The sequence below is a fragment of the Schistocerca americana genome, unplaced genomic scaffold, assembly GCF_021461395.2.
Source record: "Schistocerca americana isolate TAMUIC-IGC-003095 unplaced genomic scaffold, iqSchAmer2.1 HiC_scaffold_52, whole genome shotgun sequence".
Taxonomy (NCBI): Eukaryota; Metazoa; Arthropoda; class Insecta; order Orthoptera; family Acrididae; genus Schistocerca; species Schistocerca americana.
In genome coordinates this window covers 929,843-1,070,362 of record NW_025726258.1, presented here as the reverse complement: position 1 = coordinate 1,070,362, position 140,520 = coordinate 929,843, and positions in this window count along the sequence as shown.

Genomic DNA, 140,520 nt, shown 5'->3' with positions numbered 1-140,520 from the left:
GTGTGGGTGGCTTGCGCCTGTGCTCGGCGTTGTGGTTTGTGCAAAAGAGGAGGAGAAAAACAATGTGAGTTGCCAGGGAGGGGAGCGGTGTTGTGGTTGTCGTGGTGTAGCCGCAGACGCGGCTGTCAGTGAACGTGGCGAGACGGACGGATGCGCGGAGGGGCGGGGGCGGCGCATTTCGCCGGTGCCGTGCCGTGCCATGCCATGCCTGAAAGCCGCGTGGTCGCTGTGTTGTTGGTGGCGTGGGGGCGAGGAGAGTACCATACGGGTGTGCTTGTGCGCCGGAAATGGCACACTGCGCCCGCCCGTCTCGGAGGCTGATGGCTGTGGTGTGGAAATGGGGCGCGGTGATGTTGAAGCAGTTGGAGAACAGAAAAGAAACCAAGAAAACGGAAGGCGTGATGCGGCGGTGGTGGTGAGAGCGGGAAAAACAAAACAACAAAAAAAAAAAAAAAAAAAAAAAACAACAAAAAAAAAGAAGGAAAAACAACAAGAAACAAAAAAGAAAACAAAAAGTCTATCAATATTAAAATGTAAATGGAAATGGAAATGGACCCAGGTATAACCTCCCTGCACAAATAGCAGAGAGTCCGATGATAATAAAAATGTGCCAGAATGTTAACGTCCCTACAAAACAAACCCAACGATAATATTAATGAAAGAGTGAACCGTATGTAACATTGCAACAGACATAATGAAACCTGATAAATTGTATAAGGGCAGCAGCGTTGACCTTTGGCCCTGTATTCAGAATAAAAAGAGCCAAAGATCGTTACCCCAATGAAAAAGACACTGAAACACGTATGTAACATAGTAGCGATGGCGAGACATTGTAGCATCTGTGACCAGAGAGTTTGCGCTGGACTGCGCGAGTGTTGCGAGCGGTTCTCAGTCAGTCAGTCAGTCAGTCAGTCAGTCTGTCAGTAGTCGTTGCGAGTCCGTAGCTCTGTGTAGTTGAGGGCTGTACTCTGTCAGTAGTCGTCGCGTGCAGTACGCTAATAGTCGTCATGCAGAGCGGTCGGTCAGTAGTAGCAGCCGAGTGCGGTTGTGTGATGTAGGCGGTCGGCAACACTGGTCAAGATGGTGAATAAGGTATACTGTTAATTAATATAATCATTAGATAATGAAAAATTGTATTTATTGTAATTATTCTCCAACAAGTTCCCCAATAATAGGTTTTATTTCAAAAGCATTTTTCAAACATTTAATTTTGTATTGAACTAAAGAGTTCGTTGCACTTCACATTTCATTCCACTTCTTTGAAGAAAAATGCCACTAAAATCACAAAAAAAGAGAATATTATTATTTGCAATGCAGTTCCTTCAAGCGCTGCGCAACAACCAGAGCAGAAATGTGACATCCATTTATTCGGAGGTAAGACTTTAATTCTGATTGTTTTGCACAGGGCCAAAGACCGATATTTCGGTTTAATTGAAGTTTCTTGTCACTGAACGGACTTTTTTAAATGTTGTGTGAAGACTTTATATTTGAGTCAGATTGCGAATTTCACATTTTTGTTGCCATTTTCAATACCTCTCATTGTGGGCGAGGTTACAATTAGCGCAATGTCCATTAGCATCCGTAAATAACATTGTCCATTGTTTTAAATTTTGCTGGGAGGTTACAACACACACACAAAAAAAAAACAAAAAAAACAAAAAATTGCATTTATATCCGCTCCTCAATTGTAGATACCCCTTACACAGCTGTGTGCAATGAATGAGTGCTGGCTGGTAATTAATTGCACTCCTTGGAGGGAAATGCCATAGGAAGTAGTCTTTAAAACGTGAATGTTTTTCGTTAAGAGACAAAAGTTACTTTAGAAAAAAAGTAATAGTGGGGCTTTTGTTGTTGAACAAAATAAGTACAATGAACATACGTTATCAGATTTGCGCAATGCAGCGTCACACCACCTTTTGATTGTAACACAATATACTATACATCGTCCCGAACCGTGACCAGAGTCGCGAGACGAGCAGAGCACGCCGCCGACGCCCGCTCAGTACAACCGTCCACCCGCTACTACTGTCGACCGACTACTACCTCTCCCGACTCGCGCTACAATATATATAACAACTGTTCCTGGCGACCCGGTGCGTGCCACTACTGTCGTCTGGCGCGGTCCAAGCGCCGACTAGCAGCGAGAAAGAACTCTCTGGTCAGACAGAGATGCTGTCATGCCTCGCCATCGCTCTGGTAATGAATACATACGTGTTGCAGCGTGCGTACCACCGGAACACGCAGTGGCGGAGCCAAAGACTGTGTTGTCGAGGTCGAGTGCGAGTGGGAAGAGAGGCAGCGTCGGCACGGAGATGCAAGCGAGCGCGAGACGCACGGGGGCTGCGGCGTGGCGCGTTTGCGGTCGGCGCCTTTGGTGGCAACGGCCGGGACAAGCAGCGGTGTATGGTGTGGTGCGGGGCGGACAGGGGCGGCGGTGGACGGGGAGGAGGCGGCGCGACGACGGCATGGGGGCGAAAACGGGACGGGGGACGGCGGATGTTGAGAGGCGTCACGCGCGGACAGGACACAGACACAGAGACACACAGATTGGAAAGGGAGGGTGCGCGGTTAGTAGTTGGGAATGTGCGTACCGTGCGGGATGGGAGTGGGCGAGGAACACGGTCGTGGCCCCTGTTTTGGGTGCGTGTGATGACGTCGGTGTGTTGTGGGAAGGGAAGGTGCTGTGGCGGCGGCGCGTAATGGGCGTAGGCCGAAAAGAGAAAGGAACGTGGGCAGTGTGTTGGCAAGCGTCGGTTCGACTGCGACGTTGATGGGCAGGGCAGGGCAGGGCAGGGCAAGGTTAATGGTGGTAGGAGTAGGCGTGTGGGCGCAAAAAATCTGCCGCTGCAGGCGGTGCCGTAACCGCCATGGCGGGAAGGAGAGAGGGCCAAAGAAAGAAAGAAAGAAAGAAAGAAGAAAACAAAAAAAAAAAAACAAAAAAAGGAGGGGGGGGCGAAAGTGGAGAGGCGGTGGTGTGAGAAGGGCGGGGGCGGAAGGAAGGCAGGAAGGACAAGAGGCGAGGCGACGGCTTGCTTTGTGTATCGGTCGGTCTCTGGCTATGCTTCGTTTTCTGCAGCAGGGTCGGTGCGCGGCGTGGCTCGCGGCAGTGGGAACGCCTGGTGGCTGGACGGCCAGCAATGCGGTTGGATGGGCGGCCACAGCACCGCACCTGTGCCCGAGGAGGAGACGCTGGCGGCGGGCCCTGAGGTGAGGCCGGCTCGGCTGGGGCTGGGGCTGTGGATGTGTAGGTGTGCGCCGCTGCTGCAACAACGAGTAAAACGCGAGAAGGAGGGATGGCGGTAGAGAGAAAAAAAAAAAAAAAAAAAAAAAAGGTCGTGTTGTGTTGATGCGCAGGCAGACGCGTACAGAGGGACGAGCCCGGTCTGCAGCAGGGTGTGGCCGTGCCGAGTGCAGAGCAGCGGCGGCTCGGTTCGGTTCGGCCCGGCCCGGCCCGGCGGGCCGCGCTGTTGTCGCGGACGTGAGCGCCCCCTGGCGGGTGGCCGGAGGCGGCGCGGCGTGTTGGACGTGTGGCTGGTGGCAGTGCACAATTTGCGAGTGGCTGGCGGTGTGGTGTGGCGGTTGGCGCGTCGGGCGGCGGAGAGGTATGTGTTGCGGGCGCCCTTTGCTGCGCTGCGTCGTTGCGTGTGCCGTACAGGGCGGGCGCTTGTCGACTGTGTGGGCGGTGTGGCGAATTGGCGTGAAACGGCTGCCGAGAGGTGTGTGGTAGCGAGCCGGTCGGTGGTGTCAGTGCGAAGGGGAATGTGCGTGCGTTTGGCGGTTTCGGTGTGCTTTTTGCGGCGTGAGAGTGGGAATTAGTGGGGCCGGCTGTTGTGTTGGTTCCTTGTGTCTTGTGTCGCGTAGCTTGATGGCAACGTGGAAGGACGCCGGTTTCGTTTCGAGCCTTGCGTGTGGTTGTCGACGTTGACTGGTTGGCGTGTGCCGATGCACGTGCATGTGTGGGTCGCGAGTGCGTTTTTGGCTGGCTGTGTGTGTGTGTGTGTTTTTGGGGGGGAAGGGGGAGGCGGTGGTGAAAGTGCAGTCGTTGCCACGGGCGTCGTCGGGTGGGGCTGGGGCTGTGCGTCGTGGCGGAAAGGTGGTAGGTTGCGGGAAGCGAGCCCGTCGTTGACGGTGTCGCGTGAGTTGTGAATCGAGTGGGGCGCGGGGCGCGGGACAGGAGCAGCGTGCCGCTGCGTCGTGGTCGTCAGCAGAGGCTGTGCGTGTGCTTGTCCTTTTTGTGGGCGGTTCGTGCGAGGCGTTTTTTTTTTTTGTTTTGTGTTGCCCTAGTTGTTAGTTTATTTTGTTTGTGTTTGTTATTTTGAGACGACGACTGGTTGGTGGCGTGCGCGCGAAGTGGCGGTGTGCGCTTCCCGTGTCGTTTGTGTTGTTTGGTTTTTTTGTTTTTGTGTGTTTTTTGTTTTTTGCACTGGGCCCCGGTGGGTGGGTGCGTGTGTGTCGATTGCCGGCTGGCGAAAGGTGCGCCATCGGCGGGGTGGGTCGCCGGCACAAGTAGAGGCGGCGGCGTTGTTGCTGTTGTTGTGTGGTGTTTGTTTTGTTCGGCTGTGTCGGCGAGCTGTGTTGCGGTGCGTGTGAATGGTGGTGCAAAAGTGCTGGCGTTGGGGCTGCGACTGCGACGGCGGCGAGCCGCGGGCGCGCCATTGATAGTGATGTTGTGAACAGCGGCTGTGTACGGTAGTGGTGTTGTTGTAGCACGACGTGCATCCGGGCCGGCGCGGAAAGCGCAGTTGCGGGCGGTTGCCCTTCGGTGCCAGCCATGTCGCGTGAGCGGCGGGTTGCTCTGGTGTCGACACGTGGTGCTCTGGGTTGTTGTGTGGTGCCCTTTGGCCGGTGGGGGTGGTTCGCGTGTGTCTCGTTCGCGCTCGGTGTCTGGTCGTGGTCGTGCTGCTCCCCCGTCTGTCGGCGGTTTCCGACGTCGTCTGTACGTTTTTGTTCGTTTGCGGCGTGCCTGCCGACGTCGTCCCGTCGCGACCTTTCAACCGAAAGTGTGGCGCCCGAAGGTGAACGAACGTAACCCTGACCTCGGCGCTTTACGCTGAGCCGAGCGAACCGAACCGAACCTGTGGTGTGGCGAGGTGAGCTCAGCCTGTGAGCCCCTAACGTCTACGTAAGGTAAGCTGTCCGGCTCACGCCTCACGTTTGAACGCCTTTTTAACCTACGTTTGACGCTTCTCAACCTAGCACTAACCTAACCTAACCTAACCTAACCTAACCTAACCTAACCTAACCTCTGACGCCTGACGTGTTTGAATGCTTAACCTAAGTTTGACGCTTAACCTAACCCAAGTCCCCTTAACCTAACCCACGTCCACCTAACCTAACCTAACGTAGACGTGTAAACGTAATGTGTAACGCGTAACGTGTAAGGTCGGCTGTCGTGTGTGCTTGACGGCAGATTGGGTTGGTCTGTAGATTCGGATTGCGGTTTGCCTCGGTCGAGGGGTTGGGTCGGAAGCGGCGAGGGGCGGCGGCGCCTGTTGCGCAGGCGGCGTCCGTTTGCGGCGGGCAATTGTTGAGAAACGGCTGTGAATGTTGGCGGGCGAGAGGAGGAGGACGGCGCGCGATGTGGCCCGACGGCTGCGGGCCGATCGGGAAACGGCGGGAGGGCGACGGAAGGCGATGGGGCGGCGGAGGCGCGTTTGCACGGCCGTCATCGCCGCACGCCTCGGCTTGTGTGGCTGTGGCGCCGGCCGCGCTGGCCGGGCTGCCGCGGCGACGGTGTGGGAGTTTTGCCGAAGGTTTGGCCATTGTGGCGGGTCGTCGGCTGGGGCTGTGGGGGCGGCATTTGGGCGGGGGCGGCGATTCTCGGCGGGCCGACGCAGGCTGTAGCGCGCGGTAGCTGCAGTTTGGCCGTGGTTTGCGGCGCTGCCGTGGCGACTGGTTGGCGACTGTGGTGTGGCTGTGTGTAGCCCCATCCTCGGTGGTTTGAAAGGCGCGGGCGGTTGTGGCGCAGGTTTGGGGCTGCTCCGCACAGGCTGTCGGACGTTGGGCGGTAGCAAGCGCGGGAGGCGCGGCGCGGCGGCGCGCAGAGTGGCGGCCGCTCTCTCGGCCGTCCGCGCCCGCCCGCGACACTGGCTGGGCCTTGTGATTCTCTGCTCATTCGAGGGGGTGGATCGGCCGTGAGCGGACGCTATACTGCCGCGCGCTGCTGGGAGATCCCTTGGGAGCGCTACGCTAGCCGTAGCACAGCAAAATTTGTCGTGTGCGTTGTGCGTGCACAACGCAAGCAAAAATTGTCGTGTGTGGGTGCGCACGCTTAGCGATTGCGCCGCAAATTTGTCGTGGTAGGACGCTTACGTGGTCCCTTTGTCGTGCAGCGGCTGCCGGTCTACTGGCAGCGCGGTGGCGGCGAGGGCCGTGGCTTTCTAGTTCACCGGTCGTCTGATCTGCCTCAGACGTGAATCATCCAGATACTGCCGCAGGGCATCCTCCCTGCTCCTCCAAGAGTAGGGAAATTCCTGCGCCAGGGTCCGTGGTACTACCCGGTAACCCGCGTGCAGTCAATGGTAGGGCTGGCGCTGTTCGGGGATACCTAACGGTGCCAACGAACGAACAACCAGTGCCCCTGGGCAGTAAATGTCAGACTTCAAGTTCCGCTGACACAGTCATCTTGGGTAAGCCCAAAGCCCCAGTCCGCTGCGGCACCCAGTCACTGGGTACCCGCGGCCAACCAACTTCAGCCATTAGCAAAGCAAAAACACGCGTACAAGACTCGGACGTAATGCCAGCGCCTAAGCGTCCGGCCCCAAGCCGGCTCGCTGAGGAAACAGAGCAACCTGTGAGTGATGACATGGAAGTAGGGGGTGAAGCAGTCATCGCAAACATACCAACATCAAATAGTTTCGCTCCGATTGACACCGACGGAGCGGAAACGACTGAAACAATGCCTACCCGTTCCTCGACCTCGGGCGCGCAAGCGCAATCGAGGCCGAAGCGGGAAAAAGTCCCCCCAATTCTTGCCACAATCGTAAACGGTACGATGAAAATCATAAAGGAGGTCGCCCCTCAACTAAAAGGAGGACTAAATACCTCATGCAGGGGGTCCTCCGTAAAATTTCAACCGTCTACCCTACCCGACTACAGATTTCTCACAGCCTATTTTACTCAGAAAAAAATACCCTATCACACCTACCCGGTCACTGAGAAAAACGCGTACAAGGCGGTGATCAAAGGTCTCCCCAGTGACACTGATCCCGCGGAGATAAAGGAGCTTCTCCTTGCGCGTCACTTCAGGGTTATCGAGGTCAAACAGGAGACCAAGGCATCTGACCCGAGCAACCCGGGAGAGGGGCGCAGGAAGAGAGCTTCCTTCAAAGTAATATTACACCCGGACGAGAGAAACAGAGAACTACTAAAAATCGAGCTGTTCATGAACTGCAAGGTTACGGTAGAGAGGTATCGCCAACCTGAAGGTCCTGTCCAGTGCCACCAATGCCAACAGTTGTTCCACTCTGCAGAGCAGTGTCACCATCCTCCAAAGTGTGTCAAGTGTGCCGGCCCACACTTGACAAACACATGTAAGAAGAGCCGTGCAACCCCGGCAAACTGCGCCCTATGTGGGGGCGATCACCCGGCGAACTACAGCCGATGCCCCACACGAATACAGTTGATGTCCACCCGCCCCCCTCGGTCGGTAAACGGTGCTGCCCTGTCTCGAGGCGCTTCCGCCTCCACGACGCCGCCGCTAACATCTGCGGCCAACGCGCAGGCAGCCAGCTCTGCCTCCGCCAGCAGCCGCAGAGCGACTGTGCCGGGGCGAGATGCCTTTCCCTCGCTTCCCCCACCACGCGCCCCGACGGCAGCTGCCGCCTGGCCTCCCCCTCCACGTCACCAGCGCACTGAGGCGCCCGCAGCTGCCGCGCCGCCTCAGTCGGCTGCTGGCCAGCAGCCAGGGACGCCGCTCGGCGTCTTTGACGAGCTGCGCCAACTGTTTGCGGGCTTCAGCCTGACAAACATCATGTTTACAATTAGGGACACCATGGCGCGCGTGCGGGCGGCGCCTGATGGCCTAAGTAAATTCATGGCCCTCGCAGAGGGAGCAATTTCATTATTCGACGCTTTTAATGGATCCCCCTAGATCCAGGAAGTTCACCATTTTAAATTTTAACGCCAATGGCGTAAAAACACAAAAACATATCCTAGAGGAGTTTCTAGACCGGTATGCGATCGACGTTGTGTGCCTGACGGAAACCCACCTTAAGCCCAAGGACCGCTTTTCTGTGAGAAATTACTCCATCCATAGAGTAGACCGCGTAGGCCGCGAGCGCGGCGGAGTAGCGGTCCTTGTAAAAGGCAGAAGGTGTTTCCGCACAGTGGACCTACCGCAGACACCCAGCATCGAGGCAGCCGGTATAGAAATAAAAATTCAAAACATACCATACACCATCATCTCCACCTATCACCCCCCGGGCACCACCATACTGACACAGGACCTTCAGGCTCTGCTGGGTACTGGCGCTCGTGTGATTATGGGAGGGGACCTAAACTCGAAACATGCGGCCTTTGGCTGCCGCGCCGAGAACAGAAGTGGTGTGAGATTGCATGGACTCGTCGAGAGGCGTGCCGCCCTCAGCGTCATCGCACCCGAAGAGCCTACGCATATCCCTGCGGACCCGACAAAAAACCCGGATATCCTGGATATTTTTGTCGTTAAAAACTTTGCTCTCGACGCGACAGTCACTGTGCACTACGAGCTGAACTCTGACCACAACCCGGTCGTTCTGGACATAGCCAGTGTCGAAGACGAAGCCGGGAGGATGGCAAAAACAGAAGTAATAACAAATTGGGACCGATACAAATACCTGGTGGGTGAGCACGTGGAGGAAATCCCACAGATGGAAACAAAAGAAGAGATAGATGAAGCAATCACCAACTTCACAGACGCCCTCCACGCCTGTGCTCGCGCTACAAGCGTCAGGCTCACCACAGAGCCTGGCGCCAGGGACCTGCCCCCTGACATCTGGGACCTCATAGTCGCCAAACGCAGGTTGCGTAAGCTGTGGCAGCGTCACCGCGACCCAGCTGACCGCCGCCGGCTGCGGCGACTGGAGGATCAGGTGAAACTCCGACTGCAGGAGCACAGGAGCCGCTGCTGGGAGGAGATGTTACAAACCGCCGAAACAGAGAGCAGCAAACGCAAGATCTGGCGAATAGCCCGGCAGCGGAAAACCCCCACCAGAGAGAACAGGCCACTCCACGGCGTGAACGGTCTAGTGTACGAAGATCACGATAAGGCGGAAATAATGGCACAATCACTAGAGTCACAATTCCGAACTCACGTCATCGACGATGACGAGAGTGAAAGGCAGGAAAGATTAGTCGTCGGACGAGTGACTCAGATTAGAAATACGCGCCCAAATACAGAATTCGTGCCCGTAAACGAGCCGACAATATGCGCACTTATCAAGCGTCAGGGAAACCACAAAGCTCCTGGCCCTGACCGCATCCGCAGCCCACTCCTAAAGCACCTTCCACCTCCTGCCATAACATTTCTGGCAAGCGTCTTCAACGCTTGCCTAAAGCTCACCTACTTCCCCTCAGTGTGGAAAACTGCGAAAGTAATCACCCTCCCCAAACCTAATAAAAACCTGCTCCTTCCAGAAAGCTATAGACCTATCTCCCTACTAAATGGCATGAGTAAAATACTCGAGCTGCTCATCCTCTCACCCCTTCAACACTTCCTTACTGCACACAACATCCTGATGCCCGAGCAGTTTGGATTCCGCTCTGAACACTCCACAACCCAACAATGCCTGCGCTTGGTAGAGCACATTTGCCTGGCCAGGGCAAAGAGAGAATCGACAGGAGCAGTGTTCCTGGATATAGAGAAGGCATTTGACCGCGTCTGGCACGATGGCCTAATATATAAACTAGATCAAATAGGGTGCCCAGGACATCTAATACAGATCATTGATTCATTTCTTGCGGAGCGTCAATTCTTCGTAAGAAGTGGATCGAGATCGAGCCAGACACGACCGATTGCGGCCGGAGTACCGCAGGGTTCGGTCTTGGGTCCCGTTCTATACTCAGTCTACACTAACGACATACCCAAGCAGGTCGGCGGAGGGATTGCTCTCTACGCCGACGATACAGCAATCTTCAGGAGCTGTCGTAACCTTGCATTCATACGACGCAAGCTACAAGAACACCTCGACGTCATCACTCAGTGGTGCAACATTTGGAAAATCAAGGTTAACCCCGAGAAATCCCAAGCAATATACTTTACGACCAGGCTGAAACTTCCAGACCAACAACTCACCATTGGTGGTCGGGACCTAGCCTGGCGTAACCGTATTACATACTTAGGGCTCGAAATAGACAGGCGTCTTACGTGGCAACAACACGTCCACAAAACTGCCAACAAAGGCTGCGCCCTCCTGTCGCAGCTATACCCCCTCCTAAAGGGTGACGGCCTCACCCTAAGCTGCAAAATGCTTCTCTGGCGCCAGCTCATGCTACCGGCCATCTTGTATGGATCGGAAGTATGGTCGATGGCGTCAGACACCACGCTGGCACGATTACAGCGACTCCAGAACAAAACCTTCCGAGTCATCACAGGCGCTGACAGATACGTCCGAAACACACAAATTAGAGAATTTTTAGGCCACCCAACCATATACTCCCTCATAAAGGAGAAGTCCACCAAACTATATGAGAAAGCACAAACATCGCCCCACAACCTCATACAAAATTTAGGTCGCGAACACCCCGATTTTCAACATAAGCGCCCAAAACTAACACTCACCCGTCAGTTTAGAGACATTTAGGGAACACTTACCCACACACAGAACAAACATTTACATAAAAACACGCACATAGCACAATACCTCACTTTCATAAATCCCCAAGCGCATAACTTGAAGTCAGACGGGCACAGCCCAGTGGAACTTCGGTACACTATAACAACCTGAGCATCTCATTCTCTGCTCTGCTGCTGTGCTGTGCTTGCGTGCCTGCCGTCCCGCTCGCTCTCGCTGTGTGTTACGCGCGTCGTCGAAATGGCAGATCAGGCGGCTACGAACGAGACTGCTGCGGCACCCGCCGCCACCGGCACTACGAAGAAGGCCAAGTCTGCGTCGTCTGCGAAGAAGCCGCGCGCCAAGCCTGCGCACCCGCGCACCTCTGAGATGGTGACGGCCGCCATCAAGAGTCTGAAGGAGCGCGGCGGGTCGTCGCTGCAGGCGATCAAGAAGTACATAGCCGCGCACTACAAGCTGGACGCGGAGAAGCTGGCGCCGTTTATCAAGAAGTACCTCAAGTCGGCCGTCGTGGCGGGCGAGCTGGTGCAGACGAAGGGGAAGGGCGCGTCCGGCTCGTTCAAGCTTGCCGGCGCCGGCGGCGGGGGGGCGGCCGAGGGCGGCAAGGCTCGTGCTGGCGGTGCCAAGAAGAAGCGCGCCGCTCCGGCCAGCAAGGAGAAGAAGGGCGCCCGTGCGGCCGGCGCAAAGAAGGCTGGTGGCGTGAAGGCGGCGACCGGTCGGAAGGCGGGCGCCGCCAAGAAGGCGTCTGCGGCGTCGGCCGCTCCCGCGGGTGCGAAGAAGGCGGCTGCGGCCAAGCCGGCCAAGGCCAAGTCGCCGTCGAAGGCGAAGAAGGCCGCCAAGGTTCCGACGAAGAAGCCGAAGGCGCCGCGCCCGAAGAAGGCGACGACGCCGTCTAAGGCGAAGGCTTCGCCCAAGAAGAAGAAGTAGAGTAGAGGAGAAAGAGATGGGAGAAAGGAAGGGTTTGGCGCTTGACTCCGTCGTCCCCACCCCCCGTCGTCGTCTAGTGGCGCGCAAGAGACGCGCGGCCCAAAACGGCCCTTCTCAGGGCCATCAAAGCACGTCGGGGAAGGTTTTGATTGTCGTGTTGCGTTTGGTGTGGGTGTCTGTCTGGCGTTTCTGTATGCCCGTGGGGATGCTGTTTGCGTGCCGTGGTGGTTGGATTGCGGGGGTCGGTGGCGGGTGTGGGCGGCGGTAGCGGTAAGCGGTGTTGTTGTTGTTGTTGTTGTTGTCGTGGTTGATTGTCGCCGTGTTTGTGGCGGCGGCCGACGGTTGGTTTTCTGTCACGTTGTTTTGTTTGAATACGTTGGTTGGCTTGCCTGCGTTCGTTCTTCTCGGATGTCTGTCTTGTCGAGTCGAGTCGTGTCTGGTCTTTGTTTTGTTTTGTTCCTTTGTGTGTGTGTGTGTTATGTTTTGCAACGGGGGGCACGTTGAGATGTGGAAGGAGTCGGCGGGGATTTCGGTGGCGTGTAGAGCGAGCGAGCGCGCCTGCCTGGCCGTTGGCCGTCGGAGTGGAGTGCGGGTTTTTTTGTTTTCGAAACGAAAGCGGCGGCCGGCCAGCCACCCGTGCGGTGTGACGTCGGCCGTTGGGTATTGTGCGCTTTGAGCGCCGGGGAGGGATGATGTGTGATTGTTGCGCGCTGCTAGCAGGCAGGCAGAGTGAGCGGGTGTGGCGGACGGACGGGAAGTGGTGGTTTTTGTTTTTGGGTTGCGGGGCGAGAGGCAGGCGACCGACAAAGTTTGCTCGCGACGGAGAGATGTTAGTGGCCCTGAAAAGGGCCGTTTTTGTTTGTGCGGTGCGGTGCCGCGGCGCGGTTTAGGCGCGCTCGCCGCGGATGCGGCGCGCGAGCTGGATGTCCTTGGGCATGATGGTGACGCGCTTGGCGTGGATTGCGCACAGGTTGGTGTCTTCGAAGAGGCCGACGAGGTAGGCCTCGCTGGCCTCCTGCAGGGCCATGACTGCGGAGCTCTGGAAGCGCAGGTCGGTCTTGAAGTCCTGGGCGATCTCGCGCACTAGGCGCTGGAATGGCAGCTTGCGGATGAGCAGCTCTGTGCTCTTCTGGTAGCGCCTGATTTCTCGCAGGGCGACGGTGCCCGGCCTGTAGCGGTGGGGCTTCTTGACGCCTCCGGTGGCGGGCGCGCTCTTCCTCGCCGCCTTGGTGGCGAGCTGTTTGCGCGGCGCCTTTCCGCCGGTGGACTTGCGGGCCGTTTGCTTTGTGCGGGCCATGGCGGTAGCGGTAGCGGAGCGGCGTGCGTGGAGGTTAGGTGCGGCGCGGCGTCCGGTGCTGCCTTGACAACGGGCCCGCGCGCCTCCGTGCTGCGCTTATATGCCCTCGGTTGCGCGTGGTGGGGGGAGGGCGGGCCAGAGTCTATATAGGGGGGCGGCGGGCGCGCTGGGCGCAGACCGTAGCCGACTCGCCAGCCGCTGCAGCTGCTGTTTGTGCACGTTTTGCTTTGCCCGAGGAAGGAAGGATGACAGGCCGCGGCAAGGGAGGAAAGGGGCTCGGCAAGGGTGGCGCCAAGCGGCACCGCAAGGTGTTGCGCGACAACATCCAGGGCATCACGAAGCCCGCCATCCGCCGCCTGGCTCGCAGGGGCGGCGTGAAGCGCATCTCTGGTCTGATCTACGAGGAGACCCGCGGGGTGCTGAAGGTGTTCCTGGAGAACGTGATCCGCGACGCGGTGACGTACACTGAGCACGCCAAGCGCAAGACTGTGACGGCCATGGACGTGGTGTACGCCCTGAAGAGGCAGGGGCGCACCCTGTACGGTTTCGGCGGTTAGGCTGCGTCGCAGCGGGCGCTGGCCTTCCCGCGGCCGTGCTTGTGGGTGGGAGAGACTAGAAAACGGCCCTTTTCAGGGCCACCACACTGTTCGGAAGTTGAAAAGTGCGAAAGAGTCTGTGTTGTTGCTGCGTGTGTGCGCTGTGTTGTTTGTTTGTTTGTTTGTTTCTTTCTTTCTTTCCGTTTTGAGCGACGTGATGTGACTGGGAGGGGAGAAGGAAAGGAAACGTGTCATGTGGCTGGCTGTGTGTGGAGCTGCTTCGTTTGTGTGTTTGTTATTGTGTGTCTTTGTATCGATCGCGACGGAGATGGCGGGCTGTGTGTTGTTGTGCGAGAGGCGGTGATTATTTGCTTGCGTGGTTTGGCTCTGTGTGTTTGTTTGCGGCGGCGTTGGGGTTTCCGAGGCAAGGCGTGTGGGCATAGGCGGCCGGATCAGCTGTTTCGTTCGTGTCGACGGCCGTTGCGCGCGGGAGTGGAGGGCGGTGTGTCGACACGCCTCCCTTTAACAATGGTCATTATTGCTGCCGTTGTCGGTTTGGAAGGCGACTGCGACCGTGCAAAATGTGTGTGTGTGTGTGTGTGTTGGGCCACACGGGCTGTGTGGACGACAAGATGGCGGACGTGCGCCGGCGGCGGCTGTGCTGTGACAGTGCAAAGTTAAAACAAAACAAGGTGCGGCGAGGACGACTGAAATTTTGCTTTGGACGTAGGTTTGTGTGGTGGCCCTGAAAAGGGCCGATTGTTGTGGGCCGAGCCGGCAAAGCGCGTTGCGTGCAGGGGAGCACGCGGCGCTGCGATTGCCTGGCCTCCTTTAGGCCTTCTTCTCGGTCTTCTTTGGCAGCAGGACGGCCTGGATGTTGGGCAGGACACCACCCTGTGCGATGGTGACGCCCGACAGGAGCTTGTTGAGCTCCTCGTCGTTGCGGATGGCAAGCTGCAGGTGGCGCGGGATGATGCGCGTCTTCTTGTTGTCGCGGGCCGCGTTTCCGGCCAGCTCGAGCACCTCAGCCGCGAGGTACTCCATGACGGCGGCGAGGTAGACGGGCGCCCCGGCGCCGACGCGCTCTGCGTAGTTTCCCTTGCGCAGGAGGCGGTGGATTCTGCCGACCGGGAACTGGAGCCCAGCCCTGCTTGAGCGGGACTTTGACTTGCCCTTGACTTTGCCTCCCTTTCCGCGTCCGGACATGGCGATGGGCTAGCGACGGTGCACACGAAACGGAAACGAAAACGACCGGTGCGAGCGGCAGCGAGTCGAGCAGCGGAGTGCGTGCCGGCGCAGCCGGGGTGGGGGTGCTTTATGGGCTCGGGTGCGGCGGCCGGTTGCGCGCGCGCCCCATTGGTCGGCGGCCGCAACAGGGCGAGCTGGTAAAGGTGCGGCGGCGGCTGGCGGCGGGTGCCACTGTGTGGGGAGACGCTGACTAGAGCGGAGCGCTTGCTACTGGTGTTGCTGCCGTCGCGATAGTTTAGTGTGTTTTCCGCGCGATTCTGAGTATTCGGCGTTAGTCGAACGTTCTTTTTCTACGTTTTTCCGCGTCGTCTTTCAGTCGGAGCGGTTATTTTCTGCGTTGGTGTTGGTCGTCGCGCGCGTTGATTTCGTCGTTCGCGGCGGAGTCAAAGGCCACGATGGCCAGTTCTTCAGCCGGTTCTCGAGGTTTGTTTCCCTCGTCTGGCAAGAATATCATGTCATGCGCTGAATTGCTGTCGTATTCATCAGAGTCTTGTCTGCCTATCTCTCGATCAGTCCACCGTCGGCTGTCGGATCCTACAATTCAGTTTACGTCAGAACAAGTCAATCAGGCGACCGATCAGATGCAGCAGGACAGCGTTGAGCTGGGTTCATCCGGCCCAGGGCCGAGTAGCGTGGGGCCAGGCTCCGGCGGGATACCTAACGGTGACAACGATGCCGTCCTGGTCGCCCCTACACCCGGCTCCGCTGACGCTGCACCGCCTGTAACGCGTCGAAAATCGACGAAATCCACGAAGGCGCGGGATGCTCCATACTCGCATGCTTCACGTAAGCATGCGCATCCCCCTTCGCATACCGACTCTGAATCAGCTGAATCCAGGGCGCCTGACAGGAAGAAGCAATCAACCGACCGTCAGGACCCTGTTTCGCTTCAGGACGCCTCCGCTTCCCATGCGGCGACCGACTCCAGTCTGGTCGACATGGCGACTGACTACGAGGTCACAGTTCCAACGTCGAACAGATTTGAAAGTTTAGATGACGTCACACCAGCTGACCAAGACATTCCAGACAATATGCCGGCTCCTACTCCTGTCAAGGCCCCCAAGGTGCCACCTATTATAGTTCACGACACGGTCAACTACCTCGATCGCGTCAGAGAACTGAAGGGGCACCTGAAGGGTTCCTTTTCCTGCCAATATAAAAGAGGTAATATCCGTTACGAGTTTGAACACCCATCAGATTATCGATACATGATCGATTATCTCAAGACTCGTGCCATTCAGTACCACACATATGATCTCGACCCTTTCAAAATTTTGAAGGTCGTCGTCAGGCACCTTGAGCCCACCACCCCTCCCGCTGACGTTAAGGAAGCGCTGGAGGAGCTGGGCTTCACTGTGCAATCTGTCGCTGTTATGCACCAGCAAGTGCCAGACGCACAGGGAAAACTGACCGACGTCAAGTGGCCTCTATTCGTCGCTGTACTGCATTGTACACCGAATGTCTACGACGTCTACAAAATTAAATTCCTCCTGCACATGAAAGTGGATGTAGAATCCTACCGAAATGAATCTGGCTTGACACAATGCTTTAACTGCCAGCGTTTTGGTCACGGCTCCCGCAACTGCGGCCGTCTGCCGCGTTGCGTCAAGTGTGCCGGAGACCATCTCACCCGACTCTGCCAAAAGAAGCCTAATGAACCGCCCAAATGCTGTAATTGCGGTCAGGCTCACCCAGCTAATTATCGTAAATGCTCTGCATATCAAAAAGCACTGGCGAACTCTCGCAGTTCTTCCACTCCGGCAGCCTCGGCGCCTTCGACGCCAGCTGCTCCACCAGCTGACACTACTAACTTTCCAAACCTGCGAGCACGTCGTGCCCCTCCCTCACCTTCTTCCTCTGCTGCCGGCCCGGGGCCCTTGCCTCCGCGTCGTCCAGCTTCACGCCCAGAGACAGCTTCCCACTCTGCTTGGGGAAAAACAAACCCATCCCCAGAGCCTTCTACACCCCCGCCCCCTACCTTCTCCTTCCCATTCTCAAACCATCTTGCAGATCTTGCTGCCTTACTGCAGCAGTTCAACATCCGCAAAATCATTTCTACATTCCGTTCAACTATCCAACAACTCAATTCAGCTTCTGATCCGTTCAGTAAATTAATGATAATTCTGTCTGCCTTCATCTCTTACTTCTCCGATGGACCGTAATCTACACCGCCCATTTCGTATATTCAGTTGGAACGCCGATGGTGTTCTCCGCCAACGTCATTGTCTTGAGGGCTTTCTCGATGACAGGGGGATCGACATTGCCCTTATTTGCGAAACGCACTTAAAACCACATCAACAGTTTTCCGTTCCTAATTATTACGCATACCGATCCGACCGCGCGGATCGGCCACATGGAGGTACTCTTGTCCTAGTCAAACAGTGCCATACGCACAGACTTCGACAGATACCGCAACTACAACACCTGGAGGCCACAGCTATAGATATACAGCTATATGGACAGTCGTTGACTCTTGCCGCAGCTTACAACTCCCCCGCTCGCGCTATACTCCCGGCCGACTTGGATATCCTCTTCCACCTGGGCCCCAAGGTCCTCGTGGGAGGGGACTTCAATTCCAAGCACGGGACGTGGGGATGCCGTTCCACAAATGCAAATGGACGTCGGCTATTCCAGTACCTAGAACTGAATGCCGCTATCCGTGTTATTGCACCAGACTCTCCCACACACTATCACAAATCCGGTCTTTACCGTCCTGACATCCTCGACATTTTCCTGGCGCGGGACATTCCGTGGGTCCACCGGATCTCTGTGATTTCGGAACTTGATTCCGATCACAATCCGGTGACCCTCGAATTCCTAGACGCTCGCCCACAAGACCAGCTCCGTCCGGCTTACGTTATCAACACAGACTGGGAGCGCTACCAACAACTTGTTGACCTTCATGTCCTTGAGCTTCCGCCCATTACCCGCCGCAGCCACATCGATCCGTCGGCGGACCGTTTTGCAAAAATCCTCACCGAATGCTACCGCACCTCTTCCCGACGAGTCCTCCAGCCTCCTCGTCGCCTGGACCTTCCGCCAGACGTCCAGGAACTAATTCGTACCAAACGTCGATTTCGTCGCCGGTGGCAACGCCTCCGCGACCCAATCGACAAACGAATTTGGAAGTCACTGGCTCAAGAGCTTCGGGTACGCTTACAAGAAGTCCATGATCAGGCATGGAACCAACGCCTTCGAGAGGCCGCAGACCGTCCTGACCGACTGTGGCGCATAGTCAAGGAGACTACAACCACTCCCCCTCCTTCTCAGCCCCTCCATGGTCCCCAAGGCCTGGTTTACTCGCCTCAGGACAAGGCGGAGGCCCTCGCACACAGCCTTGAGCGGCAATTTCGCCTCAACGAAGTCGACGACGACGAGGCTGACGCCCACGAGACCCGCGTTCATCGTCGGGTCCGTCAGCTTCTTCGCCGTCGTACAGACACCATCTTTCCACCGGTCACTCTCCCGGTGGTGGCGACTTACATTAGTAGTATTCCAGCCCGAAAGGCCCCTGGTCCTGACGGTATCCGGCCGACCCTTCTTCATCACCTCTCTCCAGTTGCACTTTCGTACCTGGTTAATCTTTACAATAGCTGCCTTTCCTACAACTACTTCCCTCCCGTATGGAAACTGGCCCGTGTCATTGCCCTCCCGAAACCTCGCAAAGATCCACTCTTCCCACAGAACTACCGTCCCATCTCCCTCCTCAACTTCCTCGGCAAGATTCTAGAACGCATCATCCTCTCCCACCTTCAATCCTTCCTCGATTCTCATTCTACCCTCATTCCCCAACAGTTTGGGTTTCGGGCGGGCCATGGCACGGTCCACCAACTCATCCGCCTCCACGACACCATCCGCAGAGCGCAACTGGAGCGACAAAGCACAGGCATGGTCTTACTAGACATTGAAAAAGCATTTGACCGAGTGTGGCACGAGGGCTTACTATATAAGCTTGACGAATATGGTTGCCCTCTCCACATCATTCACATTCTCAGACGCTTCTTAACTGGGCGTACATTTTATGTCATGCAAGGCCGAAGCCGAAGCTCAATCCGGGCCGTGGAAGCTGGTGTGCCCCAGGGGTCTCTCCTCTCCCCGATTCTGTACGCTATTTACACTAATGATATCCCCTCCCGTGTCTCCAACCATCTGGCCCTCTATGCTGATGATACTGCCGTCTTCACTTCACACCGAAACCTCCAGTTTATCGCTCTGAACCTTACACGCCACCTAGAACAAATCACTCAATGGAGCAACATATGGAAAATAAAAATTAACGCAGACAAGACACAGGCCATCCTCTTTACAAACAAACGAACTCCGCCAGCTCGCCTGGTGGAACTCGAAGGCCGACACATTCCCTGGTCACAGACAGTAACCTACCTAGGTCTCACCTTCGACAGCCGCCTCACGTGGAAACCCCACGTTGATGGCGCCTGCCACAAGGCTTACGGAATGATACACAAACTCTACCCTCTGTTGAAGAGCCCCGGCCTTTCGATACAATCCAAGTTGCTTATCTGGACGTCCTGTGTCCTGTCACTCCTGCTATATGGATGTGAACTATGGGGACTAGCTGCTGACACTCACGTACTCCAGGTCCAAATAGTGCAAAGCAAATCACTCAGGATCATATTAAACGCTCCGCGTTATGTCTCCAACTACGACATCCGCCGTCTTCTCCACATTCCACCCCTTGTCCATCAAATCCGCCTTCGCGCCTCAAATACCCTTACCTTCCTACAAAACTCACCTCATGATCACCTCACAGTTCTTAGTCGTGCTGTTGGAGACACACCTTACGCTCATCCGACGCTGATACTCCAGCGCCGGTACCGTCCCAACTGACGGTTTCACTGCAGTTGCGTATCTACTGATCTTTTTAATCTGTCAAACTTTATCATTTCTATCGACCTAGACACATAACAAAGCCATTTCGAACCTAATACTCAATCTGAAGGCAGGCCTAAGGCGATCCTTCGGCACATCAGTGGACGAAAGTCCCGTCAAGTTTGCGGTGGTGGTGGTGGTGGTGGCGGCGGGTGCCACTGTGAGGGGAGACGCTGACTAGAGCGGAGCGCTTGCTACTGGTGTTGCTGCTGCCGTACGTTGGTTCGAGATGCCGCCCAAGACTAGCGGGAAGGCCGCCAAGAAGGCTGGCAAGGCGCAGAAGAACATTTCGAAGGGCGACAAGAAGAAGAAGCGCAAGAGGAAGGAGAGCTATGCCATCTACATCTACAAGGTGCTGAAGCAGGTGCACCCTGACACGGGCATCTCGTCGAAGGCGATGAGCATCATGAACAGCTTCGTGAACGACATTTTCGAGCGCATTGCGGCCGAGGCTTCTCGCCTGGCGCACTACAACAAGCGCTCGACCATCACGTCCCGCGAGATCCAGACCGCTGTGCGGCTGTTGCTGCCTGGCGAGCTGGCCAAGCACGCCGTGAGCGAGGGCACGAAGGCGGTGACCAAGTACACGAGCTCCAAGTAAGGAGGTGGCTCTGGAATGGAAGGAAGGATGGAGAAGGCTCCTCCGTTGCGAGAGCGGCAAAACGGCCCTTTTCAGGGCCACCAACTTGCCTTTTGCGGGAAGGGCGGAATTGTTGTTGTTGTTGTTTGTGTGGACGGCTGTGATGTATGTGTGCATTTTGATTGTGGGTGGGGGGGCGCGTCAAAGCGTGTTGCGCGGGGTACGGCCACGAGGTTGGTCGCCGTGGCGTGGAATGGTGGCACGCCTCGTTGGCGTGGTTTTTGACCCATTGGTGTTGTTGGTGTGTGTGTGTGTGTGTGTTACCCGTCTGCGAGGGGGGACAGTGCGATCGGCGACTTTTGTGTCACCGTAACGACGGCCGTTTGCGGGTTTGTTTTTTTTGCACATCATACATGGCGAGGGTGAAATGTGAAATGTTTTTGTTTGGTTTTTTTTTTGCCGCCCACTATTCCCTTTGCTGTACGCCGAGTTTGACAATGGTGCGACGTAACTGCAGCGTGGAGGTGTGTGAGTGACGTTGAAATGAACGTGCCATTAAGACGCATTGTTGTTGTATTGTACTGTACGTGTACGGCGACACGCACGATGATGTACCATTCGACTCTGATGTTTGATAGCCGTGTCTGACTGATTGCGTACGACGCACGCACACCGATGTCGTCATTCAAGATGCACGCTAGACGACGACGGCGGCGGTCGTTTGTTTGGCGAATGTCTGTACACGTGTTTGTCTGTGTCCATCCGGTATGTATTTGTTTGTTTGAAAGTGTTTTGTGTGTCGGTGACGTGGTCCGATCCGTCGCCCCCTGAGTAACTGTCGATCGGCGCGATAGACCGGCGTCACGCAACTGAACCGAAGTCTTGGGCACACCCGTCATACTGTTGTACACCGTCGCGCTGAGAACGGTAACGAAAGGTTGACTTTGATCGGTCGAATGTCTGGGCAGAACGTGAGGAATGAGGCAAGAGTGCAAGGAGGGGGGGCAAAAGAGAGAGGAAGGGAAAAAGGGGAGAAACGCATTCGTAGAGCAACGGAACGTTCCCGTGTCGGAGGCGTATTGGAGCCGCACTGAAATGCGTTTAACGGCGGCGCGGCTGCAAGTGTCTGCCGTGGTGAACGTTACCTTTGACGGCTGCATTGGGCTTTGCCTTTGCCTTTGCTTTCGCTTTCGCTTTCGCGTTCGCGTTCGCTTTCGCTTTCCTGGATGTACGTAACGTTTGTTGATATGGTTCTGAGGAAGAGTGTATGACAGTGCCGTGCCGTCCATGTTCGTGTGCCCTCCCATTGTGTGTATGCTATTGTCTGTGTACTTGAATGATGTATGTAGGTGTTAGTGGACATGTTTTACCAGTGGGGGGAAATGGATCGTCGATAGTTGCCGTCACTCTGTCACGGTCGAGATGACGCACCCTCCGTACAGAAAGGTGTCGAGAAAGTGAGTGAGTGTGTGTGTGTGTGTGTGTGTGTGTGCGTCCGTGAATTGGCAGTGTTTGGAGGTGGGCGTGCCCTGGATGTGGCCCGGAAAAGGCTGTTCGTTAGGCGGTAGTGTTGTGTGGACAGGGGAGGGGCATGCGTAACGCTGCTGGCATGGCATTTCGGGAGATGGGAGGGGGCAAACGAGGAAACGAGGAGCGGCGGCCAAAGACGGGACGGGGAGGGGCGCGGTGTGGGTGGCTTGCGCCTGTGCTCGGCGTTGTGGTTTGTGCAAAAGAGGAGGAGAAAAACAATGTGAGTTGCCAGGGAGGGGAGCGGTGTTGTGGTTGTCGTGGTGTAGCCGCAGACGCGGCTGTCAGTGAACGTGGCGAGACGGACGGATGCGCGGAGGGGCGGGGGCGGCGCATTTCGCCGGTGCCGTGCCGTGCCATGCCATGCCTGAAAGCCGCGTGGTCGCTGTGTTGTTGGTGGCGTGGGGGCGAGGAGAGTACCGTACGGGTGTGCTTGTGCGCCGGAAATGGCACACTGCGCCCGCCCGTCTCGGAGGCTGATGGCTGTGGTGTGGAAATGGGGCGCGGTGATGTTGAAGCAGTTGAAGAACAGAAAAGAAACCAAGAAAACGGAAGGCGTGATGCGGCGGTGGTGGTGAGAGCGGGAAAAACAAAACAACAAAAAAAAAAAAAAAAAACAACAAAAAAAAAGAAGGAAAAACAACAAGAAACAAAAAAGAAAACAAAAAGTCTATCAATATTAAAATGTAAATGGAAATGGAAATGGACCCAGGTATAACCTCCCTGCACAAATAGCAGAGAGTCCGATGATAATAAAAATGTGCCAGAATGTTAACGTCCCTACAAAACAAACCCAACGATAATATTAATGAAAGAGTGAACCGTATGTAACATTGCAACAGACATAATGAAACCTGATAAATTGTATAAGGGCAGCAGCGTTGACCTTTGGCCCTGTATTCAGAATAAAAAGAGCCAAAGATCGTTACCCCAATGAAAAAGACACTGAAACACGTATGTAACATAGTAGCGATGGCGAGACATTGTAGCATCTGTGACCAGAGAGTTTGCGCTGGACTGCGCGAGTGTTGCGAGCGGTTCTCAGTCAGTCAGTCAGTCAGTCAGTCAGTCTGTCAGTAGTCGTTGCGAGTCCGTAGCTCTGTGTAGTTGAGGGCTGTACTCTGTCAGTAGTCGTCGCGTGCAGTACGCTAATAGTCGTCATGCAGAGCGGTCGGTCAGTAGTAGCAGCCGAGTGCGGTTGTGTGATGTAGGCGGTCGGCAACACTGGTCAAGATGGTGAATAAGGTATACTGTTAATTAATATAATCATTAGATAATGAAAAATTGTATTTATTGTAATTATTCTCCAACAAGTTCCCCAATAATAGGTTTTATTTCAAAAGCATTTTTCAAACATTTAATTTTGTATTGAACTAAAGAGTTCGTTGCACTTCACATTTCATTCCACTTCTTTGAAGAAAAATGCCACTAAAATCACAAAAAAAGAGAATATTATTATTTGCAATGCAGTTCCTTCAAGTGCTGCGCAACAACCAGAGCAGAAATGTGACATCCATTTATTCGGAGGTAAGACTTTAATTCTGATTGTTTTGCACAGGGCCAAAGACCGATATTTCGGTTTAATTGAAGTTTCTTGTCACTGAACGGACTTTTTTAAATGTTGTGTGAAGACTTTATATTTGAGTCAGATTGCGAATTTCACATTTTTGTTGCCATTTTCAATACCTCTCATTGTGGGCGAGGTTACAATTAGCGCAATGTCCATTAGCATCCGTAAATAACATTGTCCATTGTTTTAAATTTTGCTGGGAGGTTACAACACACACACAAAAAAAAAACAAAAAAAACAAAAAATTGCATTTATATCCGCTCCTCAATTGTAGATACCCCTTACACAGCTGTGTGCAATGAATGAGTGCTGGCTGGTAATTAATTGCACTCCTTGGAGGGAAATGCCATAGGAAGTAGTCTTTAAAACGTGAATGTTTTTCGTTAAGAGACAAAAGTTACTTTAGAAAAAAAGTAATAGTGGGGCTTTTGTTGTTGAACAAAATAAGTACAATGAACATACGTTATCAGATTTGCGCAATGCAGCGTCACACCACCTTTTGATTGTAACACAATATACTATACATCGTCCCGAACCGTGACCAGAGTCGCGAGACGAGCAGAGCACGCCGCCGACGCCCGCTCAGTACAACCGTCCACCCGCTACTACTGTCGACCGACTACTACCTCTCCCGACTCGCGCTACAATATATATAACAACTGTTCCTGGCGACCCGGTGCGTGCCACTACTGTCGTCTGGCGCGGTCCAAGCGCCGACTAGCAGCGAGAAAGAACTCTCTGGTCAGACAGAGATGCTGTCATGCCTCGCCATCGCTCTGGTAATGAATACATACGTGTTGCAGCGTGCGTACCACCGGAACACGCAGTGGCGGAGCCAAAGACTGTGTTGTCGAGGTCGAGTGCGAGTGGGAAGAGAGGCAGCGTCGGCACGGAGATGCAAGCGAGCGCGAGACGCACGGGGGCTGCGGCGTGGCGCGTTTGCGGTCGGCGCCTTTGGTGGCAACGGCCGGGACAAGCAGCGGTGTATGGTGTGGTGCGGGGCGGACAGGGGCGGCGGTGGACGGGGAGGAGGCGGCGCGACGACGGCATGGGGGCGAAAACGGGACGGGGGACGGCGGATGTTGAGAGGCGTCACGCGCGGACAGGACACAGACACAGAGACACACAGATTGGAAAGGGAGGGTGCGCGGTTAGTAGTTGGGAATGTGCGTACCGTGCGGGATGGGAGTGGGCGAGGAACACGGTCGTGGCCCCTGTCTTGGGTGCGTGTGATGACGTCGGTGTGTTGTGGGAAGGGAAGGTGCTGTGGCGGCGGCGCGTAATGGGCGTAGGCCGAAAAGAGAAAGGAACGTGGGCAGTGTGTTGGCAAGCGTCGGTTCGACTGCGACGTTGATGGGCAGGGCAGGGCAGGGCAGGGCAAGGTTAATGGTGGTAGGAGTAGGCGTGTGGGCGCAAAAAATCTGCCGCTGCAGGCGGTGCCGTAACCGCCATGGCGGGAAGGAGAGAGGGCCAAAGAAAGAAAGAAAGAAAGAAAGAAGAAAACAAAAAAAAAAAACAAAAAAAGGAGGGGGGGGGCGAAAGTGGAGAGGCGGTGGTGTGAGAAGGGCGGGGGCGGAAGGAAGGCAGGAAGGACAAGAGGCGAGGCGACGGCTTGCTTTGTGTATCGGTCGGTCTCTGGCTATGCTTCGTTTTCTGCAGCAGGGTCGGTGCGCGGCGTGGCTCGCGGCAGTGGGAACGCCTGGTGGCTGGACGGCCAGCAATGCGGTTGGATGGGCGGCCACAGCACCGCACCTGTGCCCGAGGAGGAGACGCTGGCGGCGGGCCCTGAGGTGAGGCCGGCTCGGCTGGGGCTGGGGCTGTGGATGTGTAGGTGTGCGCCGCTGCTGCAACAACGAGTAAAACGCGAGAAGGAGGGATGGCGGTAGAGAGAAAAAAAAAAAAAAAAAAAAAAAAGGTCGTGTTGTGTTGATGCGCAGGCAGACGCGTACAGAGGGACGAGCCCGGTCTGCAGCAGGGTGTGGCCGTGCCGAGTGCAGAGCAGCGGCGGCTCGGTTCGGTTCGGCCCGGCCCGGCCCGGCGGGCCGCGCTGTTGTCGCGGACGTGAGCGCCCCCTGGCGGGTGGCCGGAGGCGGCGCGGCGTGTTGGACGTGTGGCTGGTGGCAGTGCACAATTTGCGAGTGGCTGGCGGTGTGGTGTGGCGGTTGGCGCGTCGGGCGGCGGAGAGGTATGTGTTGCGGGCGCCCTTTGCTGCGCTGCGTCGTTGCGTGTGCCGTACAGGGCGGGCGCTTGTCGACTGTGTGGGCGGTGTGGCGAATTGGCGTGAAACGGCTGCCGAGAGGTGTGTGGTAGCGAGCCGGTCGGTGGTGTCAGTGCGAAGGGGAATGTGCGTGCGTTTGGCGGTTTCGGTGTGCTTTTTGCGGCGTGAGAGTGGGAATTAGTGGGGCCGGCTGTTGTGTTGGTTCCTTGTGTCTTGTGTCGCGTAGCTTGATGGCAACGTGGAAGGACGCCGGTTTCGTTTCGAGCCTTGCGTGTGGTTGTCGACGTTGACTGGTTGGCGTGTGCCGATGCACGTGCATGTGTGGGTCGCGAGTGCGTTTTTGGCTGGCTGTGTGTGTGTGTGTGTTTTTGGGGGGGAAGGGGGAGGCGGTGGTGAAAGTGCAGTCGTTGCCACGGGCGTCGTCGGGTGGGGCTGGGGCTGTGCGTCGTGGCGGAAAGGTGGTAGGTTGCGGGAAGCGAGCCCGTCGTTGACGGTGTCGCGTGAGTTGTGAATCGAGTGGGGCGCGGGGCGCGGGACAGGAGCAGCGTGCCGCTGCGTCGTGGTCGTCAGCAGAGGCTGTGCGTGTGCTTGTCCTTTTTGTGGGCGGTTCGTGCGAGGCGTTTTTTTTTTTGTTTTGTGTTGCCCTAGTTGTTAGTTTATTTTGTTTGTGTTTGTTATTTTGAGACGACGACTGGTTGGTGGCGTGCGCGCGAAGTGGCGGTGTGCGCTTCCCGTGTCGTTTGTGTTGTTTGGTTTTTTTGTTTTTGTGTGTTTTTTGTTTTTTGCACTGGGCCCCGGTGGGTGGGTGCGTGTGTGTCGATTGCCGGCTGGCGAAAGGTGCGCCATCGGCGGGGTGGGTCGCCGGCACAAGTAGAGGCGGCGGCGTTGTTGCTGTTGTTGTGTGGTGTTTGTTTTGTTCGGCTGTGTCGGCGAGCTGTGTTGCGGTGCGTGTGAATGGTGGTGCAAAAGTGCTGGCGTTGGGGCTGCGACTGCGACGGCGGCGAGCCGCGGGCGCGCCATTGATAGTGATGTTGTGAACAGCGGCTGTGTACGGTAGTGGTGTTGTTGTAGCACGACGTGCATCCGGGCCGGCGCGGAAAGCGCAGTTGCGGGCGGTTGCCCTTCGGTGCCAGCCATGTCGCGTGAGCGGCGGGTTGCTCTGGTGTCGACACGTGGTGCTCTGGGTTGTTGTGTGGTGCCCTTTGGCCGGTGGGGGTGGTTCGCGTGTGTCTCGTTCGCGCTCGGTGTCTGGTCGTGGTCGTGCTGCTCCCCCGTCTGTCGGCGGTTTCCGACGTCGTCTGTACGTTTTTGTTCGTTTGCGGCGTGCCTGCCGACGTCGTCCCGTCGCGACCTTTCAACCGAAAGTGTGGCGCCCGAAGGTGAACGAACGTAACCCTGACCTCGGCGCTTTACGCTGAGCCGAGCGAACCGAACCGAACCTGTGGTGTGGCGAGGTGAGCTCAGCCTGTGAGCCCCTAACGTCTACGTAAGGTAAGCTGTCCGGCTCACGCCTCACGTTTGAACGCCTTTTTAACCTACGTTTGACGCTTCTCAACCTAGCACTAACCTAACCTAACCTAACCTAACCTAACCTAACCTAACCTAACCTCTGACGCCTGACGTGTTTGAATGCTTAACCTAAGTTTGACGCTTAACCTAACCCAAGTCCCCTTAACCTAACCCACGTCCACCTAACCTAACCTAACGTAGACGTGTAAACGTAATGTGTAACGCGTAACGTGTAAGGTCGGCTGTCGTGTGTGCTTGACGGCAGATTGGGTTGGTCTGTAGATTCGGATTGCGGTTTGCCTCGGTCGAGGGGTTGGGTCGGAAGCGGCGAGGGGCGGCGGCGCCTGTTGCGCAGGCGGCGTCCGTTTGCGGCGGGCAATTGTTGAGAAACGGCTGTGAATGTTGGCGGGCGAGAGGAGGAGGACGGCGCGCGATGTGGCCCGACGGCTGCGGGCCGATCGGGAAACGGCGGGAGGGCGACGGAAGGCGATGGGGCGGCGGAGGCGCGTTTGCACGGCCGTCATCGCCGCACGCCTCGGCTTGTGTGGCTGTGGCGCCGGCCGCGCTGGCCGGGCTGCCGCGGCGACGGTGTGGGAGTTTTGCCGAAGGTTTGGCCATTGTGGCGGGTCGTCGGCTGGGGCTGTGGGGGCGGCATTTGGGCGGGGGCGGCGATTCTCGGCGGGCCGACGCAGGCTGTAGCGCGCGGTAGCTGCAGTTTGGCCGTGGTTTGCGGCGCTGCCGTGGCGACTGGTTGGCGACTGTGGTGTGGCTGTGTGTAGCCCCATCCTCGGTGGTTTGAAAGGCGCGGGCGGTTGTGGCGCAGGTTTGGGGCTGCTCCGCACAGGCTGTCGGACGTTGGGCGGTAGCAAGCGCGGGAGGCGCGGCGCGGCGGCGCGCAGAGTGGCGGCCGCTCTCTCGGCCGTCCGCGCCCGCCCGCGACACTGGCTGGGCCTTGTGATTCTCTGCTCTGCTGCTGTGCTGTGCTTGCGTGCCTGCCGTCCCGCTCGCTCTCGCTGTGTGTTACGCGCGTCGTCGAAATGGCAGATCAGGCGGCTACGAACGAGACTGCTGCGGCACCCGCCGCCACCGGCACTACGAAGAAGGCCAAGTCTGCGTCGTCTGCGAAGAAGCCGCGCGCCAAGCCTGCGCACCCGCGCACCTCTGAGATGGTGACGGCCGCCATCAAGAGTCTGAAGGAGCGCGGCGGGTCGTCGCTGCAGGCGATCAAGAAGTACATAGCCGCGCACTACAAGCTGGACGCGGAGAAGCTGGCGCCGTTTATCAAGAAGTACCTCAAGTCGGCCGTCGTGGCGGGCGAGCTGGTGCAGACGAAGGGGAAGGGCGCGTCCGGCTCGTTCAAGCTTGCCGGCGCCGGCGGCGGGGGGGCGGCCGAGGGCGGCAAGGCTCGTGCTGGCGGTGCCAAGAAGAAGCGCGCCGCTCCGGCCAGCAAGGAGAAGAAGGGCGCCCGTGCGGCCGGCGCAAAGAAGGCTGGTGGCGTGAAGGCGGCGACCGGTCGGAAGGCGGGCGCCGCCAAGAAGGCGTCTGCGGCGTCGGCCGCTCCCGCGGGTGCGAAGAAGGCGGCTGCGGCCAAGCCGGCCAAGGCCAAGTCGCCGTCGAAGGCGAAGAAGGCCGCCAAGGTTCCGACGAAGAAGCCGAAGGCGCCGCGCCCGAAGAAGGCGACGACGCCGTCTAAGGCGAAGGCTTCGCCCAAGAAGAAGAAGTAGAGTAGAGGAGAAAGAGATGGGAGAAAGGAAGGGTTTGGCGCTTGACTCCGTCGTCCCCACCCCCCGTCGTCGTCTAGTGGCGCGCAAGAGACGCGCGGCCCAAAACGGCCCTTCTCAGGGCCATCAAAGCACGTCGGGGAAGGTTTTGATTGTCGTGTTGCGTTTGGTGTGGGTGTCTGTCTGGCGTTTCTGTATGCCCGTGGGGATGCTGTTTGCGTGCCGTGGTGGTTGGATTGCGGGGGTCGGTGGCGGGTGTGGGCGGCGGTAGCGGTAAGCGGTGTTGTTGTTGTTGTTGTTGTTGTCGTGGTTGATTGTCGCCGTGTTTGTGGCGGCGGCCGACGGTTGGTTTTCTGTCACGTTGTTTTGTTTGAATACGTTGGTTGGCTTGCCTGCGTTCGTTCTTCTCGGATGTCTGTCTTGTCGAGTCGAGTCGTGTCTGGTCTTTGTTTTGTTTTGTTCCTTTGTGTGTGTGTGTGTTATGTTTTGCAACGGGGGGCACGTTGAGATGTGGAAGGAGTCGGCGGGGATTTCGGTGGCGTGTAGAGCGAGCGAGCGCGCCTGCCTGGCCGTTGGCCGTCGGAGTGGAGTGCGGGTTTTTTTGTTTTCGAAACGAAAGCGGCGGCCGGCCAGCCACCCGTGCGGTGTGACGTCGGCCGTTGGGTATTGTGCGCTTTGAGCGCCGGGGAGGGATGATGTGTGATTGTTGCGCGCTGCTAGCAGGCAGGCAGAGTGAGCGGGTGTGGCGGACGGACGGGAAGTGGTGGTTTTTGTTTTTGGGTTGCGGGGCGAGAGGCAGGCGACCGACAAAGTTTGCTCGCGACGGAGAGATGTTAGTGGCCCTGAAAAGGGCCGTTTTTGTTTGTGCGGTGCGGTGCCGCGGCGCGGTTTAGGCGCGCTCGCCGCGGATGCGGCGCGCGAGCTGGATGTCCTTGGGCATGATGGTGACGCGCTTGGCGTGGATTGCGCACAGGTTGGTGTCTTCGAAGAGGCCGACGAGGTAGGCCTCGCTGGCCTCCTGCAGGGCCATGACTGCGGAGCTCTGGAAGCGCAGGTCGGTCTTGAAGTCCTGGGCGATCTCGCGCACTAGGCGCTGGAATGGCAGCTTGCGGATGAGCAGCTCTGTGCTCTTCTGGTAGCGCCTGATTTCTCGCAGGGCGACGGTGCCCGGCCTGTAGCGGTGGGGCTTCTTGACGCCTCCGGTGGCGGGCGCGCTCTTCCTCGCCGCCTTGGTGGCGAGCTGTTTGCGCGGCGCCTTTCCGCCGGTGGACTTGCGGGCCGTTTGCTTTGTGCGGGCCATGGCGGTAGCGGTAGCGGAGCGGCGTGCGTGGAGGTTAGGTGCGGCGCGGCGTCCGGTGCTGCCTTGACAACGGGCCCGCGCGCCTCCGTGCTGCGCTTATATGCCCTCGGTTGCGCGTGGTGGGGGGAGGGCGGGCCAGAGTCTATATAGGGGGGCGGCGGGCGCGCTGGGCGCAGTGCAGTCGAGCAGCCGACCCGAGCGGAACGCTGCTCTCTGCACCTGGCGTAGCTGCCCGCGGATAGCTCCTTGGAGTGGTCCCCAATAAGCTACAACTGGCGTAGCTGCCAGTGACGCTCTTCTGAGCGGCACGAACTCGCGCAAGCTGCTTAACGCTTTCGGGCGCTAAGTGGCAAGAGCTTCGGCTCCACTTCCTGCAACTTCGGTTGCAAACCTCCCCAGCGGGACTCTCCCGTTCTTTGGTAGGGTAATCTCAGTGTCAGGGGCCCGTTCACGTCGGATAACCCCGCGCACTGTAGGCCGCTCTCTTCAACCCGCGCTCTCTTGCGCCGCGCATTGCACTCCGCGCAGATAGGTCGTAGGGACCCCCTCTTCTGTAGGAACAGGATACACAGCGCTATCGCTAAAAAGCATTATTGTCGCTCCTTAAAAAGAGCAAAATTGTCGTGTTCCATCCTTCCCTATCCAAATAAATAATTACTCCTGAAACAGCGAAGATGTCCGATCTTTCCTGTGCTTCCCCACCACTCACCCGCAGCAAAGCTGCAGCACAAGAGGCGGTAATGCCGGCTACTCCCGCCATCATATCCGTCCCGCTGTCCACCTTCCAGGAGCAGGTTGCCCTGAAGGACCAGCAGATCGCGGAACAGCTGGAGCTGATCGCAGAGCTGATGGGCAGCGAAAACACACGAACAGAAACACCCACACCACACACACAGGCACCTGCTGAACAACAGGACATGCCCCCTATATCACCTCTGGCGGCCCAGGCACCGACGGAACCGGTTCCAGAGCCGACAGAGGACACAACAAACACTGATGAAGACGGGCCATGGCAGCAGGTCGGCCCAAGGCGCAAACAGCAGCCAACTACACAAACATGTGAGCCCACAAACTCACGAGGCAACGGCCAAGCGCTGCTGCCAACACCATCCACGCCGCGAACAAACAATAACAACACAGGGACCAACACAAACAACCCTGCGACTGCAGCAACCACAAACATACACGCAGCTACGCAGAACACTAACAACACCGCGACCGGCTTCCCACCGGTCATCATTCACAACTATGGAGACCTAAGTCTCCTAAACAGAGAATTTAACAATAAGCACAGCCCCACAACATACTACTCCAAGCTCACCGGGGAACACGCCGCACTGTACGTGGCGAACAAGACAGACTACACGAATCTACTGGACTTTCTCAAAGAAAGGAAGGTAGAACACTTCACGTACAGGACAGTCTTGGAAAAAACACAACAGTACGTGATTAAGGGGATAGACTCACGAACCCCGACCGACACGGTACACAACGAACTCTCTGCTCTCGGGTGGGAGTGCATTCGGGTAAACCGGATGTCAGAGTTCGGCACAGCGAGACCGTCACATAACTACATGGCGGAGCTGGCTGACACGGCCAAATCCCGCGACCTGCTGAAGTTAAAATTATTTCTTCACATGGTCGTTAATGTAGAGGTGTACAACACGCCGCGCACCCCCCAACAATGCCACAACTGCCAGCGCTATGCGCATGCGGGTATCAGATGCGGTCTCGCACCCCGCTGCCGCATATGCGCCGGCGGTCACACAACCCAACGCTGCAAACTCCCCAATACAGCACCTCGCAAGTGCGCCAACTGTGGTGCTGCCCATCCGGCAAACTACAGAGGGTGCATTGCATACAAAGCAGCTCTGAGGCGCAAAATCGCCAAACATGCGAAACCAACCGCCATCACAGTTCCAAAACCGCCCCCGCGCCCAGTAAGAAGTGGTTTATCCTTCGCTGGAGCGGTCGCTGGCAGCCCCAGCAGCGCGGGACGGTCAGAGGAGCCCCAGAGCTCAGAACACGCTCAGCAAACACCCCCAGCAACAGGCACACAACAGACATGCACAACAAATGACACCACACCCGCACCGGGCACACCGCACGAGACAAGCAACAACACCACCCTACCCCCTGAGATCGCGAACTGCAGCCCACCACAGGCTACAGAAAACGCACACACACAGGGACAACCACAGCGCCAGAGGAGGAGGAGAAGGAGAAACAGCCGCAGCACGAGGAACACGACCGCACCACAACAATTACACAGGCAACAGAACACCAACACCCACGAACACATCCCGGACACCAACTCAACAACCCACATAACACACCCACTCACCTCAGAAAATACACAGCCGCCCACAACTGCCACACGAACAACTGACTCGCAGGCCAGCCCTCACCAAACGCCAACACTGGAACAAGCGGCCGCTAACACGACCAACAACTCCCAGGCCGACATGACCAACATCACAACAACATTCCAGAGAATAATGGAAACATTATTCCCCGGACGCACGACCACCGAAATAGTCACGAAGATTATGGGGTGTGTCTCACAACTCTTTATGCAGTTCATGTCGGGTACGCTCAACTGGACTAGCTTCCAAGCCACTATCACACCGCTCTTTACACTACTACATGGATAATACACCACACCAGCCCCGAAACGCAGACTTAAACGCAGTCACACAGATCCTGTTTTGGAATGCCAACGGGATCGCAAACAAAAAAGCCGAGATGGCCGCGTTCATGGAGCGAAAGGGTATCCGAATCGCTCTTGTGAACGAAACACTGCTTACGCCTCGCAAACAACTAAACCTCCCAGGTTATTGCGTCTATCGTACCGACCGAGCGGATGGCAGGAGGGGAGGCGGCACGGCAATCATTATACACAGAGACATAGACCACACGAACATCGAGCTCCCAGCACTTGAAAGACTGGAGGCTACGGCCGTTAGGGTCAAGTTCAACGGAGCCAACACCACACTGGTATCGCTATACAATCCTCCTAAAAACATAGTAACACGCGATATCAGCACAGTACTCAACATGGCACCGCGGGTAATAGCCGCTGGAGACCTCAACGCAAAACACCCCGATTGGAACTCACGAATACGAACCTCCAACGGCAAGAAACTGTACGAACACGCACTAGGCCGAAACTACATTATACTTGGGCCGGACGTTCCGACGTTCGTGCCTACACAGGCCCGACATAGGCCAGACGTGTTAGACATAGCCCTCATAAAGGGCATCACATGCACACTCAACCTAACGGTTGAAAACGATCTGGACTCAGACCACATGCCTGTAATACTGCACATGGAAGAGACACTGCAGGACATTGAACCACGCAGGATGCTTAACTACAAACGTGCGAACTGGACACTGTTCAAGGAAACGCTTGATAGTCGCATTCCTGACACTCACGAAATTAACAACACACAGCAAATCGATGAGGCTGTGGAGGCTCTCACAACTGCCGTCCAAGACGCAATGACTGACGCCATTCCATTTACAACACCAAGACAACACTCGACGGCCCTGCCCCAGGAAATCCTGGGCCTTATCTCAATGAGGAACCGCCTCAGGAGATACTGGCAGCGTACCAGGCGTCCGTTCTATAAACTGCACGTCAACAGACTCCAGGGCATAATACGGAATAAAATCCAAACATTCAGAAACGAACAATGGGGACAGAGACTCGCTCGGCTGGATACCACACGTCCTGGCGTGTGGCAGCTGGCCAGACACTTCACCAGGGAGAAACATTACATTCCCACGTTACAAGGACCAGACGGCCCAGCCTACTCCGCGACGGAGAAGGCAGAGCTTATGGCCACAACACTTGCAGCGTCCTTCATGCCGAATCTGGTTCCTTCAGACCCAGCATTCACACTTGAAACGGACCAGGAGGTTACACGACTTGTAGCCCAGCCCTCGCGCGACGTAATCAGACGTGCTAGCACAAATGAAGTCACATGGGCTATCAAGCACACCAACGCTAGAAAAGCCCCTGGGCCTGATGGCATTCAAAACCGTGTCCTCCAGGAGTTCACGGATAAAGCCGTAGAATACCTCACACACCTAACGAATGCCATCCTGACACACCAACACTTCCCTGACTTTTGGAAGGCGGCCAAGGTCCTGATGTTCAGGAAGCCAGGGAAAGACCACTCCCTCCCACAAAATTACCGTCCCATCAGTCTGCTGTGCTCGCTCAGCAAGATTGTTGAGAAGGTAATACTAAAACGTATCACTAGGCATTGCATCGCCAACGACACCCTAAGACCGGAGCAATTCGGCTTTAGGAATCACCACTCGACAACACAACAACTCCTCCGCGTAGTCGAACATATAACACACGGCTACAACATGAACAAAGCCACAGGGGCCGTGTTCCTAGACATCGAAAAGGCTTTCGATCGTCTCTGGCACAACGGACTCATACGCAAACTAAGCGAAGCTGGTTTCCCAGACGGACTCGTACGTCTCATACACTCATATCTCACGAACAGATGTTTCAACACTAACGTGCAGGATAAACAATCAACACAACACGGTATCCAAGCTGGAGTACCCCAAGGAAGCATTCTGGGGCCCATCTTGTTTAACCTGTACATTAATGACTACCCAGCGACACGAAACACGACGTTAGCCGTCTACGCGGATGACACAGCCATCCTCGCGCAAGACTGGAAACCGTCGAACATCAACTCACGAATACAGACAGCACTCAGAACAGCTGAGCCTTGGCTGGAGCGATGGCGTATTAAAGTAAACGTCGACAAGTGCGAAGCAGTTCTGTTCACACGCAGACCGAAACTACTGCGCAAACACCAACACTGTAGACCGATAACACTACATACACGCCCAATACGTTTCCGAGAGAAAGTCAGATACCTTGGTGTCTGGCTGGACCGGAAACTTACGTGGGGGGACCACATCGAATACGTTGCCAACCGAGCGCACGCGAGGCTCAAACAGCTCTACCCAATGCTCAACAGGGAAAGCACACTGAATAGGAGGGTGTCGAGGTCCTTATACACTACACTGATTAGACCTCTGATGACGTACGCAGCTCCCGTCTGGGGATATGCAGCTCCCACACGACTGCGCCGCCTGCAGATCATACAGAACAAAGTGCTACGAATCATTAGCAATGCTCCACGCTACACACGCACCGTGGATCTTCACCATGAATACCGCCTTGATACCCTCAAGGAAGTATTCAAGAAACACGCTACACGACTATACAGGAACTCGAGACACTCGAACAATCCTTTCATCCTCACTCTGGGAAACTACGATCACAACCACAGGTGGAAACACAAGCGACCAAAGACACTGCTAGCTAGGGCATAACCACCTATGGTAAACTAACATACGCAAACAGCGACAAACGTCGGTAAGCCCCTGCATAACAGCAATACTGACTGGCAACTACCAGCTGCTATTAGAGCCGACCAACAGGCCACAGCAGGGACACCGACGAGCTCGCCCACAGACGCACGAACAATCTCCCAACACTCCCCCACACTGTGCCTCCGGTATATGACCTATCGGACACAAGACCGATAACAAACATAACTGTTGCAGGTCGCAGGACGCTGAACGAGGACTCTGTACCAGCACCCAGCGCCAGCCGCCGAGCAGCACAAACGCACAACGTCAAGGTATCGACATGCATGATACCCACTACTAACAAAGCCTATCCTTGCACAACCTATCGCAGGCAGCAAGACAACCGCTACTGCTCTTGCCGCCCGACCTAACTTTCGCAGAGGTTTTTTTCCCTTGGCTCTTGCCTTGGCACTTTTTTTCCTCTGCCCTTCAAACCGCTACCCTTCGTCAGATTTCGACCAATCTATCTCCAGATGAGCGCGTATTAATGGTTAATCCTAACCAGACGTACGCAAACATCGCAGTACCCACATCCTGCGACACCTCACTTTAGTGAATACTAACCCTTATGCAGAGATGGCAGTAGACCTTTTGTGTTGGCCATCATGCCGGTGTGGGCGTGGAGGGGCTCCACCTCTTAAAAAAAAAAAAAACGCTGGGCGCAGACCGTAGCCGACTCGCCAGCCGCTGCAGCTGCTGTTTGTGCACGTTTTGCTTTGCCCGAGGAAGGAAGGATGACAGGCCGCGGCAAGGGAGGAAAGGGGCTCGGCAAGGGTGGCGCCAAGCGGCACCGCAAGGTGTTGCGCGACAACATCCAGGGCATCACGAAGCCCGCCATCCGCCGCCTGGCTCGCAGGGGCGGCGTGAAGCGCATCTCTGGTCTGATCTACGAGGAGACCCGCGGGGTGCTGAAGGTGTTCCTGGAGAACGTGATCCGCGACGCGGTGACGTACACTGAGCACGCCAAGCGCAAGACTGTGACGGCCATGGACGTGGTGTACGCCCTGAAGAGGCAGGGGCGCACCCTGTACGGTTTCGGCGGTTAGGCTGCGTCGCAGCGGGCGCTGGCCTTCCCGCGGCCGTGCTTGTGGGTGGGAGAGACTAGAAAACGGCCCTTTTCAGGGCCACCACACTGTTCGGAAGTTGAAAAGTGCGAAAGAGTCTGTGTTGTTGCTGCGTGTGTGCGCTGTGTTGTTTGTTTGTTTGTTTGTTTCTTTCTTTCTTTCCGTTTTGAGCGACGTGATGTGACTGGGAGGGGAGAAGGAAAGGAAACGTGTCATGTGGCTGGCTGTGTGTGGAGCTGCTTCGTTTGTGTGTTTGTTATTGTGTGTCTTTGTATCGATCGCGACGGAGATGGCGGGCTGTGTGTTGTTGTGCGAGAGGCGGTGATTATTTGCTTGCGTGGTTTGGCTCTGTGTGTTTGTTTGCGGCGGCGTTGGGGTTTCCGAGGCAAGGCGTGTGGGCATAGGCGGCCGGATCAGCTGTTTCGTTCGTGTCGACGGCCGTTGCGCGCGGGAGTGGAGGGCGGTGTGTCGACACGCCTCCCTTTAACAATGGTCATTATTGCTGCCGTTGTCGGTTTGGAAGGCGACTGCGACCGTGCAAAATGTGTGTGTGTGTGTGTGTGTTGGGCCACACGGGCTGTGTGGACGACAAGATGGCGGACGTGCGCCGGCGGCGGCTGTGCTGTGACAGTGCAAAGTTAAAACAAAACAAGGTGCGGCGAGGACGACTGAAATTTTGCTTTGGACGTAGGTTTGTGTGGTGGCCCTGAAAAGGGCCGATTGTTGTGGGCCGAGCCGGCAAAGCGCGTTGCGTGCAGGGGAGCACGCGGCGCTGCGATTGCCTGGCCTCCTTTAGGCCTTCTTCTCGGTCTTCTTTGGCAGCAGGACGGCCTGGATGTTGGGCAGGACACCACCCTGTGCGATGGTGACGCCCGACAGGAGCTTGTTGAGCTCCTCGTCGTTGCGGATGGCAAGCTGCAGGTGGCGCGGGATGATGCGCGTCTTCTTGTTGTCGCGGGCCGCGTTTCCGGCCAGCTCGAGCACCTCAGCCGCGAGGTACTCCATGACGGCGGCGAGGTAGACGGGCGCCCCGGCGCCGACGCGCTCTGCGTAGTTTCCCTTGCGCAGGAGGCGGTGGATTCTGCCGACCGGGAACTGGAGCCCAGCCCTGCTTGAGCGGGACTTTGACTTGCCCTTGACTTTGCCTCCCTTTCCGCGTCCGGACATGGCGATGGGCTAGCGACCGTGCACACGAAACGGAAACGAAAACGACCGGTGCGAGCGGCAGCGAGTCGAGCAGCGGAGTGCGTGCCGGCGCACTCACTCACTGCAAAACACTGGCAACATCTGCCAGGTGTGGAGGCAGGGTAAGCAGCGTAGCTGCTGTTCCTGCATATACCTCTCTTTTGAATTTGGTTTCCTAACTTCAGGGATTTTCCTCGGTGAGCGCCTCTGACTAGGGAGGCGCTCTATGTGGCGTCATCGCCTCCGTGGGAGTTTGTTTACTCCCGCAGGAGGTCGGGCCAACGTGTAGTCGGCCTGTGGTGGACCTGGTGGCCCAGCCCACGAATCAGGCGGCTGCCAGAGTGTTCTGCAGCGTTGTAGAACCCTCTGGCGATGTGCCGGAAGCGGTCCCGCAGTAGCGGGACGCCTGCTTCCTCGTGCAGAAGCCTCGTAGGATAGCGAGGCGGCTTATGAAGGGCAAGGCGCAGCGCCCTGTTCTGTACTCGCTGAAGCACCGCGATGTGTGTGGCGGCAGCATTGCCCCACACCACGGCCGCATACTCTAGTATCGGCCGTACCAGGGCCAGATACAGAGAGAGGCCGTGTCTTGGCGGGAGTGTGGAGGAGGGGTTGAGCAGCGGGTACAGCGCACGAAGACGTCCCACTGCTCGCCCCCTGACCTCGCGGACGTGGGGGAGCCACGTCAGGCGCCGATCGAGCGTCACCCCGAGGTACTTTCCTGTCCGCAACCATGGAATGGGGCCTCCCATGATCGTGACTGGCTGCAGGTTCGGAGGTAGCCTTTTCCTGCTGAAGACAATGGCCTGGCTCTTTGCGGCGTTAAATTTGAGTCGCCATTTGGTGGACCAGGCTCCCAGGACGTCACATCCGAGCTGGAGGCGACGGCGCATCTCGGCCGCGTTCATGCTGCGGGTGAACAGCGCTGTGTCGTCAGCATAAAGTGCTAACTCCACGCGTGCCACCCGCGGAGCGTCGGCTGTGTAGAGGGAGTACAGCAGGGGGCCGAGTACCGACCCTTGTGGTACTCCCGCGCGGATGTGTCTATCTGTGGAGATGCCACCGTCGCGTGCCGGCGCAGCCGGGGTGGGGGTGCTTTATGGGCTCGGGTGCGGCGGCCGGTTGCGCGCGCGCCCCATTGGTCGGCGGCCGCAACAGGGCGAGCTGGTAAAGGTGCGGCGGCGGCTGGCGGCGGGTGCCACTGTGTGGGGAGACGCTGACTAGAGCGGAGCGCTTGCTACTGGTGTTGCTGCTGCCGTACGTTGGTTCGAGATGCCGCCCAAGACTAGCGGGAAGGCCGCCAAGAAGGCTGGCAAGGCGCAGAAGAACATTTCGAAGGGCGACAAGAAGAAGAAGCGCAAGAGGAAGGAGAGCTATGCCATCTACATCTACAAGGTGCTGAAGCAGGTGCACCCTGACACGGGCATCTCGTCGAAGGCGATGAGCATCATGAACAGCTTCGTGAACGACATTTTCGAGCGCATTGCGGCCGAGGCTTCTCGCCTGGCGCACTACAACAAGCGCTCGACCATCACGTCCCGCGAGATCCAGACCGCTGTGCGGCTGTTGCTGCCTGGCGAGCTGGCCAAGCACGCCGTGAGCGAGGGCACGAAGGCGGTGACCAAGTACACGAGCTCCAAGTAAGGAGGTGGCTCTGGAATGGAAGGAAGGATGGAGAAGGCTCCTCCGTTGCGAGAGCGGCAAAACGGCCCTTTTCAGGGCCACCAACTTGCCTTTTGCGGGAAGGGCGGAATTGTTGTTGTTGTTGTTTGTGTGGACGGCTGTGATGTATGTGTGCATTTTGATTGTGGGTGGGGGGGCGCGTCAAAGCGTGTTGCGCGGGGTACGGCCACGAGGTTGGTCGCCGTGGCGTGGAATGGTGGCACGCCTCGTTGGCGTGGTTTTTGACCCATTGGTGTTGTTGGTGTGTGTGTGTGTGTGTGTTACCCGTCTGCGAGGGGGGACAGTGCGATCGGCGACTTTTGTGTCACCGTAACGACGGCCGTTTGCGGGTTTGTTTTTTTTGCACATCATACATGGCGAGGGTGAAATGTGAAATGTTTTTGTTTGGTTTTTTTTTTGCCGCCCACTATTCCCTTTGCTGTACGCCGAGTTTGAGAATGGTGCGACGTAACTGCAGCGTGGAGGTGTGTGAGTGACGTTGAAATGAACGTGCCATTAAGACGCATTGTTGTTGTATTGTACTGTACGTGTACGGCGACACGCACGATGATGTACCATTCGACTCTGATGTTTGATAGCCGTGTCTGACTGATTGCGTACGACGCACGCACACCGATGTCGTCATTCAAGATGCACGCTAGACGACGACGGCGGCGGTCGTTTGTTTGGCGAATGTCTGTACACGTGTTTGTCTGTGTCCATCCGGTATGTATTTGTTTGTTTGAAAGTGTTTTGTGTGTCGGTGACGTGGTCCGATCCGTCGCCCCCTGAGTAACTGTCGATCGGCGCGATAGACCGGCGTCACGCAACTGAACCGAAGTCTTGGGCACACCCGTCATACTGTTGTACACCGTCGCGCTGAGAACGGTAACGAAAGGTTGACTTTGATCGGTCGAATGTCTGGGCAGAACGTGAGGAATGAGGCAAGAGTGCAAGGAGGGGGGGCAAAAGAGAGAGGAAGGGAAAAAGGGGAGAAACGCATTCGTAGAGCAACGGAACGTTCCCGTGTCGGAGGCGTATTGGAGCCGCACTGAAATGCGTTTAACGGCGGCGCGGCTGCAAGTGTCTGCCGTGGTGAACGTTACCTTTGACGGCTGCATTGGGCTTTGCCTTTGCCTTTGCTTTCGCTTTCGCGTTCGCTTTCGCTTTCCCGGATGTACGTAACGTTTGTTGATATGGTTCTGAGGAAGAGTGTATGACAGTGCCGTGCCGTCCATGTTCGTGTGCCCTCCCATTGTGTGTATGCTATTGTCTGTGTACTTGAATGATGTATGTAGGTGTTAGTGGACATGTTTTACCAGTGGGGGGAAATGGATCGTCGATAGTTGCCGTCACTCTGTCACGGTCGAGATGACGCACCCTCCGTACAGAAAGGTGTCGAGAAAGTGAGTGAGTGTGTGTGTGTGTGTGTGTGTGTGTGTGCGTCCGTGAATTGGCAGTGTTTGGAGGTGGGCGTGCCCTGGATGTGGCCCGGAAAAGGCTGTTCGTTAGGCGGTAGTGTTGTGTGGACAGGGGAGGGGCATGCGTAACGCTGCTGGCATGGCATTTCGGGAGATGGGAGGGGGCAAACGAGGAAACGAGGAGCGGCGGCCAAAGACGGGACGGGGAGGGGCGCGGTGTGGGTGGCTTGCGCCTGTGCTCGGCGTTGTGGTTTGTGCAAAAGAGGAGGAGAAAAACAATGTGAGTTGCCAGGGAGGGGAGCGGTGTTGTGGTTGTCGTGGTGTAGCCGCAGACGCGGCTGTCAGTGAACGTGGCGAGACGGACGGATGCGCGGAGGGGCGGGGGCGGCGCATTTCGCCGGTGCCGTGCCGTGCCATGCCATGCCTGAAAGCCGCGTGGTCGCTGTGTTGTTGGTGGCGTGGGGGCGAGGAGAGTACCGTACGGGTGTGCTTGTGCGCCGGAAATGGCACACTGCGCCCGCCCGTCTCGGAGGCTGATGGCTGTGGTGTGGAAATGGGGCGCGGTGATGTTGAAGCAGTTGAAGAACAGAAAAGAAACCAAGAAAACGGAAGGCGTGATGCGGCGGTGGTGGTGAGAGCGGGAAAAACAAAACAACAAAAAAAAAAAAAAAAAACAACAAAAAAAAAGAAGGAAAAACAACAAGAAACAAAAAAGAAAACAAAAAGTCTATCAATATTAAAATGTAAATGGAAATGGAAATGGACCCAGGTATAACCTCCCTGCACAAATAGCAGAGAGTCCGATGATAATAAAAATGTGCCAGAATGTTAACGTCCCTACAAAACAAACCCAACGATAATATTAATGAAAGAGTGAACCGTATGTAACATTGCAACAGACATAATGAAACCTGATAAATTGTATAAGGGCAGCAGCGTTGACCTTTGGCCCTGTATTCAGAATAAAAAGAGCCAAAGATCGTTACCCCAATGAAAAAGACACTGAAACACGTATGTAACATAGTAGCGATGGCGAGACATTGTAGCATCTGTGACCAGAGAGTTTGCGCTGGACTGCGCGAGTGTTGCGAGCGGTTCTCAGTCAGTCAGTCAGTCAGTCAGTCAGTCTGTCAGTAGTCGTTGCGAGTCCGTAGCTCTGTGTAGTTGAGGGCTGTACTCTGTCAGTAGTCGTCGCGTGCAGTACGCTAATAGTCGTCATGCAGAGCGGTCGGTCAGTAGTAGCAGCCGAGTGCGGTTGTGTGATGTAGGCGGTCGGCAACACTGGTCAAGATGGTGAATAAGGTATACTGTTAATTAATATAATCATTAGATAATGAAAAATTGTATTTATTGTAATTATTCTCCAACAAGTTCCCCAATAATAGGTTTTATTTCAAAAGCATTTTTCAAACATTTAATTTTGTATTGAACTAAAGAGTTCGTTGCACTTCACATTTCATTCCACTTCTTTGAAGAAAAATGCCACTAAAATCACAAAAAAAGAGAATATTATTATTTGCAATGCAGTTCCTTCAAGCGCTGCGCAACAACCAGAGCAGAAATGTGACATCCATTTATTCGGAGGTAAGACTTTAATTCTGATTGTTTTGCACAGGGCCAAAGACCGATATTTCGGTTTAATTGAAGTTTCTTGTCACTGAACGGACATTTTTAAATGTTGTGTGAAGACTTTATATTTGAGTCAGATTGCGAATTTCACATTTTTGTTGCCATTTTCAATACCTCTCATTGTGGGCGAGGTTACAATTAGCGCAATGTCCATTAGCATCCGTAAATAACATTGTCCATTGTTTTAAATTTTGCTGGGAGGTTACAACACACACACAAAAAAAAAACAAAAAAAACAAAAAATTGCATTTATATCCGCTCCTCAATTGTAGATACCCCTTACACAGCTGTGTGCAATGAATGAGTGCTGGCTGGTAATTAATTGCACTCCTTGGAGGGAAATGCCATAGGAAGTAGTCTTTAAAACGTGAATGTTTTTCGTTAAGAGACAAAAGTTACTTTAGAAAAAAAGTAATAGTGGGGCTTTTGTTGTTGAACAAAATAAGTACAATGAACATACGTTATCAGATTTGCGCAATGCAGCGTCACACCACCTTTTGATTGTAACACAATATACTATACATCGTCCCGAACCGTGACCAGAGTCGCGAGACGAGCAGAGCACGCCGCCGACGCCCGCTCAGTACAACCGTCCACCCGCTACTACTGTCGACCGACTACTACCTCTCCCGACTCGCGCTACAATATATATAACAACTGTTCCTGGCGACCCGGTGCGTGCCACTACTGTCGTCTGGCGCGGTCCAAGCGCCGACTAGCAGCGAGAAAGAACTCTCTGGTCAGACAGAGATGCTGTCATGCCTCGCCATCGCTCTGGTAATGAATACATACGTGTTGCAGCGTGCGTACCACCGGAACACGCAGTGGCGGAGCCAAAGACTGTGTTGTCGAGGTCGAGTGCGAGTGGGAAGAGAGGCAGCGTCGGCACGGAGATGCAAGCGAGCGCGAGACGCACGGGGGCTGCGGCGTGGCGCGTTTGCGGTCGGCGCCTTTGGTGGCAACGGCCGGGACAAGCAGCGGTGTATGGTGTGGTGCGGGGCGGACAGGGGCGGCGGTGGACGGGGAGGAGGCGGCGCGACGACGGCATGGGGGCGAAAACGGGACGGGGGACGGCGGATGTTGAGAGGCGTCACGCGCGGACAGGACACAGACACAGAGACACACAGATTGGAAAGGGAGGGTGCGCGGTTAGTAGTTGGGAATGTGCGTACCGTGCGGGATGGGAGTGGGCGAGGAACACGGTCGTGGCCCCTGTTTTAGGTGCGTGTGATGACGTCGGTGTGTTGTGGGAAGGGAAGGTGCTGTGGCGGCGGCGCGTAATGGGCGTAGGCCGAAAAGAGAAAGGAACGTGGGCAGTGTGTTGGCAAGCGTCGGTTCGACTGCGACGTTGATGGGCAGGGCAGGGCAGGGCAGGGCAAGGTTAATGGTGGTAGGAGTAGGCGTGTGGGCGCAAAAAATCTGCCGCTGCAGGCGGTGCCGTAACCGCCATGGCGGGAAGGAGAGAGGGCCAAAGAAAGAAAGAAAGAAAGAAAGAAGAAAACAAAAAAAAAAAAACAAAAAAAGGAGGGGGGGGCGAAAGTGGAGAGGCGGTGGTGTGAGAAGGGCGGGGGCGGAAGGAAGGCAGGAAGGACAAGAGGCGAGGCGACGGCTTGCTTTGTGTATCGGTCGGTCTCTGGCTATGCTTCGTTTTCTGCAGCAGGGTCGGTGCGCGGCGTGGCTCGCGGCAGTGGGAACGCCTGGTGGCTGGACGGCCAGCAATGCGGTTGGATGGGCGGCCACAGCACCGCACCTGTGCCCGAGGAGGAGACGCTGGCGGCGGGCCCTGAGGTGAGGCCGGCTCGGCTGGGGCTGGGGCTGTGGATGTGTAGGTGTGCGCCGCTGCTGCAACAACGAGTAAAACGCGAGAAGGAGGGATGGCGGTAGAGAGAAAAAAAAAAAAAAAAAAAAAAAGGTCGTGTTGTGTTGATGCGCAGGCAGACGCGTACAGAGGGACGAGCCCGGTCTGCAGCAGGGTGTGGCCGTGCCGAGTGCAGAGCAGCGGCGGCTCGGTTCGGTTCGACCCGGCCCGGCCCGGCGGGCCGCGCTGTTGTCGCGGACGTGAGCGCCCCCTGGCGGGTGGCCGGAGGCGGCGCGGCGTGTTGGACGTGTGGCTGGTGGCAGTGCACAATTTGCGAGTGGCTGGCGGTGTGGTGTGGCGGTTGGCGCGTCGGGCGGCGGAGAGGTATGTGTTGCGGGCGCCCTTTGCTGCGCTGCGTCGTTGCGTGTGCCGTACAGGGCGGGCGCTTGTCGACTGTGTGGGCGGTGTGGCGAATTGGCGTGAAACGGCTGCCGAGAGGTGTGTGGTAGCGAGCCGGTCGGTGGTGTCAGTGCGAAGGGGAATGTGCGTGCGTTTGGCGGTTTCGGTGTGCTTTTTGCGGCGTGAGAGTGGGAATTAGTGGGGCCGGCTGTTGTGTTGGTTCCTTGTGTCTTGTGTCGCGTAGCTTGATGGCAACGTGGAAGGACGCCGGTTTCGTTTCGAGCCTTGCGTGTGGTTGTCGACGTTGACTGGTTGGCGTGTGCCGATGCACGTGCATGTGTGGGTCGCGAGTGCGTTTTTGGCTGGCTGTGTGTGTGTGTGTGTGTGTGTTTTTGGGGGGGAAGGGGGAGGCGGTGGTGAAAGTGCAGTCGTTGCCACGGGCGTCGTCGGGTGGGGCTGGGGCTGTGCGTCGTGGCGGAAAGGTGGTAGGTTGCGGGAAGCGAGCCCGTCGTTGACGGTGTCGCGTGAGTTGTGAATCGAGTGGGGCGCGGGGCGCGGGACAGGAGCAGCGTGCCGCTGCGTCGTGGTCGTCAGCAGAGGCTGTGCGTGTGCTTGTCCTTTTTGTGGGCGGTTCGTGCGAGGCGTTTTTTTTTTTGTTTTGTGTTGCCCTAGTTGTTAGTTTATTTTGTTTGTGTTTGTTATTTTGAGACGACGACTGGTTGGTGGCGTGCGCGCGAAGTGGCGGTGTGCGCTTCCCGTGTCGTTTGTGTTGTTTGGTTTTTTTGTTTTTGTGTGTTTTTTGTTTTTTGCACTGGGCCCCGGTGGGTGGGTGCGTGTGTGTCGATTGCCGGCTGGCGAAAGGTGCGCCATCGGCAGGGTGGGTCGCCGGCACAAGTAGAGGCGGCGGCGTTGTTGCTGTTGTTGTGTGGTGTTTGTTTTGTTCGGCTGTGTCGGCGAGCTGTGTTGCGGTGCGTGTGAATGGTGGTGCAAAAGTGCTGGCGTTGGGGCTGCGACTGCGACGGCGGCGAGCCGCGGGCGCGCCATTGATAGTGATGTTGTGAACAGCGGCTGTGTACGGTAGTGGTGTTGTTGTAGCACGACGTGCATCCGGGCCGGCGCGGAAAGCGCAGTTGCGGGCGGTTGCCCTTCGGTGCCAGCCATGTCGCGTGAGCGGCGGGTTGCTCTGGTGTCGACACGTGGTGCTCTGGGTTGTTGTGTGGTGCCCTTTGGCCGGTGGGGGTGGTTCGCGTGTGTCTCGTTCGCGCTCGGTGTCTGGTCGTGGTCGTGCTGCTCCCCCGTCTGTCGGCGGTTTCCGACGTCGTCTGTACGTTTTTGTTCGTTTGCGGCGTGCCTGCCGACGTCGTCCCGTCGCGACCTTTCAACCGAAAGTGTGGCGCCCGAAGGTGAACGAACGTAACCCTGACCTCGGCGCTTTACGCTGAGCCGAGCGAACCGAACCGAACCTGTGGTGTGGCGAGGTGAGCTCAGCCTGTGAGCCCCTAACGTCTACGTAAGGTAAGCTGTCCGGCTCACGCCTCACGTTTGAACGCCTTTTTAACCTACGTTTGACGCTTCTCAACCTAGCACTAACCTAACCTAACCTAACCTAACCTAACCTAACCTAACCTAACCTCTGACGCCTGACGTGTTTGAATGCTTAACCTAAGTTTGACGCTTAACCTAACCCAAGTCCCCTTAACCTAACCCACGTCCACCTAACCTAACCTAACGTAGACGTGTAAACGTAATGTGTAACGCGTAACGTGTAAGGTCGGCTGTCGTGTGTGCTTGACGGCAGATTGGGTTGGTCTGTAGATTCGGATTGCGGTTTGCCTCGGTCGAGGGGTTGGGTCGGAAGCGGCGAGGGGCGGCGGCGCCTGTTGCGCAGGCGGCGTCCGTTTGCGGCGGGCAATTGTTGAGAAACGGCTGTGAATGTTGGCGGGCGAGAGGAGGAGGACGGCGCGCGATGTGGCCCGACGGCTGCGGGCCGATCGGGAAACGGCGGGAGGGCGACGGAAGGCGATGGGGCGGCGGAGGCGCGTTTGCACGGCCGTCATCGCCGCACGCCTCGGCTTGTGTGGCTGTGGCGCCGGCCGCGCTGGCCGGGCTGCCGCGGCGACGGTGTGGGAGTTTTGCCGAAGGTTTGGCCATTGTGGCGGGTCGTCGGCTGGGGCTGTGGGGGCGGCATTTGGGCGGGGGCGGCGATTCTCGGCGGGCCGACGCAGGCTGTAGCGCGCGGTAGCTGCAGTTTGGCCGTGGTTTGCGGCGCTGCCGTGGCGACTGGTTGGCGACTGTGGTGTGGCTGTGTGTAGCCCCATCCTCGGTGGTTTGAAAGGCGCGGGCGGTTGTGGCGCAGGTTTGGGGCTGCTCCGCACAGGCTGTCGGACGTTGGGCGGTAGCAAGCGCGGGAGGCGCGGCGCGGCGGCGCGCAGAGTGGCGGCCGCTCTCTCGGCCGTCCGCGCCCGCCCGCGACACTGGCTGGGCCTTGTGATTCTCTGCTCTGCTGCTGTGCTGTGCTTGCGTGCCTGCCGTCCCGCTCGCTCTCGCTGTGTGTTACGCGCGTCGTCGAAATGGCAGATCAGGCGGCTACGAACGAGACTGCTGCGGCACCCGCCGCCACCGGCACTACGAAGAAGGCCAAGTCTGCGTCGTCTGCGAAGAAGCCGCGCGCCAAGCCTGCGCACCCGCGCACCTCTGAGATGGTGACGGCCGCCATCAAGAGTCTGAAGGAGCGCGGCGGGTCGTCGCTGCAGGCGATCAAGAAGTACATAGCCGCGCACTACAAGCTGGACGCGGAGAAGCTGGCGCCGTTTATCAAGAAGTACCTCAAGTCGGCCGTCGTGGCGGGCGAGCTGGTGCAGACGAAGGGGAAGGGCGCGTCCGGCTCGTTCAAGCTTGCCGGCGCCGGCGGCGGGGGGGCGGCCGAGGGCGGCAAGGCTCGTGCTGGCGGTGCCAAGAAGAAGCGCGCCGCTCCGGCCAGCAAGGAGAAGAAGGGCGCCCGTGCGGCCGGCGCAAAGAAGGCTGGTGGCGTGAAGGCGGCGACCGGTCGGAAGGCGGGCGCCGCCAAGAAGGCGTCTGCGGCGTCGGCCGCTCCCGCGGGTGCGAAGAAGGCGGCTGCGGCCAAGCCGGCCAAGGCCAAGTCGCCGTCGAAGGCGAAGAAGGCCGCCAAGGTTCCGACGAAGAAGCCGAAGGCGCCGCGCCCGAAGAAGGCGACGACGCCGTCTAAGGCGAAGGCTTCGCCCAAGAAGAAGAAGTAGAGTAGAGGAGAAAGAGATGGGAGAAAGGAAGGGTTTGGCGCTTGACTCCGTCGTCCCCACCCCCCGTCGTCGTCTAGTGGCGCGCAAGAGACGCGCGGCCCAAAACGGCCCTTCTCAGGGCCATCAAAGCACGTCGGGGAAGGTTTTGATTGTCGTGTTGCGTTTGGTGTGGGTGTCTGTCTGGCGTTTCTGTATGCCCGTGGGGATGCTGTTTGCGTGCCGTGGTGGTTGGATTGCGGGGGTCGGTGGCGGGTGTGGGCGGCGGTAGCGGTAAGCGGTGTTGTTGTTGTTGTTGTTGTTGTCGTGGTTGATTGTCGCCGTGTTTGTGGCGGCGGCCGACGGTTGGTTTTCTGTCACGTTGTTTTGTTTGAATACGTTGGTTGGCTTGCCTGCGTTCGTTCTTCTCGGATGTCTGTCTTGTCGAGTCGAGTCGTGTCTGGTCTTTGTTTTGTTTTGTTCCTTTGTGTGTGTGTGTGTTATGTTTTGCAACGGGGGGCACGTTGAGATGTGGAAGGAGTCGGCGGGGATTTCGGTGGCGTGTAGAGCGAGCGAGCGCGCCTGCCTGGCCGTTGGCCGTCGGAGTGGAGTGCGGGTTTTTTTGTTTTCGAAACGAAAGCGGCGGCCGGCCAGCCACCCGTGCGGTGTGACGTCGGCCGTTGGGTATTGTGCGCTTTGAGCGCCGGGGAGGGATGATGTGTGATTGTTGCGCGCTGCTAGCAGGCAGGCAGAGTGAGCGGGTGTGGCGGACGGACGGGAAGTGGTGGTTTTTGTTTTTGGGTTGCGGGGCGAGAGGCAGGCGACCGACAAAGTTTGCTCGCGACGGAGAGATGTTAGTGGCCCTGAAAAGGGCCGTTTTTGTTTGTGCGGTGCGGTGCCGCGGCGCGGTTTAGGCGCGCTCGCCGCGGATGCGGCGCGCGAGCTGGATGTCCTTGGGCATGATGGTGACGCGCTTGGCGTGGATTGCGCACAGGTTGGTGTCTTCGAAGAGGCCGACGAGGTAGGCCTCGCTGGCCTCCTGCAGGGCCATGACTGCGGAGCTCTGGAAGCGCAGGTCGGTCTTGAAGTCCTGGGCGATCTCGCGCACTAGGCGCTGGAATGGCAGCTTGCGGATGAGCAGCTCTGTGCTCTTCTGGTAGCGCCTGATTTCTCGCAGGGCGACGGTGCCCGGCCTGTAGCGGTGGGGCTTCTTGACGCCTCCGGTGGCGGGCGCGCTCTTCCTCGCCGCCTTGGTGGCGAGCTGTTTGCGCGGCGCCTTTCCGCCGGTGGACTTGCGGGCCGTTTGCTTTGTGCGGGCCATGGCGGTAGCGGTAGCGGAGCGGCGTGCGTGGAGGTTAGGTGCGGCGCGGCGTCCGGTGCTGCCTTGACAACGGGCCCGCGCGCCTCCGTGCTGCGCTTATATGCCCTCGGTTGCGCGTGGTGGGGGGAGGGCGGGCCAGAGTCTATATAGGGGGGCGGCGGGCGCGCTGGGCGCAGACCGTAGCCGACTCGCCAGCCGCTGCAGCTGCTGTTTGTGCACGTTTTGCTTTGCCCGAGGAAGGAAGGATGACAGGCCGCGGCAAGGGAGGAAAGGGGCTCGGCAAGGGTGGCGCCAAGCGGCACCGCAAGGTGTTGCGCGACAACATCCAGGGCATCACGAAGCCCGCCATCCGCCGCCTGGCTCGCAGGGGCGGCGTGAAGCGCATCTCTGGTCTGATCTACGAGGAGACCCGCGGGGTGCTGAAGGTGTTCCTGGAGAACGTGATCCGCGACGCGGTGACGTACACTGAGCACGCCAAGCGCAAGACTGTGACGGCCATGGACGTGGTGTACGCCCTGAAGAGGCAGGGGCGCACCCTGTACGGTTTCGGCGGTTAGGCTGCGTCGCAGCGGGCGCTGGCCTTCCCGCGGCCGTGCTTGTGGGTGGGAGAGACTAGAAAACGGCCCTTTTCAGGGCCACCACACTGTTCGGAAGTTGAAAAGTGCGAAAGAGTCTGTGTTGTTGCTGCGTGTGTGCGCTGTGTTGTTTGTTTGTTTGTTTGTTTCTTTCTTTCTTTCCGTTTTGAGCGACGTGATGTGACTGGGAGGGGAGAAGGAAAGGAAACGTGTCATGTGGCTGGCTGTGTGTGGAGCTGCTTCGTTTGTGTGTTTGTTATTGTGTGTCTTTGTATCGATCGCGACGGAGATGGCGGGCTGTGTGTTGTTGTGCGAGAGGCGGTGATTATTTGCTTGCGTGGTTTGGCTCTGTGTGTTTGTTTGCGGCGGCGTTGGGGTTTCCGAGGCAAGGCGTGTGGGCATAGGCGGCCGGATCAGCTGTTTCGTTCGTGTCGACGGCCGTTGCGCGCGGGAGTGGAGGGCGGTGTGTCGACACGCCTCCCTTTAACAATGGTCATTATTGCTGCCGTTGTCGGTTTGGAAGGCGACTGCGACCGTGCAAAATGTGTGTGTGTGTGTGTGTGTTGGGCCACACGGGCTGTGTGGACGACAAGATGGCGGACGTGCGCCGGCGGCGGCTGTGCTGTGACAGTGCAAAGTTAAAACAAAACAAGGTGCGGCGAGGACGACTGAAATTTTGCTTTGGACGTAGGTTTGTGTGGTGGCCCTGAAAAGGGCCGATTGTTGTGGGCCGAGCCGGCAAAGCGCGTTGCGTGCAGGGGAGCACGCGGCGCTGCGATTGCCTGGCCTCCTTTAGGCCTTCTTCTCGGTCTTCTTTGGCAGCAGGACGGCCTGGATGTTGGGCAGGACACCACCCTGTGCGATGGTGACGCCCGACAGGAGCTTGTTGAGCTCCTCGTCGTTGCGGATGGCAAGCTGCAGGTGGCGCGGGATGATGCGCGTCTTCTTGTTGTCGCGGGCCGCGTTTCCGGCCAGCTCGAGCACCTCAGCCGCGAGGTACTCCATGACGGCGGCGAGGTAGACGGGCGCCCCGGCGCCGACGCGCTCTGCGTAGTTTCCCTTGCGCAGGAGGCGGTGGATTCTGCCGACCGGGAACTGGAGCCCAGCCCTGCTTGAGCGGGACTTTGACTTGCCCTTGACTTTGCCTCCCTTTCCGCGTCCGGACATGGCGATGGGCTAGCGACGGTGCACACGAAACGGAAACGAAAACGACCGGTGCGAGCGGCAGCGAGTCGAGCAGCGGAGTGCGTGCCGGCGCAGCCGGGGTGGGGGTGCTTTATGGGCTCGGGTGCGGCGGCCGGTTGCGCGCGCGCCCCATTGGTCGGCGGCCGCAACAGGGCGAGCTGGTAAAGGTGCGGCGGCGGCTGGCGGCGGGTGCCACTGTGTGGGGAGACGCTGACTAGAGCGGAGCGCTTGCTACTGGTGTTGCTGCTGCCGTACGTTGGTTCGAGATGCCGCCCAAGACTAGCGGGAAGGCCGCCAAGAAGGCTGGCAAGGCGCAGAAGAACATTTCGAAGGGCGACAAGAAGAAGAAGCGCAAGAGGAAGGAGAGCTATGCCATCTACATCTACAAGGTGCTGAAGCAGGTGCACCCTGACACGGGCATCTCGTCGAAGGCGATGAGCATCATGAACAGCTTCGTGAACGACATTTTCGAGCGCATTGCGGCCGAGGCTTCTCGCCTGGCGCACTACAACAAGCGCTCGACCATCACGTCCCGCGAGATCCAGACCGCTGTGCGGCTGTTGCTGCCTGGCGAGCTGGCCAAGCACGCCGTGAGCGAGGGCACGAAGGCGGTGACCAAGTACACGAGCTCCAAGTAAGGAGGTGGCTCTGGAATGGAAGGAAGGATGGAGAAGGCTCCTCCGTTGCGAGAGCGGCAAAACGGCCCTTTTCAGGGCCACCAACTTGCCTTTTGCGGGAAGGGCGGAATTGTTGTTGTTGTTGTTTGTGTGGACGGCTGTGATGTATGTGTGCATTTTGATTGTGGGTGGGGGGGCGCGTCAAAGCGTGTTGCGCGGGGTACGGCCACGAGGTTGGTCGCCGTGGCGTGGAATGGTGGCACGCCTCGTTGGCGTGGTTTTTGACCCATTGGTGTTGTTGGTGTGTGTGTGTGTGTGTGTGTTACCCGTCTGCGAGGGGGGACAGTGCGATCGGCGACTTTTGTGTCACCGTAACGACGGCCGTTTGCGGGTTTGTTTTTTTTGCACATCATACATGGCGAGGGTGAAATGTGAAATGTTTTTGTTTGGTTTTTTTTTTGCCGCCCACTATTCCCTTTGCTGTACGCCGAGTTTGACAATGGTGCGACGTAACTGCAGCGTGGAGGTGTGTGAGTGACGTTGAAATGAACGTGCCATTAAGACGCATTGTTGTTGTATTGTACTGTACGTGTACGGCGACACGCACGATGATGTACCATTCGACTCTGATGTTTGATAGCCGTGTCTGACTGATTGCGTACGACGCACGCACACCGATGTCGTCATTCAAGATGCACGCTAGACGACGACGGCGGCGGTCGTTTGTTTGGCGAATGTCTGTACACGTGTTTGTCTGTGTCCATCCGGTATGTATTTGTTTGTTTGAAAGTGTTTTGTGTGTCGGTGACGTGGTCCGATCCGTCGCCCCCTGAGTAACTGTCGATCGGCGCGATAGACCGGCGTCACGCAACTGAACCGAAGTCTTGGGCACACCCGTCATACTGTTGTACACCGTCGCGCTGAGAACGGTAACGAAAGGTTGACTTTGATCGGTCGAATGTCTGGGCAGAACGTGAGGAATGAGGCAAGAGTGCAAGGAGGGGGGGCAAAAGAGAGAGGAAGGGAAAAAGGGGAGAAACGCATTCGTAGAGCAACGGAACGTTCCCGTGTCGGAGGCGTATTGGAGCCGCACTGAAATGCGTTTAACGGCGGCGCGGCTGCAAGTGTCTGCCGTGGTGAACGTTACCTTTGACGGCTGCATTGGGCTTTGCCTTTGCCTTTGCTTTCGCTTTCGCTTTCGCGTTCGCTTTCGCTTTCCCGGATGTACGTAACGTTTGTTGATATGGTTCTGAGGAAGAGTGTATGACAGTGCCGTGCCGTCCATGTTCGTGTGCCCTCCCATTGTGTGTATGCTATTGTCTGTGTACTTGAATGATGTATGTAGGTGTTAGTGGACATGTTTTACCAGTGGGGGGAAATGGATCGTCGATAGTTGCCGTCACTCTGTCACGGTCGAGATGACGCACCCTCCGTACAGAAAGGTGTCGAGAAAGTGAGTGAGTGTGTGTGTGTGTGTGTGTGTGTGTGCGTCCGTGAATTGGCAGTGTTTGGAGGTGGGCGTGCCCTGGATGTGGCCCGGAAAAGGCTGTTCGTTAGGCGGTAGTGTTGTGTGGACAGGGGAGGGGCATGCGTAACGCTGCTGGCATGGCATTTCGGGAGATGGGAGGGGGCAAACGAGGAAACGAGGAGCGGCGGCCAAAGACGGGACGGGGAGGGGCGCGGTGTGGGTGGCTTGCGCCTGTGCTCGGCGTTGTGGTTTGTGCAAAAGAGGAGGAGAAAAACAATGTGAGTTGCCAGGGAGGGGAGCGGTGTTGTGGTTGTCGTGGTGTAGCCGCAGACGCGGCTGTCAGTGAACGTGGCGAGACGGACGGATGCGCGGAGGGGCGGGGGCGGCGCATTTCGCCGGTGCCGTGCCGTGCCATGCCATGCCTGAAAGCCGCGTGGTCGCTGTGTTGTTGGTGGCGTGGGGGCGAGGAGAGTACCGTACGGGTGTGCTTGTGCGCCGGAAATGGCACACTGCGCCCGCCCGTCTCGGAGGCTGATGGCTGTGGTGTGGAAATGGGGCGCGGTGATGTTGAAGCAGTTGAAGAACAGAAAAGAAACCAAGAAAACGGAAGGCGTGATGCGGCGGTGGTGGTGAGAGCGGGAAAAACAAAACAAAAAAAAAAAAAAAAAAAAAACAACAAAAAAAAAGAAGGAAAAACAACAAGAAACAAAAAAGAAAACAAAAAGTCTATCAATATTAAAATGTAAATGGAAATGGAAATGGACCCAGGTATAACCTCCCTGCACAAATAGCAGAGAGTCCGATGATAATAAAAATGTGCCAGAATGTTAACGTCCCTACAAAACAAACCCAACGATAATATTAATGAAAGAGTGAACCGTATGTAACATTGCAACAGACATAATGAAACCTGATAAATTGTATAAGGGCAGCAGCGTTGACCTTTGGCCCTGTATTCAGAATAAAAAGAGCCAAAGATCGTTACCCCAATGAAAAAGACACTGAAACACGTATGTAACATAGTAGCGATGGCGAGACATTGTAGCATCTGTGACCAGAGAGTTTGCGCTGGACTGCGCGAGTGTTGCGAGCGGTTCTCAGTCAGTCAGTCAGTCAGTCAGTCAGTCTGTCAGTAGTCGTTGCGAGTCCGTAGCTCTGTGTAGTTGAGGGCTGTACTCTGTCAGTAGTCGTCGCGTGCAGTACGCTAATAGTCGTCATGCAGAGCGGTCGGTCAGTAGTAGCAGCCGAGTGCGGTTGTGTGATGTAGGCGGTCGGCAACACTGGTCAAGATGGTGAATAAGGTATACTGTTAATTAATATAATCATTAGATAATGAAAAATTGTATTTATTGTAATTATTCTCCAACAAGTTCCCCAATAATAGGTTTTATTTCAAAAGCATTTTTCAAACATTTAATTTTGTATTGAACTAAAGAGTTCGTTGCACTTCACATTTCATTCCACTTCTTTGAAGAAAAATGCCACTAAAATCACAAAAAAAGAGAATATTATTATTTGCAATGCAGTTCCTTCAAGCGCTGCGCAACAACCAGAGCAGAAATGTGACATCCATTTATTCGGAGGTAAGACTTTAATTCTGATTGTTTTGCACAGGGCCAAAGACCGATATTTCGGTTTAATTGAAGTTTCTTGTCACTGAACGGACATTTTTAAATGTTGTGTGAAGACTTTATATTTGAGTCAGATTGCGAATTTCACATTTTTGTTGCCATTTTCAATACCTCTCATTGTGGGCGAGGTTACAATTAGCGCAATGTCCATTAGCATCCGTAAATAACATTGTCCATTGTTTTAAATTTTGCTGGGAGGTTACAACACACACACAAAAAAAAAACAAAAAAAACAAAAAATTGCATTTATATCCGCTCCTCAATTGTAGATACCCCTTACACAGCTGTGTGCAATGAATGAGTGCTGGCTGGTAATTAATTGCACTCCTTGGAGGGAAATGCCATAGGAAGTAGTCTTTAAAACGTGAATGTTTTTCGTTAAGAGACAAAAGTTACTTTAGAAAAAAAGTAATAGTGGGGCTTTTGTTGTTGAACAAAATAAGTACAATGAACATACGTTATCAGATTTGCGCAATGCAGCGTCACACCACCTTTTGATTGTAACACAATATACTATACATCGTCCCGAACCGTGACCAGAGTCGCGAGACGAGCAGAGCACGCCGCCGACGCCCGCTCAGTACAACCGTCCACCCGCTACTACTGTCGACCGACTACTACCTCTCCCGACTCGCGCTACAATATATATAACAACTGTTCCTGGCGACCCGGTGCGTGCCACTACTGTCGTCTGGCGCGGTCCAAGCGCCGACTAGCAGCGAGAAAGAACTCTCTGGTCAGACAGAGATGCTGTCATGCCTCGCCATCGCTCTGGTAATGAATACATACGTGTTGCAGCGTGCGTACCACCGGAACACGCAGTGGCGGAGCCAAAGACTGTGTTGTCGAGGTCGAGTGCGAGTGGGAAGAGAGGCAGCGTCGGCACGGAGATGCAAGCGAGCGCGAGACGCACGGGGGCTGCGGCGTGGCGCGTTTGCGGTCGGCGCCTTTGGTGGCAACGGCCGGGACAAGCAGCGGTGTATGGTGTGGTGCGGGGCGGACAGGGGCGGCGGTGGACGGGGAGGAGGCGGCGCGACGACGGCATGGGGGCGAAAACGGGACGGGGGACGGCGGATGTTGAGAGGCGTCACGCGCGGACAGGACACAGACACAGAGACACACAGATTGGAAAGGGAGGGTGCGCGGTTAGTAGTTGGGAATGTGCGTACCGTGCGGGATGGGAGTGGGCGAGGAACACGGTCGTGGCCCCTGTTTTGGGTGCGTGTGATGACGTCGGTGTGTTGTGGGAAGGGAAGGTGCTGTGGCGGCGGCGCGTAATGGGCGTAGGCCGAAAAGAGAAAGGAACGTGGGCAGTGTGTTGGCAAGCGTCGGTTCGACTGCGACGTTGATGGGCAGGGCAGGGCAGGGCAGGGCAAGGTTAATGGTGGTAGGAGTAGGCGTGTGGGCGCAAAAAATCTGCCGCTGCAGGCGGTGCCGTAACCGCCATGGCGGGAAGGAGAGAGGGCCAAAGAAAGAAAGAAAGAAAGAAAGAAGAAAACAAAAAAAAAAAAACAAAAAAAGGAGGGGGGGGCGAAAGTGGAGAGGCGGTGGTGTGAGAAGGGCGGGGGCGGAAGGAAGGCAGGAAGGACAAGAGGCGAGGCGACGGCTTGCTTTGTGTATCGGTCGGTCTCTGGCTATGCTTCGTTTTCTGCAGCAGGGTCGGTGCGCGGCGTGGCTCGCGGCAGTGGGAACGCCTGGTGGCTGGACGGCCAGCAATGCGGTTGGATGGGCGGCCACAGCACCGCACCTGTGCCCGAGGAGGAGACGCTGGCGGCGGGCCCTGAGGTGAGGCCGGCTCGGCTGGGGCTGGGGCTGTGGATGTGTAGGTGTGCGCCGCTGCTGCAACAACGAGTAAAACGCGAGAAGGAGGGATGGCGGTAGAGAGAAAAAAAAAAAAAAAAAAAAAAAAAAGGTCGTGTTGTGTTGATGCGCAGGCAGACGCGTACAGAGGGACGAGCCCGGTCTGCAGCAGGGTGTGGCCGTGCCGAGTGCAGAGCAGCGGCGGCTCGGTTCGGTTCGGCCCGGCCCGGCCCGGCGGGCCGCGCTGTTGTCGCGGACGTGAGCGCCCCCTGGCGGGTGGCCGGAGGCGGCGCGGCGTGTTGGACGTGTGGCTGGTGGCAGTGCACAATTTGCGAGTGGCTGGCGGTGTGGTGTGGCGGTTGGCGCGTCGGGCGGCGGAGAGGTATGTGTTGCGGGCGCCCTTTGCTGCGCTGCGTCGTTGCGTGTGCCGTACAGGGCGGGCGCTTGTCGACTGTGTGGGCGGTGTGGCGAATTGGCGTGAAACGGCTGCCGAGAGGTGTGTGGTAGCGAGCCGGTCGGTGGTGTCAGTGCGAAGGGGAATGTGCGTGCGTTTGGCGGTTTCGGTGTGCTTTTTGCGGCGTGAGAGTGGGAATTAGTGGGGCCGGCTGTTGTGTTGGTTCCTTGTGTCTTGTGTCGCGTAGCTTGATGGCAACGTGGAAGGACGCCGGTTTCGTTTCGAGCCTTGCGTGTGGTTGTCGACGTTGACTGGTTGGCGTGTGCCGATGCACGTGCATGTGTGGGTCGCGAGTGCGTTTTTGGCTGGCTGTGTGTGTGTGTGTGTGTGTGTTTTTGGGGGGGAAGGGGGAGGCGGTGGTGAAAGTGCAGTCGTTGCCACGGGCGTCGTCGGGTGGGGCTGGGGCTGTGCGTCGTGGCGGAAAGGTGGTAGGTTGCGGGAAGCGAGCCCGTCGTTGACGGTGTCGCGTGAGTTGTGAATCGAGTGGGGCGCGGGGCGCGGGACAGGAGCAGCGTGCCGCTGCGTCGTGGTCGTCAGCAGAGGCTGTGCGTGTGCTTGTCCTTTTTGTGGGCGGTTCGTGCGAGGCGTTTTTTTTTTTGTTTTGTGTTGCCCTAGTTGTTAGTTTATTTTGTTTGTGTTTGTTATTTTGAGACGACGACTGGTTGGTGGCGTGCGCGCGAAGTGGCGGTGTGCGCTTCCCGTGTCGTTTGTGTTGTTTGGTTTTTTTGTTTTTGTGTGTTTTTTGTTTTTTGCACTGGGCCCCGGTGGGTGGGTGCGTGTGTGTCGATTGCCGGCTGGCGAAAGGTGCGCCATCGGCGGGGTGGGTCGCCGGCACAAGTAGAGGCGGCGGCGTTGTTGCTGTTGTTGTGTGGTGTTTGTTTTGTTCGGCTGTGTCGGCGAGCTGTGTTGCGGTGCGTGTGAATGGTGGTGCAAAAGTGCTGGCGTTGGGGCTGCGACTGCGACGGCGGCGAGCCGCGGGCGCGCCATTGATAGTGATGTTGTGAACAGCGGCTGTGTACGGTAGTGGTGTTGTTGTAGCACGACGTGCATCCGGGCCGGCGCGGAAAGCGCAGTTGCGGGCGGTTGCCCTTCGGTGCCAGCCATGTCGCGTGAGCGGCGGGTTGCTCTGGTGTCGACACGTGGTGCTCTGGGTTGTTGTGTGGTGCCCTTTGGCCGGTGGGGGTGGTTCGCGTGTGTCTCGTTCGCGCTCGGTGTCTGGTCGTGGTCGTGCTGCTCCCCCGTCTGTCGGCGGTTTCCGACGTCGTCTGTACGTTTTTGTTCGTTTGCGGCGTGCCTGCCGACGTCGTCCCGTCGCGACCTTTCAACCGAAAGTGTGGCGCCCGAAGGTGAACGAACGTAACCCTGACCTCGGCGCTTTACGCTGAGCCGAGCGAACCGAACCGAACCTGTGGTGTGGCGAGGTGAGCTCAGCCTGTGAGCCCCTAACGTCTACGTAAGGTAAGCTGTCCGGCTCACGCCTCACGTTTGAACGCCTTTTTAACCTACGTTTGACGCTTCTCAACCTAGCACTAACCTAACCTAACCTAACCTAACCTAACCTAACCTAACCTAACCTCTGACGCCTGACGTGTTTGAATGCTTAACCTAAGTTTGACGCTTAACCTAACCCAAGTCCCCTTAACCTAACCCACGTCCACCTAACCTAACCTAACGTAGACGTGTAAACGTAATGTGTAACGCGTAACGTGTAAGGTCGGCTGTCGTGTGTGCTTGACGGCAGATTGGGTTGGTCTGTAGATTCGGATTGCGGTTTGCCTCGGTCGAGGGGTTGGGTCGGAAGCGGCGAGGGGCGGCGGCGCCTGTTGCGCAGGCGGCGTCCGTTTGCGGCGGGCAATTGTTGAGAAACGGCTGTGAATGTTGGCGGGCGAGAGGAGGAGGACGGCGCGCGATGTGGCCCGACGGCTGCGGGCCGATCGGGAAACGGCGGGAGGGCGACGGAAGGCGATGGGGCGGCGGAGGCGCGTTTGCACGGCCGTCATCGCCGCACGCCTCGGCTTGTGTGGCTGTGGCGCCGGCCGCGCTGGCCGGGCTGCCGCGGCGACGGTGTGGGAGTTTTGCCGAAGGTTTGGCCATTGTGGCGGGTCGTCGGCTGGGGCTGTGGGGGCGGCATTTGGGCGGGGGCGGCGATTCTCGGCGGGCCGACGCAGGCTGTAGCGCGCGGTAGCTGCAGTTTGGCCGTGGTTTGCGGCGCTGCCGTGGCGACTGGTTGGCGACTGTGGTGTGGCTGTGTGTAGCCCCATCCTCGGTGGTTTGAAAGGCGCGGGCGGTTGTGGCGCAGGTTTGGGGCTGCTCCGCACAGGCTGTCGGACGTTGGGCGGTAGCAAGCGCGGGAGGCGCGGCGCGGCGGCGTGCAGAGTGGCGGCCGCTCTCTCGGCCGTCCGCGCCCGCCCGCGACACTGGCTGGGCCTTGTGATTCTCTGCTCTGCTGCTGTGCTGTGCTTGCGTGCCTGCCGTCCCGCTCGCTCTCGCTGTGTGTTACGCGCGTCGTCGAAATGGCAGATCAGGCGGCTACGAACGAGACTGCTGCGGCACCCGCCGCCACCGGCACTACGAAGAAGGCCAAGTCTGCGTCGTCTGCGAAGAAGCCGCGCGCCAAGCCTGCGCACCCGCGCACCTCTGAGATGGTGACGGCCGCCATCAAGAGTCTGAAGGAGCGCGGCGGGTCGTCGCTGCAGGCGATCAAGAAGTACATAGCCGCGCACTACAAGCTGGACGCGGAGAAGCTGGCGCCGTTTATCAAGAAGTACCTCAAGTCGGCCGTCGTGGCGGGCGAGCTGGTGCAGACGAAGGGGAAGGGCGCGTCCGGCTCGTTCAAGCTTGCCGGCGCCGGCGGCGGGGGGGCGGCCGAGGGCGGCAAGGCTCGTGCTGGCGGTGCCAAGAAGAAGCGCGCCGCTCCGGCCAGCAAGGAGAAGAAGGGCGCCCGTGCGGCCGGCGCAAAGAAGGCTGGTGGCGTGAAGGCGGCGACCGGTCGGAAGGCGGGCGCCGCCAAGAAGGCGTCTGCGGCGTCGGCCGCTCCCGCGGGTGCGAAGAAGGCGGCTGCGGCCAAGCCGGCCAAGGCCAAGTCGCCGTCGAAGGCGAAGAAGGCCGCCAAGGTTCCGACGAAGAAGCCGAAGGCGCCGCGCCCGAAGAAGGCGACGACGCCGTCTAAGGCGAAGGCTTCGCCCAAGAAGAAGAAGTAGAGTAGAGGAGAAAGAGATGGGAGAAAGGAAGGGTTTGGCGCTTGACTCCGTCGTCCCCACCCCCCGTCGTCGTCTAGTGGCGCGCAAGAGACGCGCGGCCCAAAACGGCCCTTCTCAGGGCCATCAAAGCACGTCGGGGAAGGTTTTGATTGTCGTGTTGCGTTTGGTGTGGGTGTCTGTCTGGCGTTTCTGTATGCCCGTGGGGATGCTGTTTGCGTGCCGTGGTGGTTGGATTGCGGGGGTCGGTGGCGGGTGTGGGCGGCGGTAGCGGTAAGCGGTGTTGTTGTTGTTGTTGTTGTTGTCGTGGTTGATTGTCGCCGTGTTTGTGGCGGCGGCCGACGGTTGGTTTTCTGTCACGTTGTTTTGTTTGAATACGTTGGTTGGCTTGCCTGCGTTCGTTCTTCTCGGATGTCTGTCTTGTCGAGTCGAGTCGTGTCTGGTCTTTGTTTTGTTTTGTTCCTTTGTGTGTGTGTGTGTTATGTTTTGCAACGGGGGGCACGTTGAGATGTGGAAGGAGTCGGCGGGGATTTCGGTGGCGTGTAGAGCGAGCGAGCGCGCCTGCCTGGCCGTTGGCCGTCGGAGTGGAGTGCGGGTTTTTTTGTTTTCGAAACGAAAGCGGCGGCCGGCCAGCCACCCGTGCGGTGTGACGTCGGCCGTTGGGTATTGTGCGCTTTGAGCGCCGGGGAGGGATGATGTGTGATTGTTGCGCGCTGCTAGCAGGCAGGCAGAGTGAGCGGGTGTGGCGGACGGACGGGAAGTGGTGGTTTTTGTTTTTGGGTTGCGGGGCGAGAGGCAGGCGACCGACAAAGTTTGCTCGCGACGGAGAGATGTTAGTGGCCCTGAAAAGGGCCGTTTTTGTTTGTGCGGTGCGGTGCCGCGGCGCGGTTTAGGCGCGCTCGCCGCGGATGCGGCGCGCGAGCTGGATGTCCTTGGGCATGATGGTGACGCGCTTGGCGTGGATTGCGCACAGGTTGGTGTCTTCGAAGAGGCCGACGAGGTAGGCCTCGCTGGCCTCCTGCAGGGCCATGACTGCGGAGCTCTGGAAGCGCAGGTCGGTCTTGAAGTCCTGGGCGATCTCGCGCACTAGGCGCTGGAATGGCAGCTTGCGGATGAGCAGCTCTGTGCTCTTCTGGTAGCGCCTGATTTCTCGCAGGGCGACGGTGCCCGGCCTGTAGCGGTGGGGCTTCTTGACGCCTCCGGTGGCGGGCGCGCTCTTCCTCGCCGCCTTGGTGGCGAGCTGTTTGCGCGGCGCCTTTCCGCCGGTGGACTTGCGGGCCGTTTGCTTTGTGCGGGCCATGGCGGTAGCGGTAGCGGAGCGGCGTGCGTGGAGGTTAGGTGCGGCGCGGCGTCCGGTGCTGCCTTGACAACGGGCCCGCGCATCGCATCGCATCGCATGGATCTGCACGGAGATACTTTTCCTCCGATGTGTGATGGAGTTCGCAGCAGTTAATGCTTTGCCTCCCATGCATGCTGATGTTGCGTCTTCACATGTGGGATGTCTTCTTGGGTGTCTCCTCAGCACAGTTCGGCAGAGCCAGCTACATAGCTAGCAGGTGTGGCCAGCGGGTGGTGACGCTGCGTTGCAATTTGTGGCCCAGCGTCCGGATTTGGGCGTTGTGCGACCGACCAGCACTGTCGTAAAAGGTGCGGGCGGCCGTCTGGAAGAGGTCACGGAGTAGAGGTACTTCCGCGACGTCGTGAAGATGAGCAGTGGGAAAATCGTAAGGCAGGTGTAAGGCCAGCCGAAGGATGCGATTCTGCAGAGTCTCCAGCTTCTTCAGGTTCGTGTCGGCGGCGTTCCCCCAGACGACGGCGGCGTATTGGAGTACAGGACGGAGCAGCGCCTTGTACAGGGTGATGCCCAGCCGCGGTGGTAGTTGGGAACCAGGGTTCAGCAAAGGGTACAGGGTGCGGAGCCTGTTCCGCACTTTGGCCTTCACGTCGCGAATGTGTGGAGCCCACGTGAGTCGGCGGTCAATGGTGACGCCGAGGTAATGCGCCGTTGGGCGCCACGGGACAGGGCTTCCACCGACAGCGAGCGGCTGCAGACCTGCAGGAACGAGTCGCCTGGTGACGATCAGGAACTGAGTCTTGGCACCATTGAATAGGAGACGCCACTTGACTGCCCAGGCTGCCAGGGTGTCAACGGCGAGCTGCAGACGGCGGCGCATGACAGCGGCATTGAGGCTCCGAGTGTAGAGAGCCGTATCATCCGCGTACAGGGCGAGCTGCACACGGTCGATCTTCGGCGCATCAGACGTGTACAGCGAGTACAGGAGTGGCCCCAAGACCGAGCCCTGCGGCACCCCGGCGTTGATGCGGCGGACGGAGGACAAGCCCTGCGCGGCCCGCACATGGAAGGTTCTATCAGCAAGATAGGAAGCGATGAGACGCACGTGCGACGTCGGGACCCCAAGTTCAAAAAGCTTGAACAAGAGGCCGCGGTGCCACACGCTGTCGAAAGCACGCGACACGTCCAGGAACACCGCGCCGAAGAACTCGCGCTGCTCGAGGGCGACGAACGCATCTTCCACTAACCGAAGGAGTTGATGAACGGCTGAGTGGCCCCTGCGAAACCCGAACTGCTCTTCGGGCAGGAGGCCTTCCTCGTCGACGTGGCGCTGCAGCCGCCTGATGTACACCCTCTCAAAGACCTTAGAGACGGCCGGCAGGAGACTAATAGGTCTGTAGTTCACGGGCTGCCGCAGATCCTTCCCCATCTTCGGAATCGCCACGATTTCCGCATGCTTCCAGGACTGAGGAAAGCTGCAGGACCGGAGGATGACATTAAAGACGTCAGCAAGATGAGTGACAGCCACGGGCGGCAACTTCCGGAGCAGGGCGTTGGAAACTTCGTCTGGGCCGGCAGCTTTCCTGGGGTGCAGGGCACGCAGGATGGTCGACACCTCCTCCGCCGTTGTCTCTTCAATGACGTCATCGTCGTCACGCGCCTCCAGGTAGCGTGGGAGCCGGTCAGCAACCAGGTCGTCGGTGACAGCGTCAGTCGGGTCTTCGAGAGGCGTAAACGCCGCCTCAAAGACGTCAGCAAGAGCATCAGCCTTCGCAGCTGGTTCGCAGACAGCCTGACCTTGGACCAGCAGCGGGGGGATACGTTGCGTGCGGCGTAGGAAACGCTTCGTCATCTGCCAGGCTGTGCCATCTTCAAGACAAAGGGCGGCGACCTTGTTATTCCAGTCGCGATTGCGATGATCGTCAATGGCGGCCCGGATGTCCCGACGCATCCTGTTGAGGAGGCGCTTGGTGTTGGCATTTCGCGTCCTCTGCCACTCCCGGTAGACCCGGTTCTTCTCAGTGATGGCCGCAAGGATGTCCGGCGGCAGCTGTCGGGAGTAGTCAGGCGGGGGGCGTGGTCGGGGCGGCGTCGCTAAGGTGGCAGCGTCGATCGTGGTTGCCGCGAAGTGCAAAAGTGCTTCGTCCGCTCCAACTTCCGCAGGGGGCGGTGCGGCGGCTAGTGAGTGCGTCACGGCTTCTTGAAACCTGTCCCAGTCGATGCCAGCAAGTGAGATACCGCGCCTGGGCTGCTGGAGGGCGTCGAGGTCGATGTCAAAAACCACAGGGACATGATCCGACGACAGTGCAGTCCGCGTCGTGGCGGTGATCCGATGAGGGATGCCCTTGACGACTGCGATGTCAATTATATCTGGGAGGCCACGAGCAGGGAAAATTGTCGGGTCGTACGGCCCCACCACAAGCGCATGGTGACGTTCCGCTATCCGGAGCAGGCAGCGGCCAGCGGCGTTGGTGATCCTGGAGTTCCAGGAGACATGTTTGCTATTGAAGTCCCCGGCGACGAACACTGGCCCCCTCAAGGAAAGCAGAGCATTGATGTCAGCAGGGTCCAGGGGACGAGACGGCGGCCGAGAGGCCGCGACGAACGTGATGGCGCCCGCCGAGGTGTGAACAACGACACCAGTGGCCTCCAGCGTCGCCAGTGGTGGAAGTTGTATCACATGGTGACGTATGCCATGGCGGACGTAGACGGCTGTCCCCCCACCCGCCGTCAGTCGATCGGTGCGATAGCTTGAGTAGTTGGCCGCCCTGACGTCTACCCCAGGCTTCAGGTGTGTTTCATTGATAAGGCAGACGTCGACGGCTTCATCGCGGAGAAATTGGCGAAGTTCGCCAGCTTGGGTGCGGACGCCGTTGGCATTCCACGCGACGACCGTGAGCCCTCTAACGCTGGCCATGGTGCGGCTGTTGAGTGTTGGCAGCGGTTGGGGCCGGAGAGGCCATCGGCACTGCAGCGGTGAGTTGCTGCGACAGGACTTCAATCAACTTCGTAGCACTGGTCACCAGGGCTGTGAGCTGCGCGACGAGGTTGGCCAGGTCAGCGGTGGAGACAGCCGGCGCGGCCCCGGCGCAGGAAAGGGGGGGCGTGGCTGCTTCGCTGTGAGAGTCCACCTGGGGCTGCTCGACGGACGGTGCTGAGCGTTGGGTACCCACTGGGCGGTGACCCCCGCGCCGGCGGTTGGTGGGGCGCGGTCCGGCCGACGGCCCGGGAGAGGCAGTACCCGGTACCGCCACTGGCGGCGGTGGTGGAGGCGCAGGAGCCTCCGGTGTCGGTACGGCCTCGGATGCGGCGGGAGCAGGAACCGACGTAGCCGGGGCGGCGGAGGGCGTCCCTGACGTTGCCGCCGCGAAAGAGACGCCTGGCCGTCTCGTTGCGAGCTTCTTCTGATGTGGCGCTGGTGTTTGGCCACGCTGGCGAGCAATGGCACGCTTCCATACCTCACACCCACGATAACTGGCCACATGAGCACCGCCACAGAGTGCACATGTAGGCTTCTCGGAGGGCGGACGGGGGCACGCACTTCCTGCATGGGCGCCGGCGCATTTAACGCATCTGTCCGGCATAGAACAGTGGCGCGCGACGTGGTTGATTCCCTGGCAGCGAAAGCACTGCACAGGGCCTCTCCGGGAACGAAGATCTTCGGTCTGGACCGGAACGTCGGCGACCCGCGTCAATTGGTAGAGTTTGCGGTTCTCCACGGTGTCAGAGCAGACGACCAGGAAGAGCGGCATATCTTCGCGTGATTTTGGCGACTTCATCTTCACAACTGCCCGTATGTAGAAGCCCAGGTCTGCGAGTTCTCGATGCAGGTGATCGGCTTCCATGTTGAACGGAAGGTCGCGAAATACGATCTTCAGGACCTTGTCAGGTGCGGAGGCGTGGGTATAGAAAGGGATACCACGCTCAGACGCCTCCTGGGTGACCCGGCGATAGTCATCAGCAGTGCGGAGTGTGACCCTGTATAGGTCTCGCCCCGCAGGCTTCACGGTGTACACGGCCGTCGTCCAGCTGCGCAACAGCTTCTGCAGTTCTCCATAGGGCGGCCGAAACTGAAGAACCACCGGCGGAAGATGGGAGTCTGTCTTCGGCGCAGGATTGCTCGGCGGCGGGTCCGGCGCGTCCTCGAGCGCATCGAAGGAGTTGGCGACGACAGTTGGTGGCGTCGTCGATGACAGCATGCGTCTTGCAGTGCGCCGGGCCGGGACGAAACCGTCAGCGTCAGGGGCGAAGTCTTGCTTGGCCCTCTTCTCAATCGGCGAGCTGCGAGCAGCAGCCGTCGCAGCTGGTGCCCTCCTCTTCTGTTTCCCGCTGCGTCCGCGTGGCCGAGGGGCGGCAGTGCACTCATCGTCAGAATCTGGCAGCGGAGCAGACAGCGCAGTCTTCAACGTTTCCGTAGCAGTGTCCGTCAAATCCATAGCCGTAGCAGTGGTCGTCATAGGTGGGGGGCCAGATGGGGCCGTCGACAGCGCAAGCGCGGCCGAACGGCGATCTGCCACACCCTTCGCGTCGCTAGCAGGCGCAGGTACGTCCTTCTCGCGCCCGCGCGCCTCCGTGCTGCGCTTATATGCCCTCGGTTGCGCGTGGTGGGGGGAGGGCGGGCCAGAGTCTATATAGGGGGGCGGCGGGCGCGCTGGGCGCAGACCGTAGCCGACTCGCCAGCCGCTGCAGCTGCTGTTTGTGCACGTTTTGCTTTGCCCGAGGAAGGAAGGATGACAGGCCGCGGCAAGGGAGGAAAGGGGCTCGGCAAGGGTGGCGCCAAGCGGCACCGCAAGGTGTTGCGCGACAACATCCAGGGCATCACGAAGCCCGCCATCCGCCGCCTGGCTCGCAGGGGCGGCGTGAAGCGCATCTCTGGTCTGATCTACGAGGAGACCCGCGGGGTGCTGAAGGTGTTCCTGGAGAACGTGATCCGCGACGCGGTGACGTACACTGAGCACGCCAAGCGCAAGACTGTGACGGCCATGGACGTGGTGTACGCCCTGAAGAGGCAGGGGCGCACCCTGTACGGTTTCGGCGGTTAGGCTGCGTCGCAGCGGGCGCTGGCCTTCCCGCGGCCGTGCTTGTGGGTGGGAGAGACTAGAAAACGGCCCTTTTCAGGGCCACCACACTGTTCGGAAGTTGAAAAGTGCGAAAGAGTCTGTGTTGTTGCTGCGTGTGTGCGCTGTGTTGTTTGTTTGTTTGTTTGTTTCTTTCTTTCTTTCCGTTTTGAGCGACGTGATGTGACTGGGAGGGGAGAAGGAAAGGAAACGTGTCATGTGGCTGGCTGTGTGTGGAGCTGCTTCGTTTGTGTGTTTGTTATTGTGTGTCTTTGTATCGATCGCGACGGAGATGGCGGGCTGTGTGTTGTTGTGCGAGAGGCGGTGATTATTTGCTTGCGTGGTTTGGCTCTGTGTGTTTGTTTGCGGCGGCGTTGGGGTTTCCGAGGCAAGGCGTGTGGGCATAGGCGGCCGGATCAGCTGTTTCGTTCGTGTCGACGGCCGTTGCGCGCGGGAGTGGAGGGCGGTGTGTCGACACGCCTCCCTTTAACAATGGTCATTATTGCTGCCGTTGTCGGTTTGGAAGGCGACTGCGACCGTGCAAAATGTGTGTGTGTGTGTGTGTGTTGGGCCACACGGGCTGTGTGGACGACAAGATGGCGGACGTGCGCCGGCGGCGGCTGTGCTGTGACAGTGCAAAGTTAAAACAAAACAAGGTGCGGCGAGGACGACTGAAATTTTGCTTTGGACGTAGGTTTGTGTGGTGGCCCTGAAAAGGGCCGATTGTTGTGGGCCGAGCCGGCAAAGCGCGTTGCGTGCAGGGGAGCACGCGGCGCTGCGATTGCCTGGCCTCCTTTAGGCCTTCTTCTCGGTCTTCTTTGGCAGCAGGACGGCCTGGATGTTGGGCAGGACACCACCCTGTGCGATGGTGACGCCCGACAGGAGCTTGTTGAGCTCCTCGTCGTTGCGGATGGCAAGCTGCAGGTGGCGCGGGATGATGCGCGTCTTCTTGTTGTCGCGGGCCGCGTTTCCGGCCAGCTCGAGCACCTCAGCCGCGAGGTACTCCATGACGGCGGCGAGGTAGACGGGCGCCCCGGCGCCGACGCGCTCTGCGTAGTTTCCCTTGCGCAGGAGGCGGTGGATTCTGCCGACCGGGAACTGGAGCCCAGCCCTGCTTGAGCGGGACTTTGACTTGCCCTTGACTTTGCCTCCCTTTCCGCGTCCGGACATGGCGATGGGCTAGCGACGGTGCACACGAAACGGAAACGAAAACGACCGGTGCGAGCGGCAGCGAGTCGAGCAGCGGAGTGCGTGCCGGCGCAGCCGGGGTGGGGGTGCTTTATGGGCTCGGGTGCGGCGGCCGGTTGCGCGCGCGCCCCATTGGTCGGCGGCCGCAACAGGGCGAGCTGGTAAAGGTGCGGCGGCGGCTGGCGGCGGGTGCCACTGTGTGGGGAGACGCTGACTAGAGCGGAGCGCTTGCTACTGGTGTTGCTGCTGCCGTACGTTGGTTCGAGATGCCGCCCAAGACTAGCGGGAAGGCCGCCAAGAAGGCTGGCAAGGCGCAGAAGAACATTTCGAAGGGCGACAAGAAGAAGAAGCGCAAGAGGAAGGAGAGCTATGCCATCTACATCTACAAGGTGCTGAAGCAGGTGCACCCTGACACGGGCATCTCGTCGAAGGCGATGAGCATCATGAACAGCTTCGTGAACGACATTTTCGAGCGCATTGCGGCCGAGGCTTCTCGCCTGGCGCACTACAACAAGCGCTCGACCATCACGTCCCGCGAGATCCAGACCGCTGTGCGGCTGTTGCTGCCTGGCGAGCTGGCCAAGCACGCCGTGAGCGAGGGCACGAAGGCGGTGACCAAGTACACGAGCTCCAAGTAAGGAGGTGGCTCTGGAATGGAAGGAAGGATGGAGAAGGCTCCTCCGTTGCGAGAGCGGCAAAACGGCCCTTTTCAGGGCCACCAACTTGCCTTTTGCGGGAAGGGCGGAATTGTTGTTGTTGTTGTTTGTGTGGACGGCTGTGATGTATGTGTGCATTTTGATTGTGGGTGGGGGGGCGCGTCAAAGCGTGTTGCGCGGGGTACGGCCACGAGGTTGGTCGCCGTGGCGTGGAATGGTGGCACGCCTCGTTGGCGTGGTTTTTGACCCATTGGTGTTGTTGGTGTGTGTGTGTGTGTGTGTGTTACCCGTCTGCGAGGGGGGACAGTGCGATCGGCGACTTTTGTGTCACCGTAACGACGGCCGTTTGCGGGTTTGTTTTTTTTGCACATCATACATGGCGAGGGTGAAATGTGAAATGTTTTTGTTTGGTTTTTTTTTTGCCGCCCACTATTCCCTTTGCTGTACGCCGAGTTTGACAATGGTGCGACGTAACTGCAGCGTGGAGGTGTGTGAGTGACGTTGAAATGAACGTGCCATTAAGACGCATTGTTGTTGTATTGTACTGTACGTGTACGGCGACACGCACGATGATGTACCATTCGACTCTGATGTTTGATAGCCGTGTCTGACTGATTGCGTACGACGCACGCACACCGATGTCGTCATTCAAGATGCACGCTAGACGACGACGGCGGCGGTCGTTTGTTTGGCGAATGTCTGTACACGTGTTTGTCTGTGTCCATCCGGTATGTATTTGTTTGTTTGAAAGTGTTTTGTGTGTCGGTGACGTGGTCCGATCCGTCGCCCCCTGAGTAACTGTCGATCGGCGCGATAGACCGGCGTCACGCAACTGAACCGAAGTCTTGGGCACACCCGTCATACTGTTGTACACCGTCGCGCTGAGAACGGTAACGAAAGGTTGACTTTGATCGGTCGAATGTCTGGGCAGAACGTGAGGAATGAGGCAAGAGTGCAAGGAGGGGGGGCAAAAGAGAGAGGAAGGGAAAAAGGGGAGAAACGCATTCGTAGAGCAACGGAACGTTCCCGTGTCGGAGGCGTATTGGAGCCGCACTGAAATGCGTTTAACGGCGGCGCGGCTGCAAGTGTCTGCCGTGGTGAACGTTACCTTTGACGGCTGCATTGGGCTTTGCCTTTGCCTTTGCTTTCGCTTTCGCTTTCGCGTTCGCTTTCGCTTTCCCGGATGTACGTAACGTTTGTTGATATGGTTCTGAGGAAGAGTGTGTGACAGTGCCGTGCCGTCCATGTTCGTGTGCCCTCCCATTGTGTGTATGCTATTGTCTGTGTACTTGAATGATGTATGTAGGTGTTAGTGGACATGTTTTACCAGTGGGGGGAAATGGATCGTCGATAGTTGCCGTCACTCTGTCACGGTCGAGATGACGCACCCTCCGTACAGAAAGGTGTCGAGAAAGTGAGTGAGTGTGTGTGTGTGTGTGTGTGTGTGTGTGCGTCCGTGAATTGGCAGTGTTTGGAGGTGGGCGTGCCCTGGATGTGGCCCGGAAAAGGCTGTTCGTTAGGCGGTAGTGTTGTGTGGACAGGGGAGGGGCATGCGTAACGCTGCTGGCATGGCATTTCGGGAGATGGGAGGGGGCAAACGAGGAAACGAGGAGCGGCGGCCAAAGACGGGACGGGGAGGGGCGCGGTGTGGGTGGCTTGCGCCTGTGCTCGGCGTTGTGGTTTGTGCAAAAGAGGAGGAGAAAAACAATGTGAGTTGCCAGGGAGGGGAGCGGTGTTGTGGTTGTCGTGGTGTAGCCGCAGACGCGGCTGTCAGTGAACGTGGCGAGACGGACGGATGCGCGGAGGGGCGGGGGCGGCGCATTTCGCCGGTGCCGTGCCGTGCCATGCCATGCCTGAAAGCCGCGTGGTCGCTGTGTTGTTGGTGGCGTGGGGGCGAGGAGAGTACCGTACGGGTGTGCTTGTGCGCCGGAAATGGCACACTGCGCCCGCCCGTCTCGGAGGCTGATGGCTGTGGTGTGGAAATGGGGCGCGGTGATGTTGAAGCAGTTGAAGAACAGAAAAGAAACCAAGAAAACGGAAGGCGTGATGCGGCGGTGGTGGTGAGAGCGGGAAAAACAAAACAACAAAAAAAAAAAAAAAAAAACAACAAAAAAAAGAAGGAAAAACAACAAGAAACAAAAAAGAAAACAAAAAGTCTATCAATATTAAAATGTAAATGGAAATGGAAATGGACCCAGGTATAACCTCCCTGCACAAATAGCAGAGAGTCCGATGATAATAAAAATGTGCCAGAATGTTAACGTCCCTACAAAACAAACCCAACGATAATATTAATGAAAGAGTGAACCGTATGTAACATTGCAACAGACATAATGAAACCTGATAAATTGTATAAGGGCAGCAGCGTTGACCTTTGGCCCTGTATTCAGAATAAAAAGAGCCAAAGATCGTTACCCCAATGAAAAAGACACTGAAACACGTATGTAACATAGTAGCGATGGCGAGACATTGTAGCATCTGTGACCAGAGAGTTTGCGCTGGACTGCGCGAGTGTTGCGAGCGGTTCTCAGTCAGTCAGTCAGTCAGTCAGTCAGTCTGTCAGTAGTCGTTGCGAGTCCGTAGCTCTGTGTAGTTGAGGGCTGTACTCTGTCAGTAGTCGTCGCGTGCAGTACGCTAATAGTCGTCATGCAGAGCGGTCGGTCAGTAGTAGCAGCCGAGTGCGGTTGTGTGATGTAGGCGGTCGGCAACACTGGTCAAGATGGTGAATAAGGTATACTGTTAATTAATATAATCATTAGATAATGAAAAATTGTATTTATTGTAATTATTCTCCAACAAGTTCCCCAATAATAGGTTTTATTTCAAAAGCATTTTTCAAACATTTAATTTTGTATTGAACTAAAGAGTTCGTTGCACTTCACATTTCATTCCACTTCTTTGAAGAAAAATGCCACTAAAATCACAAAAAAAGAGAATATTATTATTTGCAATGCAGTTCCTTCAAGCGCTGCGCAACAACCAGAGCAGAAATGTGACATCCATTTATTCGGAGGTAAGACTTTAATTCTGATTGTTTTGCACAGGGCCAAAGACCGATATTTCGGTTTAATTGAAGTTTCTTGTCACTGAACGGACTTTTTTAAATGTTGTGTGAAGACTTTATATTTGAGTCAGATTGCGAATTTCACATTTTTGTTGCCATTTTCAATACCTCTCATTGTGGGCGAGGTTACAATTAGCGCAATGTCCATTAGCATCCGTAAATAACATTGTCCATTGTTTTAAATTTTGCTGGGAGGTTACAACACACACACAAAAAAAAAACAAAAAAAACAAAAAATTGCATTTATATCCGCTCCTCAATTGTAGATACCCCTTACACAGCTGTGTGCAATGAATGAGTGCTGGCTGGTAATTAATTGCACTCCTTGGAGGGAAATGCCATAGGAAGTAGTCTTTAAAACGTGAATGTTTTTCGTTAAGAGACAAAAGTTACTTTAGAAAAAAAGTAATAGTGGGGCTTTTGTTGTTGAACAAAATAAGTACAATGAACATACGTTATCAGATTTGCGCAATGCAGCGTCACACCACCTTTTGATTGTAACACAATATACTATACATCGTCCCGAACCGTGACCAGAGTCGCGAGACGAGCAGAGCACGCCGCCGACGCCCGCTCAGTACAACCGTCCACCCGCTACTACTGTCGACCGACTACTACCTCTCCCGACTCGCGCTACAATATATATAACAACTGTTCCTGGCGACCCGGTGCGTGCCACTACTGTCGTCTGGCGCGGTCCAAGCGCCGACTAGCAGCGAGAAAGAACTCTCTGGTCAGACAGAGATGCTGTCATGCCTCGCCATCGCTCTGGTAATGAATACATACGTGTTGCAGCGTGCGTACCACCGGAACACGCAGTGGCGGAGCCAAAGACTGTGTTGTCGAGGTCGAGTGCGAGTGGGAAGAGAGGCAGCGTCGGCACGGAGATGCAAGCGAGCGCGAGACGCACGGGGGCTGCGGCGTGGCGCGTTTGCGGTCGGCGCCTTTGGTGGCAACGGCCGGGACAAGCAGCGGTGTATGGTGTGGTGCGGGGCGGACAGGGGCGGCGGTGGACGGGGAGGAGGCGGCGCGACGACGGCATGGGGGCGAAAACGGGACGGGGGACGGCGGATGTTGAGAGGCGTCACGCGCGGACAGGACACAGACACAGAGACACACAGATTGGAAAGGGAGGGTGCGCGGTTAGTAGTTGGGAATGTGCGTACCGTGCGGGATGGGAGTGGGCGAGGAACACGGTCGTGGCCCCTGTTTTGGGTGCGTGTGATGACGTCGGTGTGTTGTGGGAAGGGAAGGTGCTGTGGCGGCGGCGCGTAATGGGCGTAGGCCGAAAAGAGAAAGGAACGTGGGCAGTGTGTTGGCAAGCGTCGGTTCGACTGCGACGTTGATGGGCAGGGCAGGGCAGGGCAGGGCAAGGTTAATGGTGGTAGGAGTAGGCGTGTGGGCGCAAAAAATCTGCCGCTGCAGGCGGTGCCGTAACCGCCATGGCGGGAAGGAGAGAGGGCCAAAGAAAGAAAGAAAGAAAGAAAGAAGAAAACAAAAAAAAAAAAAACAAAAAAAGGAGGGGGGGGCGAAAGTGGAGAGGCGGTGGTGTGAGAAGGGCGGGGGCGGAAGGAAGGCAGGAAGGACAAGAGGCGAGGCGACGGCTTGCTTTGTGTATCGGTCGGTCTCTGGCTATGCTTCGTTTTCTGCAGCAGGGTCGGTGCGCGGCGTGGCTCGCGGCAGTGGGAACGCCTGGTGGCTGGACGGCCAGCAATGCGGTTGGATGGGCGGCCACAGCACCGCACCTGTGCCCGAGGAGGAGACGCTGGCGGCGGGCCCTGAGGTGAGGCCGGCTCGGCTGGGGCTGGGGCTGTGGATGTGTAGGTGTGCGCCGCTGCTGCAACAACGAGTAAAACGCGAGAAGGAGGGATGGCGGTAGAGAGAAAAAAAAAAAAAAAAAAAAAAAAAGGTCGTGTTGTGTTGATGCGCAGGCAGACGCGTACAGAGGGACGAGCCCGGTCTGCAGCAGGGTGTGGCCGTGCCGAGTGCAGAGCAGCGGCGGCTCGGTTCGGTTCGGCCCGGCCCGGCCCGGCGGGCCGCGCTGTTGTCGCGGACGTGAGCGCCCCCTGGCGGGTGGCCGGAGGCGGCGCGGCGTGTTGGACGTGTGGCTGGTGGCAGTGCACAATTTGCGAGTGGCTGGCGGTGTGGTGTGGCGGTTGGCGCGTCGGGCGGCGGAGAGGTATGTGTTGCGGGCGCCCTTTGCTGCGCTGCGTCGTTGCGTGTGCCGTACAGGGCGGGCGCTTGTCGACTGTGTGGGCGGTGTGGCGAATTGGCGTGAAACGGCTGCCGAGAGGTGTGTGGTAGCGAGCCGGTCGGTGGTGTCAGTGCGAAGGGGAATGTGCGTGCGTTTGGCGGTTTCGGTGTGCTTTTTGCGGCGTGAGAGTGGGAATTAGTGGGGCCGGCTGTTGTGTTGGTTCCTTGTGTCTTGTGTCGCGTAGCTTGATGGCAACGTGGAAGGACGCCGGTTTCGTTTCGAGCCTTGCGTGTGGTTGTCGACGTTGACTGGTTGGCGTGTGCCGATGCACGTGCATGTGTGGGTCGCGAGTGCGTTTTTGGCTGGCTGTGTGTGTGTGTGTGTTTTTGGGGGGGAAGGGGGAGGCGGTGGTGAAAGTGCAGTCGTTGCCACGGGCGTCGTCGGGTGGGGCTGGGGCTGTGCGTCGTGGCGGAAAGGTGGTAGGTTGCGGGAAGCGAGCCCGTCGTTGACGGTGTCGCGTGAGTTGTGAATCGAGTGGGGCGCGGGGCGCGGGACAGGAGCAGCGTGCCGCTGCGTCGTGGTCGTCAGCAGAGGCTGTGCGTGTGCTTGTCCTTTTTGTGGGCGGTTCGTGCGAGGCGTTTTTTTTTTTTTTTTTTTTTTTTTTTTTTTGTTTTGTGTTGCCCTAGTTGTTAGTTTATTTTGTTTGTGTTTGTTATTTTGAGACGACGACTGGTTGGTGGCGTGCGCGCGAAGTGGCGGTGTGCGCTTCCCGTGTCGTTTGTGTTGTTTGGTTTTTTTGTTTTTGTGTGTTTTTTGTTTTTTGCACTGGGCCCCGGTGGGTGGGTGCGTGTGTGTCGATTGCCGGCTGGCGAAAGGTGCGCCATCGGCGGGGTGGGTCGCCGGCACAAGTAGAGGCGGCGGCGTTGTTGCTGTTGTTGTGTGGTGTTTGTTTTGTTCGGCTGTGTCGGCGAGCTGTGTTGCGGTGCGTGTGAATGGTGGTGCAAAAGTGCTGGCGTTGGGGCTGCGACTGCGACGGCGGCGAGCCGCGGGCGCGCCATTGATAGTGATGTTGTGAACAGCGGCTGTGTACGGTAGTGGTGTTGTTGTAGCACGACGTGCATCCGGGCCGGCGCGGAAAGCGCAGTTGCGGGCGGTTGCCCTTCGGTGCCAGCCATGTCGCGTGAGCGGCGGGTTGCTCTGGTGTCGACACGTGGTGCTCTGGGTTGTTGTGTGGTGCCCTTTGGCCGGTGGGGGTGGTTCGCGTGTGTCTCGTTCGCGCTCGGTGTCTGGTCGTGGTCGTGCTGCTCCCCCGTCTGTCGGCGGTTTCCGACGTCGTCTGTACGTTTTTGTTCGTTTGCGGCGTGCCTGCCGACGTCGTCCCGTCGCGACCTTTCAACCGAAAGTGTGGCGCCCGAAGGTGAACGAACGTAACCCTGACCTCGGCGCTTTACGCTGAGCCGAGCGAACCGAACCGAACCTGTGGTGTGGCGAGGTGAGCTCAGCCTGTGAGCCCCTAACGTCTACGTAAGGTAAGCTGTCCGGCTCACGCCTCACGTTTGAACGCCTTTTTAACCTACGTTTGACGCTTCTCAACCTAGCACTAACCTAACCTAACCTAACCTAACCTAACCTAACCTAACCTAACCTCTGACGCCTGACGTGTTTGAATGCTTAACCTAAGTTTGACGCTTAACCTAACCCAAGTCCCCTTAACCTAACCCACGTCCACCTAACCTAACCTAACGTAGACGTGTAAACGTAATGTGTAACGCGTAACGTGTAAGGTCGGCTGTCGTGTGTGCTTGACGGCAGATTGGGTTGGTCTGTAGATTCGGATTGCGGTTTGCCTCGGTCGAGGGGTTGGGTCGGAAGCGGCGAGGGGCGGCGGCGCCTGTTGCGCAGGCGGCGTCCGTTTGCGGCGGGCAATTGTTGAGAAACGGCTGTGAATGTTGGCGGGCGAGAGGAGGAGGACGGCGCGCGATGTGGCCCGACGGCTGCGGGCCGATCGGGAAACGGCGGGAGGGCGACGGAAGGCGATGGGGCGGCGGAGGCGCGTTTGCACGGCCGTCATCGCCGCACGCCTCGGCTTGTGTGGCTGTGGCGCCGGCCGCGCTGGCCGGGCTGCCGCGGCGACGGTGTGGGAGTTTTGCCGAAGGTTTGGCCATTGTGGCGGGTCGTCGGCTGGGGCTGTGGGGGCGGCATTTGGGCGGGGGCGGCGATTCTCGGCGGGCCGACGCAGGCTGTAGCGCGCGGTAGCTGCAGTTTGGCCGTGGTTTGCGGCGCTGCCGTGGCGACTGGTTGGCGACTGTGGTGTGGCTGTGTGTAGCCCCATCCTCGGTGGTTTGAAAGGCGCGGGCGGTTGTGGCGCAGGTTTGGGGCTGCTCCGCACAGGCTGTCGGACGTTGGGCGGTAGCAAGCGCGGGAGGCGCGGCGCGGCGGCGCGCAGAGTGGCGGCCGCTCTCTCGGCCGTCCGCGCCCGCCCGCGACACTGGCTGGGCCTTGTGATTCTCTGCTCCCATTCGAGTCTGGGATGCCGGCCGAGCCGGACGCACGCGCCGAGCGCTCCGCGCCTTAGCATCCTAAGATGTCAGACAGTGTTAGAGCGGACAGGGCCGCGTCCCTGCACGCTCCCGGAGGTGAGTCGAGCACATCAGATGTACGCCCGCGTTTTCCTGATAGTGCTCCCCCTCAACTGGACGACGCAACCGGCGCCGCCGCACGCGTGTGTAGTAGTGTTTCACTCGACGCGCTCGCGAACGCGACAGATTTTGCCGGTGACTCGATAGTACCCACCGTGCCATTGGCACAGTCTCTGGAGACGGCAGCAGCCGTCGGCACGTCGCAGCGCCCTGAAGATGCGCTGCAGACGCTAATAAACCTGCTACCGACACCTACAACCTCCGCCGACAGCTCCACGCCGTCAGCGGAGCCAATGGAGCAGGAAACATCTGATAAAGGTAATAGTGCGTCGAAAACAAGGAAACGCGCCAACACAGGAGATAATGAGGATCACTCCTTCCTCAAAAAGAAGAGTGTTGACCAACCACGGCAGTCAACACACCGTGCTCGGCGTAACGGCCGCGCACGCAATAGTACCGACGAGGACGGTTTTGTGCAGCCGAAGAAGACAGCCAGAGCCGTTCCGTCGTCGGAAACGCTGGCAGCGAACACCAGCAATATGTTCGACGCGCTCTCTGATAGTGAGGAGGAAGAGGAGCATGACAACACAGCTCCACGCGGCCGTCTTCCCCCGCCACTTGTGATCGCGTATGAAAAAGACTTCCGGAGCCTACAGATCATGCTAAATGGTCTGCTGGGAAAAAACAATTATCGAGTGCGTACAGCGGGTGACACGGTGTACAAAGTGCGCGTGAATAACTGTGACCTGTACAATAAACTCTTACACGCCGCAAGAGCACAGGGCATGGAGTACTACACGTATTCCACTTCACGCAAACGACCTCTGAAGGTCGCCTTTAAAGGAGTACCGTTAAAGTACTCCAATGAACATGTAAAGGAGGACTTAGAAGACCTAGGCTTTATAGTTCAATCTGTAACAAAAATGAGGGACCCAAGAACCAACAGGCGCGGCCCTCTAAGACTCGTGTGCGCGGACAGCACGGACAAAAACAGAGAGCTGTTCAAATTGAAATTTATAGGCCCGTGTGAAGTAACACCAGAAAACTTACGCCAAACAGGTGGCTATGCCCAGTGCTACCGCTGTCTCGAATTAGGACATGTAGACAAGCACTGCGGAATGCAACCGTTCTGTGTGCGTTGTGCCGCTCCTCATGCTGCGATCGAGTGCGACGTGAAGGGGGAGCCGTATAAAGACTTCAAGCCGAAGTGTAAACTCTGTAACGGCGAGCACGTGGCATCTTATCGAGGATGTCCACGGCACAAAGCCTTCGCTGCGCGCCTCCGGAAAGCGGAGACGCCGAAGAAAGGCACAGTTTTGGCGGGAAACTCCAGACACCGCGGAGCCGAGGGGGAAGGACGAACAAAAGGTGGTCGCCGTCGTCGAGGTCGCCGGCGCGGGGTAAGGACCTCCAAACCCCGCCCAGGTGACACTTCACACCGTCCCCAGGCCGAGCAGACTTCAGCCCAACCGAAGACGGCCAGCGCACAAAATGACAGGCAAGTCCCGCCCAGCGCGGCCATCGTCGCGGACGGAGCAATCCCCGAGCGGCGCAAAATGCAGGTAACACCGTCCACCTCTCCCACCTCCGAGCGCCCGCGCGCCAATCAGAGCGCGCGCCGCTGGGAGAACACCGCGCCAGCGGCACAAAATGGCGGCCCAGAGGCACCACCACTGAACGATGCGGCCATCTTCCCCGGCCTGCGCGGGCGCCGACAGCATGGCGGACCCCAGGCAGCCACGCGCCATCTTGTCGGCAGCAGCAATGGCGGCGAGCCCGCCGCTGGCCAGGCAGCCACGCGCCATCTTGTCGGCAACGGCAATGGCGGCGAGACCGCCGCTCGCCAGGCAGCACTCGACAACACACCACAAGCCGACCGCCACGACGCCGTCGGCAGCATGAGCGCCAGCTATGAGCGCATGATGATGGCAATGGAGCAGCGAATGTTCGCGATGATGGAAAAATTCATTTCCCTCGTCGTGAACGTCATCAGCGAACTTCCTGCCAAGATTGCGGCCGCTATGCAGCAGGCAACAAATATCAACAACCCCACGACCCAGCATGGCAGCGCCACGAGAAATTAAAATATGCCTCTGGAATGCCCGCGGCCTACGAGAACAGGCCGCAGAATTTCGCGAGTTAATTCGCACGGAAAATGTGGATTTATGTCTCGTGACGGAGACGTTCCTGAAACCCGGAGTCCGCGTCGGGATACCGAATTATGTGTGTCACCGCGACGACAGGCCAACCCACGGAGGGGGAACGGCAATATACGTACGTCGGACGCTAAGCCACTATAAGATTCACCTGCCGCCGCTGCAGACAGCCGAGGCGACCGCGGTCGCAGTAAACACGGCACATGGAAAAATCACGGTCGGTGTCGTGTACAAGTCACCGAGTCGGCGCCTGCAACGAGAAGACATGGACAAATTGTTGTCACTTCCAGGACAACTTCTACTGGGAGGCGACTACAATTCCAAAAATCTAGTCTGGAATTCCAGACTCACGAACACGAGTGGGCGGCAGCTGCAACGCATCGTAGAGCGCCATAACGCCGTAGTTGTCGCCCCTCACGAACCGACCATCTTTCCTCCTAGAGGGTTGCCTGACGTGATCGACATACTGATAAACAAAGGCGTCAGACAGAACCTGACAGCGAGCACAAGGCCGCCGATCAACTCCGATCATGTCCCAGTCATGTTCGAAGTTGAGGCGGAACTTGCGCCAATTCCAAGAAGAGGGCTCGACTTACGCGGAATCAACTGGGACCAATACCGCGAAGCCATGGTGGCAGCATTGGAACAACTCCCGGAACCGGCCGCGAACGGCGTAAACGCGGCTCTACAACACTACACAAACTGCATGGTGGAAGCAGCAACCAACGCCACGCCGCCCAGACCAGCAGCCGACCACCGAAGCTGCAAACCACAGCGTCTGCCACGAGACCTGGAGAACTTAATCTCCGAGAAAAACCGGGTTGCCAGAGAATGGCAACGCACCCGAAATCCGGCCATCAAACCGACACTCAACCGGTTGCGCCGGGAAATCAAGGTCGCAGCAGAAAAACACAGGCACCAGGAGTGGGCGACCAAGATCTCCCAGCTCAACACGGAAGATGGTTCGGCGTGGAGAACGGTTAAGAGCTTCATCCGTCGCACGATGAAAGTTCCTCCACTCCAGGTCGGAGCAGATTTTGTCAGCGAGCCGAATGCAAAGGCCAACTGCCTGGCCGATGCGTTCGCCGCTAATTTCACACCGATGGAGGACCCAGTCGACGCAGCGCACATTCGACTCGTCAGGGATCGTCTTCCCCGCTACCTTGCGGCGAGGGACCCAGACGACCACATCACGCCGATAGCCGTCGACGAGGTGAAACTGCTGCTGCGTCACCTTCAAGGTCGCAAAGCCGCGGGTCCAGACATGGTGACAAATTCGCTCCTCAGGCAACTCCCAGAAGAAGCAGTGGCCAAACTTACAGAACTCTTCAATGAAGTGCTTCGTACAGAAGAGTTTCCGCAAATCTGGAAGCACGCAGAAATAGTGGCCCTACCAAAACCAGGGAAGGACGCGCGGATGGCAAAAAACTACCGTCCGATTAGCTTGCTGCCGGCGCTATCCAAACTTTTTGAGCGGCTATACATGACGCGCCTCCTGCGTCATATCACCGACGAACAAATTCTGCCTGATGAGCAATTTGGGTTCCGGCGAGGACACTCTGCCACACACCAAGTCCTACGGCTGACTGAGGAAGCGTTCGGAGCAGTTGACCGACGCGAGTATTTCGGTGCTCTTATGCTCGACGTGTCACGCGCCTTTGACTCGGTGTGGCACGAAGGCCTCCTGTACAAGTTGCTTGTACTGGGGGTACCCGTGTCACACGTGAGTCTCCTGCAGACTTACCTGCGGGACAGGACGTTCCACGTTCGGGCAGACAGTGGAATCTCCACGGAGCGCCGGGTACTCGCGGGTGTACCGCAAGGCTCGGTCATCGGCCCGACGCTTTACTCGGTCTACACAGCGGACCTCCCACGTACAGGTGCAGTGAACAACGCCCTGTACGCGGACGACACCGCCGTCTACGGCCGCAGCAGATGCCCCCGAGCTCTACAACGGCGTCTGCAAGCGGCAACCGCGGCGCTAGAAGAATGGGCCACGAAATGGCGTCTGGCTTATAATCCCGAGAAAAGCCAGGCGATCATCATCGCGCTCAGGCATGTTCCGGCAGACCTCGAGCAGCTGACAGTCCGCGGAAGACCCGTACCGTGGAACAACAGTGCCAAGTATCTTGGCGTCACGCTAGACAAGCGTCTAACGTGGCGCCAACACATCGAAGAAGTGAGGAGGAAGGCTCTGGGTAGACTGCGCATGTTGTACCCGGTCATCAACCCCACATCATCGCTACCAGCAGACTTAGGTCTCACCTTGTACAAAGCCACCATCAGCCCGCTGTTTGATTATGCAGCGGTGGTGTGGGGCAACGCAGCCGAGACCAACATCCGCCGTCTACAAATGGTCCAAAACAGGGCCCTCAGAACGGTGCTGCATCTTCCGTGGGACTTCAACACCGCGGAACTACACCACGTCGCAGGAGTTCCCTTACTCAGACAGCGGTTCCAACTCGCTGCCCAAGACTTCTACGAGAAGGTCGAAGTATCGCGTAACCCTAAGGTACGCGATCTCGGCCATCGACCACACTGGCGCGCCACGCTGCGCTGGCCAGATCTCCTTCGCCTGCAACAATAGTGCCGCGAAGTGAAGACTTTCCTCATGTGATGTTCCAGTGCAGAACAAGACTAAAACCTCACAAAGACTTATACTAACATGGTGCACCCTATTTATGGAAGAAAGAGCGTCAAGTACGCTGAAAACTTCCTCACAAGTGTTAACGCAGAAATGCGTCACACACACACTTATGCACACGCATTCTCTGCTCTGCTGCTGTGCTGTGCTTGCGTGCCTGCCGTCCCGCTCGCTCTCGCTGTGTGTTACGCGCGTCGTCGAAATGGCAGATCAGGCGGCTACGAACGAGACTGCTGCGGCACCCGCCGCCACCGGCACTACGAAGAAGGCCAAGTCTGCGTCGTCTGCGAAGAAGCCGCGCGCCAAGCCTGCGCACCCGCGCACCTCTGAGATGGTGACGGCCGCCATCAAGAGTCTGAAGGAGCGCGGCGGGTCGTCGCTGCAGGCGATCAAGAAGTACATAGCCGCGCACTACAAGCTGGACGCGGAGAAGCTGGCGCCGTTTATCAAGAAGTACCTCAAGTCGGCCGTCGTGGCGGGCGAGCTGGTGCAGACGAAGGGGAAGGGCGCGTCCGGCTCGTTCAAGCTTGCCGGCGCCGGCGGCGGGGGGGCGGCCGAGGGCGGCAAGGCTCGTGCTGGCGGTGCCAAGAAGAAGCGCGCCGCTCCGGCCAGCAAGGAGAAGAAGGGCGCCCGTGCGGCCGGCGCAAAGAAGGCTGGTGGCGTGAAGGCGGCGACCGGTCGGAAGGCGGGCGCCGCCAAGAAGGCGTCTGCGGCGTCGGCCGCTCCCGCGGGTGCGAAGAAGGCGGCTGCGGCCAAGCCGGCCAAGGCCAAGTCGCCGTCGAAGGCGAAGAAGGCCGCCAAGGTTCCGACGAAGAAGCCGAAGGCGCCGCGCCCGAAGAAGGCGACGACGCCGTCTAAGGCGAAGGCTTCGCCCAAGAAGAAGAAGTAGAGTAGAGGAGAAAGAGATGGGAGAAAGGAAGGGTTTGGCGCTTGACTCCGTCGTCCCCACCCCCCGTCGTCGTCTAGTGGCGCGCAAGAGACGCGCGGCCCAAAACGGCCCTTCTCAGGGCCATCAAAGCACGTCGGGGAAGGTTTTGATTGTCGTGTTGCGTTTGGTGTGGGTGTCTGTCTGGCGTTTCTGTATGCCCGTGGGGATGCTGTTTGCGTGCCGTGGTGGTTGGATTGCGGGGGTCGGTGGCGGGTGTGGGCGGCGGTAGCGGTAAGCGGTGTTGTTGTTGTTGTTGTTGTTGTCGTGGTTGATTGTCGCCGTGTTTGTGGCGGCGGCCGACGGTTGGTTTTCTGTCACGTTGTTTTGTTTGAATACGTTGGTTGGCTTGCCTGCGTTCGTTCTTCTCGGATGTCTGTCTTGTCGAGTCGAGTCGTGTCTGGTCTTTGTTTTGTTTTGTTCCTTTGTGTGTGTGTGTGTTATGTTTTGCAACGGGGGGCACGTTGAGATGTGGAAGGAGTCGGCGGGGATTTCGGTGGCGTGTAGAGCGAGCGAGCGCGCCTGCCTGGCCGTTGGCCGTCGGAGTGGAGTGCGGGTTTTTTTGTTTTCGAAACGAAAGCGGCGGCCGGCCAGCCACCCGTGCGGTGTGACGTCGGCCGTTGGGTATTGTGCGCTTTGAGCGCCGGGGAGGGATGATGTGTGATTGTTGCGCGCTGCTAGCAGGCAGGCAGAGTGAGCGGGTGTGGCGGACGGACGGGAAGTGGTGGTTTTTGTTTTTGGGTTGCGGGGCGAGAGGCAGGCGACCGACAAAGTTTGCTCGCGACGGAGAGATGTTAGTGGCCCTGAAAAGGGCCGTTTTTGTTTGTGCGGTGCGGTGCCGCGGCGCGGTTTAGGCGCGCTCGCCGCGGATGCGGCGCGCGAGCTGGATGTCCTTGGGCATGATGGTGACGCGCTTGGCGTGGATTGCGCACAGGTTGGTGTCTTCGAAGAGGCCGACGAGGTAGGCCTCGCTGGCCTCCTGCAGGGCCATGACTGCGGAGCTCTGGAAGCGCAGGTCGGTCTTGAAGTCCTGGGCGATCTCGCGCACTAGGCGCTGGAATGGCAGCTTGCGGATGAGCAGCTCTGTGCTCTTCTGGTAGCGCCTGATTTCTCGCAGGGCGACGGTGCCCGGCCTGTAGCGGTGGGGCTTCTTGACGCCTCCGGTGGCGGGCGCGCTCTTCCTCGCCGCCTTGGTGGCGAGCTGTTTGCGCGGCGCCTTTCCGCCGGTGGACTTGCGGGCCGTTTGCTTTGTGCGGGCCATGGCGGTAGCGGTAGCGGAGCGGCGTGCGTGGAGGTTAGGTGCGGCGCGGCGTCCGGTGCTGCCTTGACAACGGGCCCGCGCGCCTCCGTGCTGCGCTTATATGCCCTCGGTTGCGCGTGGTGGGGGGAGGGCGGGCCAGAGTCTATATAGGGGGGCGGCGGGCGCGCTGGGCGCAGACCGTAGCCGACTCGCCAGCCGCTGCAGCTGCTGTTTGTGCACGTTTTGCTTTGCCCGAGGAAGGAAGGATGACAGGCCGCGGCAAGGGAGGAAAGGGGCTCGGCAAGGGTGGCGCCAAGCGGCACCGCAAGGTGTTGCGCGACAACATCCAGGGCATCACGAAGCCCGCCATCCGCCGCCTGGCTCGCAGGGGCGGCGTGAAGCGCATCTCTGGTCTGATCTACGAGGAGACCCGCGGGGTGCTGAAGGTGTTCCTGGAGAACGTGATCCGCGACGCGGTGACGTACACTGAGCACGCCAAGCGCAAGACTGTGACGGCCATGGACGTGGTGTACGCCCTGAAGAGGCAGGGGCGCACCCTGTACGGTTTCGGCGGTTAGGCTGCGTCGCAGCGGGCGCTGGCCTTCCCGCGGCCGTGCTTGTGGGTGGGAGAGACTAGAAAACGGCCCTTTTCAGGGCCACCACACTGTTCGGAAGTTGAAAAGTGCGAAAGAGTCTGTGTTGTTGCTGCGTGTGTGCGCTGTGTTGTTTGTTTGTTTGTTTGTTTCTTTCTTTCTTTCCGTTTTGAGCGACGTGATGTGACTGGGAGGGGAGAAGGAAAGGAAACGTGTCATGTGGCTGGCTGTGTGTGGAGCTGCTTCGTTTGTGTGTTTGTTATTGTGTGTCTTTGTATCGATCGCGACGGAGATGGCGGGCTGTGTGTTGTTGTGCGAGAGGCGGTGATTATTTGCTTGCGTGGTTTGGCTCTGTGTGTTTGTTTGCGGCGGCGTTGGGGTTTCCGAGGCAAGGCGTGTGGGCATAGGCGGCCGGATCAGCTGTTTCGTTCGTGTCGACGGCCGTTGCGCGCGGGAGTGGAGGGCGGTGTGTCGACACGCCTCCCTTTAACAATGGTCATTATTGCTGCCGTTGTCGGTTTGGAAGGCGACTGCGACCGTGCAAAATGTGTGTGTGTGTGTGTGTGTTGGGCCACACGGGCTGTGTGGACGACAAGATGGCGGACGTGCGCCGGCGGCGGCTGTGCTGTGACAGTGCAAAGTTAAAACAAAACAAGGTGCGGCGAGGACGACTGAAATTTTGCTTTGGACGTAGGTTTGTGTGGTGGCCCTGAAAAGGGCCGATTGTTGTGGGCCGAGCCGGCAAAGCGCGTTGCGTGCAGGGGAGCACGCGGCGCTGCGATTGCCTGGCCTCCTTTAGGCCTTCTTCTCGGTCTTCTTTGGCAGCAGGACGGCCTGGATGTTGGGCAGGACACCACCCTGTGCGATGGTGACGCCCGACAGGAGCTTGTTGAGCTCCTCGTCGTTGCGGATGGCAAGCTGCAGGTGGCGCGGGATGATGCGCGTCTTCTTGTTGTCGCGGGCCGCGTTTCCGGCCAGCTCGAGCACCTCAGCCGCGAGGTACTCCATGACGGCGGCGAGGTAGACGGGCGCCCCGGCGCCGACGCGCTCTGCGTAGTTTCCCTTGCGCAGGAGGCGGTGGATTCTGCCGACCGGGAACTGGAGCCCAGCCCTGCTTGAGCGGGACTTTGACTTGCCCTTGACTTTGCCTCCCTGTCCGCGTCCGGACATGGCGATGGGCTAGCGACGGTGCACACGAAACGGAAACGAAAACGACCGGTGCGAGCGGCAGCGAGTCGAGCAGCGGAGTGCGTGCCGGCGCAGCCGGGGTGGGGGTGCTTTATGGGCTCGGGTGCGGCGGCCGGTTGCGCGCGCGCCCCATTGGTCGGCGGCCGCAACAGGGCGAGCTGGTAAAGGTGCGGCGGCGGCTGGCGGCGGGTGCCACTGTGTGGGGAGACGCTGACTAGAGCGGAGCGCTTGCTACTGGTGTTGCTGCTGCCGTACGTTGGTTCGAGATGCCGCCCAAGACTAGCGGGAAGGCCGCCAAGAAGGCTGGCAAGGCGCAGAAGAACATTTCGAAGGGCGACAAGAAGAAGAAGCGCAAGAGGAAGGAGAGCTATGCCATCTACATCTACAAGGTGCTGAAGCAGGTGCACCCTGACACGGGCATCTCGTCGAAGGCGATGAGCATCATGAACAGCTTCGTGAACGACATTTTCGAGCGCATTGCGGCCGAGGCTTCTCGCCTGGCGCACTACAACAAGCGCTCGACCATCACGTCCCGCGAGATCCAGACCGCTGTGCGGCTGTTGCTGCCTGGCGAGCTGGCCAAGCACGCCGTGAGCGAGGGCACGAAGGCGGTGACCAAGTACACGAGCTCCAAGTAAGGAGGTGGCTCTGGAATGGAAGGAAGGATGGAGAAGGCTCCTCCGTTGCGAGAGCGGCAAAACGGCCCTTTTCAGGGCCACCAACTTGCCTTTTGCGGGAAGGGCGGAATTGTTGTTGTTGTTGTTTGTGTGGACGGCTGTGATGTATGTGTGCATTTTGATTGTGGGTGGGGGGGCGCGTCAAAGCGTGTTGCGCGGGGTACGGCCACGAGGTTGGTCGCCGTGGCGTGGAATGGTGGCACGCCTCGTTGGCGTGGTTTTTGACCCATTGGTGTTGTTGGTGTGTGTGTGTGTGTGTGTTACCCGTCTGCGAGGGGGGACAGTGCGATCGGCGACTTTTGTGTCACCGTAACGACGGCCGTTTGCGGGTTTGTTTTTTTTGCACATCATACATGGCGAGGGTGAAATGTGAAATGTTTTTGTTTGGTTTTTTTTTTGCCGCCCACTATTCCCTTTGCTGTACGCCGAGTTTGACAATGGTGCGACGTAACTGCAGCGTGGAGGTGTGTGAGTGACGTTGAAATGAACGTGCCATTAAGACGCATTGTTGTTGTATTGTACTGTACGTGTACGGCGACACGCACGATGATGTACCATTCGACTCTGATGTTTGATAGCCGTGTCTGACTGATTGCGTACGACGCACGCACACCGATGTCGTCATTCAAGATGCACGCTAGACGACGACGGCGGCGGTCGTTTGTTTGGCGAATGTCTGTACACGTGTTTGTCTGTGTCCATCCGGTATGTATTTGTTTGTTTGAAAGTGTTTTGTGTGTCGGTGACGTGGTCCGATCCGTCGCCCCCTGAGTAACTGTCGATCGGCGCGATAGACCGGCGTCACGCAACTGAACCGAAGTCTTGGGCACACCCGTCATACTGTTGTACACCGTCGCGCTGAGAACGGTAACGAAAGGTTGACTTTGATCGGTCGAATGTCTGGGCAGAACGTGAGGAATGAGGCAAGAGTGCAAGGAGGGGGGGCAAAAGAGAGAGGAAGGGAAAAAGGGGAGAAACGCATTCGTAGAGCAACGGAACGTTCCCGTGTCGGAGGCGTATTGGAGCCGCACTGAAATGCGTTTAACGGCGGCGCGGCTGCAAGTGTCTGCCGTGGTGAACGTTACCTTTGACGGCTGCATTGGGCTTTGCCTTTGCCTTTGCTTTCGCTTTCGCTTTCGCGTTCGCGTTCGCTTTCGCTTTCCCGGATGTACGTAACGTTTGTTGATATGGTTCTGAGGAAGAGTGTATGACAGTGCCGTGCCGTCCATGTTCGTGTGCCCTCCCATTGTGTGTATGCTATTGTCTGTGTACTTGAATGATGTATGTAGGTGTTAGTGGACATGTTTTACCAGTGGGGGGAAATGGATCGTCGATAGTTGCCGTCACTCTGTCACGGTCGAGATGACGCACCCTCCGTACAGAAAGGTGTCGAGAAAGTGAGTGAGTGTGTGTGTGTGTGTGTGTGTGTGTGCGTCCGTGAATTGGCAGTGTTTGGAGGTGGGCGTGCCCTGGATGTGGCCCGGAAAAGGCTGTTCGTTAGGCGGTAGTGTTGTGTGGACAGGGGAGGGGCATGCGTAACGCTGCTGGCATGGCATTTCGGGAGATGGGAGGGGGCAAACGAGGAAACGAGGAGCGGCGGCCAAAGACGGGACGGGGAGGGGCGCGGTGTGGGTGGCTTGCGCCTGTGCTCGGCGTTGTGGTTTGTGCAAAAGAGGAGGAGAAAAACAATGTGAGTTGCCAGGGAGGGGAGCGGTGTTGTGGTTGTCGTGGTGTAGCCGCAGACGCGGCTGTCAGTGAACGTGGCGAGACGGACGGATGCGCGGAGGGGCGGGGGCGGCGCATTTCGCCGGTGCCGTGCCGTGCCATGCCATGCCTGAAAGCCGCGTGGTCGCTGTGTTGTTGGTGGCGTGGGGGCGAGGAGAGTACCGTACGGGTGTGCTTGTGCGCCGGAAATGGCACACTGCGCCCGCCCGTCTCGGAGGCTGATGGCTGTGGTGTGGAAATGGGGCGCGGTGATGTTGAAGCAGTTGAAGAACAGAAAAGAAACCAAGAAAACGGAAGGCGTGATGCGGCGGTGGTGGTGAGAGCGGGAAAAACAAAACAACAAAAAAAAAAAAAAAAAAAAACAACAAAAAAAAAGAAGGAAAAACAACAAGAAACAAAAAAGAAAACAAAAAGTCTATCAATATTAAAATGTAAATGGAAATGGAAATGGACCCAGGTATAACCTCCCTGCACAAATAGCAGAGAGTCCGATGATAATAAAAATGTGCCAGAATGTTAACGTCCCTACAAAACAAACCCAACGATAATATTAATGAAAGAGTGAACCGTATGTAACATTGCAACAGACATAATGAAACCTGATAAATTGTATAAGGGCAGCAGCGTTGACCTTTGGCCCTGTATTCAGAATAAAAAGAGCCAAAGATCGTTACCCCAATGAAAAAGACACTGAAACACGTATGTAACATAGTAGCGATGGCGAGACATTGTAGCATCTGTGACCAGAGAGTTTGCGCTGGACTGCGCGAGTGTTGCGAGCGGTTCTCAGTCAGTCAGTCAGTCAGTCAGTCAGTCTGTCAGTAGTCGTTGCGAGTCCGTAGCTCTGTGTAGTTGAGGGCTGTACTCTGTCAGTAGTCGTCGCGTGCAGTACGCTAATAGTCGTCATGCAGAGCGGTCGGTCAGTAGTAGCAGCCGAGTGCGGTTGTGTGATGTAGGCGGTCGGCAACACTGGTCAAGATGGTGAATAAGGTATACTGTTAATTAATATAATCATTAGATAATGAAAAATTGTATTTATTGTAATTATTCTCCAACAAGTTCCCCAATAATAGGTTTTATTTCAAAAGCATTTTTCAAACATTTAATTTTGTATTGAACTAAAGAGTTCGTTGCACTTCACATTTCATTCCACTTCTTTGAAGAAAAATGCCACTAAAATCACAAAAAAAGAGAATATTATTATTTGCAATGCAGTTCCTTCAAGCGCTGCGCAACAACCAGAGCAGAAATGTGACATCCATTTATTCGGAGGTAAGACTTTAATTCTGATTGTTTTGCACAGGGCCAAAGACCGATATTTCGGTTTAATTGAAGTTTCTTGTCACTGAACGGACTTTTTTAAATGTTGTGTGAAGACTTTATATTTGAGTCAGATTGCGAATTTCACATTTTTGTTGCCATTTTCAATACCTCTCATTGTGGGCGAGGTTACAATTAGCGCAATGTCCATTAGCATCCGTAAATAACATTGTCCATTGTTTTAAATTTTGCTGGGAGGTTACAACACACACACAAAAAAGAAACAAAAAAAACAAAAAATTGCATTTATATCCGCTCCTCAATTGTAGATACCCCTTACACAGCTGTGTGCAATGAATGAGTGCTGGCTGGTAATTAATTGCACTCCTTGGAGGGAAATGCCATAGGAAGTAGTCTTTAAAACGTGAATGTTTTTCGTTAAGAGACAAAAGTTACTTTAGAAAAAAAGTAATAGTGGGGCTTTTGTTGTTGAACAAAATAAGTACAATGAACATACGTTATCAGATTTGCGCAATGCAGCGTCACACCACCTTTTGATTGTAACACAATATACTATACATCGTCCCGAACCGTGACCAGAGTCGCGAGACGAGCAGAGCACGCCGCCGACGCCCGCTCAGTACAACCGTCCACCCGCTACTACTGTCGACCGACTACTACCTCTCCCGACTCGCGCTACAATATATATAACAACTGTTCCTGGCGACCCGGTGCGTGCCACTACTGTCGTCTGGCGCGGTCCAAGCGCCGACTAGCAGCGAGAAAGAACTCTCTGGTCAGACAGAGATGCTGTCATGCCTCGCCATCGCTCTGGTAATGAATACATACGTGTTGCAGCGTGCGTACCACCGGAACACGCAGTGGCGGAGCCAAAGACTGTGTTGTCGAGGTCGAGTGCGAGTGGGAAGAGAGGCAGCGTCGGCACGGAGATGCAAGCGAGCGCGAGACGCACGGGGGCTGCGGCGTGGCGCGTTTGCGGTCGGCGCCTTTGGTGGCAACGGCCGGGACAAGCAGCGGTGTATGGTGTGGTGCGGGGCGGACAGGGGCGGCGGTGGACGGGGAGGAGGCGGCGCGACGACGGCATGGGGGCGAAAACGGGACGGGGGACGGCGGATGTTGAGAGGCGTCACGCGCGGACAGGACACAGACACAGAGACACACAGATTGGAAAGGGAGGGTGCGCGGTTAGTAGTTGGGAATGTGCGTACCGTGCGGGATGGGAGTGGGCGAGGAACACGGTCGTGGCCCCTGTTTTGGGTGCGTGTGATGACGTCGGTGTGTTGTGGGAAGGGAAGGTGCTGTGGCGGCGGCGCGTAATGGGCGTAGGCCGAAAAGAGAAAGGAACGTGGGCAGTGTGTTGGCAAGCGTCGGTTCGACTGCGACGTTGATGGGCAGGGCAGGGCAGGGCAGGGCAAGGTTAATGGTGGTAGGAGTAGGCGTGTGGGCGCAAAAAATCTGCCGCTGCAGGCGGTGCCGTAACCGCCATGGCGGGAAGGAGAGAGGGCCAAAGAAAGAAAGAAAGAAAGAAAGAAGAAAACAAAAAAAAAAAACAAAAAAAGGAGGGGGGGGGCGAAAGTGGAGAGGCGGTGGTGTGAGAAGGGCGGGGGCGGAAGGAAGGCAGGAAGGACAAGAGGCGAGGCGACGGCTTGCTTTGTGTATCGGTCGGTCTCTGGCTATGCTTCGTTTTCTGCAGCAGGGTCGGTGCGCGGCGTGGCTCGCGGCAGTGGGAACGCCTGGTGGCTGGACGGCCAGCAATGCGGTTGGATGGGCGGCCACAGCACCGCACCTGTGCCCGAGGAGGAGACGCTGGCGGCGGGCCCTGAGGTGAGGCCGGCTCGGCTGGGGCTGGGGCTGTGGATGTGTAGGTGTGCGCCGCTGCTGCAACAACGAGTAAAACGCGAGAAGGAGGGATGGCGGTAGAGAGAAAAAAAAAAAAAAAAAAAAAAAAAGGTCGTGTTGTGTTGATGCGCAGGCAGACGCGTACAGAGGGACGAGCCCGGTCTGCAGCAGGGTGTGGCCGTGCCGAGTGCAGAGCAGCGGCGGCTCGGTTCGGTTCGGCCCGGCCCGGCCCGGCGGGCCGCGCTGTTGTCGCGGACGTGAGCGCCCCCTGGCGGGTGGCCGGAGGCGGCGCGGCGTGTTGGACGTGTGGCTGGTGGCAGTGCACAATTTGCGAGTGGCTGGCGGTGTGGTGTGGCGGTTGGCGCGTCGGGCGGCGGAGAGGTATGTGTTGCGGGCGCCCTTTGCTGCGCTGCGTCGTTGCGTGTGCCGTACAGGGCGGGCGCTTGTCGACTGTGTGGGCGGTGTGGCGAATTGGCGTGAAACGGCTGCCGAGAGGTGTGTGGTAGCGAGCCGGTCGGTGGTGTCAGTGCGAAGGGGAATGTGCGTGCGTTTGGCGGTTTCGGTGTGCTTTTTGCGGCGTGAGAGTGGGAATTAGTGGGGCCGGCTGTTGTGTTGGTTCCTTGTGTCTTGTGTCGCGTAGCTTGATGGCAACGTGGAAGGACGCCGGTTTCGTTTCGAGCCTTGCGTGTGGTTGTCGACGTTGACTGGTTGGCGTGTGCCGATGCACGTGCATGTGTGGGTCGCGAGTGCGTTTTTGGCTGGCTGTGTGTGTGTGTGTGTTTTTGGGGGGGAAGGGGGAGGCGGTGGTGAAAGTGCAGTCGTTGCCACGGGCGTCGTCGGGTGGGGCTGGGGCTGTGCGTCGTGGCGGAAAGGTGGTAGGTTGCGGGAAGCGAGCCCGTCGTTGACGGTGTCGCGTGAGTTGTGAATCGAGTGGGGCGCGGGGCGCGGGACAGGAGCAGCGTGCCGCTGCGTCGTGGTCGTCAGCAGAGGCTGTGCGTGTGCTTGTCCTTTTTGTGGGCGGTTCGTGCGAGGCGTTTTTTTTTTTGTTTTGTGTTGCCCTAGTTGTTAGTTTATTTTGTTTGTGTTTGTTATTTTGAGACGACGACTGGTTGGTGGCGTGCGCGCGAAGTGGCGGTGTGCGCTTCCCGTGTCGTTTGTGTTGTTTGGTTTTTTTGTTTTTGTGTGTTTTTTGTTTTTTGCACTGGGCCCCGGTGGGTGGGTGCGTGTGTGTCGATTGCCGGCTGGCGAAAGGTGCGCCATCGGCGGGGTGGGTCGCCGGCACAAGTAGAGGCGGCGGCGTTGTTGCTGTTGTTGTGTGGTGTTTGTTTTGTTCGGCTGTGTCGGCGAGCTGTGTTGCGGTGCGTGTGAATGGTGGTGCAAAAGTGCTGGCGTTGGGGCTGCGACTGCGACGGCGGCGAGCCGCGGGCGCGCCATTGATAGTGATGTTGTGAACAGCGGCTGTGTACGGTAGTGGTGTTGTTGTAGCACGACGTGCATCCGGGCCGGCGCGGAAAGCGCAGTTGCGGGCGGTTGCCCTTCGGTGCCAGCCATGTCGCGTGAGCGGCGGGTTGCTCTGGTGTCGACACGTGGTGCTCTGGGTTGTTGTGTGGTGCCCTTTGGCCGGTGGGGGTGGTTCGCGTGTGTCTCGTTCGCGCTCGGTGTCTGGTCGTGGTCGTGCTGCTCCCCCGTCTGTCGGCGGTTTCCGACGTCGTCTGTACGTTTTTGTTCGTTTGCGGCGTGCCTGCCGACGTCGTCCCGTCGCGACCTTTCAACCGAAAGTGTGGCGCCCGAAGGTGAACGAACGTAACCCTGACCTCGGCGCTTTACGCTGAGCCGAGCGAACCGAACCGAACCTGTGGTGTGGCGAGGTGAGCTCAGCCTGTGAGCCCCTAACGTCTACGTAAGGTAAGCTGTCCGGCTCACGCCTCACGTTTGAACGCCTTTTTAACCTACGTTTGACGCTTCTCAACCTAGCACTAACCTAACCTAACCTAACCTAACCTAACCTAACCTAACCTAACCTCTGACGCCTGACGTGTTTGAATGCTTAACCTAAGTTTGACGCTTAACCTAACCCAAGTCCCCTTAACCTAACCCACGTCCACCTAACCTAACCTAACGTAGACGTGTAAACGTAATGTGTAACGCGTAACGTGTAAGGTCGGCTGTCGTGTGTGCTTGACGGCAGATTGGGTTGGTCTGTAGATTCGGATTGCGGTTTGCCTCGGTCGAGGGGTTGGGTCGGAAGCGGCGAGGGGCGGCGGCGCCTGTTGCGCAGGCGGCGTCCGTTTGCGGCGGGCAATTGTTGAGAAACGGCTGTGAATGTTGGCGGGCGAGAGGAGGAGGACGGCGCGCGATGTGGCCCGACGGCTGCGGGCCGATCGGGAAACGGCGGGAGGGCGACGGAAGGCGATGGGGCGGCGGAGGCGCGTTTGCACGGCCGTCATCGCCGCACGCCTCGGCTTGTGTGGCTGTGGCGCCGGCCGCGCTGGCCGGGCTGCCGCGGCGACGGTGTGGGAGTTTTGCCGAAGGTTTGGCCATTGTGGCGGGTCGTCGGCTGGGGCTGTGGGGGCGGCATTTGGGCGGGGGCGGCGATTCTCGGCGGGCCGACGCAGGCTGTAGCGCGCGGTAGCTGCAGTTTGGCCGTGGTTTGCGGCGCTGCCGTGGCGACTGGTTGGCGACTGTGGTGTGGCTGTGTGTAGCCCCATCCTCGGTGGTTTGAAAGGCGCGGGCGGTTGTGGCGCAGGTTTGGGGCTGCTCCGCACAGGCTGTCGGACGTTGGGCGGTAGCAAGCGCGGGAGGCGCGGCGCGGCGGCGCGCAGAGTGGCGGCCGCTCTCTCGGCCGTCCGCGCCCGCCCGCGACACTGGCTGGGCCTTGTGATTCTCTGCTCTGCTGCTGTGCTGTGCTTGCGTGCCTGCCGTCCCGCTCGCTCTCGCTGTGTGTTACGCGCGTCGTCGAAATGGCAGATCAGGCGGCTACGAACGAGACTGCTGCGGCACCCGCCGCCACCGGCACTACGAAGAAGGCCAAGTCTGCGTCGTCTGCGAAGAAGCCGCGCGCCAAGCCTGCGCACCCGCGCACCTCTGAGATGGTGACGGCCGCCATCAAGAGTCTGAAGGAGCGCGGCGGGTCGTCGCTGCAGGCGATCAAGAAGTACATAGCCGCGCACTACAAGCTGGACGCGGAGAAGCTGGCGCCGTTTATCAAGAAGTACCTCAAGTCGGCCGTCGTGGCGGGCGAGCTGGTGCAGACGAAGGGGAAGGGCGCGTCCGGCTCGTTCAAGCTTGCCGGCGCCGGCGGCGGGGGGGCGGCCGAGGGCGGCAAGGCTCGTGCTGGCGGTGCCAAGAAGAAGCGCGCCGCTCCGGCCAGCAAGGAGAAGAAGGGCGCCCGTGCGGCCGGCGCAAAGAAGGCTGGTGGCGTGAAGGCGGCGACCGGTCGGAAGGCGGGCGCCGCCAAGAAGGCGTCTGCGGCGTCGGCCGCTCCCGCGGGTGCGAAGAAGGCGGCTGCGGCCAAGCCGGCCAAGGCCAAGTCGCCGTCGAAGGCGAAGAAGGCCGCCAAGGTTCCGACGAAGAAGCCGAAGGCGCCGCGCCCGAAGAAGGCGACGACGCCGTCTAAGGCGAAGGCTTCGCCCAAGAAGAAGAAGTAGAGTAGAGGAGAAAGAGATGGGAGAAAGGAAGGGTTTGGCGCTTGACTCCGTCGTCCCCACCCCCCGTCGTCGTCTAGTGGCGCGCAAGAGACGCGCGGCCCAAAACGGCCCTTCTCAGGGCCATCAAAGCACGTCGGGGAAGGTTTTGATTGTCGTGTTGCGTTTGGTGTGGGTGTCTGTCTGGCGTTTCTGTATGCCCGTGGGGATGCTGTTTGCGTGCCGTGGTGGTTGGATTGCGGGGGTCGGTGGCGGGTGTGGGCGGCGGTAGCGGTAAGCGGTGTTGTTGTTGTTGTTGTTGTTGTCGTGGTTGATTGTCGCCGTGTTTGTGGCGGCGGCCGACGGTTGGTTTTCTGTCACGTTGTTTTGTTTGAATACGTTGGTTGGCTTGCCTGCGTTCGTTCTTCTCGGATGTCTGTCTTGTCGAGTCGAGTCGTGTCTGGTCTTTGTTTTGTTTTGTTCCTTTGTGTGTGTGTGTGTGTTATGTTTTGCAACGGGGGGCACGTTGAGATGTGGAAGGAGTCGGCGGGGATTTCGGTGGCGTGTAGAGCGAGCGAGCGCGCCTGCCTGGCCGTTGGCCGTCGGAGTGGAGTGCGGGTTTTTTTGTTTTCGAAACGAAAGCGGCGGCCGGCCAGCCACCCGTGCGGTGTGACGTCGGCCGTTGGGTATTGTGCGCTTTGAGCGCCGGGGAGGGATGATGTGTGATTGTTGCGCGCTGCTAGCAGGCAGGCAGAGTGAGCGGGTGTGGCGGACGGACGGGAAGTGGTGGTTTTTGTTTTTGGGTTGCGGGGCGAGAGGCAGGCGACCGACAAAGTTTGCTCGCGACGGAGAGATGTTAGTGGCCCTGAAAAGGGCCGTTTTTGTTTGTGCGGTGCGGTGCCGCGGCGCGGTTTAGGCGCGCTCGCCGCGGATGCGGCGCGCGAGCTGGATGTCCTTGGGCATGATGGTGACGCGCTTGGCGTGGATTGCGCACAGGTTGGTGTCTTCGAAGAGGCCGACGAGGTAGGCCTCGCTGGCCTCCTGCAGGGCCATGACTGCGGAGCTCTGGAAGCGCAGGTCGGTCTTGAAGTCCTGGGCGATCTCGCGCACTAGGCGCTGGAATGGCAGCTTGCGGATGAGCAGCTCTGTGCTCTTCTGGTAGCGCCTGATTTCTCGCAGGGCGACGGTGCCCGGCCTGTAGCGGTGGGGCTTCTTGACGCCTCCGGTGGCGGGCGCGCTCTTCCTCGCCGCCTTGGTGGCGAGCTGTTTGCGCGGCGCCTTTCCGCCGGTGGACTTGCGGGCCGTTTGCTTTGTGCGGGCCATGGCGGTAGCGGTAGCGGAGCGGCGTGCGTGGAGGTTAGGTGCGGCGCGGCGTCCGGTGCTGCCTTGACAACGGGCCCGCGCGCCTCCGTGCTGCGCTTATATGCCCTCGGTTGCGCGTGGTGGGGGGAGGGCGGGCCAGAGTCTATATAGGGGGGCGGCGGGCGCGCTGGGCGCAGACCGTAGCCGACTCGCCAGCCGCTGCAGCTGCTGTTTGTGCACGTTTTGCTTTGCCCGAGGAAGGAAGGATGACAGGCCGCGGCAAGGGAGGAAAGGGGCTCGGCAAGGGTGGCGCCAAGCGGCACCGCAAGGTGTTGCGCGACAACATCCAGGGCATCACGAAGCCCGCCATCCGCCGCCTGGCTCGCAGGGGCGGCGTGAAGCGCATCTCTGGTCTGATCTACGAGGAGACCCGCGGGGTGCTGAAGGTGTTCCTGGAGAACGTGATCCGCGACGCGGTGACGTACACTGAGCACGCCAAGCGCAAGACTGTGACGGCCATGGACGTGGTGTACGCCCTGAAGAGGCAGGGGCGCACCCTGTACGGTTTCGGCGGTTAGGCTGCGTCGCAGCGGGCGCTGGCCTTCCCGCGGCCGTGCTTGTGGGTGGGAGAGACTAGAAAACGGCCCTTTTCAGGGCCACCACACTGTTCGGAAGTTGAAAAGTGCGAAAGAGTCTGTGTTGTTGCTGCGTGTGTGCGCTGTGTTGTTTGTTTGTTTGTTTGTTTCTTTCTTTCTTTCCGTTTTGAGCGACGTGATGTGACTGGGAGGGGAGAAGGAAAGGAAACGTGTCATGTGGCTGGCTGTGTGTGGAGCTGCTTCGTTTGTGTGTTTGTTATTGTGTGTCTTTGTATCGATCGCGACGGAGATGGCGGGCTGTGTGTTGTTGTGCGAGAGGCGGTGATTATTTGCTTGCGTGGTTTGGCTCTGTGTGTTTGTTTGCGGCGGCGTTGGGGTTTCCGAGGCAAGGCGTGTGGGCATAGGCGGCCGGATCAGCTGTTTCGTTCGTGTCGACGGCCGTTGCGCGCGGGAGTGGAGGGCGGTGTGTCGACACGCCTCCCTTTAACAATGGTCATTATTGCTGCCGTTGTCGGTTTGGAAGGCGACTGCGACCGTGCAAAATGTGTGTGTGTGTGTGTGTGTTGGGCCACACGGGCTGTGTGGACGACAAGATGGCGGACGTGCGCCGGCGGCGGCTGTGCTGTGACAGTGCAAAGTTAAAACAAAACAAGGTGCGGCGAGGACGACTGAAATTTTGCTTTGGACGTAGGTTTGTGTGGTGGCCCTGAAAAGGGCCGATTGTTGTGGGCCGAGCCGGCAAAGCGCGTTGCGTGCAGGGGAGCACGCGGCGCTGCGATTGCCTGGCCTCCTTTAGGCCTTCTTCTCGGTCTTCTTTGGCAGCAGGACGGCCTGGATGTTGGGCAGGACACCACCCTGTGCGATGGTGACGCCCGACAGGAGCTTGTTGAGCTCCTCGTCGTTGCGGATGGCAAGCTGCAGGTGGCGCGGGATGATGCGCGTCTTCTTGTTGTCGCGGGCCGCGTTTCCGGCCAGCTCGAGCACCTCAGCCGCGAGGTACTCCATGACGGCGGCGAGGTAGACGGGCGCCCCGGCGCCGACGCGCTCTGCGTAGTTTCCCTTGCGCAGGAGGCGGTGGATTCTGCCGACCGGGAACTGGAGCCCAGCCCTGCTTGAGCGGGACTTTGACTTGCCCTTGACTTTGCCTCCCTTTCCGCGTCCGGACATGGCGATGGGCTAGCGACGGTGCACACGAAACGGAAACGAAAACGACCGGTGCGAGCGGCAGCGAGTCGAGCAGCGGAGTGCGTGCCGGCGCAGCCGGGGTGGGGGTGCTTTATGGGCTCGGGTGCGGCGGCCGGTTGCGCGCGCGCCCCATTGGTCGGCGGCCGCAACAGGGCGAGCTGGTAAAGGTGCGGCGGCGGCTGGCGGCGGGTGCCACTGTGTGGGGAGACGCTGACTAGAGCGGAGCGCTTGCTACTGGTGTTGCTGCTGCCGTACGTTGGTTCGAGATGCCGCCCAAGACTAGCGGGAAGGCCGCCAAGAAGGCTGGCAAGGCGCAGAAGAACATTTCGAAGGGCGACAAGAAGAAGAAGCGCAAGAGGAAGGAGAGCTATGCCATCTACATCTACAAGGTGCTGAAGCAGGTGCACCCTGACACGGGCATCTCGTCGAAGGCGATGAGCATCATGAACAGCTTCGTGAACGACATTTTCGAGCGCATTGCGGCCGAGGCTTCTCGCCTGGCGCACTACAACAAGCGCTCGACCATCACGTCCCGCGAGATCCAGACCGCTGTGCGGCTGTTGCTGCCTGGCGAGCTGGCCAAGCACGCCGTGAGCGAGGGCACGAAGGCGGTGACCAAGTACACGAGCTCCAAGTAAGGAGGTGGCTCTGGAATGGAAGGAAGGATGGAGAAGGCTCCTCCGTTGCGAGAGCGGCAAAACGGCCCTTTTCAGGGCCACCAACTTGCCTTTTGCGGGAAGGGCGGAATTGTTGTTGTTGTTGTTTGTGTGGACGGCTGTGATGTATGTGTGCATTTTGATTGTGGGTGGGGGGGCGCGTCAAAGCGTGTTGCGCGGGGTACGGCCACGAGGTTGGTCGCCGTGGCGTGGAATGGTGGCACGCCTCGTTGGCGTGGTTTTTGACCCATTGGTGTTGTTGGTGTGTGTGTGTGTGTGTGTTACCCGTCTGCGAGGGGGGACAGTGCGATCGGCGACTTTTGTGTCACCGTAACGACGGCCGTTTGCGGGTTTGTTTTTTTTGCACATCATACATGGCGAGGGTGAAATGTGAAATGTTTTTGTTTGGTTTTTTTTTGCCGCCCACTATTCCCTTTGCTGTACGCCGAGTTTGACAATGGTGCGACGTAACTGCAGCGTGGAGGTGTGTGAGTGACGTTGAAATGAACGTGCCATTAAGACGCATTGTTGTTGTATTGTACTGTACGTGTACGGCGACACGCACGATGATGTACCATTCGACTCTGATGTTTGATAGCCGTGTCTGACTGATTGCGTACGACGCACGCACACCGATGTCGTCATTCAAGATGCACGCTAGACGACGACGGCGGCGGTCGTTTGTTTGGCGAATGTCTGTACACGTGTTTGTCTGTGTCCATCCGGTATGTATTTGTTTGTTTGAAAGTGTTTTGTGTGTCGGTGACGTGGTCCGATCCGTCGCCCCCTGAGTAACTGTCGATCGGCGCGATAGACCGGCGTCACGCAACTGAACCGAAGTCTTGGGCACACCCGTCATACTGTTGTACACCGTCGCGCTGAGAACGGTAACGAAAGGTTGACTTTGATCGGTCGAATGTCTGGGCAGAACGTGAGGAATGAGGCAAGAGTGCAAGGAGGGGGGGCAAAAGAGAGAGGAAGGGAAAAAGGGGAGAAACGCATTCGTAGAGCAACGGAACGTTCCCGTGTCGGAGGCGTATTGGAGCCGCACTGAAATGCGTTTAACGGCGGCGCGGCTGCAAGTGTCTGCCGTGGTGAACGTTACCTTTGACGGCTGCATTGGGCTTTGCCTTTGCCTTTGCTTTCGCTTTCGCTTTCGCGTTCGCGTTCGCTTTCGCTTTCCCGGATGTACGTAACGTTTGTTGATATGGTTCTGAGGAAGAGTGTATGACAGTGCCGTGCCGTCCATGTTCGTGTGCCCTCCCATTGTGTGTATGCTATTGTCTGTGTACTTGAATGATGTATGTAGGTGTTAGTGGACATGTTTTACCAGTGGGGGGAAATGGATCGTCGATAGTTGCCGTCACTCTGTCACGGTCGAGATGACGCACCCTCCGTACAGAAAGGTGTCGAGAAAGTGAGTGAGTGTGTGTGTGTGTGTGTGTGTGTGTGCGTCCGTGAATTGGCAGTGTTTGGAGGTGGGCGTGCCCTGGATGTGGCCCGGAAAAGGCTGTTCGTTAGGCGGTAGTGTTGTGTGGACAGGGTAGGGGCATGCGTAACGCTGCTGGCATGGCATTTCGGGAGATGGGAGGGGGCAAACGAGGAAACGAGGAGCGGCGGCCAAAGACGGGACGGGGAGGGGCGCGGTGTGGGTGGCTTGCGCCTGTGCTCGGCGTTGTGGTTTGTGCAAAAGAGGAGGAGAAAAACAATGTGAGTTGCCAGGGAGGGGAGCGGTGTTGTGGTTGTCGTGGTGTAGCCGCAGACGCGGCTGTCAGTGAACGTGGCGAGACGGACGGATGCGCGGAGGGGCGGGGGCGGCGCATTTCGCCGGTGCCGTGCCGTGCCATGCCATGCCTGAAAGCCGCGTGGTCGCTGTGTTGTTGGTGGCGTGGGGGCGAGGAGAGTACCGTACGGGTGTGCTTGTGCGCCGGAAATGGCACACTGCGCCCGCCCGTCTCGGAGGCTGATGGCTGTGGTGTGGAAATGGGGCGCGGTGATGTTGAAGCAGTTGAAGAACAGAAAAGAAACCAAGAAAACGGAAGGCGTGATGCGGCGGTGGTGGTGAGAGCGGGAAAAACAAAACAACAAAAAAAAAAAAAAAAAAAACAACAAAAAAAAAAGAAGGAAAAACAACAAGAAACAAAAAAGAAAACAAAAAGTCTATCAATATTAAAATGTAAATGGAAATGGAAATGGACCCAGGTATAACCTCCCTGCACAAATAGCAGAGAGTCCGATGATAATAAAAATGTGCCAGAATGTTAACGTCCCTACAAAACAAACCCAACGATAATATTAATGAAAGAGTGAACCGTATGTAACATTGCAACAGACATAATGAAACCTGATAAATTGTATAAGGGCAGCAGCGTTGACCTTTGGCCCTGTATTCAGAATAAAAAGAGCCAAAGATCGTTACCCCAATGAAAAAGACACTGAAACACGTATGTAACATAGTAGCGATGGCGAGACATTGTAGCATCTGTGACCAGAGAGTTTGCGCTGGACTGCGCGAGTGTTGCGAGCGGTTCTCAGTCAGTCAGTCAGTCAGTCAGTCAGTCTGTCAGTAGTCGTTGCGAGTCCGTAGCTCTGTGTAGTTGAGGGCTGTACTCTGTCAGTAGTCGTCGCGTGCAGTACGCTAATAGTCGTCATGCAGAGCGGTCGGTCAGTAGTAGCAGCCGAGTGCGGTTGTGTGATGTAGGCGGTCGGCAACACTGGTCAAGATGGTGAATAAGGTATACTGTTAATTAATATAATCATTAGATAATGAAAAATTGTATTTATTGTAATTATTCTCCAACAAGTTCCCCAATAATAGGTTTTATTTCAAAAGCATTTTTCAAACATTTAATTTTGTATTGAACTAAAGAGTTCGTTGCACTTCACATTTCATTCCACTTCTTTGAAGAAAAATGCCACTAAAATCACAAAAAAAGAGAATATTATTATTTGCAATGCAGTTCCTTCAAGCGCTGCGCAACAACCAGAGCAGAAATGTGACATCCATTTATTCGGAGGTAAGACTTTAATTCTGATTGTTTTGCACAGGGCCAAAGACCGATATTTCGGTTTAATTGAAGTTTCTTGTCACTGAACGGACTTTTTTAAATGTTGTGTGAAGACTTTATATTTGAGTCAGATTGCGAATTTCACATTTTTGTTGCCATTTTCAATACCTCTCATTGTGGGCGAGGTTACAATTAGCGCAATGTCCATTAGCATCCGTAAATAACATTGTCCATTGTTTTAAATTTTGCTGGGAGGTTACAACACACACACAAAAAAAAAACAAAAAAAACAAAAAATTGCATTTATATCCGCTCCTCAATTGTAGATACCCCTTACACAGCTGTGTGCAATGAATGAGTGCTGGCTGGTAATTAATTGCACTCCTTGGAGGGAAATGCCATAGGAAGTAGTCTTTAAAACGTGAATGTTTTTCGTTAAGAGACAAAAGTTACTTTAGAAAAAAAGTAATAGTGGGGCTTTTGTTGTTGAACAAAATAAGTACAATGAACATACGTTATCAGATTTGCGCAATGCAGCGTCACACCACCTTTTGATTGTAACACAATATACTATACATCGTCCCGAACCGTGACCAGAGTCGCGAGACGAGCAGAGCACGCCGCCGACGCCCGCTCAGTACAACCGTCCACCCGCTACTACTGTCGACCGACTACTACCTCTCCCGACTCGCGCTACAATATATATAACAACTGTTCCTGGCGACCCGGTGCGTGCCACTACTGTCGTCTGGCGCGGTCCAAGCGCCGACTAGCAGCGAGAAAGAACTCTCTGGTCAGACAGAGATGCTGTCATGCCTCGCCATCGCTCTGGTAATGAATACATACGTGTTGCAGCGTGCGTACCACCGGAACACGCAGTGGCGGAGCCAAAGACTGTGTTGTCGAGGTCGAGTGCGAGTGGGAAGAGAGGCAGCGTCGGCACGGAGATGCAAGCGAGCGCGAGACGCACGGGGGCTGCGGCGTGGCGCGTTTGCGGTCGGCGCCTTTGGTGGCAACGGCCGGGACAAGCAGCGGTGTATGGTGTGGTGCGGGGCGGACAGGGGCGGCGGTGGACGGGGAGGAGGCGGCGCGACGACGGCATGGGGGCGAAAACGGGACGGGGGACGGCGGATGTTGAGAGGCGTCACGCGCGGACAGGACACAGACACAGAGACACACAGATTGGAAAGGGAGGGTGCGCGGTTAGTAGTTGGGAATGTGCGTACCGTGCGGGATGGGAGTGGGCGAGGAACACGGTCGTGGCCCCTGTTTTGGGTGCGTGTGATGACGTCGGTGTGTTGTGGGAAGGGAAGGTGCTGTGGCGGCGGCGCGTAATGGGCGTAGGCCGAAAAGAGAAAGGAACGTGGGCAGTGTGTTGGCAAGCGTCGGTTCGACTGCGACGTTGATGGGCAGGGCAGGGCAGGGCAGGGCAAGGTTAATGGTGGTAGGAGTAGGCGTGTGGGCGCAAAAAATCTGCCGCTGCAGGCGGTGCCGTAACCGCCATGGCGGGAAGGAGAGAGGGCCAAAGAAAGAAAGAAAGAAAGAAAGAAGAAAACAAAAAAAAAAAAACAAAAAAAGGAGGGGGGGGCGAAAGTGGAGAGGCGGTGGTGTGAGAAGGGCGGGGGCGGAAGGAAGGCAGGAAGGACAAGAGGCGAGGCGACGGCTTGCTTTGTGTATCGGTCGGTCTCTGGCTATGCTTCGTTTTCTGCAGCAGGGTCGGTGCGCGGCGTGGCTCGCGGCAGTGGGAACGCCTGGTGGCTGGACGGCCAGCAATGCGGTTGGATGGGCGGCCACAGCACCGCACCTGTGCCCGAGGAGGAGACGCTGGCGGCGGGCCCTGAGGTGAGGCCGGCTCGGCTGGGGCTGGGGCTGTGGATGTGTAGGTGTGCGCCGCTGCTGCAACAACGAGTAAAACGCGAGAAGGAGGGATGGCGGTAGAGAGAAAAAAAAAAAAAAAAAAAAAAAAGGTCGTGTTGTGTTGATGCGCAGGCAGACGCGTACAGAGGGACGAGCCCGGTCTGCAGCAGGGTGTGGCCGTGCCGAGTGCAGAGCAGCGGCGGCTCGGTTCGGTTCGGCCCGGCCCGGCCCGGCGGGCCGCGCTGTTGTCGCGGACGTGAGCGCCCCCTGGCGGGTGGCCGGAGGCGGCGCGGCGTGTTGGACGTGTGGCTGGTGGCAGTGCACAATTTGCGAGTGGCTGGCGGTGTGGTGTGGCGGTTGGCGCGTCGGGCGGCGGAGAGGTATGTGTTGCGGGCGCCCTTTGCTGCGCTGCGTCGTTGCGTGTGCCGTACAGGGCGGGCGCTTGTCGACTGTGTGGGCGGTGTGGCGAATTGGCGTGAAACGGCTGCCGAGAGGTGTGTGGTAGCGAGCCGGTCGGTGGTGTCAGTGCGAAGGGGAATGTGCGTGCGTTTGGCGGTTTCGGTGTGCTTTTTGCGGCGTGAGAGTGGGAATTAGTGGGGCCGGCTGTTGTGTTGGTTCCTTGTGTCTTGTGTCGCGTAGCTTGATGGCAACGTGGAAGGACGCCGGTTTCGTTTCGAGCCTTGCGTGTGGTTGTCGACGTTGACTGGTTGGCGTGTGCCGATGCACGTGCATGTGTGGGTCGCGAGTGCGTTTTTGGCTGGCTGTGTGTGTGTGTGTGTTTTTGGGGGGGAAGGGGGAGGCGGTGGTGAAAGTGCAGTCGTTGCCACGGGCGTCGTCGGGTGGGGCTGGGGCTGTGCGTCGTGGCGGAAAGGTGGTAGGTTGCGGGAAGCGAGCCCGTCGTTGACGGTGTCGCGTGAGTTGTGAATCGAGTGGGGCGCGGGGCGCGGGACAGGAGCAGCGTGCCGCTGCGTCGTGGTCGTCAGCAGAGGCTGTGCGTGTGCTTGTCCTTTTTGTGGGCGGTTCGTGCGAGGCGTTTTTTTTTTTGTTTTGTGTTGCCCTAGTTGTTAGTTTATTTTGTTTGTGTTTGTTATTTTGAGACGACGACTGGTTGGTGGCGTGCGCGCGAAGTGGCGGTGTGCGCTTCCCGTGTCGTTTGTGTTGTTTGGTTTTTTTGTTTTTGTGTGTTTTTTGTTTTTTGCACTGGGCCCCGGTGGGTGGGTGCGTGTGTGTCGATTGCCGGCTGGCGAAAGGTGCGCCATCGGCGGGGTGGGTCGCCGGCACAAGTAGAGGCGGCGGCGTTGTTGCTGTTGTTGTGTGGTGTTTGTTTTGTTCGGCTGTGTCGGCGAGCTGTGTTGCGGTGCGTGTGAATGGTGGTGCAAAAGTGCTGGCGTTGGGGCTGCGACTGCGACGGCGGCGAGCCGCGGGCGCGCCATTGATAGTGATGTTGTGAACAGCGGCTGTGTACGGTAGTGGTGTTGTTGTAGCACGACGTGCATCCGGGCCGGCGCGGAAAGCGCAGTTGCGGGCGGTTGCCCTTCGGTGCCAGCCATGTCGCGTGAGCGGCGGGTTGCTCTGGTGTCGACACGTGGTGCTCTGGGTTGTTGTGTGGTGCCCTTTGGCCGGTGGGGGTGGTTCGCGTGTGTCTCGTTCGCGCTCGGTGTCTGGTCGTGGTCGTGCTGCTCCCCCGTCTGTCGGCGGTTTCCGACGTCGTCTGTACGTTTTTGTTCGTTTGCGGCGTGCCTGCCGACGTCGTCCCGTCGCGACCTTTCAACCGAAAGTGTGGCGCCCGAAGGTGAACGAACGTAACCCTGACCTCGGCGCTTTACGCTGAGCCGAGCGAACCGAACCGAACCTGTGGTGTGGCGAGGTGAGCTCAGCCTGTGAGCCCCTAACGTCTACGTAAGGTAAGCTGTCCGGCTCACGCCTCACGTTTGAACGCCTTTTTAACCTACGTTTGACGCTTCTCAACCTAGCACTAACCTAACCTAACCTAACCTAACCTAACCTAACCTAACCTAACCTCTGACGCCTGACGTGTTTGAATGCTTAACCTAAGTTTGACGCTTAACCTAACCCAAGTCCCCTTAACCTAACCCACGTCCACCTAACCTAACCTAACGTAGACGTGTAAACGTAATGTGTAACGCGTAACGTGTAAGGTCGGCTGTCGTGTGTGCTTGACGGCAGATTGGGTTGGTCTGTAGATTCGGATTGCGGTTTGCCTCGGTCGAGGGGTTGGGTCGGAAGCGGCGAGGGGCGGCGGCGCCTGTTGCGCAGGCGGCGTCCGTTTGCGGCGGGCAATTGTTGAGAAACGGCTGTGAATGTTGGCGGGCGAGAGGAGGAGGACGGCGCGCGATGTGGCCCGACGGCTGCGGGCCGATCGGGAAACGGCGGGAGGGCGACGGAAGGCGATGGGGCGGCGGAGGCGCGTTTGCACGGCCGTCATCGCCGCACGCCTCGGCTTGTGTGGCTGTGGCGCCGGCCGCGCTGGCCGGGCTGCCGCGGCGACGGTGTGGGAGTTTTGCCGAAGGTTTGGCCATTGTGGCGGGTCGTCGGCTGGGGCTGTGGGGGCGGCATTTGGGCGGGGGCGGCGATTCTCGGCGGGCCGACGCAGGCTGTAGCGCGCGGTAGCTGCAGTTTGGCCGTGGTTTGCGGCGCTGCCGTGGCGACTGGTTGGCGACTGTGGTGTGGCTGTGTGTAGCCCCATCCTCGGTGGTTTGAAAGGCGCGGGCGGTTGTGGCGCAGGTTTGGGGCTGCTCCGCACAGGCTGTCGGACGTTGGGCGGTAGCAAGCGCGGGAGGCGCGGCGCGGCGGCGCGCAGAGTGGCGGCCGCTCTCTCGGCCGTCCGCGCCCGCCCGCGACACTGGCTGGGCCTTGTGATTCTCTGCTCTGCTGCTGTGCTGTGCTTGCGTGCCTGCCGTCCCGCTCGCTCTCGCTGTGTGTTACGCGCGTCGTCGAAATGGCAGATCAGGCGGCTACGAACGAGACTGCTGCGGCACCCGCCGCCACCGGCACTACGAAGAAGGCCAAGTCTGCGTCGTCTGCGAAGAAGCCGCGCGCCAAGCCTGCGCACCCGCGCACCTCTGAGATGGTGACGGCCGCCATCAAGAGTCTGAAGGAGCGCGGCGGGTCGTCGCTGCAGGCGATCAAGAAGTACATAGCCGCGCACTACAAGCTGGACGCGGAGAAGCTGGCGCCGTTTATCAAGAAGTACCTCAAGTCGGCCGTCGTGGCGGGCGAGCTGGTGCAGACGAAGGGGAAGGGCGCGTCCGGCTCGTTCAAGCTTGCCGGCGCCGGCGGCGGGGGGGCGGCCGAGGGCGGCAAGGCTCGTGCTGGCGGTGCCAAGAAGAAGCGCGCCGCTCCGGCCAGCAAGGAGAAGAAGGGCGCCCGTGCGGCCGGCGCAAAGAAGGCTGGTGGCGTGAAGGCGGCGACCGGTCGGAAGGCGGGCGCCGCCAAGAAGGCGTCTGCGGCGTCGGCCGCTCCCGCGGGTGCGAAGAAGGCGGCTGCGGCCAAGCCGGCCAAGGCCAAGTCGCCGTCGAAGGCGAAGAAGGCCGCCAAGGTTCCGACGAAGAAGCCGAAGGCGCCGCGCCCGAAGAAGGCGACGACGCCGTCTAAGGCGAAGGCTTCGCCCAAGAAGAAGAAGTAGAGTAGAGGAGAAAGAGATGGGAGAAAGGAAGGGTTTGGCGCTTGACTCCGTCGTCCCCACCCCCCGTCGTCGTCTAGTGGCGCGCAAGAGACGCGCGGCCCAAAACGGCCCTTCTCAGGGCCATCAAAGCACGTCGGGGAAGGTTTTGATTGTCGTGTTGCGTTTGGTGTGGGTGTCTGTCTGGCGTTTCTGTATGCCCGTGGGGATGCTGTTTGCGTGCCGTGGTGGTTGGATTGCGGGGGTCGGTGGCGGGTGTGGGCGGCGGTAGCGGTAAGCGGTGTTGTTGTTGTTGTTGCTGTTGTCGTGGTTGATTGTCGCCGTGTTTGTGGCGGCGGCCGACGGTTGGTTTTCTGTCACGTTGTTTTGTTTGAATACGTTGGTTGGCTTGCCTGCGTTCGTTCTTCTCGGATGTCTGTCTTGTCGAGTCGAGTCGTGTCTGGTCTTTGTTTTGTTTTGTTCCTTTGTGTGTGTGTGTGTTATGTTTTGCAACGGGGGGCACGTTGAGATGTGGAAGGAGTCGGCGGGGATTTCGGTGGCGTGTAGAGCGAGCGAGCGCGCCTGCCTGGCCGTTGGCCGTCGGAGTGGAGTGCGGGTTTTTTTGTTTTCGAAACGAAAGCGGCGGCCGGCCAGCCACCCGTGCGGTGTGACGTCGGCCGTTGGGTATTGTGCGCTTTGAGCGCCGGGGAGGGATGATGTGTGATTGTTGCGCGCTGCTAGCAGGCAGGCAGAGTGAGCGGGTGTGGCGGACGGACGGGAAGTGGTGGTTTTTGTTTTTGGGTTGCGGGGCGAGAGGCAGGCGACCGACAAAGTTTGCTCGCGACGGAGAGATGTTAGTGGCCCTGAAAAGGGCCGTTTTTGTTTGTGCGGTGCGGTGCCGCGGCGCGGTTTAGGCGCGCTCGCCGCGGATGCGGCGCGCGAGCTGGATGTCCTTGGGCATGATGGTGACGCGCTTGGCGTGGATTGCGCACAGGTTGGTGTCTTCGAAGAGGCCGACGAGGTAGGCCTCGCTGGCCTCCTGCAGGGCCATGACTGCGGAGCTCTGGAAGCGCAGGTCGGTCTTGAAGTCCTGGGCGATCTCGCGCACTAGGCGCTGGAATGGCAGCTTGCGGATGAGCAGCTCTGTGCTCTTCTGGTAGCGCCTGATTTCTCGCAGGGCGACGGTGCCCGGCCTGTAGCGGTGGGGCTTCTTGACGCCTCCGGTGGCGGGCGCGCTCTTCCTCGCCGCCTTGGTGGCGAGCTGTTTGCGCGGCGCCTTTCCGCCGGTGGACTTGCGGGCCGTTTGCTTTGTGCGGGCCATGGCGGTAGCGGTAGCGGAGCGGCGTGCGTGGAGGTTAGGTGCGGCGCGGCGTCCGGTGCTGCCTTGACAACGGGCCCGCGCGCCTCCGTGCTGCGCTTATATGCCCTCGGTTGCGCGTGGTGGGGGGAGGGCGGGCCAGAGTCTATATAGGGGGGCGGCGGGCGCGCTGGGCGCAGATAGAGCAGAGAGACGCGCTGGAAACGCCGGCGCGCACGCATCTCTACACGCAGACGAGCGAACATGGCTGGACGCGGGAAGGGCAACAAGATTGCGGCCGCGCTGGAACTCCTGGTCGATGCGATCGGGACGGACCGCGGACGCAGTCGGCGCCACAGGAAGAAGAAGAGCACGGAGCAGCAATGCTTCAAGTGCCAAAGGATGGGGCACATCGCTAAAGTGTGCAGGGGCACTTTTGCGTGTCTGAAGTGTGCCGAGGCACACGACACACGCAACTGCACCAAGCCCCGCGACGCGGCTGCCAAGTGCGTGAACTGCGGCGGTGCCCACGCCGCAAACTCGCGCAGCTGCGCTTACGTGAGGGGCTACAGATGCAAGATGGCCGCCCCACGCCCTGCCGAGGTACCTGGCGTCGAGACGGACGTCCCACCCCCCCGCTCCCGTGGGGATGGTGGACCATGCCGTCGCGAAGCCACCACGGACGACGCACTGACCGTCTTCCACACCGCCTTTGCGGCCGAAAGGGCCGCCATGAGGGAGGAACTCGTGGCTGTTCACCGCCAGCTGCAACAGCTGCGTGAGGAGCTGCGGGTCCTCAAGAAGACGTCTGCCACCAACGCCAGCTCCGCTGCGAGTCGGCCAGTGGGGGTCGACGCCTCCACCCAGACGGAGCCACCTGCGCCGCCAGTTGATGAAACGGGCGTCGTAGTGGCTCCCATGGACATCGAGGTGGAGCTGCCTGCTCTCCCTCCCGACGGGGAGGTCGAGCCGCGGGCACACGACGAGGTGACGCACATGGAGACACCCACTGCTGCTGCGGCGGAGACAGAATGCCGGGTGCCCCCTTCGGAGCTCATCTCGGACGATGTGCTGCAGACGTTGTTCTCGAACAACGCCTGTCCAGCCACTCAACCCCATAGGACGAAGACCGCTTCTTCACAAGCCGAAGAAGCAGCAACAGACGAAGAGCTGCCCCTCCCGCTCCCAGACGAGCGGAGCGTGCAGCCCTTCCTCAAGAAGATCGCGGCGTCGCTGAAGGACGGGTCGTACCCTCACGGGGATAACCCATATCCCTTCACGCCGGCGCGCGCGAAGCCACCACTGCCTCACGTACCGTGCGATCTCACGCTCATGCGTGACATGTTACGTGAGGCAGTAACGAAGAAGGAGCTGATTCGGCTCAATAGCCGCCCCATCTTCACCCCTTCGGACTGGCAACACCTCTGCCGGGTCACACAGAAGTGGGTGATGGAGGAGTGGCGCTCTGGCAGGCGTCAGCCTGCCCCAGAAGACATAGAGATAAACAACTACTTCGCTGGTCTAAAATCAGCGAGGTAGCCGAGGCACATTCCAACGAGAGGCCAAAAGAAGTACGACAACAGAGGAGTAAGGAGGAACAGCAGCACTACTGCTAAGCCTCCACCATCTCCGGACTGAGGAGGTCCGTGATTTTCTAGCGAGCGAGCGCTGGGCGCAGACCGTAGCCGACTCGCCAGCCGCTGCAGCTGCTGTTTGTGCACGTTTTGCTTTGCCCGAGGAAGGAAGGATGACAGGCCGCGGCAAGGGAGGAAAGGGGCTCGGCAAGGGTGGCGCCAAGCGGCACCGCAAGGTGTTGCGCGACAACATCCAGGGCATCACGAAGCCCGCCATCCGCCGCCTGGCTCGCAGGGGCGGCGTGAAGCGCATCTCTGGTCTGATCTACGAGGAGACCCGCGGGGTGCTGAAGGTGTTCCTGGAGAACGTGATCCGCGACGCGGTGACGTACACTGAGCACGCCAAGCGCAAGACTGTGACGGCCATGGACGTGGTGTACGCCCTGAAGAGGCAGGGGCGCACCCTGTACGGTTTCGGCGGTTAGGCTGCGTCGCAGCGGGCGCTGGCCTTCCCGCGGCCGTGCTTGTGGGTGGGAGAGACTAGAAAACGGCCCTTTTCAGGGCCACCACACTGTTCGGAAGTTGAAAAGTGCGAAAGAGTCTGTGTTGTTGCTGCGTGTGTGCGCTGTGTTGTTTGTTTGTTTGTTTGTTTCTTTCTTTCTTTCCGTTTTGAGCGACGTGATGTGACTGGGAGGGGAGAAGGAAAGGAAACGTGTCATGTGGCTGGCTGTGTGTGGAGCTGCTTCGTTTGTGTGTTTGTTATTGTGTGTCTTTGTATCGATCGCGACGGAGATGGCGGGCTGTGTGTTGTTGTGCGAGAGGCGGTGATTATTTGCTTGCGTGGTTTGGCTCTGTGTGTTTGTTTGCGGCGGCGTTGGGGTTTCCGAGGCAAGGCGTGTGGGCATAGGCGGCCGGATCAGCTGTTTCGTTCGTGTCGACGGCCGTTGCGCGCGGGAGTGGAGGGCGGTGTGTCGACACGCCTCCCTTTAACAATGGTCATTATTGCTGCCGTTGTCGGTTTGGAAGGCGACTGCGACCGTGCAAAATGTGTGTGTGTGTGTGTGTGTTGGGCCACACGGGCTGTGTGGACGACAAGATGGCGGACGTGCGCCGGCGGCGGCTGTGCTGTGACAGTGCAAAGTTAAAACAAAACAAGGTGCGGCGAGGACGACTGAAATTTTGCTTTGGACGTAGGTTTGTGTGGTGGCCCTGAAAAGGGCCGATTGTTGTGGGCCGAGCCGGCAAAGCGCGTTGCGTGCAGGGGAGCACGCGGCGCTGCGATTGCCTGGCCTCCTTTAGGCCTTCTTCTCGGTCTTCTTTGGCAGCAGGACGGCCTGGATGTTGGGCAGGACACCACCCTGTGCGATGGTGACGCCCGACAGGAGCTTGTTGAGCTCCTCGTCGTTGCGGATGGCAAGCTGCAGGTGGCGCGGGATGATGCGCGTCTTCTTGTTGTCGCGGGCCGCGTTTCCGGCCAGCTCGAGCACCTCAGCCGCGAGGTACTCCATGACGGCGGCGAGGTAGACGGGCGCCCCGGCGCCGACGCGCTCTGCGTAGTTTCCCTTGCGCAGGAGGCGGTGGATTCTGCCGACCGGGAACTGGAGCCCAGCCCTGCTTGAGCGGGACTTTGACTTGCCCTTGACTTTGCCTCCCTTTCCGCGTCCGGACATGGCGATGGGCTAGCGACGGTGCACACGAAACGGAAACGAAAACGACCGGTGCGAGCGGCAGCGAGTCGAGCAGCGGAGTGCGTGCCGGCGCAGCCGGGGTGGGGGTGCTTTATGGGCTCGGGTGCGGCGGCCGGTTGCGCGCGCGCCCCATTGGTCGGCGGCCGCAACAGGGCGAGCTGGTAAAGGTGCGGCGGCGGCTGGCGGCGGGTGCCACTGTGTGGGGAGACGCTGACTAGAGCGGAGCGCTTGCTACTGGTGTTGCTGCTGCCGTACGTTGGTTCGAGATGCCGCCCAAGACTAGCGGGAAGGCCGCCAAGAAGGCTGGCAAGGCGCAGAAGAACATTTCGAAGGGCGACAAGAAGAAGAAGCGCAAGAGGAAGGAGAGCTATGCCATCTACATCTACAAGGTGCTGAAGCAGGTGCACCCTGACACGGGCATCTCGTCGAAGGCGATGAGCATCATGAACAGCTTCGTGAACGACATTTTCGAGCGCATTGCGGCCGAGGCTTCTCGCCTGGCGCACTACAACAAGCGCTCGACCATCACGTCCCGCGAGATCCAGACCGCTGTGCGGCTGTTGCTGCCTGGCGAGCTGGCCAAGCACGCCGTGAGCGAGGGCACGAAGGCGGTGACCAAGTACACGAGCTCCAAGTAAGGAGGTGGCTCTGGAATGGAAGGAAGGATGGAGAAGGCTCCTCCGTTGCGAGAGCGGCAAAACGGCCCTTTTCAGGGCCACCAACTTGCCTTTTGCGGGAAGGGCGGAATTGTTGTTGTTGTTGTTTGTGTGGACGGCTGTGATGTATGTGTGCATTTTGATTGTGGGTGGGGGGGCGCGTCAAAGCGTGTTGCGCGGGGTACGGCCACGAGGTTGGTCGCCGTGGCGTGGAATGGTGGCACGCCTCGTTGGCGTGGTTTTTGACCCATTGGTGTTGTTGGTGTGTGTGTGTGTGTGTGTTACCCGTCTGCGAGGGGGGACAGTGCGATCGGCGACTTTTGTGTCACCGTAACGACGGCCGTTTGCGGGTTTGTTTTTTTTGCACATCATACATGGCGAGGGTGAAATGTGAAATGTTTTTGTTTGGTTTTTTTTTTGCCGCCCACTATTCCCTTTGCTGTACGCCGAGTTTGACAATGGTGCGACGTAACTGCAGCGTGGAGGTGTGTGAGTGACGTTGAAATGAACGTGCCATTAAGACGTATTGTTGTTGTATTGTACGGTACGTGTACGGCGACACGCACGATGATGTACCATTCGACTCTGATGTTTGATAGCCGTGTCTGACTGATTGCGTACGACGCACGCACACCGATGTCGTCATTCAAGATGCACGCTAGACGACGACGGCGGCGGTCGTTTGTTTGGCGAATGTCTGTACACGTGTTTGTCTGTGTCCATCCGGTATGTATTTGTTTGTTTGAAAGTGTTTTGTGTGTCGGTGACGTGGTCCGATCCGTCGCCCCCTGAGTAACTGTCGATCGGCGCGATAGACCGGCGTCACGCAACTGAACCGAAGTCTTGGGCACACCCGTCATACTGTTGTACACCGTCGCGCTGAGAACGGTAACGAAAGGTTGACTTTGATCGGTCGAATGTCTGGGCAGAACGTGAGGAATGAGGCAAGAGTGCAAGGAGGGGGGGCAAAAGAGAGAGGAAGGGAAAAAGGGGAGAAACGCATTCGTAGAGCAACGGAACGTTCCCGTGTCGGAGGCGTATTGGAGCCGCACTGAAATGCGTTTAACGGCGGCGCGGCTGCAAGTGTCTGCCGTGGTGAACGTTACCTTTGACGGCTGCATTGGGCTTTGCCTTTGCCTTTGCTTTCGCTTTCGCTTTCGCGTTCGCGTTCGCTTTCGCTTTCCCGGATGTACGTAACGTTTGTTGATATGGTTCTGAGGAAGAGTGTATGACAGTGCCGTGCCGTCCATGTTCGTGTGCCCTCCCATTGTGTGTATGCTATTGTCTGTGTACTTGAATGATGTATGTAGGTGTTAGTGGACATGTTTTACCAGTGGGGGGAAATGGATCGTCGATAGTTGCCGTCACTCTGTCACGGTCGAGATGACGCACCCTCCGTACAGAAAGGTGTCGAGAAAGTGAGTGAGTGTGTGTGTGTGTGTGTGTGTGTGTGCGTCCGTGAATTGGCAGTGTTTGGAGGTGGGCGTGCCCTGGATGTGGCCCGGAAAAGGCTGTTCGTTAGGCGGTAGTGTTGTGTGGACAGGGGAGGGGCATGCGTAACGCTGCTGGCATGGCATTTCGGGAGATGGGAGGGGGCAAACGAGGAAACGAGGAGCGGCGGCCAAAGACGGGACGGGGAGGGGCGCGGTGTGGGTGGCTTGCGCCTGTGCTCGGCGTTGTGGTTTGTGCAAAAGAGGAGGAGAAAAACAATGTGAGTTGCCAGGGAGGGGAGCGGTGTTGTGGTTGTCGTGGTGTAGCCGCAGACGCGGCTGTCAGTGAACGTGGCGAGACGGACGGATGCGCGGAGGGGCGGGGGCGGCGCATTTCGCCGGTGCCGTGCCGTGCCATGCCATGCCTGAAAGCCGCGTGGTCGCTGTGTTGTTGGTGGCGTGGGGGCGAGGAGAGTACCGTACGGGTGTGCTTGTGCGCCGGAAATGGCACACTGCGCCCGCCCGTCTCGGAGGCTGATGGCTGTGGTGTGGAAATGGGGCGCGGTGATGTTGAAGCAGTTGAAGAACAGAAAAGAAACCAAGAAAACGGAAGGCGTGATGCGGCGGTGGTGGTGAGAGCGGGAAAAACAAAACAACAAAAAAAAAAAAAAAAAAAAACAACAAAAAAAAAGAAGGAAAAACAACAAGAAACAAAAAAGAAAACAAAAAGTCTATCAATATTAAAATGTAAATGGAAATGGAAATGGACCCAGGTATAACCTCCCTGCACAAATAGCAGAGAGTCCGATGATAATAAAAATGTGCCAGAATGTTAACGTCCCTACAAAACAAACCCAACGATAATATTAATGAAAGAGTGAACCGTATGTAACATTGCAACAGACATAATGAAACCTGATAAATTGTATAAGGGCAGCAGCGTTGACCTTTGGCCCTGTATTCAGAATAAAAAGAGCCAAAGATCGTTACCCCAATGAAAAAGACACTGAAACACGTATGTAACATAGTAGCGATGGCGAGACATTGTAGCATCTGTGACCAGAGAGTTTGCGCTGGACTGCGCGAGTGTTGCGAGCGGTTCTCAGTCAGTCAGTCAGTCAGTCAGTCAGTCTGTCAGTAGTCGTTGCGAGTCCGTAGCTCTGTGTAGTTGAGGGCTGTACTCTGTCAGTAGTCGTCGCGTGCAGTACGCTAATAGTCGTCATGCAGAGCGGTCGGTCAGTAGTAGCAGCCGAGTGCGGTTGTGTGATGTAGGCGGTCGGCAACACTGGTCAAGATGGTGAATAAGGTATACTGTTAATTAATATAATCATTAGATAATGAAAAATTGTATTTATTGTAATTATTCTCCAACAAGTTCCCCAATAATAGGTTTTATTTCAAAAGCATTTTTCAAACATTTAATTTTGTATTGAACTAAAGAGTTCGTTGCACTTCACATTTCATTCCACTTCTTTGAAGAAAAATGCCACTAAAATCACAAAAAAAGAGAATATTATTATTTGCAATGCAGTTCCTTCAAGCGCTGCGCAACAACCAGAGCAGAAATGTGACATCCATTTATTCGGAGGTAAGACTTTAATTCTGATTGTTTTGCACAGGGCCAAAGACCGATATTTCGGTTTAATTGAAGTTTCTTGTCACTGAACGGACTTTTTTAAATGTTGTGTGAAGACTTTATATTTGAGTCAGATTGCGAATTTCACATTTTTGTTGCCATTTTCAATACCTCTCATTGTGGGCGAGGTTACAATTAGCGCAATGTCCATTAGCATCCGTAAATAACATTGTCCATTGTTTTAAATTTTGCTGGGAGGTTACAACACACACACAAAAAAAAAACAAAAAAAACAAAAAATTGCATTTATATCCGCTCCTCAATTGTAGATACCCCTTACACAGCTGTGTGCAATGAATGAGTGCTGGCTGGTAATTAATTGCACTCCTTGGAGGGAAATGCCATAGGAAGTAGTCTTTAAAACGTGAATGTTTTTCGTTAAGAGACAAAAGTTACTTTAGAAAAAAAGTAATAGTGGGGCTTTTGTTGTTGAACAAAATAAGTACAATGAACATACGTTATCAGATTTGCGCAATGCAGCGTCACACCACCTTTTGATTGTAACACAATATACTATACATCGTCCCGAACCGTGACCAGAGTCGCGAGACGAGCAGAGCACGCCGCCGACGCCCGCTCAGTACAACCGTCCACCCGCTACTACTGTCGACCGACTACTACCTCTCCCGACTCGCGCTACAATATATATAACAACTGTTCCTGGCGACCCGGTGCGTGCCACTACTGTCGTCTGGCGCGGTCCAAGCGCCGACTAGCAGCGAGAAAGAACTCTCTGGTCAGACAGAGATGCTGTCATGCCTCGCCATCGCTCTGGTAATGAATACATACGTGTTGCAGCGTGCGTACCACCGGAACACGCAGTGGCGGAGCCAAAGACTGTGTTGTCGAGGTCGAGTGCGAGTGGGAAGAGAGGCAGCGTCGGCACGGAGATGCAAGCGAGCGCGAGACGCACGGGGGCTGCGGCGTGGCGCGTTTGCGGTCGGCGCCTTTGGTGGCAACGGCCGGGACAAGCAGCGGTGTATGGTGTGGTGCGGGGCGGACAGGGGCGGCGGTGGACGGGGAGGAGGCGGCGCGACGACGGCATGGGGGCGAAAACGGGACGGGGGACGGCGGATGTTGAGAGGCGTCACGCGCGGACAGGACACAGACACAGAGACACACAGATTGGAAAGGGAGGGTGCGCGGTTAGTAGTTGGGAATGTGCGTACCGTGCGGGATGGGAGTGGGCGAGGAACACGGTCGTGGCCCCTGTTTTGGGTGCGTGTGATGACGTCGGTGTGTTGTGGGAAGGGAAGGTGCTGTGGCGGCGGCGCGTAATGGGCGTAGGCCGAAAAGAGAAAGGAACGTGGGCAGTGTGTTGGCAAGCGTCGGTTCGACTGCGACGTTGATGGGCAGGGCAGGGCAGGGCAGGGCAAGGTTAATGGTGGTAGGAGTAGGCGTGTGGGCGCAAAAAATCTGCCGCTGCAGGCGGTGCCGTAACCGCCATGGCGGGAAGGAGAGAGGGCCAAAGAAAGAAAGAAAGAAAGAAAGAAGAAAACAAAAAAAAAAAAACAAAAAAAGGAGGGGGGGGCGAAAGTGGAGAGGCGGTGGTGTGAGAAGGGCGGGGGCGGAAGGAAGGCAGGAAGGACAAGAGGCGAGGCGACGGCTTGCTTTGCGTATCGGTCGGTCTCTGGCTATGCTTCGTTTTCTGCAGCAGGGTCGGTGCGCGGCGTGGCTCGCGGCAGTGGGAACGCCTGGTGGCTGGACGGCCAGCAATGCGGTTGGATGGGCGGCCACAGCACCGCACCTGTGCCCGAGGAGGAGACGCTGGCGGCGGGCCCTGAGGTGAGGCCGGCTCGGCTGGGGCTGGGGCTGTGGATGTGTAGGTGTGCGCCGCTGCTGCAACAACGAGTAAAACGCGAGAAGGAGGGATGGCGGTAGAGAGAAAAAAAAAAAAAAAAAAAAAAAAGGTCGTGTTGTGTTGATGCGCAGGCAGACGCGTACAGAGGGACGAGCCCGGTCTGCAGCAGGGTGTGGCCGTGCCGAGTGCAGAGCAGCGGCGGCTCGGTTCGGTTCGGCCCGGCCCGGCCCGGCGGGCCGCGCTGTTGTCGCGGACGTGAGCGCCCCCTGGCGGAAGGCCGGAGGCGGCGCGGCGTGTTGGACGTGTGGCTGGTGGCAGTGCACAATTTGCGAGTGGCTGGCGGTGTGGTGTGGCGGTTGGCGCGTCGGGCGGCGGAGAGGTATGTGTTGCGGGCGCCCTTTGCTGCGCTGCGTCGTTGCGTGTGCCGTACAGGGCGGGCGCTTGTCGACTGTGTGGGCGGTGTGGCGAATTGGCGTGAAACGGCTGCCGAGAGGTGTGTGGTAGCGAGCCGGTCGGTGGTGTCAGTGCGAAGGGGAATGTGCGTGCGTTTGGCGGTTTCGGTGTGCTTTTTGCGGCGTGAGAGTGGGAATTAGTGGGGCCGGCTGTTGTGTTGGTTCCTTGTGTCTTGTGTCGCGTAGCTTGATGGCAACGTGGAAGGACGCCGGTTTCGTTTCGAGCCTTGCGTGTGGTTGTCGACGTTGACTGGTTGGCGTGTGCCGATGCACGTGCATGTGTGGGTCGCGAGTGCGTTTTTGGCTGGCTGTGTGTGTGTGTGTGTTTTTGGGGGGGAAGGGGGAGGCGGTGGTGAAAGTGCAGTCGTTGCCACGGGCGTCGTCGGGTGGGGCTGGGGCTGTGCGTCGTGGCGGAAAGGTGGTAGGTTGCGGGAAGCGAGCCCGTCGTTGACGGTGTCGCGTGAGTTGTGAATCGAGTGGGGCGCGGGGCGCGGGACAGGAGCAGCGTGCCGCTGCGTCGTGGTCGTCAGCAGAGGCTGTGCGTGTGCTTGTCCTTTTTGTGGGCGGTTCGTGCGAGGCGTTTTTTTTTTTGTTTTGTGTTGCCCTAGTTGTTAGTTTATTTTGTTTGTGTTTGTTATTTTGAGACGACGACTGGTTGGTGGCGTGCGCGCGAAGTGGCGGTGTGCGCTTCCCGTGTCGTTTGTGTTGTTTGGTTTTTTTGTTTTTGTGTGTTTTTTGTTTTTTGCACTGGGCCCCGGTGGGTGGGTGCGTGTGTGTCGATTGCCGGCTGGCGAAAGGTGCGCCATCGGCGGGGTGGGTCGCCGGCACAAGTAGAGGCGGCGGCGTTGTTGCTGTTGTTGTGTGGTGTTTGTTTTGTTCGGCTGTGTCGGCGAGCTGTGTTGCGGTGCGTGTGAATGGTGGTGCAAAAGTGCTGGCGTTGGGGCTGCGACTGCGACGGCGGCGAGCCGCGGGCGCGCCATTGATAGTGATGTTGTGAACAGCGGCTGTGTACGGTAGTGGTGTTGTTGTAGCACGACGTGCATCCGGGCCGGCGCGGAAAGCGCAGTTGCGGGCGGTTGCCCTTCGGTGCCAGCCATGTCGCGTGAGCGGCGGGTTGCTCTGGTGTCGACACGTGGTGCTCTGGGTTGTTGTGTGGTGCCCTTTGGCCGGTGGGGGTGGTTCGCGTGTGTCTCGTTCGCGCTCGGTGTCTGGTCGTGGTCGTGCTGCTCCCCCGTCTGTCGGCGGTTTCCGACGTCGTCTGTACGTTTTTGTTCGTTTGCGGCGTGCCTGCCGACGTCGTCCCGTCGCGACCTTTCAACCGAAAGTGTGGCGCCCGAAGGTGAACGAACGTAACCCTGACCTCGGCGCTTTACGCTGAGCCGAGCGAACCGAACCGAACCTGTGGTGTGGCGAGGTGAGCTCAGCCTGTGAGCCCCTAACGTCTACGTAAGGTAAGCTGTCCGGCTCACGCCTCACGTTTGAACGCCTTTTTAACCTACGTTTGACGCTTCTCAACCTAGCACTAACCTAACCTAACCTAACCTAACCTAACCTAACCTAACCTAACCTCTGACGCCTGACGTGTTTGAATGCTTAACCTAAGTTTGACGCTTAACCTAACCCAAGTCCCCTTAACCTAACCCACGTCCACCTAACCTAACCTAACGTAGACGTGTAAACGTAATGTGTAACGCGTAACGTGTAAGGTCGGCTGTCGTGTGTGCTTGACGGCAGATTGGGTTGGTCTGTAGATTCGGATTGCGGTTTGCCTCGGTCGAGGGGTTGGGTCGGAAGCGGCGAGGGGCGGCGGCGCCTGTTGCGCAGGCGGCGTCCGTTTGCGGCGGGCAATTGTTGAGAAACGGCTGTGAATGTTGGCGGGCGAGAGGAGGAGGACGGCGCGCGATGTGGCCCGACGGCTGCGGGCCGATCGGGAAACGGCGGGAGGGCGACGGAAGGCGATGGGGCGGCGGAGGCGCGTTTGCACGGCCGTCATCGCCGCACGCCTCGGCTTGTGTGGCTGTGGCGCCGGCCGCGCTGGCCGGGCTGCCGCGGCGACGGTGTGGGAGTTTTGCCGAAGGTTTGGCCATTGTGGCGGGTCGTCGGCTGGGGCTGTGGGGGCGGCATTTGGGCGGGGGCGGCGATTCTCGGCGGGCCGACGCAGGCTGTAGCGCGCGGTAGCTGCAGTTTGGCCGTGGTTTGCGGCGCTGCCGTGGCGACTGGTTGGCGACTGTGGTGTGGCTGTGTGTAGCCCCATCCTCGGTGGTTTGAAAGGCGCGGGCGGTTGTGGCGCAGGTTTGGGGCTGCTCCGCACAGGCTGTCGGACGTTGGGCGGTAGCAAGCGCGGGAGGCGCGGCGCGGCGGCGCGCAGAGTGGCGGCCGCTCTCTCGGCCGTCCGCGCCCGCCCGCGACACTGGCTGGGCCTTGTGATTCTCTGCTCACTCCGAGTTAGCATGCCGTGCGAGCAGGACCACGCTACTCAGGCGCAGGGTGTGGCGGACCGCTGCCCGGCGGGACTGGCCCGGGCGACCGAGCCAGCCCCGTCGGCGGCCCCGTCCGGCCCCCCACGTACGACGACGCAGCTACCGACGCTGGACTACGCAACGGCACAACCAAGGAGCACTAGCCCGCTCACGCCAGAGCAGGTGTACCTCGTTGTACACCGTCTATCACGGGGCAATGTTTACCCTGAATACGCTGCTGACGAACGAGCACTCCGCTTGTTCCAACAGCACCTGAGGTCACTCGGTTGCGTGGTATACGAAGAGGCGAGAGTACCGTCGGGAGCCCTGCCAGGCGTGTCGAATGAAGACGGCACTGTTCTGCCAGTGGCGGCCCCGATGAGTGTTGCACCACCAGGCCCAGTTACAGAAGAAACTGGTGTCCTGCTGACTGCCACTCCGGTCTCTTCCAGCGAAGAGACCACATATACACCGATTGCTGTACCGCCAGGCGTGACGACAGAAGACGTCACCGTCCTGCCACGTGACAGCATGATCCCAGAGGCTAACCTGGGCGACCTGATGGAGGAGACAGACATGGACACATCGCAGCCCTCTAGAAAGAGGCCTGCAGCGTCGGAGGAGGACGAGTCCTCCGCAATCTCTGATTCTGATTTCAGGCGGAGTCAGAGGAAGAAGATGCCGGAGGCTCCTGCCCCCTCCGAGGCAGAAAAGGGGACTGACGACGGCTTCGTTATCCCGAAGCGGCGGCACACTGCTCGGGCCAAGCGGCTCGAGACTGTGCAGCCGCTGCCGACGGCGAACGCATTCGTCGACATTCCCGACGAACAGGAGGCCATGGATGCTGCTGAGGCACCCAAGAGGCGGGCACCCGCTCCGCCACCGATCACTGTATCGTGGACGGACACTTACCAGTCCTTCCTCGAGAAGTTCCAGGCGGTGACGTCCTCCGCCAAGATCAAATGTGCTGGCCGGGACTTATACAGAGTCTGGGTCAGCACGATGGAGGAATACCGAGCTGCCATGCGGCTCATAGAGGTGGAGAAGCTTCACTGCTTCACCCACAATGCTGAGCCAGTGAAGCAGCTGAAGGTGGTTTTCCGCCGCCTTCCGCTAAAAATGGAGACCGACCATCTCAAGAGGGAACTAGCTGCGCTGGGCTACATGGCCAGCTCGGTCACTCTCATGAAGTCTCCCAGGACGAAGAGACCCATGCCGCTGTTCCTAGTTGTCCTTCCGGACAACTTCGAAAACCGCAAGATTTTCCAGTTGCAGATGGTGGCCAGGATCGGTGTGGAAGTGGAGCCGCTCAAGGCCAAGGGGAGGCGCGCCCAGTGCTTCTCCTGTCAAGGCCTTGACCACGTGGCGCGCTACTGCACGATGCCGGCCCGCTGCGTCAAGTGCGCCGACTCCCACCAGAGTCGGGACTGCACGAAGAAGAGGGAGGAGGCGCCCAAGTGCTGTAACTGCAGCGAGCCACATGTGGCGAGCTACAGAGGCTGCGCCGCCTTCAAGCGCCGCCCACGCCAGCAAGGACGAGCGGCACCCGCACGAAAGGTGCAACCAGGCACCAGTGTCGCCTCTGCCACCAAGGGGGAGTCTTTGGACGCCCCCAGGGGGCGGCAGGCGGAAGTCCCGGCCACCACGTCGCCTAACCAGGCAGCCGGCACCCGGGAGGTCCAACACCAGGGCGGACGCCAAACCCGTCCCCCCACCACAGCCACGCCGCAAGCCGCAATTGCGGCACCTGCAGCTGCAACACCAGGACTGGAAGCAGCAGACCTGGGAGCAATGTTGAGCTCCCTCTCTGCCTTGCTACAGCAACTGCCGGTGCTCGTCACCGCCGTAACGGGGGCCCTCCAGGCCACTACCGTCGCCGCGAAGCCACACCATGGATAATGCCCTTATCCATGGCCTGACCATCTGTGGCTTCAACGCCAACAGCCTGTTCCCACAACAAGGTGAGTTTCGTCAGTTCATGCAGGACGAGGCAATCGACCTGTGTCTGATCTGCGAAACTCACCTCAAGCCGGGAGTTCGCGTGAAGGTGGCAAACTATGTTTGCTACCGGAACGACAGGCCGACGGCAGGCGGGGGTACCGCCATCTACGTACGCGCCTCACTCCGGCACCACCAGGTGCAGCTCCCAGCCATGGCCACCCTGGAAGCCACCGGGGTGAACGTCACCACGGCTGCGGGGCAAATAACCTTCGTGGCCGCATACAGGCCGCCGCGTGGACACCTCCAGGAGGCGGACATCGACGAGCTGCTGACGTTTGGGGGAAGGACATTCATTGCGGGTGACTTCAACGCGAAGCACCCGGAATGGAACTCCCGCCTCACGAACGTCAGTGGCCGCCGACTTCTTCGCGCTGCCCAGAGGAATGGCGCCCTGGTCCTGGGCCCACGGGAACACACCATCTTCCCGGCCAGGGGGCGGTCAGACGTGCTCGACGTGGCCGTCATCAAGGGAATCGGGCATCACACGACCGCCACCACGCGGTGCGCGATGTCGTCCGACCACCTGCCGGTGGTCTACCAAATCGACATCGCTGGAGCCACGCTCCCGCCACGTCGGCGGACGTACCGGCGCCTGGACTGCGACCGATTCCAGGACAATGTCCTGGCATCATTGGAGAACTCACCTGACCCCGCGGCAGTGGGTGCGGATGCCGCCCTCCAGTTCCTCACCCGCCAGATGCTGCAAGCAGCCGACGCGGCCTCCCCTCCCCCTCCACAGGGTACCAGGGACTTCTCCCGTAACTTACCGCCTCCCATCCGGGACGCAATACGGGAGAAGAACCGCCTCTTCCGGGAGTGGCAGCTCACCCGCCAACCCGCGACGAAACGGCGCCTCAACCGCATGCGGAGAGAAATCAAAGCGGCGGCTGAGGCGCACAGGAACAACGTCTGGGCGGACCTTGTCGCCTCCCTCAACCCTGAGGACGGCAGCGCGTGGCGGACTGTGAAGTCCTTTCTACGCAGAAGGCAGCGCGTGCCGCCTCTGCTCGTCGGACAAGACGTCGTCTGCAGCCCGGACGGCAAAGCAGGCGTCCTGGCGGACCACTTCGAGCTGTCATTCACCCCGGTGGATGACAATGTAGACGAAGAACACCTCCACCGGGTGGAAGAGCAGCTCCCTGTGTTCCTGGAAGCCAGGGACGACGCAGACGAGATCGACCCCATCTCCGACGAGGAGGTGGCCGCGCAGATTACAGCGCTCAACACCAAGAAGGCTGGCGGTGCTGACGGCGTCACCAACCATCTGCTGAGGAGCCTGCCGGCGGGCGCATACCCGTTCCTGGCGGGCATCTTCAATGAGGTCCTTCGCTCTGGGGTCTACCCCACTGTGTGGAAACACGCAGAGGTGGTGGCAATCCCCAAGGCGAACAAGGACCCACGGGACGCCGCCAACTACAGGCCCATCAGCCTGCTGCCGGCGCTCTCGAAGGTGTTTGAGCGCCTGTACGCCAGACGACTGCTCCGCCACGTGACAGCGGAAGGCATCATACCCGATGAGCAGTTCGGCTTTAGGAGGGGCCATTCCACCGTCCACCAGCTGATGCGGCTGGTAGAAGAAGCGATGCGCGCCCTGGAGACTCGGGAATACCTTGGGGCGGTGTTCCTGGACGTATCCAGGGCATTCGACTCTGTGTGGCACGACGGCCTCGTGTACAAACTTTTTGTACACGGGGTCCCGACGTCGCACGGGGTCCTCCTCCGCTCATACCTAGCCGAGCGGTCCTTCCACGTCAGACTGGACGATGGGACATCCACCCATCGACACATCCGTGCTGGAGTGCCGCAGGGGTCCGTCCTTGGGCCCCTATTGTACTCCCTATACACCGCCGACGCTCCGCGCGTGACGCCGGTGAAGTTGGCACTATATGCCGACGACACTGCGCTGTTCGTGCGGAGCATGAACGCGGTCGAGATGCGCCGTCTTCTCCAAAGAGGTTGCGAGGCCCTTGGCGCCTGGTCAACCAAGTGGCGCCTCAAGCAAAACGCGGCGAAGAGCCAGGCGGTGGTCTTCACGAGAAGACAACTGCCGCCTGATCTTCCGCCAGTCACCATCATGGGCAGCCCCGTCCCATGGAGCAAGACTGGCCGCTACCTGGGGGTCACACTGGACCATAAGCTGACGTGGAAGCCGCACATCGAGGACGTCAGGGGCAGAGCGATAGGGCGCCTACGCGTCCTGTACCCTCTGCTCAACCCCTCGTCTGCGCTGCCACCTCACCACGGCATCACGCTGTACCTGGCGCTGGTACGTCCAGTGCTGGAATACGCAGCTGTGGTGTGGGGCAACGCGGCCGAAACACACATCAACAAGCTGCAGAGGGTGCAGAGCAGGGCGCTCAAGCTCGCTCTACGCCTGCCGAGATTATATTCGACCGCTCGGCTACACGAGCAGACTGGAATCCCCCTCCTCCGCGACCGCTTCAAGCAATCGGCGCGGACGTTCTACGAGCGGACCGAACGGTCCGAAAACCGGCTCATCAGGGATCTGGGCCACCCTATACACCACAGGCCAACAACCCGTTGGCCTGACCTGCTGCGGGAGTGAAAACTCCCACAACAGAGACAGGACATCCGCATCCAGGAAAAAAAACTAGAGGCCAATCCACGAAGAGAGGCCGCAGTTCCATACGCAAGGTTCACGCAGGAATAGCAGAAGACTGCTTAGCCTGCACCTGCACGGGTCAGGGCAGACCCGTAAGGTAGAAGCGAGCGAGCGAGCGATTCTCTGCTCTGCTGCTGTGCTGTGCTTGCGTGCCTGCCGTCCCGCTCGCTCTCGCTGTGTGTTACGCGCGTCGTCGAAATGGCAGATCAGGCGGCTACGAACGAGACTGCTGCGGCACCCGCCGCCACCGGCACTACGAAGAAGGCCAAGTCTGCGTCGTCTGCGAAGAAGCCGCGCGCCAAGCCTGCGCACCCGCGCACCTCTGAGATGGTGACGGCCGCCATCAAGAGTCTGAAGGAGCGCGGCGGGTCGTCGCTGCAGGCGATCAAGAAGTACATAGCCGCGCACTACAAGCTGGACGCGGAGAAGCTGGCGCCGTTTATCAAGAAGTACCTCAAGTCGGCCGTCGTGGCGGGCGAGCTGGTGCAGACGAAGGGGAAGGGCGCGTCCGGCTCGTTCAAGCTTGCCGGCGCCGGCGGCGGGGGGGCGGCCGAGGGCGGCAAGGCTCGTGCTGGCGGTGCCAAGAAGAAGCGCGCCGCTCCGGCCAGCAAGGAGAAGAAGGGCGCCCGTGCGGCCGGCGCAAAGAAGGCTGGTGGCGTGAAGGCGGCGACCGGTCGGAAGGCGGGCGCCGCCAAGAAGGCGTCTGCGGCGTCGGCCGCTCCCGCGGGTGCGAAGAAGGCGGCTGCGGCCAAGCCGGCCAAGGCCAAGTCGCCGTCGAAGGCGAAGAAGGCCGCCAAGGTTCCGACGAAGAAGCCGAAGGCGCCGCGCCCGAAGAAGGCGACGACGCCGTCTAAGGCGAAGGCTTCGCCCAAGAAGAAGAAGTAGAGTAGAGGAGAAAGAGATGGGAGAAAGGAAGGGTTTGGCGCTTGACTCCGTCGTCCCCACCCCCCGTCGTCGTCTAGTGGCGCGCAAGAGACGCGCGGCCCAAAACGGCCCTTCTCAGGGCCATCAAAGCACGTCGGGGAAGGTTTTGATTGTCGTGTTGCGTTTGGTGTGGGTGTCTGTCTGGCGTTTCTGTATGCCCGTGGGGATGCTGTTTGCGTGCCGTGGTGGTTGGATTGCGGGGGTCGGTGGCGGGTGTGGGCGGCGGTAGCGGTAAGCGGTGTTGTTGTTGTTGTTGTTGTTGTCGTGGTTGATTGTCGCCGTGTTTGTGGCGGCGGCCGACGGTTGGTTTTCTGTCACGTTGTTTTGTTTGAATACGTTGGTTGGCTTGCCTGCGTTCGTTCTTCTCGGATGTCTGTCTTGTCGAGTCGAGTCGTGTCTGGTCTTTGTTTTGTTTTGTTCCTTTGTGTGTGTGTGTGTTATGTTTTGCAACGGGGGGCACGTTGAGATGTGGAAGGAGTCGGCGGGGATTTCGGTGGCGTGTAGAGCGAGCGAGCGCGCCTGCCTGGCCGTTGGCCGTCGGAGTGGAGTGCGGGTTTTTTTGTTTTCGAAACGAAAGCGGCGGCCGGCCAGCCACCCGTGCGGTGTGACGTCGGCCGTTGGGTATTGTGCGCTTTGAGCGCCGGGGAGGGATGATGTGTGATTGTTGCGCGCTGCTAGCAGGCAGGCAGAGTGAGCGGGTGTGGCGGACGGACGGGAAGTGGTGGTTTTTGTTTTTGGGTTGCGGGGCGAGAGGCAGGCGACCGACAAAGTTTGCTCGCGACGGAGAGATGTTAGTGGCCCTGAAAAGGGCCGTTTTTGTTTGTGCGGTGCGGTGCCGCGGCGCGGTTTAGGCGCGCTCGCCGCGGATGCGGCGCGCGAGCTGGATGTCCTTGGGCATGATGGTGACGCGCTTGGCGTGGATTGCGCACAGGTTGGTGTCTTCGAAGAGGCCGACGAGGTAGGCCTCGCTGGCCTCCTGCAGGGCCATGACTGCGGAGCTCTGGAAGCGCAGGTCGGTCTTGAAGTCCTGGGCGATCTCGCGCACTAGGCGCTGGAATGGCAGCTTGCGGATGAGCAGCTCTGTGCTCTTCTGGTAGCGCCTGATTTCTCGCAGGGCGACGGTGCCCGGCCTGTAGCGGTGGGGCTTCTTGACGCCTCCGGTGGCGGGCGCGCTCTTCCTCGCCGCCTTGGTGGCGAGCTGTTTGCGCGGCGCCTTTCCGCCGGTGGACTTGCGGGCCGTTTGCTTTGTGCGGGCCATGGCGGTAGCGGTAGCGGAGCGGCGTGCGTGGAGGTTAGGTGCGGCGCGGCGTCCGGTGCTGCCTTGACAACGGGCCCGCGCGCCTCCGTGCTGCGCTTATATGCCCTCGGTTGCGCGTGGTGGGGGGAGGGCGGGCCAGAGTCTATATAGGGGGGCGGCGGGCGCGCTGGGCGCAGACCGTAGCCGACTCGCCAGCCGCTGCAGCTGCTGTTTGTGCACGTTTTGCTTTGCCCGAGGAAGGAAGGATGACAGGCCGCGGCAAGGGAGGAAAGGGGCTCGGCAAGGGTGGCGCCAAGCGGCACCGCAAGGTGTTGCGCGACAACATCCAGGGCATCACGAAGCCCGCCATCCGCCGCCTGGCTCGCAGGGGCGGCGTGAAGCGCATCTCTGGTCTGATCTACGAGGAGACCCGCGGGGTGCTGAAGGTGTTCCTGGAGAACGTGATCCGCGACGCGGTGACGTACACTGAGCACGCCAAGCGCAAGACTGTGACGGCCATGGACGTGGTGTACGCCCTGAAGAGGCAGGGGCGCACCCTGTACGGTTTCGGCGGTTAGGCTGCGTCGCAGCGGGCGCTGGCCTTCCCGCGGCCGTGCTTGTGGGTGGGAGAGACTAGAAAACGGCCCTTTTCAGGGCCACCACACTGTTCGGAAGTTGAAAAGTGCGAAAGAGTCTGTGTTGTTGCTGCGTGTGTGCGCTGTGTTGTTTGTTTGTTTGTTTCTTTCTTTCTTTCTTTCCGTTTTGAGCGACGTGATGTGACTGGGAGGGGAGAAGGAAAGGAAACGTGTCATGTGGCTGGCTGTGTGTGGAGCTGCTTCGTTTGTGTGTTTGTTATTGTGTGTCTTTGTATCGATCGCGACGGAGATGGCGGGCTGTGTGTTGTTGTGCGAGAGGCGGTGATTATTTGCTTGCGTGGTTTGGCTCTGTGTGTTTGTTTGCGGCGGCGTTGGGGTTTCCGAGGCAAGGCGTGTGGGCATAGGCGGCCGGATCAGCTGTTTCGTTCGTGTCGACGGCCGTTGCGCGCGGGAGTGGAGGGCGGTGTGTCGACACGCCTCCCTTTAACAATGGTCATTATTGCTGCCGTTGTCGGTTTGGAAGGCGACTGCGACCGTGCAAAATGTGTGTGTGTGTGTGTGTGTTGGGCCACACGGGCTGTGTGGACGACAAGATGGCGGACGTGCGCCGGCGGCGGCTGTGCTGTGACAGTGCAAAGTTAAAACAAAACAAGGTGCGGAGAGGACGACTGAAATTTTGCTTTGGACGTAGGTTTGTGTGGTGGCCCTGAAAAGGGCCGATTGTTGTGGGCCGAGCCGGCAAAGCGCGTTGCGTGCAGGGGAGCACGCGGCGCTGCGATTGCCTGGCCTCCTTTAGGCCTTCTTCTCGGTCTTCTTTGGCAGCAGGACGGCCTGGATGTTGGGCAGGACACCACCCTGTGCGATGGTGACGCCCGACAGGAGCTTGTTGAGCTCCTCGTCGTTGCGGATGGCAAGCTGCAGGTGGCGCGGGATGATGCGCGTCTTCTTGTTGTCGCGGGCCGCGTTTCCGGCCAGCTCGAGCACCTCAGCCGCGAGGTACTCCATGACGGCGGCGAGGTAGACGGGCGCCCCGGCGCCGACGCGCTCTGCGTAGTTTCCCTTGCGCAGGAGGCGGTGGATTCTGCCGACCGGGAACTGGAGCCCAGCCCTGCTTGAGCGGGACTTTGACTTGCCCTTGACTTTGCCTCCCTTTCCGCGTCCGGACATGGCGATGGGCTAGCGACGGTGCACACGAAACGGAAACGAAAACGACCGGTGCGAGCGGCAGCGAGTCGAGCAGCGGAGTGCGTGCCGGCGCAGCGCGCGCTCCTCTCTAATTTCTTCCTCTTATTGGAAGGTGTTGCTGGGAAGGTTATTGTCCCTTGGGGACATTTCCTTCACTGTGGCTGTGTGTTGTGGATGTACTGTTCTCTTGTTTTTATCTGTTGTGGTGAGAGGTGTGTGGTTCTGTTGTTTTACTCGTAAGAGGTGTGTGGTTCTGTTGTTTTACTCAGGAGAGTATTGATTTGGGTCGCTTGTATTTATCATTTGTTTGGTCGTATTGGCCAAGTGTGTTGATGAGTTCATTATGTGCGGTACCGGCTGTGGCATAGAACTGTTCTGCCAGGTTTCGGAACCGTGTTTGTAGTGTATCGATATCCGCCGCAGCATGTAGATCTGCTGTGGGGAATCGTGGAGGTAAGTGTAAGGCTCTCCGGAGAGCTCTGTTTTGAATTTTTTGTAGGCGGCCTATTGTCGATCTGGCTGCATAGCCCCATACGGGGCATGCGTATTCCAGTATCGGCCTAATAAGGCTTCTATAGACCGCTACTCCGGTGCTGGGGTCTAGTGAACTGCGTTCATTCAATATAGGGTAGAGGACTTGCATCCTTCCAAGGGCTTTCTTGCGGAGTTCCTCGATGTGGCACTTCCAAGTTAGTCGCTTGTCCAGTGTCACACCGAGGTATCTCGCCGTGTTTCTCCAGGGGAGATTTTGCCCTTGTAGCTGCAGCAGTTGGATGGGTCTTCTTAGGGGGCGGCGTTTCCCGATGCGTCTTGTTATCATAAGTGCCTGGGTCTTTTCAGTATTCAATGAGATGCGCCATTTCTTGGCCCATGAGTCAGTCCTGTTTAGTGCCGTTTGTAGTCTTCTCGTTACCAGGTTCCTGTTCGTGGAGCAGGAGAAGAAGGCGGTGTCGTCTGCATATTGTGCTGTTTGGACGTGCTGCGTTACAGGGATGTCGGCTGTGTAAAGGTTGTACAGGGTAGGACCCAGTACGGACCCTTGGGGCACTCCAGCGCGTATTCTTCTCCTGCTCGACTGTGATCGATTGATCTTAACGGAGAATGTCCTACTGGTTAGATAGCTCTGTATAAGTTTTACTATCGTCCCTGGGAAGCCTTGGGTGTACATTTTGTGCAAGATTCCGGTGTGCCAGACTGAATCAAAAGCCTTGGCGACGTCTAATAAGACGATCCCGCAGTAGCCCTTTCGGTTGAAGCTTTCTGTAGCTGCTTCAACTACCCTCATTATTTGTTGGGGGGCGGAGTGTTGTTGCTGGAAACCGAATTGAAATTTTGGCATAATTTGCTCTCTTCTGATGTGATCTTGAATCGGAGTTAAGAGGAGGCGCTCGTACAGTTTGCTGAGGGTGGGCAGGAGACTAATTGGTCTGTAGTGCTGCGGGAACACCGGGTCTTTCCCTGGTTTTGCGATCGCGACTACTTCTGCATGTTTCCACTGGGTCGGGAATTTTTGTGATCGCGTAATTTCATTGAAGATATCAGCTAAGTGGGTTATTGCCAGTGGCGGGATATGTTTTAGGAGTTCGTTGGTGAGCTGGTCGTGGCCTGGTGCCTTTTTTATTGGCAGTGACTTGATGGCTCCTGCCACGTCTTCAGGGCTGAAGAGTGGCGTGTATTCATCTTCGTCTTCTGCTGCTAAAAAGGTGGCCAGTTGTCTGCGAACTGTTTCGACGTGTTCCCTGTCCTGTGCCTCTGCTGGCGTGAATTGCTTCTCGAACACGTCGGCTAGCGCGTTTGCTTTGTCTACGGCGCTGCAAGGTGCTGAAGCAGGTGCACCCTGACACGGGCATCTCGTCGAAGGCGATGAGCATCATGAACAGCTTCGTGAACGACATTTTCGAGCGCATTGCGGCCGAGGCTTCTCGCCTGGCGCACTACAACAAGCGCTCGACCATCACGTCCCGCGAGATCCAGACCGCTGTGCGGCTGTTGCTGCCTGGCGAGCTGGCCAAGCACGCCGTGAGCGAGGGCACGAAGGCGGTGACCAAGTACACGAGCTCCAAGTAAGGAGGTGGCTCTGGAATGGAAGGAAGGATGGAGAAGGCTCCTCCGTTGCGAGAGCGGCAAAACGGCCCTTTTCAGGGCCACCAACTTGCCTTTTGCGGGAAGGGCGGAATTGTTGTTGTTGTTGTTTGTGTGGACGGCTGTGATGTATGTGTGCATTTTGATTGTGGGTGGGGGGGCGCGTCAAAGCGTGTTGCGCGGGGTACGGCCACGAGGTTGGTCGCCGTGGCGTGGAATGGTGGCACGCCTCGTTGGCGTGGTTTTTGACCCATTGGTGTTGTTGGTGTGTGTGTGTGTGTGTGTTACCCGTCTGCGAGGGGGGACAGTGCGATCGGCGACTTTTGTGTCACCGTAACGACGGCCGTTTGCGGGTTTGTTTTTTTTGCACATCATACATGGCGAGGGTGAAATGTGAAATGTTTTTGTTTGGTTTTTTTTTTGCCGCCCACTATTCCCTTTGCTGTACGCCGAGTTTGACAATGGTGCGACGTAACTGCAGCGTGGAGGTGTGTGAGTGACGTTGAAATGAACGTGCCATTAAGACGCATTGTTGTTGTATTGTACTGTACGTGTACGGCGACACGCACGATGATGTACCATTCGACTCTGATGTTTGATAGCCGTGTCTGACTGATTGCGTACGACGCACGCACACCGATGTCGTCATTCAAGATGCACGCTAGACGACGACGGCGGCGGTCGTTTGTTTGGCGAATGTCTGTACACGTGTTTGTCTGTGTCCATCCGGTATGTATTTGTTTGTTTGAAAGTGTTTTGTGTGTCGGTGACGTGGTCCGATCCGTCGCCCCCTGAGTAACTGTCGATCGGCGCGATAGACCGGCGTCACGCAACTGAACCGAAGTCTTGGGCACACCCGTCATACTGTTGTACACCGTCGCGCTGAGAACGGTAACGAAAGGTTGACTTTGATCGGTCGAATGTCTGGGCAGAACGTGAGGAATGAGGCAAGAGTGCAAGGAGGGGGGGCAAAAGAGAGAGGAAGGGAAAAAGGGGAGAAACGCATTCGTAGAGCAACGGAACGTTCCCGTGTCGGAGGCGTATTGGAGCCGCACTGAAATGCGTTTAACGGCGGCGCGGCTGCAAGTGTCTGCCGTGGTGAACGTTACCTTTGACGGCTGCATTGGGCTTTGCCTTTGCCTTTGCTTTCGCTTTCGCTTTCGCGTTCGCGTTCGCTTTCGCTTTCCCGGATGTACGTAACGTTTGTTGATATGGTTCTGAGGAAGAGTGTATGACAGTGCCGTGCCGTCCATGTTCGTGTGCCCTCCCATTGTGTGTATGCTATTGTCTGTGTACTTGAATGATGTATGTAGGTGTTAGTGGACATGTTTTACCAGTGGGGGGAAATGGATCGTCGATAGTTGCCGTCACTCTGTCACGGTCGAGATGACGCACCCTCCGTACAGAAAGGTGTCGAGAAAGTGAGTGAGTGTGTGTGTGTGTGTGTGTGTGTGTGCGTCCGTGAATTGGCAGTGTTTGGAGGTGGGCGTGCCCTGGATGTGGCCCGGAAAAGGCTGTTCGTTAGGCGGTAGTGTTGTGTGGACAGGGGAGGGGCATGCGTAACGCTGCTGGCATGGCATTTCGGGAGATGGGAGGGGGCAAACGAGGAAACGAGGAGCGGCGGCCAAAGACGGGACGGGGAGGGGCGCGGTGTGGGTGGCTTGCGCCTGTGCTCGGCGTTGTGGTTTGTGCAAAAGAGGAGGAGAAAAACAATGTGAGTTGCCAGGGAGGGGAGCGGTGTTGTGGTTGTCGTGGTGTAGCCGCAGACGCGGCTGTCAGTGAACGTGGCGAGACGGACGGATGCGCGGAGGGGCGGGGGCGGCGCATTTCGCCGGTGCCGTGCCGTGCCATGCCATGCCTGAAAGCCGCGTGGTCGCTGTGTTGTTGGTGGCGTGGGGGCGAGGAGAGTACCGTACGGGTGTGCTTGTGCGCCGGAAATGGCACACTGCGCCCGCCCGTCTCGGAGGCTGATGGCTGTGGTGTGGAAATGGGGCGCGGTGATGTTGAAGCAGTTGAAGAACAGAAAAGAAACCAAGAAAACGGAAGGCGTGATGCGGCGGTGGTGGTGAGAGCGGGAAAAACAAAACAACAAAAAAAAAAAAAAAAACAACAAAAAAAAAGAAGGAAAAACAACAAGAAACAAAAAAGAAAACAAAAAGTCTATCAATATTAAAATGTAAATGGAAATGGAAATGGACCCAGGTATAACCTCCCTGCACAAATAGCAGAGAGTCCGATGATAATAAAAATGTGCCAGAATGTTAACGTCCCTACAAAACAAACCCAACGATAATATTAATGAAAGAGTGAACCGTATGTAACATTGCAACAGACATAATGAAACCTGATAAATTGTATAAGGGCAGCAGCGTTGACCTTTGGCCCTGTATTCAGAATAAAAAGAGCCAAAGATCGTTACCCCAATGAAAAAGACACTGAAACATGTATGTAACATAGTAGCGATGGCGAGACATTGTAGCATCTGTGACCAGAGAGTTTGCGCTGGACTGCGCGAGTGTTGCGAGCGGTTCTCAGTCAGTCAGTCAGTCAGTCAGTCAGTCTGTCAGTAGTCGTTGCGAGTCCGTAGCTCTGTGTAGTTGAGGGCTGTACTCTGTCAGTAGTCGTCGCGTGCAGTACGCTAATAGTCGTCATGCAGAGCGGTCGGTCAGTAGTAGCAGCCGAGTGCGGTTGTGTGATGTAGGCGGTCGGCAACACTGGTCAAGATGGTGAATAAGGTATACTGTTAATTAATATAATCATTAGATAATGAAAAATTGTATTTATTGTAATTATTCTCCAACAAGTTCCCCAATAATAGGTTTTATTTCAAAAGCATTTTTCAAACATTTAATTTTGTATTGAACTAAAGAGTTCGTTGCACTTCACATTTCATTCCACTTCTTTGAAGAAAAATGCCACTAAAATCACAAAAAAAGAGAATATTATTATTTGCAATGCAGTTCCTTCAAGCGCTGCGCAACAACCAGAGCAGAAATGTGACATCCATTTATTCGGAGGTAAGACTTTAATTCTGATTGTTTTGCACAGGGCCAAAGACCGATATTTCGGTTTAATTGAAGTTTCTTGTCACTGAACGGACTTTTTTAAATGTTGTGTGAAGACTTTATATTTGAGTCAGATTGCGAATTTCACATTTTTGTTGCCATTTTCAATACCTCTCATTGTGGGCGAGGTTACAATTAGCGCAATGTCCATTAGCATCCGTAAATAACATTGTCCATTGTTTTAAATTTTGCTGGGAGGTTACAACACACACACAAAAAAAAAACAAAAAAAACAAAAAATTGCATTTATATCCGCTCCTCAATTGTAGATACCCCTTACACAGCTGTGTGCAATGAATGAGTGCTGGCTGGTAATTAATTGCACTCCTTGGAGGGAAATGCCATAGGAAGTAGTCTTTAAAACGTGAATGTTTTTCGTTAAGAGACAAAAGTTACTTTAGAAAAAAAGTAATAGTGGGGCTTTTGTTGTTGAACAAAATAAGTACAATGAACATACGTTATCAGATTTGCGCAATGCAGCGTCACACCACCTTTTGATTGTAACACAATATACTATACATCGTCCCGAACCGTGACCAGAGTCGCGAGACGAGCAGAGCACGCCGCCGACGCCCGCTCAGTACAACCGTCCACCCGCTACTACTGTCGACCGACTACTACCTCTCCCGACTCGCGCTACAATATATATAACAACTGTTCCTGGCGACCCGGTGCGTGCCACTACTGTCGTCTGGCGCGGTCCAAGCGCCGACTAGCAGCGAGAAAGAACTCTCTGGTCAGACAGAGATGCTGTCATGCCTCGCCATCGCTCTGGTAATGAATACATACGTGTTGCAGCGTGCGTACCACCGGAACACGCAGTGGCGGAGCCAAAGACTGTGTTGTCGAGGTCGAGTGCGAGTGGGAAGAGAGGCAGCGTCGGCACGGAGATGCAAGCGAGCGCGAGACGCACGGGGGCTGCGGCGTGGCGCGTTTGCGGTCGGCGCCTTTGGTGGCAACGGCCGGGACAAGCAGCGGTGTATGGTGTGGTGCGGGGCGGACAGGGGCGGCGGTGGACGGGGAGGAGGCGGCGCGACGACGGCATGGGGGCGAAAACGGGACGGGGGACGGCGGATGTTGAGAGGCGTCACGCGCGGACAGGACACAGACACAGAGACACACAGATTGGAAAGGGAGGGTGCGCGGTTAGTAGTTGGGAATGTGCGTACCGTGCGGGATGGGAGTGGGCGAGGAACACGGTCGTGGCCCCTGTTTTGGGTGCGTGTGATGACGTCGGTGTGTTGTGGGAAGGGAAGGTGCTGTGGCGGCGGCGCGTAATGGGCGTAGGCCGAAAAGAGAAAGGAACGTGGGCAGTGTGTTGGCAAGCGTCGGTTCGACTGCGACGTTGATGGGCAGGGCAGGGCAGGGCAGGGCAAGGTTAATGGTGGTAGGAGTAGGCGTGTGGGCGCAAAAAATCTGCCGCTGCAGGCGGTGCCGTAACCGCCATGGCGGGAAGGAGAGAGGGCCAAAGAAAGAAAGAAAGAAAGAAAGAAGAAAACAAAAAAAAAAAAACAAAAAAAGGAGGGGGGGGCGAAAGTGGAGAGGCGGTGGTGTGAGAAGGGCGGGGGCGGAAGGAAGGCAGGAAGGACAAGAGGCGAGGCGACGGCTTGCTTTGTGTATCGGTCGGTCTCTGGCTATGCTTCGTTTTCTGCAGCAGGGTCGGTGCGCGGCGTGGCTCGCGGCAGTGGGAACGCCTGGTGGCTGGACGGCCAGCAATGCGGTTGGATGGGCGGCCACAGCACCGCACCTGTGCCCGAGGAGGAGACGCTGGCGGCGGGCCCTGAGGTGAGGCCGGCTCGGCTGGGGCTGGGGCTGTGGATGTGTAGGTGTGCGCCGCTGCTGCAACAACGAGTAAAACGCGAGAAGGAGGGATGGCGGTAGAGAGAAAAAAAAAAAAAAAAAAAAAAAAGGTCGTGTTGTGTTGATGCGCAGGCAGACGCGTACAGAGGGACGAGCCCGGTCTGCAGCAGGGTGTGGCCGTGCCGAGTGCAGAGCAGCGGCGGCTCGGTTCGGTTCGGCCCGGCCCGGCCCGGCGGGCCGCGCTGTTGTCGCGGACGTGAGCGCCCCCTGGCGGGTGGCCGGAGGCGGCGCGGCGTGTTGGACGTGTGGCTGGTGGCAGTGCACAATTTGCGAGTGGCTGGCGGTGTGGTGTGGCGGTTGGCGCGTCGGGCGGCGGAGAGGTATGTGTTGCGGGCGCCCTTTGCTGCGCTGCGTCGTTGCGTGTGCCGTACAGGGCGGGCGCTTGTCGACTGTGTGGGCGGTGTGGCGAATTGGCGTGAAACGGCTGCCGAGAGGTGTGTGGTAGCGAGCCGGTCGGTGGTGTCAGTGCGAAGGGGAATGTGCGTGCGTTTGGCGGTTTCGGTGTGCTTTTTGCGGCGTGAGAGTGGGAATTAGTGGGGCCGGCTGTTGTGTTGGTTCCTTGTGTCTTGTGTCGCGTAGCTTGATGGCAACGTGGAAGGACGCCGGTTTCGTTTCGAGCCTTGCGTGTGGTTGTCGACGTTGACTGGTTGGCGTGTGCCGATGCACGTGCATGTGTGGGTCGCGAGTGCGTTTTTGGCTGGCTGTGTGTGTGTGTGTGTTTTTGGGGGGGAAGGGGGAGGCGGTGGTGAAAGTGCAGTCGTTGCCACGGGCGTCGTCGGGTGGGGCTGGGGCTGTGCGTCGTGGCGGAAAGGTGGTAGGTTGCGGGAAGCGAGCCCGTCGTTGACGGTGTCGCGTGAGTTGTGAATCGAGTGGGGCGCGGGGCGCGGGACAGGAGCAGCGTGCCGCTGCGTCGTGGTCGTCAGCAGAGGCTGTGCGTGTGCTTGTCCTTTTTGTGGGCGGTTCGTGCGAGGCGTTTTTTTTTTGTTTTGTGTTGCCCTAGTTGTTAGTTTATTTTGTTTGTGTTTGTTATTTTGAGACGACGACTGGTTGGTGGCGTGCGCGCGAAGTGGCGGTGTGCGCTTCCCGTGTCGTTTGTGTTGTTTGGTTTTTTTGTTTTTGTGTGTTTTTTGTTTTTTGCACTGGGCCCCGGTGGGTGGGTGCGTGTGTGTCGATTGCCGGCTGGCGAAAGGTGCGCCATCGGCGGGGTGGGTCGCCGGCACAAGTAGAGGCGGCGGCGTTGTTGCTGTTGTTGTGTGGTGTTTGTTTTGTTCGGCTGTGTCGGCGAGCTGTGTTGCGGTGCGTGTGAATGGTGGTGCAAAAGTGCTGGCGTTGGGGCTGCGACTGCGACGGCGGCGAGCCGCGGGCGCGCCATTGATAGTGATGTTGTGAACAGCGGCTGTGTACGGTAGTGGTGTTGTTGTAGCACGACGTGCATCCGGGCCGGCGCGGAAAGCGCAGTTGCGGGCGGTTGCCCTTCGGTGCCAGCCATGTCGCGTGAGCGGCGGGTTGCTCTGGTGTCGACACGTGGTGCTCTGGGTTGTTGTGTGGTGCCCTTTGGCCGGTGGGGGTGGTTCGCGTGTGTCTCGTTCGCGCTCGGTGTCTGGTCGTGGTCGTGCTGCTCCCCCGTCTGTCGGCGGTTTCCGACGTCGTCTGTACGTTTTTGTTCGTTTGCGGCGTGCCTGCCGACGTCGTCCCGTCGCGACCTTTCAACCGAAAGTGTGGCGCCCGAAGGTGAACGAACGTAACCCTGACCTCGGCGCTTTACGCTGAGCCGAGCGAACCGAACCGAACCTGTGGTGTGGCGAGGTGAGCTCAGCCTGTGAGCCCCTAACGTCTACGTAAGGTAAGCTGTCCGGCTCACGCCTCACGTTTGAACGCCTTTTTAACCTACGTTTGACGCTTCTCAACCTAGCACTAACCTAACCTAACCTAACCTAACCTAACCTAACCTAACCTAACCTCTGACGCCTGACGTGTTTGAATGCTTAACCTAAGTTTGACGCTTAACCTAACCCAAGTCCCCTTAACCTAACCCACGTCCACCTAACCTAACCTAACGTAGACGTGTAAACGTAATGTGTAACGCGTAACGTGTAAGGTCGGCTGTCGTGTGTGCTTGACGGCAGATTGGGTTGGTCTGTAGATTCGGATTGCGGTTTGCCTCGGTCGAGGGGTTGGGTCGGAAGCGGCGAGGGGCGGCGGCGCCTGTTGCGCAGGCGGCGTCCGTTTGCGGCGGGCAATTGTTGAGAAACGGCTGTGAATGTTGGCGGGCGAGAGGAGGAGGACGGCGCGCGATGTGGCCCGACGGCTGCGGGCCGATCGGGAAACGGCGGGAGGGCGACGGAAGGCGATGGGGCGGCGGAGGCGCGTTTGCACGGCCGTCATCGCCGCACGCCTCGGCTTGTGTGGCTGTGGCGCCGGCCGCGCTGGCCGGGCTGCCGCGGCGACGGTGTGGGAGTTTTGCCGAAGGTTTGGCCATTGTGGCGGGTCGTCGGCTGGGGCTGTGGGGGCGGCATTTGGGCGGGGGCGGCGATTCTCGGCGGGCCGACGCAGGCTGTAGCGCGCGGTAGCTGCAGTTTGGCCGTGGTTTGCGGCGCTGCCGTGGCGACTGGTTGGCGACTGTGGTGTGGCTGTGTGTAGCCCCATCCTCGGTGGTTTGAAAGGCGCGGGCGGTTGTGGCGCAGCTTTGGGGCTGCTCCGCACAGGCTGTCGGACGTTGGGCGGTAGCAAGCGCGGGAGGCGCGGCGCGGCGGCGCGCAGAGTGGCGGCCGCTCTCTCGGCCGTCCGCGCCCGCCCGCGACACTGGCTGGGCCTTGTGATTCTCTGCTCTGCTGCTGTGCTGTGCTTGCGTGCCTGCCGTCCCGCTCGCTCTCGCTGTGTGTTACGCGCGTCGTCGAAATGGCAGATCAGGCGGCTACGAACGAGACTGCTGCGGCACCCGCCGCCACCGGCACTACGAAGAAGGCCAAGTCTGCGTCGTCTGCGAAGAAGCCGCGCGCCAAGCCTGCGCACCCGCGCACCTCTGAGATGGTGACGGCCGCCATCAAGAGTCTGAAGGAGCGCGGCGGGTCGTCGCTGCAGGCGATCAAGAAGTACATAGCCGCGCACTACAAGCTGGACGCGGAGAAGCTGGCGCCGTTTATCAAGAAGTACCTCAAGTCGGCCGTCGTGGCGGGCGAGCTGGTGCAGACGAAGGGGAAGGGCGCGTCCGGCTCGTTCAAGCTTGCCGGCGCCGGCGGCGGGGGGGCGGCCGAGGGCGGCAAGGCTCGTGCTGGCGGTGCCAAGAGGAAGCGCGCCGCTCCGGCCAGCAAGGAGAAGAAGGGCGCCCGTGCGGCCGGCGCAAAGAAGGCTGGTGGCGTGAAGGCGGCGACCGGTCGGAAGGCGGGCGCCGCCAAGAAGGCGTCTGCGGCGTCGGCCGCTCCCGCGGGTGCGAAGAAGGCGGCTGCGGCCAAGCCGGCCAAGGCCAAGTCGCCGTCGAAGGCGAAGAAGGCCGCCAAGGTTCCGACGAAGAAGCCGAAGGCGCCGCGCCCGAAGAAGGCGACGACGCCGTCTAAGGCGAAGGCTTCGCCCAAGAAGAAGAAGTAGAGTAGAGGAGAAAGAGATGGGAGAAAGGAAGGGTTTGGCGCTTGACTCCGTCGTCCCCACCCCCCGTCGTCGTCTAGTGGCGCGCAAGAGACGCGCGGCCCAAAACGGCCCTTCTCAGGGCCATCAAAGCACGTCGGGGAAGGTTTTGATTGTCGTGTTGCGTTTGGTGTGGGTGTCTGTCTGGCGTTTCTGTATGCCCGTGGGGATGCTGTTTGCGTGCCGTGGTGGTTGGATTGCGGGGGTCGGTGGCGGGTGTGGGCGGCGGTAGCGGTAAGCGGTGTTGTTGTTGTTGTTGTTGTTGTCGTGGTTGATTGTCGCCGTGTTTGTGGCGGCGGCCGACGGTTGGTTTTCTGTCACGTTGTTTTGTTTGAATACGTTGGTTGGCTTGCCTGCGTTCGTTCTTCTCGGATGTCTGTCTTGTCGAGTCGAGTCGTGTCTGGTCTTTGTTTTGTTTTGTTCCTTTGTGTGTGTGTGTGTTATGTTTTGCAACGGGGGGCACGTTGAGATGTGGAAGGAGTCGGCGGGGATTTCGGTGGCGTGTAGAGCGAGCGAGCGCGCCTGCCTGGCCGTTGGCCGTCGGAGTGGAGTGCGGGTTTTTTTGTTTTCGAAACGAAAGCGGCGGCCGGCCAGCCACCCGTGCGGTGTGACGTCGGCCGTTGGGTATTGTGCGCTTTGAGCGCCGGGGAGGGATGATGTGTGATTGTTGCGCGCTGCTAGCAGGCAGGCAGAGTGAGCGGGTGTGGCGGACGGACGGGAAGTGGTGGTTTTTGTTTTTGGGTTGCGGGGCGAGAGGCAGGCGACCGACAAAGTTTGCTCGCGACGGAGAGATGTTAGTGGCCCTGAAAAGGGCCGTTTTTGTTTGTGCGGTGCGGTGCCGCGGCGCGGTTTAGGCGCGCTCGCCGCGGATGCGGCGCGCGAGCTGGATGTCCTTGGGCATGATGGTGACGCGCTTGGCGTGGATTGCGCACAGGTTGGTGTCTTCGAAGAGGCCGACGAGGTAGGCCTCGCTGGCCTCCTGCAGGGCCATGACTGCGGAGCTCTGGAAGCGCAGGTCGGTCTTGAAGTCCTGGGCGATCTCGCGCACTAGGCGCTGGAATGGCAGCTTGCGGATGAGCAGCTCTGTGCTCTTCTGGTAGCGCCTGATTTCTCGCAGGGCGACGGTGCCCGGCCTGTAGCTGTGGGGCTTCTTGACGCCTCCGGTGGCGGGCGCGCTCTTCCTCGCCGCCTTGGTGGCGAGCTGTTTGCGCGGCGCCTTTCCGCCGGTGGACTTGCGGGCCGTTTGCTTTGTGCGGGCCATGGCGGTAGCGGTAGCGGAGCGGCGTGCGTGGAGGTTAGGTGCGGCGCGGCGTCCGGTGCTGCCTTGACAACGGGCCCGCGCGCCTCCGTGCTGCGCTTATATGCCCTCGGTTGCGCGTGGTGGGGGGAGGGCGGGCCAGAGTCTATATAGGGGGGCGGCGGGCGCGCTGGGCGCAGACCGTAGCCGACTCGCCAGCCGCTGCAGCTGCTGTTTGTGCACGTTTTGCTTTGCCCGAGGAAGGAAGGATGACAGGCCGCGGCAAGGGAGGAAAGGGGCTCGGCAAGGGTGGCGCCAAGCGGCACCGCAAGGTGTTGCGCGACAACATCCAGGGCATCACGAAGCCCGCCATCCGCCGCCTGGCTCGCAGGGGCGGCGTGAAGCGCATCTCTGGTCTGATCTACGAGGAGACCCGCGGGGTGCTGAAGGTGTTCCTGGAGAACGTGATCCGCGACGCGGTGACGTACACTGAGCACGCCAAGCGCAAGACTGTGACGGCCATGGACGTGGTGTACGCCCTGAAGAGGCAGGGGCGCACCCTGTACGGTTTCGGCGGTTAGGCTGCGTCGCAGCGGGCGCTGGCCTTCCCGCGGCCGTGCTTGTGGGTGGGAGAGACTAGAAAACGGCCCTTTTCAGGGCCACCACACTGTTCGGAAGTTGAAAAGTGCGAAAGAGTCTGTGTTGTTGCTGCGTGTGTGCGCTGTGTTGTTTGTTTGTTTGTTT